Raw genomic sequence first — 120,748 nt, 5'->3', positions numbered from 1 at the left:
TGTATTGCCAGTATAAGACACAAAGGCATTTGCTGAGTTATTGGTATGGCTGAGTTCTGCATGGAAGAAATCCCTTATGGGCATGAACACAACTGAGGGTGTAGAGACACATACAAAAAACTTTCAATATTTCAAAGCAAGTTGTGTGAAGGGGATAACTATATTTAACGTGAACCTTAAAGGAGAACTGAAAAAAAGAGGTAAATGGAGGCTGCCATGTTTATTTCCTTTTAAGCAATACCAGTTGCCTGGCAGCCTTGTTGATCCTCTACCTCTAATACTATTAGCCATAGCCCCTGAACAGGCATGCAGCAGATCAGGTGTTTCAGACTTTAAAGTCAGATCTGACAAGACTAGCTGCTTTTTTCTGGTGTTATTCAGATACTACTGCAGAGAAATAGACCAGCAGGGCTGCCAGGCAACTGGTATTGATTAAAAGGAAATAAATAGGGCAGCCTCCATATACCTCTTACTTCAGTATCCCTTTAATTGTAATAAAAAAAGGTTTAACTTACCTGACGCTTCTACCAGCCCCCCTGCAGCCTGCGCTGGGACAAACTGATACTACGGCCTCACGCAGCGCCTTACTTTCATTCCTAAGCACGGCCCTGGTCCTCCCATGGGCGGGAGCGCTCTGCGCATGCGCAGTACGAAAAAATCTCTACTGAGGATGCGCAGAATGCTCCCATTGACAGGAGCGTGAATGAGGAAGCGCGCGGCCATGGCCACGCATGCGCAGTGGCCCTTTCACTCGCTGGCCAGCTGGAAGAGGATTGCCGCAGGGGACTGGAGGGATACTTAGTGACAGCGCGGGCGCAAAGTTTAATTACATCTAAGGTTCCCTTTAAGTAATATAATGCAAAGGTATCTCTATTTAGATTGTCCTGCTTTCAGTTGTGGGCTGTCGCAGGTGTCTGCACTTTTCCAGGAAGTGTAGACATGTTTTAATGATCACTTGAAGACAACAATATGCGACCACACTGGACACAAGCAGGGCCGGGCCGAGGCAGAGGCTTCAGCCTCAGGGCGCAGTGTAGGAGGGGACGCACAATTCATTCAGTTGTCATTCCCAATTGTGTTTGAAGCAGAAAGAAATAGGAAAAGGGGAAACATGGCAGTGACTGCAAGTCCGATAACTAGAGATTAAGGTATTAGGGAGGTTGGGGGCCCTGGAGCGCCTCTTAGTCTAGTAGCAATCAGTGTGTGACGGCTGGGGCAAATGTAATGACAATAAGGGCTACTTACCCGGGACTTCCTCCAGCCCCAAGCTCCCAGCATGTCCCTCGCCGCAGCTCTCCCCGCAGCCATTCGCCGCCTCTGCCTCCCGGTCCGCGGTGATGACGTCAGGCTGACCTTGAGGTCGACTTGTACTGCGCCTGCGCAAGCAGCGCTGTCAATCACCGCCACGTTGGCCGGAGCGTACTGCGCAGGCACAGAACTACTACGCCTGCGCAGTACGCTCTGGTCCACGTGGCGGTGATTGACAGCGCCGCTCGCGCAGGCGCAGTACAGGCCGACCCCCAGGTCGGCCTGACGTCATCACCACGGACTGGGAGGCAGAGGCGGCGAATGGCTGCGGGGAGAGCTGCGGCGAGGGACATGCTGGGAGCTTGGGGCTGGAGGAAGCCCCGGGTAAGTAGCCCTTATTTTCATTATATATCCCTGATATGGAGGTTGACATATTGATTTCCTTTTAAACCATGCACATTGCCTGGCTGTTTTGGTGATCCTCTGCCTCCAATATCTTTAGCTATAGACCCTGAACTAGTGTGCAGATCAGGTGCTTTGACTGAAGTCTGGCTGGATTAGCTGCATGCTTGTTTCAGGTGTGTGATTCAGACACTACGGATGCCAGAATGATCAACAGGACTGCCAGGCAACTGATATTGTTTAAAAGGCAATACATATGGCAGCCTTCATATCCCTCTCAAGTACAGCTTAAAAGCTTTTATTGTTTTGAAAAGAGTTGGGAAGACAGAATAACTTGGTCAGTTTATATTGCTGCGTTTGCCCTATGTGGGGAGTGATGACATTATGGTCACATGGTTTATTCTGGGTTCACACAGAAAAGGTGTCCTGTCCTGTCAGTTTTTGACAGTTGACATCCGTTTTATATGTGTTTCTGTGGGTGTGTTCAGAGGTGTACATTTCCAGTTCAGTTAGGTAAAATTGATAGAAAACTGTCAGGACTGGACTGGAAATGTACAGATTTATGTGTGAACCAAGCTTTCTGACCATAAAGAAAAAAATATGGCTGGAAAACCTGGCCATAGCTTATCTTTAATAAAAAAAAAGTGTGCCCTTTTCAAAGAGATTCCAAAGTTGCCATGATACATAGGGGCTGTGGCTGATAGTCTATAAACAACATCATATGTTCTTTAGTCATAACATTTAAAGAGGTCATTCTGGCCATACACTGTAGAATTTGTGGTAGATGATTGTTTACTTGGTTTTCCACTTTCCACCATCAGCAGAAATTTTATGTAATTTAACCTCCTTAGCGTTCTGGACGAGCTGAGCTCATCCAGTAACGTCGCAGGGCACTTTTTTTTTTTTTTGAAACACGCAGCTAGCACCTTGCTAGCTGCGTGTTTGTCCGCTCGCCACCGATCCGCCGCTACCCGACGCGTAACAAGGCCCCCCCCCCCCCCCCGTGACCCCTGCACAGCCTAGCCAATCCGTGCCAGGCAGTGCTGAGGGGTGGGTCGGGACTCCCTCTGACGTCGATGATGTCATTCCGTTCGTCGCCATGGCGACGGGGTAAGCCCTGAAGGAAATCCCGTTCCGTACGGGATTTCCTGATGGGCATGATCGCCGGGGGGGCGTTCGGAAGGGTGGGTGGGATTCAGCAAGGAGGGGGGTATCATGTAGCTAGTGCTAGGCTAGTTACATGATTAAAAAAAAAATTAGGTTAAAAAAAAAAACACCAATCAGAATGCCAGGGAGGTTAATATTGATCACACAGCCAGCACTGCTAGCTTTGTAATCTCATAATAAGTTTGTTTGGCTAGCATAAAGGTCTAGTAGAAAAAACAGCTAGTTATCACTATCTGGCCCCCTGCACACTGGAATTCTGATTTTTTTCCCCTGGATGCTATCAAAAGAAAAACGCAGAAAAAAGCATCATGCAGTACCGATTAAAATCAGAAATTGTAATCGCATGTGAAAATCAATTAAAAATCTGAATCGCATGTAGTGTGCAAGAGGCCTTGACCGTTTTTCTCAGTGTTCATTCATTCTCTATCATCTTCTTCTGAGTACTTTCCTAGTGCAATGGTTCTCTAATGGCGCCATCTAGTGATCAAAAGGAAAAAATACACTTCCACACTCAAAATGAAAGCAATGAAGCTCGATTTATTACACTATAAATTAACAATGCAATGGATGGATATAATTTCAGTTGTAATGTATCAGCACTTTCCTTTAACACATTTAATAGAGCAGTTAGTGATGACACAGTATTTATAACATATCACTCACTGACTGGAGCATATAATGGCCACATGACTCCTGATTACCTCCAGGAGCTGTGCAGTGTACTCAGTTATTATTGGAGACTGAAACCTGTACAATGTAATCGTGGAAGATTACAGAACTAGATGGGTTCTTACTATGGATGTTTGAATTGTGATTACTTAGTACTGAAATAAGTGTAAAGTGTCATCAAAACTTTGACTTTTTACAATAGAAAATGTGACATGCCACGTGTAGCTGTGGATTGTTGCTGGTCTGCTCCCTTGTGGTCTCTGCTTATCCTCCCCACCTCAATCTGAACTAATGACACAAGCAGTGGGGGGCGGGCTGCTCTCCCTGCCGAAGCGAAGGCAGAGTTGAAACTTCTGGGGGATTAGCCCTAGGAGCTTTTCTCCTGTACGACCCAAAGCGCATAAGCTTGTCTCAGATCAGTACATAGTGACGTGTTTCAGAGGGGAAAGTAATGTTATCATAAATTACAGACTAAACAGGTGGTTTTTCATTTATGATTTAACCGCCTCCAGGGTTGGAGCTGCCTTGGTTTAGTGTGGCAAGGCATTCCAAAGGGTAGAGGCAGCACGACAGAAGGCTCTGCCTCCAAAGGTTTTTAAATGGACTCTGGGGGTGGTCAAGTTATTAGATCCTTTTGAACTGAGGTTGTGGGAGGCGTGACACAGCAACAAATCCTTCAGGTATCTGGGCCTAGGTCTTGTATGGATTTGAATATCCAGGGCAGATAGTGTTGTGGTCACACTTGGTAAGTGTGTATGTGTGTGTAGTGGATTGTGGCTGTACTATTATGGTTCATGGTTGCCACCCATTTTTTGACTTCTGGCTAATGGCTTTCCAGCCATGGAGGTCACAAGGTAGAGCAGGTATGATTTGTAGTCATGACACCGGCTGAAGGATCCTCCCCACTAGCTGACTGCTTTGGTTATACAGCTCATAGCAATGCCAATGTTCTGATTATGTAAAGCTATAATTTAGTATAACGCATAGAACCAAGACGAGGAGAGCCAACCTCAGGAGCTCAGATATGAATGCATTACATTCACTAAAGTGGGCAAAGTGAAATAGACCAACAATAGAATTGTACAATGATACAGTCTATACTAGGCTGTGGGTAGAAAAGCACACATGCAGGCCCCATGCCCCACTTACATCTAGATATGCTCAGCTTAGTTCCTATAGGGCTGGGTCCCACTAGTGCAGGCATGGGCAAACTCGGCCCTCCAGCTTTTACGGGACTACAAGTCCCACAATGCATTTGCCTTTATGAGTCATGACTGTGGCTGTCAGACTCCTGCAATGCATTGTGGGACTTGTAGTTCCTTAACAGCTGGAGGGCCAAGTTTTCCCATGCCTGCACTAGGGCGACTTTGGTAGCGATCTTGGATCACTGGCGATTCCATAAACACCTTGCCAATGTATTTAAATTGTGAGGAACTCATTAGTGCGATTAGGGTTAATTGCAATTGCAGGCCATGCAGCATTTTGGGCGTGTTTGCGCATTCACTGCTATATATAGAAGCGCAGAATCGCTTTGAAAACGATTTGGGGGCCAAGAGTTTTGATTTTTAAATAAAGTTAAATATACTTGCCGAGTGTCCCGACGTCCGTGTTCTGCCTATAGCTCCGCCCCCTAGCAGAAGAGGTCACAGGCGCTTCTCTGATTGGTCCTAGAGAAGCACCTATGACCTCTTCCATTAGGGGGCGGGGCTACAGATGGAAGCCAGACATCGGGACACCTAGTAAGTATAATAAAGAGGTTTTTGAAGAGACTGAAGTCTCCTTAAGAGGTTTTTAAAATGACAACATGATTTTAAGTATGTTTGCCCTAACTAAAACGCTGCATCCCCGCGGCTGAAATCTAACTAAATCCCCCCCCCCCCCAAACTCCCCGGGGCAAACTGCGGGGAGCGCTTCCGTGAGAGGCAGAGCTTTCAGCTGCAGCTCTGCCTCTCCACGCGTCTATCAGCGCCGGATCGCCACCTCCACCCGCCCCTCAGTCTTCCTTCACTGAGAGGGGCGGGGGAGAGGCGGAGATACGCGCTGAAAGACGTGTGAAGAGGCAGAGCTGCAGCTGAAAGCTCTGCCTCTCACGGAAGCGCACAGAGCAGCAAAATCCACGACCAAGAAAGTTGTGGATTTTGCGAGGGGAGTTTGGGGGGATTTAGTTAGATTTCATCTGCAGGGATGCTACGTTTTAGTTAAGGCAAATTAAAGGGATAGTCAAAAATAAAAAATGATTTTTACTCACCTGGGGCATCCCTCAGCCCCTGAAGCTGTATGGTGCCCTCGCAGCTTCGCTACGATCCTCCTGTCCCCGCCGGCCGCTACTTCCGGGTTCGGCGACAGCCGCCGACAGGCTGGGAACGCGAGTGATTCTCCGCGTTCCCAGCCGCTATATCACCCTCTATGCTGCTATAGTGTATAACATATATGCTATAGCAGCATAGAGGGTGATATAGCGGCTGGGAACGCGGAGAATCACTCGCGTTCCCAGCCTGTCGGCGGCTGTCGCCGAACCCGGAAGTAGCCGCCGGCGGGGACAGGAGGATCGGAGCGAGGCTGCGAGGGCACCATACAGCTTCAGGGGGCTGAGGGATGCCCCAGGTGAGTAAAAATCATTTTTTATTTTTGACTTAAGTTTCCCTTTAAGAGGTTTTTAAAATAAAAACGTGATTTTAAGGAGGCTTCAGTATCTCTTTAAAAAAAAAAAAAAAAAGCTAATTGGAAGGGCTCTTAGGCCTTGTTCACATTATAAATCGCCAGTGCAAGCGCTGAGCGATTTTGTTAGAGCTTTTCTAAACACTTTCAGAGTGATTTATGCTTTGTGTGGCGTTTTTGACGTCAGGAAGCGAACTCTTTGACCTGGAAATGAATAAATACAATGTATTTATACTTATTCATTAAAAGTGCTCAGGGAAATCACTTTTCAAAGCGCTTTTTCAAGTGCTTAGCAATTTCCCTATCCTTTCTATTGAATCGCAAACGCTCTGAAAATGGTGCAGGAACTGCATTTGCGATTGGATAGAAAGCTCATCTCTTATGTGAGAACACTCACATAAGCTACCATCGCACAAGTGCTTTTCTAAATAAAAAAAACAAAAAAATCGCCCATAAAGTGAACAAGCCCTTATGCAGTCTTTACAAGAGAAGCAGAAAACAGCTGGATGAGATAATCTGCTTTTCATTTGCTTTCCAATGCCAGAAAAAAGTTGCTGCCCAATAGGATTCCTGGGCAGGCTGTGCTATCATTTAGCAAGAATCAAGTGGAGCCTGCAAGCTGCACAATGGCCTGTCTACCCAATGCCTCTATCACTGTCAGGCAATCACCGGTTACAGAATAGGGATGTAGTTGTTAATCTTTGTTCTGTGCCTTTGGGAAATGCATTCGGCAATCCAGACGACATTCCTGCATTCTTGTTCCTTCAGCTTCACATAAGCGTAGAAGACTCCGAAGTGGAACTGATTTATAAACGCCAACACGTTCATTTTCACCTTCAAGAAAAACAAATGTAAACCTTGCTTATTAAGACTAACCGCAACATACACGTTGTAAATCATGTACAAGCGCTCCAAATGTTCAGTAGAACACAGTACCTTAAAGTGTACCTGTGATATATACTGTATGACATGAGGTAAATGTGTACATGTAGTACTAATCCTACTTAGTACTACCGGTAGTATTCACTTTCCAACGGGAGGGCAACTGTAGGCTGTCCGAAGGTCCTGGTGAGAACCAGTGGTCTGGAGTAGGGATGGTCAATGAGATGCCAATAATTTCAAGTTGATTAAGCATTATGCTAATTTTGTATGCAAATTTGTGCAGCTTGAACATGAACCAATCAAATCCTACTGAGGTAAAATTTGATTGGTCCATTTTCAAGCTGCATAAAATTGACATACTCAATTTGCATACTGTTGCATAAACTTGACATTAATTTCATCTCATCGACCATCCCTAGTCTGGAGGAGGATGTGGAAGCTTCCTCTACAGAGGTGTCTTAAAGGATACCCAAAGTGACATGATGAGATAGACATGTGTATGTACAGTGCCTAGCACACACATAACTATGCTGTGTTCCTTTTTTTCTTTCTCTGCATGAAATGGTTAAGTATAAGGTATGTAAGTGGCTGACTCAGTCCTCAGACAGGAAGCGACTACAGTGTGACCCTCACTGATAACCAATTCCCCTTTTTATCTCTTTCTTGCTCTCAGAAGCCATTTTCTGCTAGGAAAGTGGTTTATAGTTGGAATTTCTTATCAGTGAGGATCACACTGTAGTCACTTCCTGTAGTCACGTCAGTACTGAGTCAGCCACTTACATACCTGATATTTAACTCTTTCAGGCAGAGAAAGAAAAAAAGGAACACAGCATAGTTATTCGTGTGCTAGGCACTGTACATACCCATGTCTATCTCATCATGTCACTTCGGGTATCCTTTAACTTTTCCCGTTGTCAAACTAATAGGTCTTTTTTTTTTTTTTTACCTCTCTATAGGGCCCCCTGTTTTCTTGTAAGATACACACCTAAAGAGATCATAGTAGGTATTGTAATACTCTTCAGTGGTCACAATGTTGTAATGTTGTTTATATGACATGACTGAGTGGCCAGTGAAAGATTACAACTGCGGGGTTCATCACTGTGGATTGCGTTGGTAAATGGTAGCTCTAGACCAGGGATGTCAAACTCAATCACATAAGGGGTCAAAATAAAAAGCGGACTGTACAGAACAGCCTCAAACTGACAATATTTTGAGTGGAACGGAGAGGAAGGCAGTGTGCTGTCATCTGCTGTAAAGAGGAGGAAATGGAGAATCCCAACCTGTGCTGTATACTTTATTGCATGATCGTATTCATAGGAAGCTGGAAGTTACATCTGTAGTGTATGACTTCTAGGCTGGTGGGTAATAGAGGTGGTGGCAGCTCCAAACAGCTGTTTTGTGTAAAAAGGAACGCTTGCAGGTTTCGGAGGTATGGACAGGAATGGCAAAGACTGTGCTTTTATGTGTCATGCAGGCGTGCAAACTGTTGACCTGCCCCCTACCTGTATCCAACCTATCACAACAGGAGATGGACAGAGTGCACATGCACACAAGACAGAAAAATGATGTGAATATACAGTGGTGTGAAAAACTATTTGCCCCCTTCCTGATTTCTTATTCTTTTGCATGTTTGTCACACTTAAATGTTTCTGCTCGTCAAAAACCGTTAACTATTAGTCAAAGATAACATAATTGAACGCAAAATGCAGTTTTAAATGATGGTTTTTATTATTTAGTGAGGAAAAAAAACTCCAAATCTACATGGCCCTGTGTGAAAAAGTGATTGCCCCCCCTGGTTAAAAAATAACTTGAAGGTGGTTTATTACACCTGAGTTCAATTTCTGTAGTCACCCCCAGGCCTGATTACTGCCACACCTGTTTCAATCAAGAAATCACTTAAATAGGAGCTATCTGACACAGAGAAGTAGACCAAAAGCACCTCAAAAGCTAGACATCATGCCAAGATCCAAATAAATTCAGGAACAAATGAGAACAAAAGTACTGTAATTGAAATCGATCAGTCTGGTAAAAGTTATAAAGCCATTTCTAAAGCTTTGGGACTCCAGCGCACCACAGTGAGAGACATTATCTACAAATGGCAAACACATGGAACAGTGATGAACCTTCCCAGAAGTGGCCGGTCGACCAAAATTACCCCAAGAGCGCAGAGAAAACTCATCCGAGAGGCCACAAAAGACCCCAGGACAACATCTAAAGAACTGCAGGCCTCACTTGCCTCAATTAAGGTCAGTGTTCACGACTCCACCATAAGAAAGAGACTGGGCAAAAACGGCCTGCATGGCAGATATCCAAGGCGCAAACCACTTTTAAGCAAAAAGAACATTAAGGCTTGTCTCAATTTTGCTAAAAAAAACAAAACATCTCAATGATTGCCAAGACTTTTGGGAAAATACCTTGTGGACCGATGAGACAAAAGTTGAACTTTTTGGAAGGTGCGTGTCCCGTTACATCTGGCGTAGAAGTAACACAGCATTTCAGCAAAAGAACATCATACCAACAGTAAAATGTGGTGGTAGTGTGATGGTCTGGGGTTGTTTTGCTGCTTCAGGACCTGGAAGGCTTGCTGTGATAGATGGAACCATGAATTCTACTGTCTGCCAAAACATCCTGAAGGAGAATGTCCGGCCATCTGTTCGTCAACTCAAGCTGAAGCGATCTTGGGTGCTGCAGCAGGACAATGACCCAAAACACACCAGCAAATCCACCTCTGAATGGCTGAAGAAAAACAAAATTAAGACTTTGGAGAGGCCTAGTCAAAGTCCTGACCTGAATCCTATTGAGATGTTGTGGCATGAACTTAAAAAGGCGGTTCATGCTAGAAAACCTTAAATAAAGCTGAATTACAACAATTCTGCAAAGATGAGTGGGCCAAAATTCCTCCAGAGCGCTGTAAAAGACTCGTTGCAAGTTATCGCAAACGCTTGATTACAATTATTGCTGCTAAGGGTGGCCCAACCAGTTATTAGGTTCAGGGGGCAATTTCTTTTTCACACAGGGCCATGTAGGTTTTGAGGTTTTTTTCTCACTAAATAATAAAAACATCATTTAAAACTGCATTTTGTGTTCAATTATGTTATCTTTGACTAATAGTTAACGTTTTTTGACGAGCAGAAACATTTAAGAGTGACAAACATGCAAAAGAATAAGAAATCAGGAAGGGGGCAAATAGTTTTTCACACCACTGTACATACACGGACCATAGCCGATTTTAAAGGCTCTTGCTAATTCAATGCTATGGGGGACTTTTATAAAATCACATTGCTCCATTGAGAACACACACATAGGATAACATCTCATCTCTATGGAAATGCCAGACCCTGCTGGTACAAGTGCCAGGGCATCCTACTATGTTGTAAGAAGAGTGGGGTAAAGGTTTGCAAATTATATGGGTGTTAAAACTTTAAACATAATGTGTAATCGAAAGGTAATTGCTTACCTCTCCAGAAGCCACAGAGTCTGTGTGGCACAGACACCAGTTCAACTGGAAAAAATATTTATCTAAAAAATTGACAACACGTTTTGCGAGTCATGGCCAGCTTCTTCAGGTCAATAAAAAAATGACTTACAAGCATAAGGAGTATTGTGTAGGTGCCTCTATTCTATGTTGTAACTTCCAGTTTACTGTTAGTATGCATACAGCACAGGTTAGGCTCTCCACTTCCTCCTTTACTCAGTACAATCATGCACATTATTAGCTCTCACAAGCCACATAAAATGACAAGGTGAGCTGGATTAGGCCCACAGCTCTTGCGTTGGATACCTGTGCTTTATATGCTGCACAGTGACCTTACATTTTTAGGTTGATTCACTATAACAAATAGTGTGCCTTATCAGAATTAACATATCTTATAGTTAACATGCCTTATCGGAGTTAACACGCCTTATCATAGTTAACACGCCTTATCAGTGTTAACACGCCTTGTCAGAGTAGCATTGCAAGCGCTACAAACTTTTGCCTGCTAATTGGCAATGACTAGAGCTCCACTCGTCCTGCCCTGAGCTCCTGCGGGTCCAATCATTTTAAAGGACATTATCCCTGCACTTTGGCCCAATAGGCTACCTGTGAAGTGACAGGCAGCCTATTGGGCCAATTGAAGAGCGGGGATAATGTCCTTTAAAATGATTGGACCCGCAGGGGATCAGAGGAGGATAAGTGGAGCTCTCGTCATTGCTAATTAGCAGGCATAAGTTCGTAGCGCTCGCTATGCTACTCTGATAAGGCGTGTTAACTATGATAAGGCATGCTATTTGTTATGGTATGACTTTGTGACTTATGGTCAAACCAGAATAAATCCTGCTTATTGCAAAAAGCGGGTGTTCTATAAAGTTATAGTACATTATATAGATAAAAGACAAAACTCTGGGCAGAAACAATACAAGGTGAGGGGGAGAACTGTGTGTATTGGTGCTGTCAGTCCGCATGCTGGCACTTGCCCTTTGCATTTTATGCTGCTTACAGCTGCTGGCTATTGTGTAGAGATCATTCTGAATTCTGCAGCACAGTGAATGGAGACATGTCTGAAAGTAAAAGCTGCAGCACAATGTCTGTCTATACTGGAGTCAGTGGCTGTAAGTGGCTTGGGACAGACATACCTACACTGCTGCCATCATTAGCACTGGCAGAAGGAAGACGGTTACACAATATTACATCTCCTTTTCTTATGCCATACTTCTGATTGGACTTTTTATTTAATATTTGCAGTGTGTGGTATTTCTTACTTCATGCTCAAAGAACTTGTCTTCTAATGTCTTCTCTCCAGCTCCACTTCCAACCCCTTCAAACAATGCTCTGTATTCCTGCAAGAGAACAGCACTGTTATGTCTGCATCACAATTGCATATTGTTCACTAATTATATCACACGTATTGCTGACTGCTGTCAGAGCAATTCACATACTACAACCACACTTGGGTTCAGTGGTAGAGCTACAACCATGGGATCAGACAGTAACATTTTAACAGTACTCACACAGCTAGGCACAATTCTGGAGATATAAAGATACATATGGATATGTACAGTTACTGGCATGTCCAGTCCGGGGGCCAGATGCGGCCCACTGAGCCATTTCTGGTGGCCCCCAAACCTCTACAGTTGTACAGGGGGAAAAAAGAGTTGAACTTACCCAGGGCTTCTAATGGTCCCCTGCAGATGTCCTGTGCTTACGCGAAACTCACCGATGCTCCGGTCCCACCGCCGGTTCACTTCTGGAATTTCCAACTTTAAAGTCAGAAAACCACTGCTCCTGCGTGGCCGTGTCCTCACTCCCGCTGACGTCACCAGGAGCGTACTGCACAGGGGCAGACCGTACTGGGCCTGCGCAATACACTCCTGGTGATGTCAGCGGGACTAAGGGCCCTTTTCCACTAGCAGTCGCTAGCGTTCACGCTGAATGCTAGCGATTGCTGAATCGCAATTACCGGCGATTCCCCGACGTTTGCGGGCGCGATTTTGTTATGCTATGCACTGCATAGCAAAATCGCTGCAAATATCGCTCCGCCGCACGTTCGCGTTCCCGTAAAAAACGAATCGCGGTAGTGGAAATGACCTACCGCGATTCCTATGTTAAATTTTGTTGTGCTATGCACTGCATAGCAAAATCGCTGCAAATATCGCTCCGCCGCACGTTCGCGTTCCCGTAAAAAACGAATCGCGGTAGTGGAAATGACCTACCGCGATTCCTATGTTAAAAAGCAAACCGTAGCGATTGTAAAATCGCTAGCGGTTTGCGTCTTTGCGATTCAGCCAGCTCAAACGCGCTGGTGGAAAAGGGCCCTAAGGGTGCAGTTGCACATGCGCAGTGATTTTCCGTCTTTAAAGTCGGAAATTCCAGAAGTGAACCAGAGGTGGGACCAGAACATCGGTGAGTGACTGCGCGGGCACAGGACATCTGCAGGGGACCATTAAAAGCCCCTAGTAAGTTCAATTCTTCTTCCTCCTACCCCCCTACAGTACTCCTTTAAAAAAAAGCTGACATGGGCTTTATGCATCAGCTTTGTCAATTCACAGCTCTCTTTCACTATATAAGTCAATGAAGAATTAATTAAATCCTCAAAATTGCATGAGATGCACAAACAAAAGTTATCTGTGGAATTGTCTTTGTGAGTGTAACTCTTTGTTTGTACAACTTTTCCTGAGGTGAGGTACACTTTATATGAAAACTTGTAAACTTGTACAGTAGGACTGAATGAGTTTGCGATTGCACTCCTCTTTGTGCACAAGGGTGGCCATACTGCAGTGGAGAGCGTGGCCACAAGAATATATCCGGCATGCTCTTGTCGGATATGTTCAATGTGCGCCAACGATGGGGTCTAGGAGGAGATGGGAAGCACTCGGGACAATTGAGAGGTTTCTCTCTAGGTTTTTTTGGGGGCACATGTACTTTAGGAAACATGCCTCCACCCCACCTCCACTGCACATTGGTGGAACAGAGGTGGAGAAAGTGCCCTGAGTCCGCCTCCTCGGCACCACCATCTCCAACACCCTGAAGTGGAAGGCAAACACTGTCTCCACCCAGAGGAAAGCCCAGCAGAGGCTTTACTTCCTACGCCAACTGAAGAAGTTCAGCATGTCACGGAAACTCCTGGCGAACTTCTATACCGCAACCATCGAATCCGTCCTCTGTTCTTCCATCACTGTCTGGTATGCTGGCTCCACCTCAAACTACAGAAGGTCATCAGGTCAGCGGAAAGGATCATCGGGGACACACTCCCTGCCCTAGACTCCCTCTATAATGCCAGACTACGCTCCAGAGCTCTGAAGATCGCCAAGGATCCCTCCCACCCTGGCCACCAGTTTTTCAATCAGCTCCCCTTGGGGCGGAGGTACCGGTCCATCTCCACAAAGACCACGAGACACAAAAACAGCTTCTTCCCCTCAACTGTAATTTCACTAACCTCCGCACATGCTCTGCCCCTATAGGCCCCCCATGTTGACTTCCTGCCTGCAAACCACATGGCAGATGTATTTGGAAAAGTATTATGTATGTTTTTGAGATGAAGTCTTGTCTACTATGTTCTATGCTCTGTTGTCTCTTATGTTTCTATGCATATGCCCTGTATTTATGTGCCAAGCCCAATTCCGGGCACGACCCAGTCGTGCTTGGCGAAATAAATGCGATTCTGATTCTGAAAGTGCAACCTTCTCTTAAATTCAGTTACAGGGGGGAAAAAAATGTTCGTAAAATTGCTCGTAAGTGCTATAACTGCAGGGGCGGCTCCAGGATTTTTATATTGAGGGTGCTATGCAGGTGCTGGTGGGGTAACCGCCTCCATTTACCTACGGGAAAAATGGGTGTGTCCATGCACTGGAATGTGGGCATGGTAATGGCGGGTGACTGGCAAGGCCAAATGTACACGAACATAGCAGTGGTTTAATTCCCACACAGTGGACAGAAACCGCAAAATGATGGCTGAGGACGCAGGGGAAGAGAAAGCTTCAACGCTGGAGGCGAGTGGAGGGTTGAGTGACTCTCTCACCGGGGTGGCATTCTCCTCTGTCTTCCATGTGCTGGCTGCCCTATACTCAATGGAGGTGCTGTTGGGCAGTTAGGGGATGCTATAACACTGGCAAGCCCCCCTCCCTGAGCCGCCCTGTGTACCTAATGATTCCATAGATTGTTGTAGTACTTATTTTTGCAATGTCACTGCAACAGTTTCTCAAATAGGGAAAACTGTGGTGAAGCTGCCACTCTGCTGAGGTACCTTAAAGGACACCTGAGGTGAAAATAAGCTAATGAAATAAACAATTGTATCTATCCTCCTTCTCCTAAAAATGACTTTTTAAGATATTCCACAGATTTATTTTGTATTTAGATCTACTTTTTTATTGTTTTTGCTCAATGACACCTTCTTTAAAGTATGCCAGAGCTAAAATCTATGAACTATTGACCCCCGTTTAACTCTTTCCTGCTCTCAGAAGCTATTTTCTGCTAGGAAAGTTTTTCATAGTTGGAATTTCTCATCAGTGAGGGTCACGCTGTAGCCATTTCCTGTCTGGACTCAGGACTGAGTCGGCCACTTACATACCTGATATTTAACTCTTTCAGGCAGAGAAAAAAGGAACACAGCATAGTTATTTGTGTGCTAGGCACTTTATAGGCGTACGTTAAAAAAGGGCGCCGGGAAAAAAGGGCGCAGGGTTTTAAAAGATAATCATGAATAACGTTTAAAAAAAATTGTGTTATATTTCGTTTAAAAATAATGTTTTATAAAGTTATAAATCATTAAATAATGTGTATAAAATCAGCAATTTTAAAAACGTTAATCTTCCCTGTTTAAAAATTGAAATTTATTATAACGTTTTATAAAACATTAATAAGAATTTTACTAAAGCTATACCTAACCCTACTCTCACACAGAAACCTCCCTGTACCTATCCCTAACCCCTAGACCCCCCTGTTGGTGCCTAACCCTAAGACCCCCCTGGTGGTGCCTAACCCTAAGACCCCCCTGTTGGTGCCTAACCCTAAGACCCCCCTGTTGGTGCCTAACCCTAAGACCCCCCTGTTGGTGCCTAACCCTAAGACCCCCCTGTTGGTGCCTAACCCTAAGACCCCCCTGTTGGTTCCTAACCCTAAGACCCCCCTGTTGGTGCCTAAACCTAAGACCCCCCTGTTGGTGCCTAAACCTAAGACCCCCCCTGTGATAAGCATTAATAAAGTTTTAAAAAAATATGGTGCGGTTTTTCGTTTAAAAATGAAAAAAAAAAATTGTACGGTTTTTCGTTTAAAAGTAATGTTTTAAAAAATATTGTACTGTTTTTCGTTTAAAAATAATGTTTTAAAAATTATAAATCATTAAATAATGTGTAATCATGAGAAACAGTTATAAAACATTAAAAGTCTCCGGGCGCCGCTTTCAAAACGTTATTTTTCTCCGGCGCCCTTTTTTCCTGTTGGGCGCCGATTTAAACGATATTTATTATGGGAGTGAATGGCGGCGCCCTTTTTGTCCACCTGCCTCATGCGCCCAAATTTCCTGCTTCCCTTTATAGCCACATGTCTATCTCATTATGTCACATGTCACCTCGGGTATCCTTTAAAGTTGGCTCTATTGCGTGGAAATGTACTATATAAAATATATAGTAGCCCTGGAGTGTTTCTGTGTTTATTACTTTACTGTGTTATTTACTTGTATCTGCATGATAGGCCTTAGTGGTGATGTATGGACTTACAGCATAATATTCTGCTATGCTCTTCACTTGCTCATAGTCGTCGGCGCTGGCAAGCAGCCGCAGTCCCTCAGGATAGAGCCGTCCACATGTCGGGTACAAGGTCTCTCTGTCCTCCTTGTTCAGCTCAGTGCCGAATGAATTAATAGTGATGATGAATGCCCGTCTATCTGCCTCAAACTAGAACAGGAAAACAGTGAGACGTCATTATTAACAAACCAACTCTACCATGCCCACTTTATGGCAATCACAGTACAGAAGTGTCCAAGCATAGAATCTGTTAATGTCCAAGCAGATCTGCCAGAGGACTTTGCTGAATCAACTCTAGTGGGTCTGTCTGCTGCCCAAAAACCATCACCCATGCTGAGACTGGTGCAGGGACGCAGATGCTAGAGGATTTTTTTAGAGCCCATTCTCACTGGGGCAATTCCTGCTAATTGCCGAAGCGCTAGCGCTTTCTAAAGCAGTAGCGCAATTCTAAGTATATGGCAGTGATCTCACTGCCACGACTGCTGCCAATCGCGGGCGATTAGTGGCAATCGCAAAATGTGGTCCATGTAACATTTTCCAGTGATTCTGGAGCGGTCACGATACAGTGCTTAAAAATCATCCGGGAATCGTGAGAGTGTACAGTGCTTTTACAGTGCTAATCGCAGTACGATCACCCGCGCAAAACGATAGCGCTAGCTAGTGTGAATGGGCCCTAAAGGTGCGTACACACATGCGACTATAGTAGTTTGAAACGATTGTTCCCCAATCCTTTCAAACGACGATCGTTTGAAAAAAAGCAGCCAACGACCATTAAGTCTAACGACGGACGAGCTAGATCGTTCAAAACTAATGATCTAGCTTGACGGATTTTTCCCAACGACGATCGTTTGCAAAAGTAGTACATCGTTGGAAACGATCGTTCGTACTAGGCTTGACATGCGCATTTCACTATTTCTCCATGAAACTTTTCATTTTTATGCGCAGGCGCAATAGTTACTTTTACCTGATGTAACGTTCCTTCTAATGATCAGATCGTTACACACCTTTTAAAACTAACTTTACTTAGGTCGTTCTTTCATCAATTAAAAGTTCGTTCGTCGTTGACAACGAACGATCGTTGTCGCATGTGTGTACGTAGCTTTAGGCTCTTACTACTGTTTGTACATAGAGTTTCCCCCTCCAGTGAAATCAAGGCAAGGAGGAATTCCAATCTCACCTGTCCCACCAATACACATGAATATTTACTCTGTAAATTGGTGCAGAGCTTCTCAGCACTATATAAATATATAATATAGTCTTTCCTCTATTTGGATATATCACCTAGGGCTAGGAATGGTCAATGAGATGCAAATCATTTCAAATTAATGCAGTATTATGCAAATGTTGTATGTAAATTGATGCAGATTGAAAATGAACCGATCACATCCTGCTGAGCTAAAATTCGATTAGTCCATTTTCAAGCTACATAAATTTACACGCAACATTTGCGTGATTCTGCATCAACCTCAAAATTATTTGCATCTCACTGACCATCCCAACCCAAGGGTGTTTCAGGGTAAGGGCTGGTTCACACTTGGCGATTCTTCAGCCCTTTGCTGATTGCCGGCGATCAGCAAAGCGCTGCTGCTAATGTATCCCAATGGATACATTCACCTTGCAGAGGTTGCGATTTCGATTAATGGCAAACGCACTGCATGTAGCTTTTCGGGGGTGATTGCACTTTGATTGTGATTAAACGGGAATCACAAGCACAAATCGTGCAGAATCTCAAAATTGTGGGCCAGCTGCCCTCCAATGCTGAGTGTGAGCTAAGAGCCACTCTGGAAATTTCTGCTCATCGTATCTTTATTGGTACTATATGAGACTGCAGTTACCTCTTATACCACAAGATGGAGACATCACCTTTATAAGCTGAAATCACCTCTATGGCCTGGTGCACACCAAAAAACGCTAGCAGATCCGCAAAATGCTAGCAGATTTTGAAACGCTTTTTCTTCTTTTTCTGTAGCGTTTCAGCTAGCATTTTGCGGTTTTGGGAAGAGTTTTTGGTGTAGTAGATTTCATGTATTGTTACAGTAAAGCTGTTACTGAACAGCTACTGTAACAAAAAACGCCTGGCAAACTGCTCTGAAGTGCCGTTTTTCAGAGCGGTTTGCGTTTTTCCTATACTTAACATTGAGGCAGAAATGCATCCGCAATCCAAAATCTGCAGCAGCCCGGGAGTATGCGTTTCTGCAAAACGCCTTCCGCTCTAGTGTGCACCAGCCCATTGAAATACATTACCCAAGCGGATCCGCACCCGCAAGCGGATCGCAAACCGCAGCAGAACCGCTCTGGTGTGCACTAGGCCTAAGAGCTGGAACAAGTAGGAAGGGATGCTGAATATTGTGTTATTGGCTGAGGTGCTCGGCTATACTGTAGTAGTTACTCTCTTCTCTGAGAGTGGACAGAAAAACTGAACTCCAGCCTCTGAACCATTGCCGTAGAAATCTTCGTTTGCAACTCAAGTCAGGCCCAGTGCACACCGAGCGGTTTTTGGAGCGATCCGCCGGCCGCATCCGCCTATAAAAACGCTTGTCTAATGTATTGCAATGGGATGGTGCACACCGGCGGTTTGCGGTTTTTGCCAAGCCACAAACGCGCCTCCTGCTGCGCGTTTGCGGTTTTCGGAAGCGTTTCGTCCTCAATGTAAAGTATAGGAAAAACGCAAACCGCTCTGAAAAACGCTAGTTCAGAGCGGTTTGCCAGGCATTTTTGTTACAGTAGCTGTTCAGTAACAGCTTTTACTGTAACAATATGTGTAATCTGCTACACAAAAACGCACGCAAAACCGCTAAGTATGTTTAGAAAACCTCTCTAAACATACCTAGAATCGCTCTGAAATCAGCTCCCAAAACCGCTAGCATATTGCGGATCTGCTAGCGGTTTTGGTGTGCACTGGGCCATAGTCTGCCAAGAGCATGGCAGTACTTTTCTCATACTTTGCTTAGCTAAATCGTCAGAGAGGTATTCTTATACTGTGTGTGGGTCCTGTTTCCGTTTAAAGTGGGCCTGAACTCTTGCACAGGACAGAAGGCAAACAGAGAGAAATGCACCCTGTATGTATTTAGAAAGTTAGCCTGTTGTTTAATTCCCCCTCATCTGTGAGTAATCACAACTGTAATTTGATCTCTTAGCTGTGTCAGCTGGCAGCCTTGGCAGAGCAGCTAATTTGTAAAACGCAAGATGTTAACCTTATGTCTGCTTCCATAGAAGTAGGAAGTAGACACGCTGCAGATTTATTGCAGGCTTTGTATCAGCTGTAACAAAGAAATGCTTTTCTTTAAAAGTTATTATGCTGCTGCTTATTTTTAGAGCAGAGAGGAGGTTCTGAGTTCAGATCCGCTATAAAAAGAAACAAGACATGGTGGCAGATATATCTGTGTGTGTTTGCTGGCAAGGGTGATTGGTTTAGATGACATTGCCTGAGACACCCCTCTCGGCGTGTTGGTACAGTCCTGTATTCTGGAAAATCTATATGCTGAATGGGGATGAGAGGGACATTGTCACAGCATTGGTACAATACGCTGGTTCATGCATGCAAATCTGAAGAAATCCCTCTCTCTGATCTATATAAAACCAACAAGGAAATGTGTTACTTGTGGTTGGCAAAAGAAGGAACTTGACAACTGCCATATGACAAGGAGTCACTTCAAGGATAACTGAAGGGAGACTGCATTGCTATCCCCTATAAAAATGCCAGCTGATGAGTTGTTGTGCTGATTTTTGCTTTCCATAGCTTGATACATTTGGAACAAGCATGCAGCAAATGAAGTCAGGATAGTCAATCTGCAGGCTTGTTCCCAGTCAGCTATTTGTAGAGCTTGAATGACTAAATTCCCAATTGACAAAAAATACTTGACTGTGAATTTACCAAGCAAACAGAATGTCTACTGACAGAGATGTCCAGGATGACATTCCTGCAAGTGCAAATACATCATATATTTGCAAATACACATACAACTATGCATACCCAAAAACATTTAAAGGACCACTCCGGCAAATAAAGTAGACGGTTAAAATCTGAAAACAACCGATACATCTCCTCATGGGGGATTCTCAAGATTTTCTTTGCTTTTTTAAAAGCATTTCCAGAACGGCAGTTGCCAAAATAGTCAGGGCCGGATTTGTACTTCTTACCGCCCAAGGCCGACTATTACCAGCCGCCCCACACACACACCCACCCAATAATTTTTGGGCCGCTGGTGTCCACTATTGCGGCTAGTGCCGAGGTTTTCTTGGCAACGTGAAGTGAATCAATCACGTCACACGGGGGAACTGGTCAATCAAGCAATCTACAGGTGATGGGCGTGGTGGGAGCTGTCCACCACACACACATAGTCAAAAGTGGCTCACAATTAGACATTGGGTGGGGTCAGCAACATGTAAAAGTGAGTCCTGTACCCACTGCTGTCTCCAGGGTAACAGCACTGGCCAATCAATAATTAAGAAATGGGTACTGTGAGAGGCTGCCTTCTGTATTCTGTACTATTTGCTGGTGCTGCCCCTGGTCCTTTAATCCCCCACACCAAGTGCGTGAGACCCAGCCTTCTGTAACTGCCTGCAGCTGCTGCTATGTCATTGGACAAAGTCTGGCTTTTTACTAGTCACACACTGTTCACAAATGTTTGGTTACTGGACTGCAGCTGCCTGTAGCACAGCACAGGCAGATGCCAGCTGGTACTAATAGTGCAGTTATCCTGACCCTTTTCATTTGTTTGGACACTTGCAAATAATGCCCACTGTCTGCAGGCCGCCCCTTGTTTATCTGGTGCCCTAGGCCATGGCCTATGTGGCCTTGCCAGAAATCCGGCCATGAAAATAGTGCACAAGTGAGTAGGGAGGCTGGCTGGTATCTTACTATTTAGGCAGTTAGAACTGCCACTTAGAAAATGCTGTTGAAAATAAAGAAAGGCCCAAGAATCCCCCATGAGGAGATGGACAAGACCAAAACCTGTTGGTTCTGTCAGATTCTAACTGCCTACTGTATTTGCTGGCGTGGACCTTTGAAAAAAAGTTTACTATTCTAATATTTTAAATATAAAAGTTTAAAATTACCAAAGATATATTTTATAAAATATATACCTTAAATAAACCAACTGGTCATTTGGTTTATGTAATGTATAAATTATATACACATTTATGAAAAATACCTTTGTTGGAAATATTCATCTCTTATTACATTTATTTGGGGTGAGAATCATTTTATGTGTATTTTTAGCAGTTTTTTTTTTTTTTGGTACAGTAGACATACCTGTATATTTGACCAATACCAACTCAAATGGCTTTTAAAATGATATTCCTGGGACATTTTGGAAAAGGGTGCAGAAATACCCCTCCCCCCAAATGTAATAATGTGCTCTTTCCCCACCTGCAGGAGATGTTGGCAGTAACAGTATGGCATAGCTCCCAATTGTCCCTCTTTTGGAGGGACAGTCCCTCCATGGGAGCCCAGTCCCTCTGTCCCTCTTTCTTCCTTCTTTGTCCCTCTTTCTAGGTAAATCTGTATATTTCTCTACTAAAAAATGTGTTTGGTTGACTCTAAACTTTATTCCCATCCTTTAAATTGATATATTACTAATTTAAACATGTCAATATAAAGGAAAATGGCAAAAATCTATTAACCCTTCGCACACTCACATGCAAATGTTCAAACAATTGCATTCACAGATTCACTCATCCAGGCACAACTGTTATCCCTACAGCTAAATTAAAAGCCAGGGTTTTAGTTCACAGAAGAATGCATTCTTATGCTTAATCACCTATACTGCGCAGAACTACCCAGGTAAACATAGGTGTCCTAACTCTGGCCCTGTAACATGCATAGTGCAGACATGCAAACACATTCATTGCATCAAACCTATCAATGGATTAGGAGCACACATCCTAACTTCCTCTCCTGGGAAAGACAGTGCATCTTACCAATCGCACAAGGGAGCTAATGTTATGTGTCCATGTGCACCATGCGCATACACCAGCATAAGCTGTCTGCATGCTGACAAACATACAGGGGAAGGGGGGAGTGCACCGAATTGGACCCTAGCCACAGGGGTCAATGATAAGAATAAACATACATATATCCAGGCACATCGCCTCTAGTTAGGACATTAAATAAATTATTATTAGGGAAAGGGAGGTGCTGAAGGGGGTGTGGCTAGAAAACAGCAAAAATCTATTAACCCTTCGCACACTCACATGCAAATGTTCAAACAATTGCATTCACAGATTCACTCATCCAGGCACAACTGTTATCCCTACAGCTAAATTAAAAGCCAGGGTTTTAGTTCACAGAAGAATGCATTCTTATGCTTAATCACCTATACTGCGCAGAAGTACCCAGGTAAACATAGGTGTCCTAACTCTGGCCCTGTAACATGCATAGTGCAGACATGCAAACACATTCATTGCATCAAACCTATCAATGGATTAGGAGCACACATCCTAACTTCCTCTCCTGGGAAAGACAGTGCATCTTACCAATCGCACAAGGGAGCTAATGTTATGTGTCCATGTGCACCATGCGCATACACCAGCATAAGCTGTCTGCATGCTGACAAACATACAGGGGAACCCTGGCTTTTAATTTAGCTGTAGGGATAACAGTTGTGCCTGGATGAGTGAATCTGTGAATGCAATTGTTTGAACATTTGCATGTGAGTGTGCGAAGGGTTAATAGATTTTTGCTGTTTTCTAGCCACACCCCCTTCAGCACCTCCCTTTCCCTAATAATAATTTATTTAATGTCCTAACTAGAGGCGATGTGCCTGGATATATGTATGTTTATTCTTATCATTGACCCCTGTGGCTAGGGTCCAATTCGGTGCACTCCCCCCTTCCCCTGTATGTTTGTCAGCATGCAGACAGCTTATGCTGGTGTATGCGCATGGTGCACATGGACACATAACATTAGCTCCCTTGTGCGATTGGTAAGATGCACTGTCTTTCCCAGGAGAGGAAGTTAGGATGTGTGCTCCTAATCCATTGATAGGTTTGATGCAATGAATGTGTTTGCATGTCTGCACTATGCATGTTACAGGGCCAGAGTTAGGACACCTATGTTTACCTGGGTAGTTCTGCGCAGTATAGGTGATTAAGCATAAGAATGCATTCTTCTGTGAACTAAAACCCTGGCTTTTAATTTAGCTGTAGGGATAACAGTTGTGCCTGGATGAGTGAATCTGTGAATGCAATTGTTTGAACATTTGCATGTGAGTGTGCGAAGGGTTAATAGATTTTTGCTGTTTTCTAGCCACACCCCCTTCAGCACCTCCCTTTCCCTAATAATAATTTATTTAATGTCCTAACTAGAGGCGATGTGCCTGGATATATGTATGTTTATTCTTATCATTGACCCCTGTGGCTAGGGTCCAATTCGGTGCACTCCCCCCTTCCCCTGTATGTTTGTCAGCATGCAGACAGCTTATGCTGGTGTATGCGCATGGTGCACATGGACACATAACATTAGCTCCCTTGTGCGATTGGTAAGATGCACTGTCTTTCCCAGGAGAGGAAGTTAGGATGTGTGCTCCTAATCCATTGATAGGTTTGATGCAATGAATGTGTTTGCATGTCTGCACTATGCATGTTACAGGGCCAGAGTTAGGACACCTATGTTTACCTGGGTACTTCTGCGCAGTATAGGTGACTAAGCATAAGAATGCATTCTTCTGTGAACTAAAACCCTGGCTTTTAATTTAGCTGTAGGGATAACAGTTGTGCCTGGATGAGTGAATCTGTGAATGCAATTGCTTGAACATTTGCATGTGAGTGTGCGAAGGGTTAATAGATTTTTGCTGTTTTCTAGCCACACCCCCTTCAGCACCTCCCTTTCCCTAATAATAATTTATTTAATGTCCTAACTAGAGGCGATGTGCCTGGATATATGTATGTTTATAAAGGAAAATGAACCAGGATAGAAAGGACCACTGTGGTTTGAATTATAAAAAAAAAAATTCTTAAGAAATCTCTATGGCATGCATGACTAAGGGTGTAACCGGGGCGTGATCGGGGGTGTGGCAGGGGCGTGGCTTAAGTGTCCCTCTTTCTCATCTCAAAAAGTTGGGAAATATGGGGGGGGGGGGGGGAGCTTATGGTGCCATATCTATGGTGCCTGGCCTCCCCAGGAAATGTTTGACTTCTTACTTGTTTTCCAGTAAATAAAATAAGCACACTTTTTTTTTCAACGATCTTTCAATGTGTTTCTGTGGCTTCGGTCTCTTTGCTTGGTTGTCATGTGACTGTAGCTCCTGGTGCTGCCTTACAGCTGCCTTACAGCACATACAGTCCTGACGTCACTTATTTATAAAACACACTTACCTCCAGAATTGGACACATGATTTCTTCAGTTGTCCCACCGAGATTTTTGCAAAATTTGTGGAAGGCCTCTAGATAGGACTGAAAATATACAAACAAGGTTTATGTGATTATTTTTTTATATTACTCATTTAGGATTGATTCATTTTTATAAGAATATTTACATCTCAAGTGATATGAAACCCCAGATATACTGAGATATTTATTCTCTGTAGCAATGGTCAATGAGATGCCATGTAATCTTGATTGGACCAGTTACAAGCTGCATACAATTTGCAGTAAATCTAGCTTTGCAGATTTACTGAAAATTGTATGCAGCTTGTAACTGGGCCAATCAAAATCATCGGTTTCACCATAAGGCACTGTAGGCACGTGCCTACAGGTGCCTGATGATGGAAAGGCGGCTCACTCCCCTAGGGCCTCCCTTCTTTCCTATTCAGTTTCCTGAGCAGAGCATAAATAAGAGGTTGCTCACCCAGCCCTCGGCATTCCAATGACCAGATCTCCCTATAGTCTGGGGAACCTCTAGCTACTTAATACTGAGGGTACTTCTGGCTACCTAATGCTAAGGGTCCTTTTACACTTAATCAGTTGCTCTCAGTAGCAATGACACCTTTCACACTTAACGCGTTTTAACTGAAATCTTCTTCCCAATGCACTGCTATGGAAAAAAACGCGTACTAACGCACACTAACGCATACCAACTGATTAAGTGTAAAATGGGCCTAAGGGACACCTGTAGCTATGATGGGCAAGGGATGTAAGGAGGAAGTGACCGCTGGGCCAGCCAACTCTTTCCATGCGCTTCAGCGTGGGTTTGTAGGTTCATGGAAGACAAAGTCTAGGGTGCCAGGATATCTGTGCCTATAGGCTTCTGTGATGTAAATCCAGGCATGTTAGTCAAGATCAATGGTAATCTTAACAACTTGCTGTAAAGCCATTTTTATGTACACTGTATACATGGCTCCCACCTGTGCCTCTTTCAGAGGGACAGTCCCTCTTTTCATACCTCTCCCACAAAATGTTGGGAGGTATTCTGTATACAATTCAATTCAGAACTAGCTAGTGACTTAAAACGTACGTGTTACTGTGTATGTGTGGCAGGAGCTGCAGCACTTGCCTTGTACAGCTTGTTCCGCATAATCTCGATGTTCATCTCATCCATGTCATTTTCAGACAAGCAGTCTTGGAAAAAATCAGCTGTGATGAAAAGATACAAATAATAAAATGTAATGTCTGTAAAAGTGACCACTACTGCAGTATTCCCTTTCTCCACATCAGAATCATAAAAACTAGAAACTGACCTTGAATCATATCTTAATTCTACCTAGTTCTGTCTTACCTCATCTATGTGATGTAAGGGTAAATAGACTGGATATACTTAAAGGGGAACTGTAACCAAGGATTGAACTTCATCATCTGATACCTCTTTTCCCACAAGAAATCTTTACCTTTTCTCTAATAGATCATTAGGGGAGTCTTTATGGCTGATATTGTGGTAAAACCCCTTCCACAGTGTGATGTCGGGACCTAGGTCCTGACATCACATTGTGGGAACCTTGTTGCATTGTGGAAAATAACGGCTGTTTCCCACTGCCAAGCAACTAGTATCTCTTGATGAAGGGCGGAGCCCATAACATGTAGTGTGCATGACACGCAATAAACTGAATGCAAGTTCAAGCCAGTGGAGTGCCTCCTAATTTACCATTATTCACAGTGTGGTGGTAGGAGTGATGTACCTACCTGAAGGATTGGCACTGCACCGGCAACAGCTCTCCTAACCAGGATTGAGCTTTACCCTTGACCAAGAGGTTAACTGAATCTGCACCTAATATCTCCCTCTGTGCATATGTTGCACCGCTAATATTAGGTGTGCAACAGGCCTTAAAGTGTACCAAAGATGGTACGCTATCACTAATTTATATTTGCCTGGGGCCTCCTCCAGTCCCATAAGCACTATGGCTTCCCTCGCCTCCCGGTCCTCTTCAGCCCCTCCGTTCTGGCAGAGTGACGGTGTGGGTGAATTCAGGAGACTTTGACATTCTGCAATCACCAGAATAAGGGTGTCCTCTGTGCAGGGGCGTAGCAATAGGGGGTGCAGCGGTAGCGACCGCATCGGGGCCCTTGGGCCAGAGGGGCCCCGAAGGGCCCTCCCTCAACTACAGTATTAGCTCTCTATTGGTCCTGTGCTCATAATAATCACTTCTATAGATAGCTTTGAATAGTGGTAATCATTAACAAGCTGTTTCCCATCCCCTTCTTGCTCCTCTGACGCTGTAGTTACCATTGGCAGGTTTTGGTGCGCCGTATCAATTGTTATGTATAGAGTGCTTGAGGGGCCCCATTGTAAGACTTGCATCGGGGCCCACAGCTCCTTAGCTACGCCACTGCCTCTGTGCTATATTCCTTTTCAATGAAACTGTTTATCTCACCTTCACTGGTCTAGCTTCATACACACATTAAATTAAACTAGGCCCAGGCAGCCACCAAAGACCACCTTTGCAGAGAATCTTGTGTGTACAGTGGCTCCTGACTCTCCTCGATGCATAGGCAAGAGATCTGGCATGCCGGACCATCTTAGCCAAATGATGCCCAACTGTATTGTTCTCCCTCCTTACCACTCCTGCTCACCATAATTCTAGCCCTCCCTCTTTAGTGACAGGACTTGTCGTTAGCCTGGAGGCCAGCCACAGCATCAACTCCTAATTGTTGCATGAGGGATTGATTCCTGGTGCCTGCAGGGCAACACTACTCATGAGTGTGTGTACTTAGCGTTAGGCTAGTTGCACACTGGGATGTTACATTGCACATCCTGTAAAACAGCATTTCAACAGAGGGGAAAGATAGATCCAGGGGCGTATGGTGGCCCCAACTGCTACTTAAACTCCCTCCAATAAAGGGTCCATCCTACAGATCGGGTGTTTTAGTGGCCACACTCGTTATGGGTGTGAAGGTTATGATGGCCACCTCGCCCTGGATTTACATCACATGAGCCTATAGGCATAGATGTCCGGGTACCTTAGACTTTGCCCTCCATGAACCTACAAACCCCCACCAAACTGCATCACAAGTGTGCTGGCTGACCCAGCTGTAACGCCTCCCTCACTTCCCTTGCCTGTCATAGGTAGCTACAGGTGTCCCTTAACATTAGGTAGTCAGAGGTACCCTCAGTATTATGTAGCTAGAGGTGCCCCTGACTGAAGGGAGAACTCATCAGTGGAATGCCGAGAGCCATGTGAATAAACTCTCACTCACTCTGCTTAGGCATCTGCATAGGAGGGAGAGGAATGAGCTGCCTTCCCATGAGAAGGCGCCAGTAGGCATGTGCCTACAGTGCCTTATGGTACATCCGGCCCTGATGGCCACACTTGTTTTATGACTCTTGCAAGTTGGGCCCCCAGGCTGTGAGGTCACCAGAGATAGGCAAAGGAAAGGGTGTGAACATTGGGGGTCCCTATAAAAGTGCGATCGCACCAGCGTTTCCCGCAGCACGAATGTGGGGCCTAAAGGGGGAAATGGCTATCAGCTACAATAGGGTTTTTCTGCAGGGCAACCAAACAGATAAATAAACTATGTTTTATAGTTTTTTTTTTTTACTCATCTTTTGATAAAATAAGAAGGTTTTGATTTTTACATCAGTGGATCACAAGCGACTACTATTGGCAATAACCATCTGCTAATGAAGACGTAAAAAGACACTTTCTTACCAAGAGGGGTGTCCACTATGATGGCATTGTAGAGGTCTGCTGGCGTCTGAGCAATATTCACAGCTTCCATTTGCTCAAAGCTGCCCAGAGGATGGCACTTGGGCACCAGCTCGGAGATTGGCCTTTGGTGTAATGTGCCTGTTATCAGCAGGATCATATTATCAATCATGTAGCTGTACCTGGGATAAAAAGGAAAGATTACTAGATAGTAATGTTATTCTGCTATGTGCTATTATGTGATGTTATGTATTCTGTCATGTTATGCGTGTTATTATGTGATAATGGTATCTCCATGCAGCATACACTCAGTACACTTTTTTTCTCAACACATAAACGGCTACAGGACTGTACTAAGCCATTCATATATCTTAACGTGGACCTGAACTCTTGCACAAGACAGAAGGAAAACATAGACAAATTAACCCTCTATATATTTAGAGAGTTTAGCCTGTCTAATTCCCCTTCATCCGTGACTAAGTGTAATTTGATTTCTTAGCTGTGTCAGCTCAGGAATCTCAGCAGTCTTGGCAGAGCAGCTAATTTGTAAACACAGGATGTTAACCCTATGTCTGCTTCCACAAAAGCAGGAAGTAGACACACTGCACATGTATTGCAGGATTAGTATCAGCTGTAACAAATAAATGTTTTTCTTTAAATGTTATTGTGCTGCTGCTTATCTTTTACAGCAGAGAGGAAGTTCTGAGTTTAGGTCAGATTTAAATATCAGTGATCACACAAATTATTTATAATGACATTGCCCTTTAAAGGAGAACTAACGCAAAAGATGGTAAAATTGAAAATACATACATATAAATTGTAGAAATGTTCCCAGAGTAAAATGCACTGTAAATTACATTTTTCCTATGTTGCTATCACTTTAAAGGTGGGCATACACGGTTCGTTTTTTCCGCTCGATTCTCCACTCGATCGATTTTGCTGCTCGATTCTCTTATCTTCCTCCGCTCGTTTTTCTTATCTTTTTCCATTCACTTCTATCAGGAATCGAGCCGCAAAACGGTCAAACGGGAGATCGGACGTTGGAAATGATCTATCTAACCATCTAATCACCTCAAAAACGAACCATGTATTCCCAGCATTAGGCCCGGTTTACATTAGCGTTCCAGGTCCGGCTTCCTCGGACCCGGAACGATCCGTACACAGCGGATGGTGAATGGATACATTGTTAATCAATGTATCCATTCACACTCGTGCGCCGTCCGGATCCGGATCCGATCCGGGAACGCAGCTCTGGGACGATCCGGCTTTTTTTTCCAACATGCTCCATTTTTCAGTCCGTCCCGGTGCGGCTGCGGACCCGGGCCGGATCCTGACCCGAACATGCGGCCCATGCTGTGCAATGAGAAATGGATGTTTCTCATCACACTGGCAATAGGACCGGATGCTTCCAGCACCGGTCCTATGCCACTTGGGGGGCCCGGACTACACGCCACTATCCCCCATGCTTGCGGTGCCTTTCTGGCACTGCAATGTATCTAGTTCCGGCTACTTTATTGTAGCAGGAACTGATACATTCCGGATCCGCAACTGGTGGCAACTTGTGGCCACCGAAGAGACCCGTGCGGTCTCTTTGCGGCCCCCGGACCCCCGGACACATGCGGACTCGAACCAAGTAGGTAGTAACAAATCTGCCAGGTTTTAAGCAGTGTACACAGGTGAGATAAAAAAACAAAAAAATGATCGATTTCCAGATAATTGTCATAAAATAGTTTGTAAAACATGGCAACAGAAGATACTTGTCTTTCAGTCTCTCAAATACATCCCAGTGGATGTTTTCTGCCAACAGTCGTCTTTTCCACAAGCTTCATATGAGATAGTCCGATGTTTCTTAAAGTGAATGGGAACCACATTTTTTAAAAAATGAAGCAAATACTTACCTAAGGAGAGGGAAGGCTCTGGGTCGTATAGAGCCTAGGTTCTCAACGTGTGGTACGCGTACCCCAGGGGGTACTTCTGATGGTTCCAGGGGGTACTCGGGCTTGATATACTTAACCAAGAATATCAAATTTACAGTTTTAGAAAAAGATAAATCTTATTTAAACAACACCAAGTTAGTATTTTAGCTAATTAAAAGCAATAGTAAATGCTTGGAAATTGTTTAGAACCAATTATCCTGTACTATGATTAAATATATATTTTGTAAGGGGTACTTGTGATAATGTTTACTATGCTAGGGGGTACTCGGTGAGTACAGGGTTTTAAAAGGGGTACACACCAATAAAATGTTGAGAAACACTGGTATAGAGCCTTCCGTCTCCTCTCTCGGTGCTCTCTATTCTGTGCTGGCTCCCCCCGTTTCAAATCCCCGCTGAAAGGGTATTTGGAAGTCTTCGGGAGCCGTGTCCTCCCGTAGACGTGCGGCTCCATACTGCACAGGCGTGAGCGTGCAAGAGAGCGTGCTTGCGCAGGTGCAGTACAGGGCCGCCCTTCTTCAGGAGCACTCGGGCTCCCTGAAGACTTCTGAAGCCTCCTTCGGCCGGGTAAAGCAGTATTTGACTAATTTAGTCAAATACTGCTTCCGGGCGAGCCAGCACTGGAACGAGGGGACCAAGAGAGGAGCCGGAAGGCTCTATAGGACCCAGAGCCTTCCCTCTCCTTGGGCAAGTATCTGTCTCATTTTTTTAAATGCGGTTCCCATTCACTTTAACTACTTCCCCCCCCACCCATAGACAATACAAAATGGGTGTGCGTGCCACCCATGTAACTGGATCTTAGCTACTGCAAAATGTACGTTTATGAAACATCTTAACATCTTATTTACTCTAAAAAGTACAATAGTAAAACATTTTAAAGAGAACCAGAGATGAAGCACCCTCATGTATTTTACCTTATAAATCAGTGGGAACATGACAGTAAACACCTAATCTGCTCTTTGTTACATTGTTCTCTGTTTAATTTGCCTGTTATCACCTCTAAGATAAGAATCCCGACTAAGCAGTCGGCTGGCTTTGCTACAGAAAGATTATAGCTTAGACTGTGTTCTTTTGTGTCTTTTCAAGTCCAAGCCTGCCCCCTGCTGGCTTTGCTCAGAAATCATTATAGCTGAGTCATTATAGCAAAGCCAGACTCAATGCACAGTCCGGGATTCTTATCTCAGCTAGATAACAGACACTTTTAGCAGTGAGGATGAAACAGAGGGCAGGGTAGGTGTTTTCTCTAATGTTCCCACTGATTTCTATGGTAAAATACATGAGGGTGCTTCGTCTCTGGTTCACTTTAAAGCATCAATTTTGCGGGAAGTGGTTAAGTTTTGTGTGCGCAGCGCAAGGACAAAGAAGTAAGTAAATGAATTCCAAAGCATTTCTTGGGTCTTTTGCATGAGCTTGATAGTTTAAATGTATTCCCCCTATAATGATCTGTTGTTCAAACCTTCCTGCCAAACTAATGCAACAGATAGATTCCTTGTTTTCCAAAGACTTTTCTCTCACGTGTGCTCAACACACACCATACAATCTTGGTTGTACAGATTTACCAAATCTATGTAGTATAAGGGCCAACAGATTGAAAATACTTCAAATGATTGATTGTAAAAGCTCTTATACTACATGAAAGTGATAAGATTGAACAACCAATATTGTATGGTGTGTGTTGAGCCAGGTGGTCACATACCATACAATTTTTTCAATATCTGTTCAATTTAAGAATTGCAATACATTTTTCTGACTGATTGTAGCATTTCAAAAATATCACCAATGTACCACACACCTATGTTACATTTTTCCCCAATTATGATAAAAATGATTGGAAATTCTGAGAAAATTGCTAGGGTGTGTATATTAATAAATTGACAATCTAACACACACCATACAATCTTTAGAGAAATTGAAGAAAAATATCTGGCATTCCGGATAGATAAAAAATCGAAAAAAAACGGGAAATCCGATCGGATTTTTCAGTCGAATGAAAAAAAAGCTTTTGATTTTTTTTCGGGAGATACAATCGTTTTTATCGAATTGCCGTAAAATCGGATCATTTTATTGTATCGTGTGTGGCCACCTTAAGACTTGTACGTCTCCTCATTGAAGATTCTATGGCTTTGGACTGGTCCAAAGTCTGTCAGACTATTACTGCCTGCTGTAAGTGACAGCAACACAGGAAGAAAGTCATTTAAAGTGCATTTTACTCTGGGAAGAATGCACATCTTGTATGTATGCATTTTAAATTTTACAGTTTTTTGGTCCTTTGAAGGACAGAAAAAATAAAAATGCTCTCCTCCAGACCTCCACCTCCACGCTTCTAGAAGGTGTCCGATACTTAACTCCTTCAGGCCTAGGGGTTATCATATACTGCTCCTTACGTGATAAAGTTCAGAAACGTTGCCAGCGGCTCAAAGGAATGATTCCTGAAGTAGTGAAACTCCACCATAAGCTTCTCCTTCAGCTTCCCGTCTATGAGGGAGACCGTCAGCTGGCCTGTCTCATTGGACAAGAAATTTCCATAGTCTGTGGACTGCAAATGTAATTTCAGGTCTAAAAAAAAAAGGAGATTGTTAGAGTGAACAATACATTACAGCTGGTATTACAATCATCTGACTCAAAGGCTGTAAAGTGACTGACTGTAAAGTGCTGTCGAAAAGGTAATCAGCCTGGCCTCTCACGGCTACACCCAATGCTGGTGCCTCTCTGGCCTCTGCCTCAGCCTGGCCTCTCACAGCTACACCCAATGCTGTGCCTCTCTGGCCTCTGCTTCAGCCTGGCCTCTCACAGCTACACCCAATGCTGGTGCCTCTCTGGCCTCTGCTTCAGCCTGGCCTCTCATGGCTACACCCAATACTGGTGCCTCTCTAGCCTCTGCCTCAGCCTGGCCTCTCACAGCTACACCCAATGCTGGTGCCTCTCTGGCCTCTTCCTCAGCCTGACCTCTCATGGCTACACCCAATGCTGGTGCCTCTCTGGCCTCTTCCTCAGCCTGACCTCTCATGGCTACACCCAATGCTGGTGCCTCTCTGGCCTCTGCCTCAGCCTGGCCTCTCACAGCTACACCCAATGCTGGTGCCTCTCTGGCCTCTGCTTCAGCCTGGCCTCTCATGGCTACACCCAATACTGGTGCCTCTCTAGCCTCTGCCTCAGCCTGGCCTCTAACAGCTACACCCAATGCTGGTGCCTCTCTGGCCTTTGCCTCAACCTGGCCTCTCACAGCTACACCCAATGCTGGCGCATCTCTGGCCTCTTCCTCAGCCTGGCCTCTCACGGCAACACCAAATGCTGTTGCCTCTCTGGCCTCTGATCAGCCTGGCCTCTCATGGCTACACCCAACGCTAGTGCCTCTCTGGCCTCTGCCTCAGCCTGACCTCTCATGGCTACACCCAATACTGGTGCTTCCTAACCTCTGCCTCAGCCTGGCCTCTAACAGCTACACCCAATGCTGGTGCCTCTCTGGCCTCTGCCTTAGCCTGGCCTCTCACGGCTACACCCAATACTGGTGCCTCTCTGGCCTCTGCCTCAGCCTGACCTCTCATGGCTACACCCAATGCTGGTGCCTCTCTGCCTCAGCCTGGCCTTTCACAGCTACATCCAATGCTGGTGCCTCTCTGGCCTCTGCCTCAGCCTGGCCTCTCACAGCTATACACCCAATGCTGGTACCTCTCTGGCCTCTGCCTCAGCCTGGCCTCTCACGGCTACACCCAATGCTGGTGCCTCTCTTGCCTCTGCTTCAGCCTGGCCTCTCACAGCTACACCCAATGCTGGTACCTCTCTGGCCTCTGCTTCAGCCTGGCCTCTCACAGCTACACCCAATGCTGGTGCCTCTCTTGCCTCTGCCTCAGCCTGGCCTCTCACGGCTACACCCAATGCTGGTGCCTCTCTTGCCTCTGCTTCAGCCTGGCCTCTCACAGCTACACCCAATGCTGGTGCCTCTCTGGCCTCTGCTTCAGCCTGGCCTCTCACAGCTACACCCAATGCTGGTGCCTCTCTGGCCTCAGCCTTGCCTCTCATGGCTACACCCAATGCTGGTGCCTCTCTTGCCTCTGCTTCAGCCTGGCCTCTCACAGCTAAAGCCAATGCTGGTGCCTCTCTGGCCTCAGCCTTGTCTCTCACAGCTACACCCAATGCTGGTGCCTCTCTGCTTCTGCTTCAGACTGGCTTTGACTTCAAGAAAGATCATTCGATAGCAGAGCAAAAACTCTTTCTCAGTCAAACTGTTCATTTCCTAGGGTGAATTGTTGCAATGAAGTGGTAGGTTTTTATTGCAGAAACATGGTATCATCATCTGTGAATGGAAAAATGACATTTGCCACTGTATCAGCCCACCTTTGGCTGTAGTTTGACCCTTTCTCTTCTCATCGACACGCACAGTCTGGAACAAGTAATACGTTTATTCTGGTCTCAGTATCACCTGTATTCTGTTGATACCCAAATCCATGTCTGACTTGAGACTTCCAATCTCACTGGTATTTTATCTGAAATCCTAACTCTGTCTGCTGGTTCCTCATTCATGTCCTCCTGTCCTGTTTGCTCAAATGTAATATGAGTCGAAAAGGAACTACTTATCTTTCCATGTTCCGCTTCCCTGCCTGTAGTAACTATGAGGCCTGGAACCCACTACAAAATGCTATCGCTAATCACAATTGCTAGCGTTTTGTATGACCGATTTGTAAGTGCTTTCATGAGCGTTTTAGGGAGCGATTTAAGAAAGTGTAAACAATTTGCCAGCGGTTGTGTAGCGAATAGCGTTTTAAAGTCTGATTGGTCCTTTCAATTATTTTTAATTTTGTTACAGTATACATTAACTTTAAAACGCTAGCAAAATTGCTCCGTGCAAGTTTTGATGAGCGATTACGCCAGTGATTATATACTTTGCATACAAGCGCAAATGCTAACAAAATGCTGCATGTCCTGCGTTTGCGATTTTGCTAATCGCAATCGCGTCTGTGGAATTTGCACCATCCATTTACATTGGCAGAGCGTTTAGAGAAATCGCTAGCGATTTCTCACGCTCCCTAAACGCTCAGAAAATCGCTCTAGTGGGTTCCAGCCCTGAACGCAGATAACATTCCCATAACCTCAACTCCTAATGTCAGCAACGGCCGGCTTCCTATCTGCAGCTGGGCCATGTATCGCTAGTGGGAGGGGACGGTGTAGTGTCCACTCTGATGGACCTCTGTGGTCTGGCTCAACGTGCGGTCCGCTTACCGCAGTAGAACCCACAGATCTGCTGCAGACTGACAAGTGTGAACAGATCCTATTTATAAAATAAGCTCCGTTCATTGCCAGTTTTGTGATGCGGTAAAACGGACAAAATAAGTTTCAAGTCATGTGGGGAAACAACCAATAGTGGGGTTACAGTAAAACAGGAGAAGCCAGGAAGTTTTGAACTAGAATGATAAAAGTTAATGGCTAACTGAAAGAGTCAAAGAGTATGCTGTAAGTATATAGTATATATATATATATATATATATAATGCCCGCTTCAGATTAAAATCTTGTGTACAGGACTTAGGCTCCCTGCACACTGCAAATCTGATTTGCGATTGCGATTTTCCCTCAATGCTATCAACAGAAAAACACAAAAAAACGCATCATGCAGTAATGATTAAAAATCGGAAATTGGAATCGCATGTAAAAAAATGATAAAAAATTGGAATCGGAATCGCATGCAGTGTGCAGGGAGCCTCAATCCTAAAAACACAAATGATATCAATTTTGAACATCGGAAAAAGGCGCTGCTTTTACCCTCCTCCTAAGGGAAGTGAATGGGTGGGGAAGAGGAGGAAAAGGGTGAGTGATAAGTGGGAACATTGCAGCAAACCAACCGGTCTGAAAACTTGACTGTACCCAAAATTTACAATTTTCAAGGAATTATTATAGGGATATGAGAGACGAGAGGAACAGACAACATACAAAGGTATGTGGATCCAGCTAGAATATTCCTCTGTACTTACCTTAGCTTTGACTTGGGTCAGGTATCCTTCTGCCTTATTTATTCATACATCACGGGCATAACTAGAGGGGAGCAGCCGTTCCATCGCGAGGGGACCCAGAGCTGAGGGGGCCGAACTACTTACTTCCTCCGATACAGGGGACTATACTTCAGATCAGGTGTTTTGTGGCTACACTTGTTATGGGTGTGAGCAGAGGCGTATCTAGAGGGGTGCAGGCATGGCTTGTGCCATGGGCGCCACAGCACCATGGGCACCATTTCTACCCTTGTGCTGCCCCGCCAAGCCTGCCCACTGTGCTGTGCCGCCATGCCTGCCTTCATGCCTCCCTGTCATTCAGACCGTGTTAGTGTTAGAAAAGAGGACAGAGAGGGAATAAGAAGAGCCATTTCCCCCCAAAAAACCTCAGCAAAATTCCGAGCCAAAAAAATACAGGCCACCATAGCGCATGTACAAAGCAAGAAAATATGCTGTTTTTAGAGCGGAAGGGGACTCTGACTGAAGAAAGGGTGGGGTGGGGTGGGGGGGGGGGGGCAGCACAATTTCAGTGTTTGCCACAGGCGCTATATTACCCAGATACGCCCCTGGGTGTGAGGATCATGATGGCCACACCCGTTTTATGACCCTTGTGAGATGGGCCCCCAGGCCATGAAGGGCACCAGTTGTAGTTATGCCACTTGCTAACACAGTACAACACTCTACTACCAGTAAAATAGAACAGTAGCATTTTTACTAAATTCCTTTTGTGATACCAATGGAAACAAAATAGTCGATTGGCTCCTGTTCATATTCCTACAGAGTAGGACTAAGCTCAGTATTATGTAAGCTAAAGCACCGACCTTTCATATGAGCATCAATCTTATCCTGACTGAACGGACTTTGCAATGCTGTGGTTTCTCCAAGCGGTGACTGGAAATAATAATGCTATAATTTCCCAGTAATGAATGTGTCATGAAAGACAACTTCATTATTGCTAAACTTAGTGAGCGCATGACAGACACTGTGATTTACTGACTCATTTCATGGCACTGGAGGGTGGAATTTCTTATGTCCTTTTGTTCTTTGGATGGACTTTTTATGATGGTCTGTGTAACGATCGGAGAAACACAGAGAGAATCTGATTATTGGTGATCTGCAGTATCACCAAAAATGCAGATATATACCTGATTATTGATGATCTGCAGTATCACCGATAATCAGATATATCACTAACCTCTGGACACCTGAGTGATATGAGTGTTTGGTGCAACAGTAATACTTTGAGAAAAGCACCTGGAGAGCAGGTACAAAGGCAGTAAGGAATACTGCACTAGAGAACCAGGACCTTCCAGTAGCCTGAGAATCTCCCGGGGGGAGGAGTCAGGCTGTGAGTAGGAAGGACCAGAGAGTGAGTGACACCAATGGGTGGATGTCACTGACTGATCTGGGAACTATCTCTAAACTGGGGAGATAACTCTCGAGATCGGGCAAGCCAGGTCGGCAACACACAGTCAGATAAAGTACAAAGACAGGAGGCTGATTCGGCAATCCTAAAGCACGCAGGGTTTGGCAACAGAGTATCAGGAAAGCGAAGTACCAAATCAGTGATCAGAAGATTGGTCAGGAAAGCAGAAGGTCATAACAGATAATATACAATGCCTAGTCTTGGGTGTGAGCTCCGTGATCATCAACACCCTGGAACTAGTCTGACATATAACAGGATGGTAACACAAATCCCTAGTCTTGGGTGTGAGTTCCGTGATCATCAACACCCTGGAACTAGTCTGACATATAACACGATGGTAATACAAATCCCTAGTCTTGGGTGTGAGCTCCGTGATCATCAACACCCTGGAACTAGTCTGAAGTACAACAGAATGGTAACACAAATCCCTAGTCTTGGGTGTGAGCTCCGTGATCATCAACACCCTGGAACTAGTCTGAAGTATAACAGAATGGTAACACAAATCCCTAGTCTTGGGTGTGAGCTCCGTGATCATCAACACCCTGGAACTAGTCTGAAGTATAACAGAATGGTAAATACAGATTCTGACAAAAGGTCTGAGTGCTTCTACGTAGTGATCGCAATGGCAGACAACCAGTGAATGACCAGCACCCAGTATATATAGCACAGCACAGTACTCTCCAGCGCCTCCCCTAAGTGCTGGATTAATGGGAACTGGTACAAGCGTCAGCTGACCGGCCTGGTCAGCTGATTCCCTTCTGGCTGTCATAAAAGTTCTGCCTCTCAGCGGCGCGCGCGCGTCCTTCTGAACCTGTGTGGACTATCAGTCCCAGCCACACCAGATACATGTTGTGTACCACCCGCTGCGCTGGACGCGGAACCAGCCGCACCGCTATCAGGGCATGCGGCGGTTTCTCCGCGTTCGGCCATACTAACAGATGTAGGCTTACGCATGCAAACCGCCGCGTTGGATGCGGAATCAGCCGCCTTGCTTTCAGCACACGTGGAGGCTTTTCCGCGTTTTCTCACAGTCTGTCTGTGTGTTTAGGATAGAACAAAAATCTGTCAGGTTCTGAAGCATGTCTGGGTTCTGTATTATTATTTAGTCTTCCGCAGCCCTGTATAGAGTATATTGCCTTGTCACTTAACTGTCCCGCAGCGGGTATCACAATCTTTTCCCTATCAGTCATATGTCTATGTATGTATCGTGTAGCGCACGTATCTTAGTCTAGGGCCAATTAAGGGGAAGCCAATTAACCTATCTGTATGTTTTTGAGATGTGGGAGGTACCAGAGTACCCGGAGGAAACCCACACAGACACGGGGAGAGCATACAAACTCTGTATAGACAACATTGTCTCTCTGTGCTTGTTCTTAGCAGACAGAATGTGAGTGTGAGGACATCTAGTGGTAAAACAAAAATATATACAAAAGTACTCATTTTACACTAGATTTGTACATTAATTTACATTACACTTTGTAAATTAACCACTTAGGAGGACCAGAGGTTTACACCCCGTAGTAATGAGCCAGTTTTTTTACTATTCAGAATTGCGCAACTTTAACTATTTATTGCACAGCTATACAACTTACCACCCAAAGGAATCTTACCTCCTTTTCTTGCCACTAATTGAGCTTTCGTTTGGTGGTCTCTGATTGCTGCTGCGATTGTTATTTTTTTATTATTATTTTAAAAAAAACTTTTTTTCAATTTTTATATCCCCCCCACCCCCTTTCCCCCCTTAAATTGGCCCTACACTAAGTAACATACACTACGCTATACATTCATAGGCATATGCCCATTATAGGGATTAGGTTGTGAGCCCATCAGAGGGACAGTTAAGTGACAAGCTGTTACTCTGTACAGCGCATCACTAGACTTCTTACCTTCTTTATCTGTAAATCAGCCTGCCAGCTCCGATCGCTGGCTGACAGGCTGTTTGCGGCGACTCTCTGTGTCCCTTGCAGGGAACGCGCGTTTGAGCGAGCACTTGTTCCCTGCTAATCTCACAAGGAATGCCATGATGCCAATCGGCATTAGGCGGTCCAGGGAGAGCCACTCTGCGGCCGCCCATCGGCGTTAAGTGGGTCTTAGAGTGGTTAAATAACAATGAATACCTCCTTCTCCCTCCCCTGCCCCAGCCCATAGTTAACAAAATAAAACACTTGTAAAAAACTAAAATAAAATGACAGCATTAAAAAAAAATACATACATAGTTACGTTTGGGACTCCGCTTTTTTACTATGTATGGCATGAGGTATATAACTGTTATATTTGCGTATATGAGCTCGTAATAAGTGATAGATGCAAAACTGAAAAAATGCACCTTTATTTCCAAATTAAATATTGTCGTCATACATTGTACTAGGGACATCATTTAAACTTTGTAACTACCGGAACAAATGGGCAAATAAAATACGTGGGTTTTATTCACAGCACATTTTATTTTAAAACGTCCAAAAAAAAATGTCCAAAAATTGAGAAATAATGATTCTTTTTTTTTTTGTTTTTTCATTTTTCTCTTATTATTCCTGTTAAATGCATTTAGAATAAAATAATTCTTAGCATAAAGTACCACCTATTGAAAGCCTAATTGGTGGTAAAAAAAAAGATCTAGATCTAGATTTTGCTGTGACAAGTAGTGATAAAGTTATTTGCGAATTAAAGGGAGGAGCGCTGACAGGTGAAAAATTCTCTGGTTCGTTAGGGTAAGAACCCCTTGAGGGTGAAGTAGTTAAAATTGTTGTTTTTCTTTTTTTTAAAAAACTACAAAATCTTTTTGAAAAAACAAACAAAAAACTTTCACTTGTTCCCACAGACTTAAATTTCACATTTTCAAGTCACTCGTATCGGCGGGTCGTTTGCAAGTTGGAGGTTTTTCTAAGTTGTTGACTATCTATCTATATACCAAAAAGATGTTATAAAGAACCAAAATTCCAGGCAAATTATTTTTTTTATATCTCTTTAGAGTTCATACCCCACTTCTTCAAGATAAATGCCCAGTATTATAATAAGCTATCCTTTTCCATGTAAGTTCATTAGCAGATCTTTCTTGTTTACTAAAGACACCTTGCCCTGGGAGGTTTGTTTACATACAACATTCTGAGAACCTGACATTCCTGTCTTTAGTTTTCCCAAAACATCTGCCCCAATGCTTAGCACCAACAAGGTGGTGAGAATAATGTACTGTACACTACAAAACAAGAAATAAAAGCTAGTGTACCAAGGCAATAAGAGCATAATTGGTTATGTTGCCTTGAAAAGTTATACTTCTCATAATAGTAGGCAGCCTGGTAATTATATTGCGGTTACACTTAAAGTGAACCCGAGGTGAAAATAAACTGATGAGATAAACAATTGTATTTATCCTTCTACTCCTAAAAATGACTTTTAAGACATCCCAGGATGTTATTTTATATTTAAACATTTAGAAAGTAGATTGAATATTTTGTTGTCTCTGCTCAGTTGCAGTCTATTAAGTGTCCCTAAATGAAAATACATGAACTATATTGACCCTTTCTCTCTCCATCTGCTCTCAGAAATATGTAGAAAATGTATTTTGCCACAAAAAACTTTTATCTTTGTAATTTGCTTATCAGTGATGTTTACTATATTCCTGACAAGCTCCTGACAAGACAGAAGCTGTCACTTCCAGCCTTAAACATTAACTATTTTAGGCAGCAAAATAAAACAAGCAAAACACCCTTGTTATTAATATGTTTAGTACTGTACATACACATGTTTATCTCATCATGTCACATGTCACCTCGGGTACACTTTAAAGGACTACTATAGCGAAAAAAGCAAGCTGTTAAAATCTCACAGGACCAACAGGTTTTGGACTAGTCCAGCTCCTCATGGAAGATTCTCAGAGTTTTCAAAAGAATTTATTGAACGGCAGTTGCTAAGTCTATCTGCCAAAATAGTAATATACCAGGCAGCCTCCCTACTCACACTAATTTGGGAGTTAGACTTAGCAACTCCCATTCAGAAAATACTTTTGAAAACCAAGGAAACCCAGAGAACACCCCCCCCCCACCCAAGGAGATGAACTAGTCCAAAACCTGTCAGTTTAACTACTTATTTTTTTCAATTTAGTGGTCCTTTAAAGAGAGCCCGAGGTGGGCTCATAAAATAAAACAAAAGTCGGCTACTTGATCCATGGGGCTTAGCGGATCAAGTAGCCTCAAAAACCGCTGCTCCCTGCCTCTCCTGTGGGCCGCAATGGCCCACTTTCACATTCATGACCTCCTGGGTCACGATGGTGGAAAGAGAGGTTCATTCTCTCACAGCGTGCAGGGAAACGGGGGAGCGGCAGGAGGCGTGGCCAGGGAGAGCTGCCCAATGGCAGCTCTGGAGACCCTGTAGGAATGGTCTGGCGGGTGTTTTGAACGGAATCCGTCTTCCACATGTTTACCTCAGAGATGGCGACAAATAATATCGGCAATATCGGGGGGCTATAGCACAGTGGTGGGCAGGCAGAGAGCAGCAGTGTGGGGACACAAAGGCATGTCTTGAGGCAGAGAACATGACTCTGTGTCTCATCTGCCCCCCCCCCCCCAAGAACCACCTCGGGTTCTCTTTAAGGAATACCTTCTCAAAATACTTGATATAGGGGGTCACTGCAGTATACTAACACAGTGCCATGGCAGTCAGCAGCAGTGTAAACAGTGGGGTAAATACAGGTGAGCAGCCCCTGCGACCAGAGGGGGGGCCAAAAGCTGTAAGGGGGCCCCAACTACTTCTTCACTCTCTCCAGTAAACGGGGTATATCCTTCAGATCAGATGTTTTTGTGGCTACACTGGTTATTGGTTGAAGATCATGTTGGCCACACTCTGCAGGGTCCCTTAAAGAGAAACTCTGACCAAGAATTGAACTTTATCCCAATCAGTAGCTGAAACCCCCATTTACATGAGAAATCTATTCCTTTTCACAAACAGACCATCAGGGGGCGCTGTATGACTGATATTGTGGTGAAACCCCTCCCACAAGAAACTCTGAGGTCCGTGGTACTCCTGGCAGTTTCCTGTCTGTGAACCCTGTTGCATTGTGGGAAATAGTGGTTTACAGCTGTTTCCAACTGCCAAAAAAAGCAAGCAGCAGCTACATCACCTGCCAACAGTAAAAATGTCACCATGTGATAAAAGTCAGAATGTAAATTAGGGATTTTAAAGATTTTACAATGGGCAAACACTGACTAAATCATTTATACATACGGTAATTATTGTAAAAATGAAGCACTTTTTTTATTACATAATTTTCACTGGCGTTCCTATTTAAAGCAAGAAAAAGCATATTGGAGACAACCTGAGGGAAGGTCAGCCAGATGAGAAGGCGTGTCAAGGATTCTTCAGCTGCTACCAAACCGTACTGATCAGTACCAGCATAAACTGCCTGAGCTCAGAGAGATGTTTGTCCTCTCAGCAAGGGCTGCGCACAGCTCACATCAACTGACTGTTGCCAAAACACAGGGAAGGTCACAGTGCCGGACATGCCTGGGAGTAGTGACAGAGCTGATGCACAGCGGTCTGGATCATTAAGCAGAGACATTCACTGGAGAAAGCACAAGTAGATTATGGCCTATGGTGGCGCATGTACAGCATGGTGTACACTCCGACTGCATACTAATAAGACATGGGAAAGCAAATATATATATTATTATTATTTAGTGTTTATATAGCACCAACATCTTCCACAGCGCTGTACAGAGTATATTGTCTTATCACTTAACTTTCACTCAGAGGAGCTCACAATCTAATCCCCCTACATTAGTCATATGTCTATGTATGTATCGTGTAGTGTGTGTATCGTACAGTGATGATCACCGGATGAATAGGTTTATTCAGATTTCATCCTGCTAATTAAAGCACCTGTGCGGGTGGTGGTGGTGGTGTGTGTGTGTGTGTGTGGGGGGGGGGGGGGTGGTTAATCTTACCCATCAGATGTCTTCTTTGATCCGGCCCACGTCGCCTCCCACGACGCGTTCCAAGCGCGTCACGTGACTACAAACACTTCCTCCTTCAACCCGGAAGGAGGAAGTGTTTGTAATCACGTGACCGAGGCTAGGACCGCATCGTGGGAGGCGCCAAGGGATGGATCAAAGGAGACATCTGATGGGTAAGATTAACCCCCCCCTCGCCGACCTGCACAGGTGATTTAATTAGCAGGATGAAATCCGAATAAACCTATTCGGATTTCATCTGAATATGTTTTTTTTTAGTATCCCTGGTAGCGTAGTCTAGGGTCAATTTAGGGGAAAGCTAATTAACATATCAGTATGTTTTTGGGATGTGGGAGGAAACCGGAGTGCCCGGAGGAAACCCACGCCACGCAGACACGAGAAGAACATACAAACTCTGTGCACATAGTGCCCTAGCTGGGATTTGAACCAGGGATCCAGTGCTGAAAGGTGAGAGCGCTAACCACTACGCCACCATGCTGCCCACATACTGTATAGCTGAATGCCGGGCTATAGGAGAGAATACAGTGTAATATCAGATAGTACCTCTTCAGACTTATTGCAATGCGTGCCTTGTTTTCATTTCCTGGAAGTCCACCCTGGCCTTTGGGTCAAATGCCGACCTTAACTTTTGGCAGTCAGATTTCAAATATTTGGCAGGTGTTTCCACGGTCATCAAAGGTAACCCAAGCACTGGTGATAAAAACCTTCAGGGAAGGGGGGGTTCTTAAATGTGCAACCTAACACAGGCCACTTCTAAATGTCAGCATGAATCGTCCTATACAGTGTATACTGTATATGGAGCTTTAAGAATTGCTATGAAATCATACAAGCAGCGGTATATGTTTTCACTGTTGCCAGCAACCCGCTGCTATGAAGCTGGTGTCATAGGAATGCTTGGGCCCCCTCCGTACCATTCATTATTTTAAAGGGACCCTAAACTGAGAAGGATATGGATTTTTCCTTTTAAAATAATACCAGTTGCTTGACTCTCCTGCTGATCCTGTGTCTCTAATACTTTCAGCCATAGCCCCTGAACAAGCATGCAGATCAGGTGCTCTGACTGAAGTCAGACTGGATTAGCTGCATGCTTGTTTCAGGTGTGTGATCCAGCCACTACTACAGCCAAAGAGATCAGTTAGACTGCCAGGCAACTGGTATTGTTTAAAAGGAAACATTCATATCCAGTGGCCTAGCTAAGGAGCTGTGAGCCCCAATGCAAGTTTTACAATGGGGCCCCCAAGCACTCTATACATAACAATTGATACGGCGCACCAAAAACCTGCCAATGGCAACTGCAGTGCCATTCAGGTGCAAGAAGGGGATGGGGAACAGTTTGTTATTGATTACCACTATTCAAAGTATCTATAGAAGTGATTATTATGAGCACAGGACCAATTGAAAATACTGTAGTTGAGGCAGGGCCCCTCTGGCCCAAGGGCCCCGATGCAGTCGCAACCTCTGCAACCCCTATTGCTACGCCCCTGTTCATATCCCTCCCTTTAAAGGGGGACTAAAGTAAAAAAATTGAAAAATGTAAAATACAATTGTACTCATACACCCTTGACACTTAGTTAATGCATCAAGATGTTTTAAAATTTCCTCTGTGGTTGTCACCTATATGGGTATGATAACCTGACAGCCCCAAACCTCTTACTGACAGATTTTAGACTACTCCATCGCCTTGTAAGGGATTTTTAAAGATTATTTTTATTGTTTAAAAAAGCCACTTTATGGAAAGGATGTATGAAAACATGTCTGCCAGCTTGCCTACTCAGGTGGCACTATTCTAGTAGGTGGACTGTGCCACAGAGTGTCTTTGAAAATAAAAGAAATAATGAGAATCCCCTATGAGGAGATAGACCAGTCCAAAACCTGTTGGTAAGAGTTGCAGAGATGATAGATTAAAAAAAATCTATATATAGTGCATTTACTCTGGGACAAATATACATTGTCTATGTATGTGTAAATATGAATTTAAAATTGAACCATTTTCTCCATAGTGCCCCCTTAAATATACGGTATGTAACAAAGCTTCATCATTGGGGTATTATCAGAAATTTTCCCACCTAAGGTAAATACACTGGTGCTGCTACTGTGAGTTTCCTAATTTTACAGCTATAAATAGCTTTTGCTGTGGAGGATTCTGCTGTTGGCATATCATCTGGCCTTGAGGTTGTCCTCTACTGCGCCTGCGCAGTACAATGCAGACAACGTGGACTTTGAGAGCGGCGCTTCATGCAGGTGCAGTAAGGACGACCTTGAGGTTGGCCTCTGCACTTGCGGGGACCCCGGCCAGCGGCTGCAAGCGGAGATGCTGCGTGGGACACATTGGCTGCAAGGGGCTGGAGGAAGCCCCGGGTAAGTAGTTCATCGGGTAGGACAAATTGACTGATAACTCCTAAATATACTTACCTAAGGAGAGGGAAGGTTCTGGAGGCTCTGGATCCTATAGAGCCTTCCTGGTCCACTCCCCATGTCCACGCTCCAGCACTGTACTCCCACTAAAGTTATTTGACCTGCAGGTCAAATACGTCTTCGGTCCGCCTCGGGCAGGCTTTGGTCCCTGAGTACTTCCAAAAACAAGCAGCTCCGTACTGCGCAAGCGCGAGCCTTCCCTCTCCATAGGTGAGTATCTAACATGAACCAAGTTTCCTTGCTTCGGGTTTGCTTTGAACTGAGGCTGGAACATGCCAACTTTTCATGGGCAAAAGAGAAGTTTCAAGTGGCCTTTCAAAGCAGAAAGGGAGATAAACAAGGTGTTTAACATTAATTGAAATAACTGATTGAACTTGGAAAGGACTTCATTTAGTACATTGTGAAATTCTGTAGGATCCTTGATTTTGTAGATTTTATCTGCTTAGCAGTTGGCCCAATATTCACTAATAAATGTTATCATGTGCTTTGTAAATATTGTCCTATCTACTGCTGTACTCCCCCCTACATCCAGGTGACATTATACTGTAAATCAGCTGATAGCAGTAATAATACTCAGGGCCAGTCCGAGGCAGAGGCAAGAGAGGCTCCAGCCTCAGGGCGCAGTGTAGGAGGGGCGCACAACTCACTTAGCTATCATTCTCCTATTGTTTTTGAAGCAGAGAGAAATAAGAAAAGGGGATACATGGCAGTGACTGCAAGTCAGATAACTAGAGATTAAGGTGTTGGGGGCCCTGGGGCACCTCTTGGTCTAATAGCAATGAGTGTCTGACGGTTGGGGTGGGTGGGATAGAGGGGCCCACTTTGGTGTCTCAGCCTTGGGTGCTGGAGGATCTTGTCCCGGCTCTGATAATACTAACTACACAACAGAGCTTCACAATGGACAATGGATACACTGCGCATGACTACAGGGACAGCATACCTTCCAACCGTCCGAAACACCAAACAGGGACGCCATTATCTACTACCACTTATTTAGGCATAGATCACGCCCCTAACAATACCAGATACCTATGAGCATAATAATGCTGGAAAATTATACCATTCTTTATGAGGCAATCCTATACACTAATGTAAAGGTTAAAGGGAACCTGGAGTGAGGAGGATATGGAGGCTGACATATTGAATTTTAAACAATACCAGTTGCCTGGCTATCCTGCTGATCCTCTGCCTCCAATACGTTTAGACACAGACCCGGAACAAGCATGCAGATTAGGCGTTTATGACAAAAACCTGACAAGATTAGCTACATGCTTGTTTCAGGTGTGTGAATCAGACACTGCTGCAGCCAAAGAGATCAGCAGGACAGCTAGGGAACTGGTATTGTTTGAAAGGAAAAAAAATATGGCAGCTTCCGTACACCTCTTAATTCAGGTACCCTTTAAACTATAAACACCTGTAGCAGATCAATATAATACATATACAGACCCATACATGAGACCTGAAATAAGGACTGAGGAGCGGAGAGGGACAGATTAATGTGTAAAGTAAGGACAGTAACAGGGGCATAACTACAATTTATGGCCCCCACCAGTGAGACTTTGATGCCCCCCCAAGGTTTGCAACCCTTCTGTTGGTGCCCTTCATGGCCTTGGGGCCCATCCCACAAAGGTCATAAAACAAATGTGGCCTTCATGATCTTCACCCACATAACAAGTGTAGCCACAAAAACACCCGATCTCAAGTATAGTCCCCTGTATCGGAGGAAGGGAAGGTTAGTAGTTGAGGCCTCCCACAGCTCTGGGCTCCCATGCGATCGCAGGTTCTGATCCCCTCTAGTTACCTCCCTGGACAGTCATCCAAAAGGGACTGTTGGGACTTATGATTACATATGAACAGGCAAATCTCTCCAGCTGTGTGAATAGTGCAGTGATGGAAAGCACATTCACAAACATGTTTATATAAATACTAAGGGCCCTTTCACACCAGAGGACTTTTTCGGCGTTTTAACGCCACGGCCGCAGTTGGGGTTTTGCTAGGTAAAAGAAAGTCCATAGACTTTCATTTTACCTTTCACATCTAACTCGGCGTTTTGGAGCGTTGCGTTTCAACGCTCCCAGGAGCTTTTTCAGGGCTGTTAACAGCCGAAGTTGGCTGTTGGCGTTTCAATGATAGTCAATGGAAAACGCCAACTTCAGCGTTTTCAAAGCGTTTTCAAAGCGTTTTACAGCTATCTTGTTCACTTATTTTTATAGAAGAAAAAAAAAGGACGTTTTCATATGGGCTGTAAAACTCTTTCAAAAGGCTTTGAAAACGCTTTGAAAACGCTATGTATTGGCGTTAAGCAAAAGGCTGACTTTCAGCCTTTTCTACCGCAGCCTCTAGTGTGAAAGAGCCCTAAGCCTATTTTTGAAGATTCTATTTCAGTCCGTATTTGTCATACAGGAAAGAGATACAAGTAAATTCTATTACCCTCCAAGGTTTCACACTGAGATAAGTTGATGTAGTCCGCTGCTTTCAGGATTCCACCTTTGAAGCCTCGGACCAATCCCTCCAGGTATCCGCCGTCCACATTGAACAGGAACTCTGAGTACGGCATGGCTGCTGTGCTCCCCCAGTCACTGAAGACTGAACTAAGCTGTGTCTGTCCTCTAACTGGCAATTATTTCCACTGGCACACAGTCTGGGGATTTTCTGCCTCTTGTCTTCCTGTTTTATTAGTTTTTTTTTTTTTTTTTCTTTTAAAGAGATCTCTTTATTTTTGTTTGTTTATTGTGAAAACAGCAAAACTCAGAACAGCAACAAACTTGTCATGACTGCTGCAGAGGTGAACACTTATTATTCAAGGCATGTGATACCTAATGTAGTAAGGGCCAGTCCACACCTGCAGCAGATCAAAACGGATCTATTAAAAACAGATCCATTTTCTACAATTCTGTGCTTTTTGTAGCACACGTTTCCAGTACGTTTTAGGGCTGGTGCACACGAGCGGCTTTTTCAGCGTTTCTGCAGCCGCTTGCGGCTGCGGATCCACTTGGTCAATGTATCTCAATGGGGTGGTGCACACCAGAGCGGGAGGCGTTTTGCAGAAACGAAAAATGCCGGGGTGAGGCATTTTTTGGATTTCGGATGCGTATAGGAAAAACGCAAACCGCTCTGAAAAACGCCTGTTCAGAGCGGTTTTGCAGGCGTTTTTGTTACAGAAGCTGTTCAGTAACAGCTTTACTGTAACAATATATGAAATGTACTATACTGAAATCCGCTGCAGCAATCCGCAAAACGCTAGCAAAACGTCATAGAAAAATAAGAAAAAGCGTTTCAAAATCTGCTAGCATTTTGCGGATCTGCTAGCGGGTTTTGGTGTGCACCGGGCCTGAATGTATGGTAAAAATGTGGAGGGTGTTTTTAATATGGTAATGTACTTTTTTTTTACCAATAGGAAGGAACTGGGAGTGGTTATGCTGTACTAAGCAATTTTTTATCCATATGGCCTTGTTTAATGTAATGCTTTATTTTTAATGTATTGTTTAATGTTAATGTACCGTTTTATGTACTGAATGTTAATGTGAGACTGCTGGTATGCAGCAAATGGTTAATGTTACGCGAAAACACTGCTTGGTTGTCATGTTTAAAGAGTACCCGAGGCGGACTGAGTATAGATTATAGGACACAGAGGCATGTTCTCTGTCCAATGACATGCCGCTGTCAGTCCTCCCTGGGCTTTGCTGTCCTCCCTGAAAAATACAGACAGGCTAGCAACAATCTGATTGTCGCTAGCCTCTTTACCCTTCCAGCTGTCAATCACCTGCTCCCCCCCACCTCTGTCCTACCTCTGTCACCTCACTCCGCCACCTCCTTCAATCAGCCGCTAAGCCATGATCCAGGAAGTCCTTCCGGGTCCCGGCTATCTTGGATTCTTCTGCCGGTGATCGGATGACGAACGGGCTGCAGAGGATGAATGGGGCCACAGAGAGCGGCACTGAGCAGCGGAAATATGTCCGGGAGGCGGCATGGAGCAGGCAGTATGTTTTGTTTTTTTTACTTCTTCAATGCCGCCTTGGGTTCTTTTTAAAGCCCTGCTCGAGCCCTGCTTTTAACAGGGAGTCTGCAAAAATGACACTTGGAGAGGAGCAGGAAGTTTAGGCAGTCTGCTTTGGCAGACGATTTGTGTGCAAAGTTCTGTGTGTTAAAGAAGGTCCATTTTTGCATTGCCTTTCATTGACTCCTTGGAGATCTGCTCTCTGGAAAAAAAGTGCCAAGTTAGGACTTTCCGCTCAATTTCATCTCAGTTTTCAAAAACGTATCCAACGGATCTGTTTTTATTTGCAAGTCAAGACAGCCAATGTAATGTAACATTACGATCCGTTCCTCTGTTTTTGTCTGCTCCAAAAAGGGTATGGAATGGGTACGTTCGACTAGTCACATGATGCGTGTAGTCACATGACGTGGAACACGACAGAAGGCGGGAGCCTGGAAGAAACCCTCTCTACAGCCCAGCTGCAGTAGATGCCTGGGTAAGTTTTTACCCCATCCGCCCTCCTGGCTACTGCACCCTTCCTCACCTGCTGTGGCAAACGGAGTCAAAACGGATCCGATCGACCAAGGATCAGATCTGTTTTCATGGATCCGCGGATCAGTTTGCCAGTGTGGACCAAGCTTTACCAGATCCGTTTGGCTTTAAAATACAATGTGAACTGGGCCTTAGTGGTAAACCCCCGCTAATCGCCCGAGTGTGAATGGGCCCGTATCATGTACTCCTGCGGGACATCATCCAGTACAGCAGCCCTGACAGTCACCAGGCCTCACTGCCTTCTTTCTGGCCACGGTCACTGGAAAGACTTCTCTCTTTTTTTTCTTTTTGAAGAAATGTCTTGTTTAGTACTCAACAATAAATATACAGAACAAATACGTTTAACAAACAGTATAGTTCCTTCCAGTCCCAATGCACCAGTCAAGGACAAACACAATAAATGCCATCAAACAAGCAGATGCTTTCTACAAGGGATAGGACTCTGTCACTGCAAGTTTACACATATTAAACGGTATTTGCATAAATGTTATTAAGTATTCAAACGCAATTAGCAGAGCAGTGGAAGGGGAAAGTAATTACCTTGGTGACACAAACAAACAACTTCCTTCTAGGGCCCTAATTATCACTTGTCTCCTAGCTGATGCTCAGCTTCTTCAGACATGTACAGAGAGAGAGGGGGGGGGGGGGGGGGGAGATAATTGTTAAACCCAACTTCAGTCAAAAGTTTTCTGTTGGCATTGGATAGAGACAAAGACTTATATAGCGCTTTTTTCCCAGCAGACTCAAAGCACCAGAGCTGCAGCCACTAGGACGCACTCTATAGGCAGTAGCAGTGTTAGGGAGACTTGCCCAAGGTCTCCTGCTGAATAGGTGCTGGCTTACTGAACAGGCAGAGCTGAGATTTGAACCCTGGTCTCCCATGTCAGAGGCAGAGCCCTTAACCATTACACTATCCAGCCACTGATCATGAGAAAGTATGCCTTCAACCTTTCTGAAATGGGAAACAAAGCATAGCAGGAAAGCTGTACTTTAAAATGTGCTTTGAAGCAGGATTGTCAGCCATAACATCAAATTCCATTTACCCACTGCTCTGTGTTTATATTGCAGCCTGGTACCTAATCCTGCATTGCAAGCATTCCAATATAATCATAAATGTTTCTGCTGTAATAAATTTTATCACAGTCAGCCCGGCTCTATTTCGTATATTGCGGAGGAGAGGGAATCTTGTTATCTCCCCTCCCACATTCCTGCTCCTCACTGATTGGCTGAGGGCAGTTCAGTGTGACACAAGACTGAGAAGGTTGAAGGTGCTGAAATACAATCTATGCTGTGCTTAACATGTGTTAACAAAGCAAGTTAGATACAGTCCTGCCCATAATTATTCATACCTCTGGCAAATTTTGACTTAAAGAGGACCTGTAACAAAAAAACCTCCACTGGGGGGTACTCAACTCGGGTGGGGGAAGCCTCCGGATCTTGTTGAGGCTTCCCCCGTCCTCCTCGGTCCCACGGTGGCATCGATAAAGCCCCCCGAACAGCGGGGATTTAAATATTTACCTTCCTGGCTCCAGCGCAGGCGCAGTATCGGCTCTCTGCTCGGAGATAGGCAGAAATTGCCGATCACTGTAGGGCCGCTCTACTGTGCAGGCACAAGTCTGCTGTGCCTGCGCAGTAGAGCGGACCCGACAGAGATCGGCTATTTTCGCCTATCTCCGTGCGGAGAGCCGCAACAGCGCCCCCGCTGCAGCCAAGAAAGGTAAATAAATCAGCGCTTATCAGCGCTCATCAGGCTTGTCGAGGGAGGATTCCGGGACACCTCGAGGGAGCCAGCGCTGGACTGCCTGCAGCTACAGGGGAGGGGGAAGCCTCATTGGGACCCTGAGGCATCCCCCTCCCAAGGTTCCCCCAGGGGAACTTTTTTTTGTTACAGGTTCTCTTGAAAGTTAATTTTATTCAACCAGTGTAATGGATAGCGGAGAAGCTGCCGCGTGGTCTAGCGACGGGGCGGCTGTCTCTGCGTTCAGGTCCGGCGGTTTCCGCACAGCAACATGTCTCTGGTTTGCCTGGGCCTTCTAGTGCACATAGATGGAGAGCTACGCGCGCGCGCCAGAAGACAGGAATGTCAGTAGGAGAGGTATCAGCTGATCAGGACGATCAGCTGATCCCAGCGGAACTCCTGAATGGTTGAGTGGCTGGGGGCGGCGCTGCGGAGCGCTGTAGTATATATAGAACTTACTTGTCAGTTGCTGGTTGTCTGCCATTGCGAATACTAACGTGTGAGCACTCAGACCTCAGTCAAATCCTGCAGTGTGTTAGAACCAGTTGGAACTGGGAATTCACACTTAGCCAGATTCCGCTCTTGTACTTTACTGTGTTATACTTTAGATCAGTTCCAGGGTGTTGAGACCATGGACCTCACACCCAAGCTTAGGATTACTGTGTCATTACTGTGTTATCCTTTAGACCAGTTCCGGGGTGTTGAGACCAAGGACCTCACATCCAAGCTTAGGATTACTGTGTCATTACTCAGTGGCGTAGCTAAGGAGCTCTGGGCCCCGATGCAAGTTTTACAATGGGGCCCCCCAAGCACTCTATACATAGCAATTAATACGGTGCACCAAAACCTTCCAATGGCAACTACAGTGTAAGAAGGGGATGGGCAACAGTTTGTTAATGATTACCACTTCTCAAAGTATCTATAGAAGTGATTATTATGAGCACAGGACCAATAGAGAGCTAATACTCTAGTTGAGGGAGGGCCCTTCAGGGCCCCTCTGGCCCCAGGGCCCCAATGCGGTCGCTACCTCTGCACCCCCTATTGCTACGTCCCTGTCATTACTGTGTTATCCTTTAGACCAGTTCCGGGGTGTTGAGACCAAGGACCTCACACCCAAGTATAGGATTACTGTGTCATTGCTGTGTTATACTTTAGACCAGTTCCCGGGTGTCGAGACCAAGGACCTCACACTCTAGCATAGGATACTGTGTTATGCTTTAGACTAGTTCCTGGGTGTCGAGACCAAGGACCTCACACCTCAGACTAGGATTGTACTTATTGTTATGACCTCTGGCTCTGTTGACCTCTCTCCTGCCTTCTGATTCGGTACCTCTGCCCATCTGTCTTCTAGTTGCCAACCTTGCCTGTACCCGGTTACCGAATCAGCTTTCTGTCTCTGTACCTTATCTGCTCGTGTGTTGCCGACCTGGCCTGTCTGACCCTTCTGGCTGACACTCATCTCTCGGGTGATCAGTCTAACTGTACTGCTCGTGACACTCATCCATCAGGTGTCAAGTAGCTGCAAGAGCTTCCTGCTCCTCAGAAAGTCCTGTCTGCAGTCCAGCCAGGGGCCTCTATCCCATAGGAGTCCACTGGCTGCAGTACTGTCTGATTCTCAATACATCAGGGAATCCTTGGCTGCAGTACAGCCTGTCTCTCCTACGCTCGGGGGGGGGGGGGGGGGGGGGGAGCTGAAGTACAGCCAGTGGCAACCTGCACCTCAGGGGTCCACTGGCCGCAGTAGAGTCTGTATCTCCCGCACCTCGGGAGATAACCTTTCTTACTGTTGCACCAAACACTCTACCACAACACTAGGTGTCCTGTGTCTCGCTATACTTGCATTATTGGTGATTCTGCAGATCACCACATAATCAGGTATAGCGTCTGTATTACTGGTGATACTGCAGATCACCAATAATCAGACAAACCTGTGTTGCTGACACCAATTGTTACAACCAGCAAGTAATTTTTGAAGGGAAATAACATAGGTGTCTCCCAAAAGATAATAAGACGATGTACAAGAGACATTGTTGTGGAAAAAAAAAACATTTCTCAACTTTTAATTATATTTGAACAAAAAGTGTTCAGTCCAAAATTATTCATACCCTTCACAAACTGTCACAGTCTGAGGGAAAATACAAAGTTCTATACAATTCCAAATAGTCCAAGCTGTTCTAAAGCATCCAATTTACCCTGATTAATTGGGAACAACTGTTTTAAAAAACTCAACAGGTGAAAAACATCAGCTCTCTGCAGTTGGTTTGTGGACAGTCATGGCTAAGACAAAGGAGCTCAGTGAGGACCTGCGGCTGCACATTGAGGCTGCTCACAAGTCAGGAAAGGGCTACAAGGCCATTTCTAAATGTTTTCACGTTCCAGTGGCTACAGTTTATAGTATTATTAAAAAATACAAGATATTCCGCACTTTGAAAAATTTTAGAGGACGTGGTCAGAAGCCAAAAGTGACACCTGTGCTGGCCAGGAGGATAGTGAGAGAAGTGAAAAAGAATCCAAGGATCACCACCCAGGCGGTTCACCATCCTGGTGAATCTGGGCTCTGCTGGTGGCAATGTCTCAAGGCAGACAATCCAACGGACACTGCACACTGCTGGGTTCCACGGATGCAGACCAAGGAGGATGCCACTTCTCCATATAAGGCACACACAAGCTTGCTTGGCCTTTGCAGATGCTCATCCTGACAAAGAAGACTTCTAGTCTTCTGTGTTATGGTCAGATGAAACAAAAATTGAATTGTTTGGTCACAATGATGTTTCCTTCATTTGGCGTGAAAAGGAGAAGCCATCAACCCAAAGAACACCATCCCCACTGTCAAACATGGTGGTGGGAACCTAATGCTTTGGGGGTGTTTTTCAGCCAATGGGCCAGGGAACCTAATCACAATCTCAACAACAACATCAGGCAGTCTGCAGAGAAAACTTATCCTTGGGAACAAGTGGACATTTCCCACCCCGGCCATCCATGAACCTCCCAGATGTACATGTCACTGTTAACCACACTACCATTCGCCGTACCTCTCAAGCCCGCTGTCTGGGTGTCACCCTGGACTCCGCACTCTCCTTAACTCTCGACATCCAAAACCTCACAAAGTCCTGCAACTTCCACCTTTGTAACATCTGTAAGATTCGCCCTTTCCTGACCTCTGCCACCACCAAACTCCTCATCCATGCCCTTATAATTTCCCGCCTTGACTACTGCAATGCCCGCCTGTCTGGTCTCCGTATGACCCGAATAGCCCCACTGCAGTCCATCATGAATGCGGCAGCCAGAATTATCCACTCCTCCCATCGCTCCACCACAGTGGCTCCCCTCCGTGTATCCCTCCCCTGGCTTCCTATCCATGTAACGGAACAGACCACGTACCTGCAGTATTGGAGTCTGAAGTGTGGAGGACAGCAACTCTTGCAACTCACGCCACAGAGCCTCTGAAGTGATAACAGAGTCTCTGGGAAGCAAAAGGCAGAAGCGCTTGCAGACCAAGCGGCGTGACGACTAGGCGCGTGACCAGGATGACTGCAGCACTTCCACAGGCTGAGTACGGATGTGCAATAACTCAGCAACTGATGCAGGAGTTAGATAATTAGGCAATAGCGTAGTCTTAATCCTTTTCCAGATGTCAGCAATGAAGCAGGTTCTCATACAGGCCAGGGTTGATAACAGAGCAGGAAGTCATCCGGAGCAAAGGTCAGTAACAGATCATGTAGTCAGACAGGCAGAGGTCGGCAACAAGGCTGGTAGTCGTAACAGGCAGAAGTCGGTAACCAGACAGGCAATCATACAAGCAGGAACTCAGGAACAAGGGCAGAGTCAGAACTCACGTCACGGGAGAACGTATCACTAGATGCAATACAACAGCACTGAGTCCAGGTTCTCTTCGGACTTATATAGGCCGTTTGACGCACAGCTACGTCATTACGTACGCGTGCGCGTGAATGCGTAAATACATCAAGTACAAGCGGACGTCCTTCCACAACGCGCCTGCGCAGTACACGTAACCCACGCCCTCCAGCGCTGAGACCCACGCCACCGCACATGACGTGCACGGACGCAAACCGCCAGGACCCCACGCCTAATGGAGCGGTGGCCTGCCCCAGGACGAACGCGGACATCCGTACGTGTCAACGCTGTGACCGTGTCAATCCAGTCCAGAATCATATTCATGATACTGTGTCTGACCTACAAATCTGTCCATAAAACCTGTCCAACCTACATTTCCGATCTTACTCACACCTAGCCGCTCACTCCGCTCTTCCAATGAACTTCGCCTGCCCGCCCTCCGCATCATCCAGTCCCATGCACGCCTCCAGGACTTCTCAAGAGCTGCTCCAACACTATGTAACTCCCTACCTCCACCCATTAGGGGAGCCCCCTCCTTCAACATCTTCAAGAAGGCCCTCAAAACTCACATTTTCACTCTGGCCTACTACCCCTCACAAGTGCTCTAAACCCACAGCTGAACTCTGGTCCTCTACCTTTCGTGTCCCTACCTCTCCCTCTTTATTGTAAGCCTTTGGGCAGGGTCCTCCTCCTTTTGTGTCCTACCTGATCATGCACCTCCATTACTGTGAACCCATGCTATGCATCTGAGTGAACCTAACTTGCCTAATCTCCATGCTCCCCTCCAGTGACTGACTAAGCATTACCTTATACTCATACTGTGCTGTGTGATCTGGTCTTTCTTGTATTCCTGTATTGTCATATTGCTGTATGTCATTGTAAATATTGTATGTAACCTAAACTAATGTCCAGCGCTGCGTAATATGTTGGCGCTTTATAAATACAATAAATAAATAAATCAGTGAGAGCCCTACAGTTCCACAGCGGACACTGCAGAGAAACTGACGCCAAAGCCTCGGTGGATCAACTCGGTCTGAGCGATGGCCAACTTCATTGTGCACACAGCTCCCCCGCCCGCCTCCCTGCATGGCAACAGAGCATGTCATCACTCATCAGCTATACATCTGACTTCGCGTCTGTTCGCCCGGCCCGGCGATGGGATCAGATCCCGTTCCCCGACTGGCGACATCAGTCAATGGTGTGTACGCACCTCATGGTATGGATTAGATTGTGAACCCCTCTGAGAGACAGTTAGTGACATGAAGATTTCCTCTGTAAAGTGCTGTGGGAGATGTCAGTGCTATGTAAATAATAATAATGATAGATAGATAGATAGATAGATAGAATTTGGTTGAAAAAAGGCATCAGTCCAAGTCCAACCAGGACGTGTACAATAACTTTTCTGATTGATTACTTGTTTTTAAACGAACAACTTTAATGAGAGGGATATGGAGGCTGCCATATTTATTTCCTGCTGATCCTTTGCCTCTGATACTTTTATCCATACACCCCTAACAAGCATGCAGCACATCAGGTGTTTCTGAAATTGTTGTCAGATCTGGCAAGATTAGCTGCATGCTTATTTCTGGTGTTATTTAGACACTACTGCAGCCAAATAGATCAGCAGGGCTGCCAGGCAACTGGCATTGTTTAAAAGGTAATAAATATGGCAGCCTCCATATGCCTCTCACTACACTTCTCCTTTAACACGTTTCCCTGTTTTGTTTTGTGTATTGATCTGTTGTAGACATAATGAAATGAGCTGGAGCGATTAACTGAGACTGACCAACTGAGAAATAACATCTAAACAGCGGATAATGGGATCATTTTCGTCAGTCTGTTCATTGAACAGCAGCAAATATTGGCTCTTTGCAAGATTTCTCTGAATAAGCCAGAGGTTTATCCGTAGGGGAATTGTGGTCACGTGCCACACAAACATGTTAATCGCCTGTTGCTACAGTTTCTGTGCTCTGTGAGAGAATGCCTTGCGCACTACAGTGCAGCTCAGGTTTATTTACCATGCACTTACTTCTTCCTTGTGTGTGCACAATGCAGCTGTCCAGCTTTTCTCAGCGCTTGTTCACACTGCAGGCGTTTTTGTTATTTTTTTAAGCACGGGCAATTTTTCAAAATCGCCCTGAAAGTGCTTACACAATGATTCTCTATGAGATAGTTCATATCTAAACAGTTTGTTTCCGATCCGTTTAGATAAGCGGTGCTTGAGCCATTTTTGAGGCGTTTACGCCTCAATGAAAGGTATAGGAAAAACGCTCACATAACCACTTTGTGCAGCGATTGCGTTTGCATTTTTAAGAATAAATACATTGTATTTATTATTTTCTGGATAAAAGTGTTCACTTCCTGACTTGCATCAGGGAGTGAATTACCAAAACGCTCGGGTAAAACGCGTTGGAAACTGCTAACCACAAAAAAGAACCGCCCACCCAAGCGCCAGTAATAGGAAACAAAAACCGCCTCAAAATAAGCCCACCGCAGACGGACACGCAAGCCGAACCCAATGTATTTCCTGCACAGTAGGAAGTAACTTTTTTTAGGATCTCCAGCATCATGTCCAGCTTTCCTGATCTGTTCATTATGTGCACATGGTAAGGAATAAATGGTTATCTTGGTCCTTCTGACTGATCTGTTCATTATGTGCACATGATAAGGAATAAATGGCTATCTTGGTCTGTCTGACAGATCTGGGACTGATCCAGCAATGCGCAGGATGACATTCCCATTTAGCATGCCCTGTAGGAAGTCATTGCAATAGTTTGGGTATTATCATGGTAACATCAGCACAAGGGCAAATACTTTCTAAAATCCCTTTAATGCATAAAGCTGTCACCTTCTTGTGAAAAGGATTATGTATTCTCAGCTATAGGGCAGGGTCACTTTACTAACAAGTGTGCTGGCTGCCTGTTTAATCTAGCAGCTTCTCCGCTTACTCAGAGTATATAAGGAGGAGATGGATGCTGGATTACTTCCCATTTTCTGCTCATTATTGGAAAGACATCAGTTAACACACTGAATGGGGTCAGCATCTTCAGATCCAGCTGCTGCTGTCAGTTCAGCAGCCCCAGTCCTGGATACATGAGCGCATCCAGCTCTGTCCTCGGGAGTTTGCAGCCTAACGAAGATATCTGCCTGCTGACGGCAATGTTTTTCGATTTTTATGCACAATTTATTTCCCCCTCCCGATGCTTACCTGCGTGCTTCGATTTTGTATAAAGCACTTTTCTAAGCGCTTCTGCAGAGCGGTTCTGTTTGTTCACTTCCTAACGTCAGTCAGGAAGTGAACTCTTTCACCCGGAAATGAATAAATACAATGTATTTATTCATGAAAGCGCTGGGGAAATCTCTATACAAAGCGCTTTTTCAAACACTGCGATTTTCCTGTTCCTTCCATTGAGGCAAATCACCCCAAAAATGGTCCTTTAGTGAGTGGATCGGAATCAACCCGCTCAGATGTGAACTCTCTCATAGGGAATCATTGCACAAGCGCTTTTAGACTTAAAAAAAAGGCAAAAAACGCCCCTAGTGTGACCGAGCCCTGACTTCTATTCTTCTGTCTATTCCTGGTTTGTTTCCTGTAATAGTTTTCTATATAACTGAATAAGAATTATCATTGTAATTTCACTTATATTTATGAACATACAGAGAAAAAAAGCCTAGGACAGAAGGAAAACATAGAGAAAGTATGTATTTAGAGTTTTAGCCTAATCCTCCCTCATCTATGACTAATCACAACTGTAGTTTGATCTCTCACCTGTGTCAGCTGGTTGCCTTGGCAGAGCAGCTAATTTGTAAACACAGATTATGTTCCAAGGGTGGACAACAGATGCTGTTATAATCAAATAAAGTTTTTGTTCTTTGAATTAGACTATTTGTTTCCTTCTTCACAGGTGAGTCCACCACTACCTCCTTTTAAACTTTTTTTTTTTTAACATGTTTTCTACTTTTTGGCATTTCTGTTCTTCAATTATATCATGATCTCTACATCTTACATGTATGTACAAAATTCAGCTGTCCAAAATATAATCTTGCTGGTGGTACAATTTACCCTTGTACAGTAGATGGCATTGGACTGACTTAAAGGGATACTGTAGGTAGGTCGGGGGAAAATGAGCTGAACTTACCTGGGGCTTCTAATGGTCCCCCGCAGACATCCTGTGTTGGCGCAGCCACTCCCCAATGCTCTGGCCCCGCCTCCGGTTCACTTCTGGAATTTCTGACTTTAAAGTCAGAAAACCACTGCGCCTGCGTTGCCGTGTCCTCGCTCCCGCTGATGTCACCAGGAGTGTACTGTGCAGACACAGACCATACTGGGCCTGCGCTGTGCGCTCTTGATGACATCAGCGGGATGGAGGACACGGCAACGCAGGCGCAGTGGTTTTCTGACTTTAAAGTCAGAAATTCCAGAAGTGAACCGGAGGCGGGGCCAGAGCATCGGTCAGCGGCTGCGCCAACACAGGATGTCTGCGGGGGACCATTAGAAGCCCCGGGTAAGTTCAGCTTATTTTTCCCCGACCCCCCCCTACAGTATCCCTTTAAACCCGCAGTGAAATTAAATAGATCTACTTTGGTTGTAAATCCAAATACTGTAGGTCTTTCTTGGAATCTCATAGTCTTATTTTGTGTTTAAAGGTTAAAATTTCTCAGCCACAGAGAGATTTACAGCCTGTGATTACTTATCAGTGAGAGTTATGCTACACTGACTGCATTCTGAGTGCAGAGAAGCTGTAATTTAAAGGACAACTGTAACAGGAGGGATATGGAGGCTCCCATATTTATTTCCTTTTAAACTATACCAGTTGCCTGGCCAGGGACGGATCTAGGGGGGGGGGGGGGGGCGGGTATCGTGCCCCAGGCGCAGTTTGTTGAATTCTTAAAAAGGCGGCAAAATTTGGATGGGGAATGGCAGTTTAGGTGCCAAAACCTGATCTTTAGGCGCCAAAACCTGACCTTGCCCCAGGCGCAACTTGGTCTAGATCCGTCCCTGTGCCTGGCTATCGGCTGATCCTATGCCTCTAATACTTTTAACTATAGACACTGAAGAAGCATGCAGCATATCAGGTGTTTATGACATTATTGACAGATCTGACAAGATTATTATTATTATTTATATAGCGCCGACATCTTCTGCAGCACTGTACAGAGTATATATTGTCTTTGTCACTTAACTGTCCCTCAGGGGGGCTCACAATCGAATCCCTAAAATATGTCTACTGCTAGGTACACACCATACAATTTTCTGTTCGATTTTTTTTTAGGGCTCTTTCACACTACAGCTGGTTTTCTGCGTTTCAACGCAACGACGATAGTTTGCGTTGACCAAGGTAAAATGAAAGTCCATAGACTTTCATTTTACTTTTCACACCCAACGCTGTGTTTCGATTTGTTGCGGTACGGCGCACCCGGGAGCATTTTATCGTTGGGAATCTGAGTTTTTTCCCGTTGGGTTAATTAATTACTACCGCCGCTATTCAGCGTCGCACCACAGATTCCCGATGAAACGCTGCAGCCTATTCAACGCGTGCAGGGAACGGCTCCTGCATGCGTTGTCTAATGTGGAAGAGGCCTTAGATTTACCTGCCAGAAAAAAATCTATCTAGCAGGTAAATCTAACAGAAAATTGTATGGTGTGTACCTAGCAGCCTTTGATGAATTGATGCCATGCTAGGTACACACCATACAATTTTCTGTTAGATTTACCTGTCAGATAGATTTTTGTTGAACATGTTGAAAAAAATCTATCTGGCAGGTAAATTCAACAGAAAATTGTATGGTGTGTACATACACATTAGGGCCAGTTTTAGAGGGAAGCCAATTAACTTATCTGTATGTTATTGGGATGTGGGAGGAAGTGCCTGGAGGAAACCCATGCAGACATGGGGAGAACATACAAACCCCTTGCAGATAACGTCCTGGCTGGGATTCAAACCAAGGACCCAGCGCTGCAAGGCAAGAGCGCTAACCACTATGCAACTGTGCTGCCTTAAGAAGAACCCAAACTAGCTGCATGCTTGTTTCTGGTGTGTCCCATGCTAGGTACACGTCCCATGGTGGTCTCGCTCTGGCCCTCGCAATGCTCAGCTGACAATTTGTCAGGCTGTGCAATATTTACTTTCCCCAGCTCCAACAGGGGCGCTGCTGTGGCTCTCGGCTCGAAAATAGGCGGTAATAGATGATCCCAGATCGGACGCGACTGGGATTGGGTATTTCTGTCTATCTCCGAGCCGCGAGCCGCAACTGCTCCTGCCCTGGAGCTGGGAAGGTAATATTTACATGGCAGCAGTTCGTGGATCTCTAGCGAGACCACCATGGGACGGAGGAAGACGAGGGAAGCCTCGATAGGATCCAGGGACTTCCCCCTCCCAAGGTGAGTACCCCCAGGGGCATTTTTTACAGATTCTCTTTTAGGAACACACCCTAGTTCTAGTCTAGTCCTTTTCTCACACAGGACACAACCAAACTTTTTGTGCATGCCCTGATTATTTCATGAATACACTACTGCAACTCTCTTCTCTGTGGCCTACCTGCTGACCGTTTGGACCTGCTTCTGTCCATCATGACCTCTGCTGCACGGCTTATCCACCTCTCCATGCGCTTCTCCAGTACTATCTTCCTCTGTCAGTCCCTTCACTGGCTGCGAAATACACAAAAGATACAATTCAAAATCCTTATTCTCACCTACAAAGCACTTTATGACCTAGCGCCTTCTTATCTAAATAAACTTATTTCTAGTTACCATCCTACTCGTAATCTCCATTCTAACAACATTCTCCTGTCTTTCTCTCTGGTCATCTCTTCTCCCTCCCAAGACTTCACTAGATACTCTGACTTGCAAAACTAAATTCACAAAGCCTAAGTTGTAGTTTGTCAGAGAAGCTCAAGGATTCTAGCTGAGGTCTTCCTGAGGTGAAATGTGAAATGTGCGTTTAGGCAGCCCTCCCCTTAGTAACAGGATTGTGTCACACAGGATGGGCTGAGCTCTAAGTAAGCAGGAGGGCTACAACTGGCTGCTCCTGAGAATTTCTGTCCCTTTTGTGTCAGGTACCTGAATGTGTGATGGGTCCCTGTCCTCTGGCTGTATTCCTCATCCTCCTGGCCTCCTGAAATGGGGTGTGGAGCAAGCAGTAAGGTACTGCCAGAGTCTATGGAACCGCCACTAAAGAAGAACCCTTACTACGTCAAGCTGATACGCGCTATAGTCCCGGTCCAGTTCTGCAGCGAGCCAGTGAACTGTAAAGCAGAATTCTGGGGAATACAAGAAGAACCCAAGAAAAATCAAGACATGGAGGCGAAGAAGAATCAGGTAGCCAGATACCGGGCCAAATTTGACCCCAGAGTAACAGCCAGGTAAATTCTGATTATCTTCTGTAGTTGATAACATGTGTTACAAACGAATCTGTTGTCCTAACAACTGGCAGTAAAAAAATACAGGGGTTGCAGCCATGTGTTTGTATATTTGTAGCATTGAAAAGGGTTGAATAACGTTCATGACACTCTTTTTATTAGCACTGCCAATAACAATAATTATCATAGGCTTAGCTTTTGGCTCTCTCTTTGTCAAATCATATTTTAATCAGCATTAATTTTAGTATTACAGGGTGGTCCCTTTCTTACATGTTCTGTTCGAGGAGATTGTTTGTAAGTGGAATTTGTTTGTAAGTTGATTCCCGTGTTAAACATGGTGAAATGTGGATAAATTATTTACTTGCGGACAACCCTGGATTTTGACATATAGTATAATATGTTTTTTAGTTGTTTTCAATGTGCTTTTAATTTGCTTTAGAGCTGGTTGAGATGGACATCTGAACCAGCCCAGCATGGCAACCCAGTGTTGCACATGCTTTTCTGTAAGCTTTTCTGCAAGAGCACTTCTCGACGTGCAGCGCTTTTCATCTCTGCAGGGGACATGTAAGCACGGTGATAACGATCCCGGAAGCAAAATGTTGCTTCCAGGATCGGCTAAGCATTGGGCAGATGACGATAAATGCCGGTAAGCAATTGTACTGATGACTGTCCATTCATCCAAAGTGAGGAGTACCATTGTTTACCGTTGCAGAACCATCAGTGTGAACCAGCCCTTAAAGGGAACCTGAGGTGATAGGTATATGAAGGCTGACATGTTTATTTCCTTTTAAATAATGCACATTGCCTGTCTGTTCTGCTTATTTTCTGCCTCTAGTAGTACAAAGCATAGACCCTGAACAAGCATGCAGAACAGATGTTTATGACCAATCTGACAAAATGGGCTGCATGCTTGTTTCAGATGTGTGATTTAGACTAGAAAGATTGCAGGACTGCCAGACAACTGGTATTGTTTAAAAATAAATAAATATGGCAGCTTCCGTATGTCTCACACCTCGTTTCCTTTTAAACTACTTACAACAATTTATACAATACTGTAACATGTAACAACAAAAATATGTCATAAAAATATATACCGGTATTGTTTATTTTATACAGCCTGATAACTTTGTTTGTATCTCTGCATCGTTGTCTTATGGCCCATACTCACGACCGTGAGTATGAGGCATTGCACGGGCGCGCACCCCGAACCGTCGCTCGTCGCTGATGTCGCCAGGCGATTGGCACGGTCAATTGCCTGGCGACAGTTGCCGCCGCAACTCCGCCGCAACTGTTGCTAGTCCGTGTGAGTATGCGGACTAGCGACATCAACATAATTGAAAATAGACGACGCTTCCGGCGGGGGGAGGAACATCGGCGACAGCTTCCGTCGCACAGCTGATCCCTCTTCCGCGTGTGTACGCGGAGGGAGCTGGTGACGAGCTGTCGCCGGCCTGTCGCGCACACGCTCACGTGTGCTGGCAACAGGCCACTTATGTAGCCCGTGAGTATGAGCCATTAAATACAAACAAAATTAAAAGTAAAACCCCTTTTTTATAATAAGAATATATCATTAGCCAGAAGCATAACTGCAAATCATGCCCCCCTCCTCCCCCTCCAGCAAGACTTTTATGGGCCCCCTATGTTGGTATGGGCCCCCATGGTCTAACTCAGAGATCCCCAACCCTGTCCTCAAGGCCCACCAACAGTATGTTTTGCAGAAAACCACAAACATACACAGGTGGGGTAATTAGCGCCTCAGCAGAGCCGATTAACTACCTCTGTGGATTTCCACAAATCATGCACTGTTGCTGGGCCTTGAGGACAGGGTTGGGGAACACTACTGACAACAACAAGTGCTACCACCATGTCCCTCCCTCATAACACTGTGAGGACCATGACTAACGACACCAATAACAAGTGTGGCCAAAACATCTGCCCTGAAGTGGGGGTCTTGTATTGAAGGGAGGGAGGTCAAAACGTAGGGTCCCTACAGCCCTGGGACTTCTGTGAGTGTAGATTAAAAGAGTTAAACAGTTCAATGGAAGAAAAGTTGCACAAATCAGCGCATGTGATCTAAATGTCAGAAGCGCTGTCTATGCACGTTCCTGCTGCGTGGGGCACACTATACAAGTTGCCAAAATGTGCATGGCAATGCGTATAGTGTAAACAAGGCCTTACTTATTCCCAGTCATATGCCAATCGTTGGTTTTGAGCCTCGGGCTCTTTCAGTCCTATTGACCCTATCTCAGGTCCACCCCTTTCCCTTTTCCCTGTAATTCATACAGAAATGTACTAATCTGCACCCTGAATTAGTAAAGCTAAGAATTTAGACTTTAGGCCCCTTGCACACATGCGCACTGTGTCATCCCACGTTACGCTTACTCATGCAAGTCTATGGAGACTTGCACAGTTCACACAATGAGATGCGGTGCACGGGAAGAATCAAAATTGCCTCATTCCCAACACAAAAGTCTGCACCACATCATCTATGCCTACCGCACAGATTATGCAGCAATGCAAGTCAATGGGCGACAAGCAGAGCAGCAAGTGTGCACCATGGGAGCGGGATGTGACGTGGCACGCATGCACGGCCCGCTGGGAATCCCAGTGACTTCCTGCCCAGCAGAGAGTACATTACTAGCCGGGGGCTGGGCTATGCATATAACCCTGTTGCCACACCATTAATAATACTATTAATATTAAACCCGCATACCCATGTTCACTCCTTCCTCGTGGTGGGGCCTGGGCAACATAAAGTAAGGGATTGCCTGTCGGGGTATGGTGGGGACTTTGTGAATCTTGAGCCATCTTGAGCCACTACGGTAGCCATGAAGGCCTGGCAGGAACCTTGATTACAATGGCTACAGTGGAGAGTGTATGGAGTTGCTGGGTGGCGGATCAAGGAATGCTGGCTAGATATAGCAGGTACTGGGGTAAGCCAGGGTCGACCCAAGCTAGCACCGCTGGCGTGTGGTAAAAGTTAAATTCCAAAGGCTAAGGATAGCAACCCCAACAGAAAATCAGTGTGCATCAGGGCTGGATTTATCATAAGGCACTGTAGGCACGTGCCTACAGGCGCCAGGTGATAGAAAGTTGGCTCACTCTGTTCCTCAAGTGCCTTCCTCCCTCCTTCCTTCCCTATGCAACATAACACTGAGGGTACCTCTGGCTACCCAATACTAAGGGGCACCTGTAGCTACCTATGATGGGCAAGGGAAATAAGACAAGACAAATAACATTTATATCGCGCTTTTCTCCTGGCAGACTCAAAGCGCCAGAGCAGCAGCCACTAGGACGCGCTCTATAGGCAGTAGCAGTGTTAGGGAGACTTGCCTAATGTCTCCTACTGAATAGGTGCTGGCTTACTAAACAGGCAGAGCCGAGATTCGAACCCTGGTCTCCTGTGTCAGAGGCAGAGCCCATAACCATTACATAGAGTGACCATATTTTTGTGGGTCCAACCTGGGACCGGGGGGGGGGGGGAAGGCGCGCGCAGCGCGCCGCGCCGAAAAAATGGGCGTGGCCATGACATTGTATGGGCGGAGCTAACGTAATGATGTAACAGCGAGGCATAAGAAAGCAGTGTTTACGCCATGATGTGGACAAACGAGACTTTGTATCATGGGTGTGCAGAAACTGTGTGATGCTAATAGTATACCGTAACCACAAAGCAGCAAACATAGCCATCTATGACCATTAAATAATAAATGCAGTAACAGTTACCCCGGACACCAGAAAATAAACGCAATAGGCAACATGTCAGTATAAAATAAATGCAATGCGGGCAAACATGTCAGTACAAAATAAACGCAATGCGGGCAACATGTCAGTACAAAATAAACGCACTGCGGGCAAACATTTCACCAGAAAAGAAACGCACTGCGGCCAAACATTTCACCAGAAAAGAAACGCACTGCGGCCAAACATTTCACCAGAAAAGAAACGCACTGCGGGCAAACATTTCACCAGAAAAGAAACGCACTGCGGCCAAACATTTCACCAGAAAAGAAACGCAATTCGGGCAAACATTTCGCCAGAAAAGAAACGCACTGCGGGCAAACATTTCACCAGAAAAGAAACAATGCGGGCAAACATTTCACCTGGAAAAGAAACAATGCGGGCAAACATTTCACCTGGAAAAGAAACAATGCGGGCAAACATTTCACCAGAAAAGAAACAATGCGGGCAAACATTTCACCTGGAAAAGAAACAATGCGGGCAAACATTTCACCTGGAAAAGAAACAATGCGGGCAAACATTTCACCTGGAAAAGAAACAATGCGGGCAAAGATTTCACCTGGAAAAGAAACAATGCGGGCAAACATTTCACCTGGAAAAGAAAGCATTTACTCACCTGGCAGAAGTGTCCGGCCTCTGGCGCGCTGCTCCGTCCCGGGACCGTCTTCCTCCTCCTGCTCTTCTCTCCCGCGCTGACAGGGCTACGGCAAGATGGCGCCCGAAGCCCTGTACTAGTGACACAAATAGGTCTCCAGTACAGGGCTTCGGCAGCCATCTTGCCGTAGCCCTGCTCGCCTGCCGGTGTCGGAAACAGACACCGGAAGACGAGGCTGGAGCGGGGCTGCGGGCAATGAACTGGCACGGCGTCTATAGACGCCGCTGCCAGTTCATTGAGGAGAGAGTGGCCAGAGTCCCGAGGCCGGGACGTCCCGCTGCTGAAAGCGGGACGTTTCCCGGGACCTCATTAAGCCTGGGACAGCGGACCCCGAATCCGGGACGTGTCCCGGGCAATCCGGGACGTCTGGTCACTCTAGCTCTGACTGAAGTCAGACTGGATTAGCTGCATGCTTGTTTCAGGTGTGTCATTCAGCCACTTCTGCAGCCATAGAGAGCAACAAGGCTGCCAGGCAACTGGTATTGTTTAAAAGAAAAATCCATACCCCTCTCAGTTTAGGTTCCCTTTAAACAGCGGGGGGCGGGGCAGACTGCGACAGGAATCCAGTTGTTAGCCAATTCAATGCAGGCAGAAGACAGGGAGGGAGGGGAGCAGTAGCAGCAGGGCAGAGCAGGGCGGCGGTGGGCCGAGGACGGAACACTGATGTCACATACTCCCGCAGCTGGGACGTCCTGCATCTAAAAGTGGGACTTTTCCTGGGACCCAAGCCAGCCTGGGACAGGGGACCCCGAATCTGGGACCCGTCCCAGGTAATCTGGGACGTATGGTCACTCTACATTACACCATCCAGCCATGCGGGAGAAGGGAGAAGTGACAGCTGGGCCAGCCAGCACACTAGTGCAGTTTGGTGGTGGTTTCTAGGTTCATGGAGGGTGAAGTCTAGGGTGCCAGGACATCTGTGCCTATAGGCTCCTGTGACATAAATCCAAGCCTGGTGTGCATGTAAGCTTTGGGTGGCAGCCCCACCACCAGGGTTGGATGCTGAAGGCTACACACCTTAAAGGAATACTGTAATGGAAAAGAGGTAGGTTTAACTTACGTGGGGCTTCTACCTGCCCCCTGCAGACATCCTGTGCCCACGCCAGGACAAAACAATCCCCCAGTCTCCCGCCGTGGCTCGCTTCTGGTATTTGCGACTTTAATGTTGCAAGCCACTGCGCCTGCATGCCCCTGGCCGCACAGGTCCTTGCTCCCGCTGAAGCCGCCAGAAGCTTCCTATGAAGCCCCCAGGTAAGTTAAACTCACTTTTCTTTCCATAACCGTATTGCTGTAAATCAAATTATTTCTGAAACTAAAGCGAAAATAACCAGATTACCTAAATGTGTACCTTATACTGGGCATGGAGAGGAAATATCCGTCACTAAAGCTACATACTCACCTGAGGACCACACTTCACCTGTTTAAACAATTGTCCATAATTAGATAGTAAATTCTCTGTTACGCTTTCTTGATGATGGTATTATTATCCCATCCATCAGCAGACTTTCCAGGTCTGGCTAAATTCATTCATATATAGTTGATGATTAACTAGAGGGTGCATTAAGAACCGGTTTGGGACCGCCACATGTTAATACTATGCCACATTGGGCTTAGACAGCCACAAGTATGGTATAGTTTTAACATGTGGCGGTCGACGGCTCCCATGCATAGGACACGATCATGCATCCTTGCCAGTGCAGAACTCAGCTGAGTTTTCATTGGCTCCTGACGTCCTGATCACTGTGAGCCAATCACAGTGATTAGGTTGTGCAAAATTGAAAAAAGGGCTCAGGGCCTTAAAGGGGCTCTGAGCAGTCGATAAAAATGAAATTGGTACTTACCTGGGGCTTCCTCCAGCCCACCGTAGGCAGTGAGGTCCCCCGGCGTCCTCTAGGCTCCTCTCCAGGGCCCGCTGGCGCCTCCATTACTGGCGAGTTTCGGGCTGAAAGTCGGCAGTACGAAGCCGGCAACAGAGCCGAGAGCGGTACCGAGAGAGGAACCAGGAGGATGCCGGGGGACCTTGCTGCCTACGGTGGGCTGGAGGAAGCCCCAGGTAAGTACCAATTTCATTTTTATTGACTGTTCAGGGTCCCTTTAAGGGGCCAAAGCCTACTGTCCCCAAGTAGATTAAGTGAAACCTGCATTTGGTTGTTCATTTTATTTTTTTTTTGTTATGGGACTGCAGATTTTTTTAGTGTGAACTTATAATAAACAATTATGCTTAGAGGCATTACGCTTTACTGTATGAGATGGGACATTAATGCGTATATTTGGGTCCTTTCACATGTCCATTGCGGTGTTGACCATTGCAGTCTGTGGAAAGTTCTGACCAGTTTTTTTCTGGACATAAACGTATTTTGCTGCCAGCTAGATAAATGGCAAACATCTGCTCCAGAGTGGCAGCAGACCCAGCGATAGACCCTGGAGCTGTACAGGCTTGTTCACACCTAGGGCGTTTTGTGCTTTTTTGAGCACAATGAATCCTTATGGGATATTTCATATCAGCGCGATTTCGATATTAGATGTGATCATGTGAACAAAGCCTACCAGATCCCTTCATACCAGTACTATACTGCTCCAACATCATGTGAACCCATATGTTTCATAGGGTATCCCACCACTTCATAAACACTCTGTTGAAGCACCGTATGTGCAGGAAATATCAATTCTTCTTCTTGGTAACATTACTTAGTTACCATATAGTTTGGTTGAAAAGAAAGATATCTGTCCAACAAGTTCAACCAGGAAAAAATAAATAAATTAGGGATTATTGCTGTCCTGCACACCCACATATCTCAGTTGGATAACTTATGAGGACCACATACACATGATTTAAGATGTTATTCATACATTCTATTATGCAGTCAGAATTTACCTTTTTGCCTTTTCTTCCACTGGGCCGAACATTTCACGTTTTCTTCTTCCTTCATATTTTTTCATTATGTATAAATTACCGTATTTTTCGGCATATAAGATGGGGTGTATAGAGTACAAGACACACCTAAGATTAGAGGGCAAAAACCAGGGAAAAAGAAATATACTAAACTTGGTGTGTCCATGTTCCAGGAGCTTCTTGTAAATGTTCTCCCCCAATTATTGTGTCCTGTGACAGGACGTGCGCTGACACTGCGGAATTCCTCCACAAGCGTATAATTTGAGGGAACCCAGCAAAAGGTGCAACGCACCTGTAGAGGGAAATTCCTGTCGGCAGATGGAGCTGTGGAGTGCAGAGGAACAGATCCTCTGCCCTGCCACAGACACCAGACAGGAATTGTACGAAGGGAAGAAATGCAGGGCAAGATAGCCCTGAAAGAGAGAGATCAAAGCGACAGAGGGTATGTGTGTTCACCAATCTAGTCGCCACCCAGCGACGATGAACACACAACCATGAAGATCAGGTGAGAAGGCAATCGCAAGAGATGGCGATTGCTAACAGCAACACAAGACCGAATAAGCACAGATGAGGTATGTATGTATGTCCACCAATCTAGCTGCCAACCTGCGACGGTGGACACACAACAGAGGAAACCAAGTGAGAACGCAATCGCAAGAGAAGCGATTGCGAATGAGAATGAGCACAGGGACAGATTGTATGTGTGTGCACCAATCTAGTCGCCGACCCGCGACGGTGCACACACACAACAGCAGATACGAAGTAGGAATGCAATCGCGAGAGAGACGATTGCCAGAGGTGACGCAAGGCTAAAGCAAGACAGGGCACGAGAGTAGCAAAGGCACAGCAAATCATACAATGAGAAGATAAGGAAAATAACAAACGCTAACTAAACGCGAACACCGCACTCATTCGCAACAGTGAACGCGTTTACAGTGCGGTCTCCGCGTGTTAAGCACAACAGGGACAAGCACGCCTAACTAACCACCGACAGACAAACATGAAACAGAGGACGTGAGCGCTTGCTTAACGGTTACCTCACCGAGCCTCCAGCAAGCGTTAGTATCAGACAAGACAGATGCACGAAAACAGGAATAAGTGAGAGATACGATCCACTGCTCTTTCCGCCAGAGTAAGTGCGATCCAAGTACATCAACAGAGCTAGCAGGATCCACCGCTCTTTCCGCCAGAGCTAGCATGATCCAAGTATAGAAACAGAGCGAGCTGGATCCACTGCTCTTTCCGCCAGAGCAAGTGTGATCCAAGTATAGCAAGAGAGATGTAGATCAGAAGGATCCACAGCCGCTACCGCTAGAGGCTAGTGCAATCCAAGCACAACAGACAGGTGAACAGAAGGGCCTACCAGTAACAACCGCTGCTCTGGTCTGGAATTACTCTAAGCTAATCTTTACACAATAAGCATGGCTGACACTCCAAAAGTGTTTCACAGGACAAACCCTTATGACCAGCGAAGTACTGTGGAATCACATGGTATTTATAGAGCAAGCCTACAGAGGATGTGGCTAGGCAATTTGCATGACAACCATATGCAAATACCTCAGCAGCAGCAAGCTGCAAAACTGACAAAAGGTCTCTTTTCCAGAGCCCTGCAGAGTGCAGACCTGAACCGTGGTCAAAAAGCTGCCTGCCTGCGCAGGCAGCTGAGCGGATCATTACAGTACACCCCCCCCCCCCCCTTCTAGGGTCGGATTCCAGAGACGACCCTCTAAACTGATATTTGCAAAAGACTCTAACTGAAGACTCATGAAGGTCGGGACAGCCCGACTAGGCCCACCTCCAGGATCAATCCTCCCGAAACCGACCTCATCGGAGACAGAAGCCACCGAAACATGCCCATCAGCACCACAAGTCTCAGCGTAACACCCATCAAAACTGTGAACGCCAGAGAAAAACCCATCTACACCCACCGAGCCATGCCCACCACCTTCCAGGGACCGTCCAAAAATACCAAACCTGCCACAATACCCATTTGAAGTGTCCCTTTCCACAAAGAACCCACTGTTGATCTCATCCAGGGTACCAGGAAATATTTCTCCCAGGATCTCCCAGAACACTTTGAAGCTCCGCAGAGATCCCAGGAGGGCAGAACGATCACCAGGCTCACATGGGGAACTATCAAGAACCCCTATGGAACCAATGACCATTCCGGATTCAGAATTACCAGGACAAGCATCAAGATCAGGTCTTTCAGGGACCACTTCTGGGCATGCAGGCAGACAGGCAACATCAGAACAGGTTTCCACCGAGGAAACATCTGAGCAGGCTGGCAACCGAGACACACTTGGGCTTTCTGGGTCACAGAACACATCGGGATACACTAGCCCAAGGGGAACCTCAGGACACGTCGAGGAACTGCCAACCTCAGAGTTCGCCACGACAAGACCAAAATCATCATGAGTAGAGGTCACAAGCACTGGACTTTCAAAAGAAGGCATGGACTCAAATCTAGAATTCTCTGTGACTGTAATGTCATCATTGACTACACATGAGTGAAGCTCCACCAGAGCTGCAAAGGTAGTCAGCACAACAGCAATGCCCACTGAAGTGGGCAAAACCTCAGACGGATCTGGGGGGCAGGGGGTATCTACAAGAAGTTCTGCACCCTTTAGGAGGGACTTGGAAACCTCCAAAACATCAACTAAGAACACAGAAATGTCATTTTCCAAGTTTTCTATGAAGGGTTCTGAACTATCCATGTTACAGGGCTGAACATTAAATACCTCCTGCAGGCAGGGCAGATGTCCCAGGAATGGTTCCACCATAAGCTGAGACTGAATTTCATCATCATGAGCGGGATGTACAGGAATATTTACTGGAACATACACTGACTCCCTAACTTCAATCTCACTGCACCCAGAATTCTGCGTAGCAGTCAAACTAGCTTGAAACTCCAAAACTGCAGAAAAACAGGTGAGAATAGTAGCAATACCTAGACGAGCCTCTAGGGACACTGCAGGAGATTCTAAGCAATGCCATATTAACTCATCCAGAGTACAGGGTGCAGAATCAGCATTTTCCTCAGAACAAGAAAGGGACTCACAAATGTCAGTGCGAGTGGAAATCATGTTTTCATTCATGGTACAGGGCAGGTTCAGAGAAAGTTTCTCTGGACAAGGCAAAGAAGCTTCAGCATCAGATTCGCAAAACCGAAGCGCTGTCTCACTCTTAGATTCGGCTAACAATGTCGAATCCGAGGAGTCAGAACGCAAAACCTGCGAATCCAATATCGCTTTAGGTTGTGAAACTGACGCTTCCATAGCGCAAACCTCCGCGATCTGCGGAGCAGACTGTAAGGCGTTCAGGACAGAAACACTGGAGCAACTGTCACTAGGCAACGGGACCTTACAGGTGTGAACAGGATGAGACAAAGACTCATTTACAGAAGAAATAGCGACAACATCAGGAGAAACTTTATTAGACATATTAATTTTACTTTTGACGCTGTATAATTTAGGAATTTTCCCCATAGCAGGATCACAGATGGAAGATCTTAAAGATCTGTTTCTAAATGACAAGGGATCCCACACATCCTTGAGAAAACTGGCACATTCATGCTGATCACAATCTGCAGGAACATCCGAGAAACAGGCATTAGATCGCATAGATTCAAACTGCACACAGTCAGGAGAGAATCTTTCAGGATTCGTACAGGAATCAACCACAGTGGTACACCCATCCATTTCAGATCGCACAATGTCAAGACTCACATGCTTTACCCCAGAAAGGCAGGAACAATCATCCGACAACGCTGTCTCTTTATTGGAGTCAATTGATTGGTGTGTGTGCAATTCATCCAAAATCGTCTGCCACACACACATCACTGGATCCACAAAACATTTGTCACACTCATCAGAATCTATCAAAGTGTACACGGAATTTATACAAGCGTTTAGCGTCTCTGCGCTTTCTGCGATATAGAAAAACGCAAAACGCTTTCCAATCCATCTCGAATTCCTCAACCAAAGCTCCAATATACCAGGGAGCAAATGGGGGCTCAAACAACCCGGTATCTAAGTATCTCTCATACTGGTTGAGGTCAGGTACATGCATAGACTTTCTTACTCCTTTAATATAAAAAATAATTCTGCCTATTAAAGTGTCCACAAAAGCTTTGGATTGGGGTAAAAAACCCGGAGACTGAGCAACATCATTGTAAACATCAATAGGGAGTGTTTTATTCAGATGCTTGCGATTTTTAGTTTTTCCTAGGGGTGGGACGGCGAATCCGGCGAATCCACGAATCCCTCGAATATTGAGAAATATTCGAGATTCGTGGATTCGAATCCCGACGCCATTTCCCCCTTAACGAATCCGCCGAATACCGCTGCATCCCCGCGCGCAACCGCCCCCGCTCGTCCTCTTCCGAACCCCCCCCGCGCCTCCTTCGCTCGCCCCATGCATAGATGTGACCATCGGCTCACCTAAAACCTGTCCTGGATTCTCTACCTGCCACCAGCGCAGAGCCGCAAACCCGCAGACCTCTTGTTTCCTCCTCTGTTCCCTCTAGTAACCGCCCGGCGCTTCAGTGATGACGCGTATGCAAATGCCGATCACTAGGGGGAACAGAGGAGGAAGCAAGAGGTCTGCGGCTCTGCGCTGGCGGCAGGTAGGGAATCCAGGGCAGGTGTTAGGTGAGCCAATGCTCACATCTATGCAAGGGGCGAGCAGAGGAGGCGCAGGGGGGGGGGGGGGGGTCGTAAGAGGACGAGTGGGGGATCGGTGATTGCGCGGGGATGCAGTGGGATTCGGCGCTGGATCCCCTTGTTAGGTGAGCCGATGCTATTTTTTTCTATGTAGGGGGTAAGCAGAGGAGGCGCACAGAGGGAGGGGTACCCTGGCTAGCTATATTGAGGGTCCCTATACCTAACTAGCTACACTGAATGCGCCTATACCTAACTAGCTACACTGAATGCCCCTATACCTAACTAGCTATACTGAGGGTCCCTATACCTAACTAGCTACACTGAATGCCCCTATACCTAACTAGCTATACTGAGGGCCCCTATACCAAACTAGCTATACTGAATCCCCTTATACCTAGCTATACTGAATGCCCTCTTACCTAACTAGCTATACTGAATGCCCCTATACCTAACTAGCTATACTGAATGCCCCTATACCTAACTAGCTATACTGAATGCCCCTATACCTAACTAGCTATACTGAATGCCCTTATATCTAGCTATACTGAATGCCCCTATACCTAGCTATACTGAATGCCCCTATACCTAGCTATACTGAATGCCCCTATACCTAGCTGTACTGAATTCCCCTATACCTAACTAGCTATACTGAGGGCCCCTATACCTAACTAGCTATACTGAGGGCCCCTATACCTAACTAGCTATACTGAGGGCCCCTATACCTAACTAACTTTACAGAAGGCCCCTATACCTTGCTAGCTATACTAAAGGCCCCTATGCTTTGCTAGCTATACTGAAGGTACCTATACCTAACTAGCTATACTGAAGGCACCTGTGCCTAACTAGCTATACTGAAGGCACCTATGCCTAGCTAGCTATACTGAAGGCACCTATGCCTAGCTAGCTATACTGAAGGCACCTATGCCTAGCTAGCTATACTGAAGGCACCTATGCCTAGCTAGCTATACTGAAGGCACCTTTACCTAGCTACCTATAGTGTGAGCACCTAGCCTGCCTACCTATACTGTGGGCAACTATTCCACGGATCGCAGGATTCGTTAGATTCGGGATTCGAAAGGTTCGAGATATTCGAGAACCTTTTTAGATTCGGATTCGGATTCGGATTCGAAGAAATTGTGGATTCGTCCCATCTCTAGTTTTTCCCTTTTTAGCAACTTTGCATGTCTGCTGTTTAAATGCAAGAAAAGTATCCAGGCAGTTCTTTTCCATCTGCTTAGAAGCTAAAGTGACAAGAGAAACATTGAACTGATTATCATACTGAATGGTTTTGCATATTTCAGACTTAACAGAAATAACCTCCTTTTTGTAGTTGCTATGGGCAACAAATCTTTTGGCTGACAAGCCGAATCAGCAGACTGGCCTGCAAGCACCCACTCATTAGAATATGCTAACGACTGAGAGGTGTTGCATAAACCCATCTGATCAGCATCTTGCACAGCAGGAAAAAAACTCATAGAAATAGCCTGGCAGGGGAATTCTAAGCTTACGAGAAAACACGTGAGCCAGAAACCTGCGAGGGTTATGTCTCAGATTCTTGTGTCTGGCATACTAATCAGCCCACACAAACAGATCCCCTTGGAAAAGATTGTAAGCAATCTGACCACTCCAAGTGAAAATATTGGTGGCCTGAAATTCAGGATTTGCCAAGAATCTGGAACATTCTGATATGAACTCATCTCTGGTTTCAGAGTCCAGTATCTTAAACCTCTTAAAGACACAGGACCCATATTCGACCAAATCGTACAAATCGGAAATTCCCTCTGCACTGGGAATTTCGGTTTGGCTGGTCATATTGTAGCGATTGTGGACGCGCGCTGACACTGCGGAAATCCTCCACAAGCGTATAATTTGAGGGAACCCAGCAAAAGGTGCAACACACCTGTAGAGGGAAATTCCTGTCGGCAGATGGAGCTGTGGAGTGCAGAGGAACAGATCCTCTGCCCTGCCACAGATGCCAGACAGGAATTGTACGAAGGGAAGAAACACAGGGCAAGATAGCCCTGAAAGAGAGAGATCAAAGCGACAGAGGGTATGTGTGTCCACCAATCTAGTCGCCACCCAGCGACGATGAACTCACAACCATGAAGATCAGGTGAGAAGGCAATCGCAAGAGATGGCGATTGCTAACAGCAACACAAGACCGAATAAGCACAGATGAGGAATGTGTGTATGTCCACCAATCTAGCCGCCAACCTGCGACGGTGGACACACAACAGAGGAAACCAAGTGAGAACGCAATCGCAAGAGAAGCGATTGTGAATGAGAATGAGCACAGGGACAGATTGTATGTGTGTGCACCAATCTAGTCGCCAAAACGCGACGGTGCACACACAACAGCAGATACGAAGTAGGAACGCAATTGCGAGAGAGGCGATTGCCAGAGGTGACACAAAGGTAAAGCAAGACAGGGCACGAGAGTAGCAAAGGCACAGCAAATCATACAATGAGAAGATAAGGAAAATAACAAACGCTAACTAAACGCGAACACCGCACTTATTCGCAACAGTGAACGCGTTTACAGCGCGGTCTCCGCGTGTTAAGCACAACAGAGACAAGCACGCCTAACTAACCACCGACAGACAAACATGAAACAGAGCGCTTGCTTAACGGTTACCTCACCGAGCCTCCAGCAAGCGTTCGTATCAGACAAGACAGATACACGAAAACAGGAATAAGTGAGAGATACGATCCACTGCTCTTTCCGCCAGAGCAAGTGCGATCCAAGTACAGCAACAGAGCTAGCAGGATCCACTGCTCTTTCCGCCAGAGCTAGCGTGATCCAAGTATAGAAACAGAGCGAGCAGGATCCACTGCTCTTTCCGCCAGAGCAAGTGTGATCCAAGTATAGAAACAGAGCGAGCTGGATCCACTGCTCTTTCCGCCAGAGCAAGTGTGATCCAAGTATAGAAATAGAGCGAGCTGGATCCACTGCTCTTTCTGCCAGAGCAAGTGTGATCCAAGTATAGAAACAGAGCGAGCTGGATCCACTGCTCTTTCCGCCAGAGCAAGTGTGATCCAAGTATAGAAACAGAGCGAGCTGGATCCACTGCTCTTTCCGCCAGAGCAAGTGCAATCCAAGTACAGCAAGACAGATGTAGATCAGAAGGATCCACAGCCGCTACCGCTAGAGGCTAGTGCGATCCAAGCATGACAGACAGATGAACAGACGGGCCTACCAGTAACAACCGCTGCTCTGGTTAGAACCCCACCAACAGACAGAACAGGCAAATAATACAATCCTGACTGCTCTAGCAAGGATGCCTAGTGCAGTCCCAGGAATTACTCTAAACTAATCTTTACACAATAGGCATGGCTGACACTCCAAAAGTGTTTCACAGGACAAACCCTTATGACCAGCGAAGTACTGTGGAATCACATGGTATTTATAGAGCAAGCCTACAGAGGATGTGGCTAGGCAATTTGCATGACAACCATATGCAAATTCCTCAGCAGCAGCAAGCTGCAAAACTGACAAAAGGTCTCTTTTTCCAGAGCCCTGCAGCGTGCAGACCTGAACCGTGGTCAAAAAGCTGCCTGCCTGCGCAGGCAGCTGAGCAGATCATTATAATTTCTCAGTTTTTGGCCATTATATATATAAAGTCAGCGCAGGTCTATAGTAATACAGCTTTCATCATTTTTTGGTATACAGGATCTTCGAACAAAAGGGTAAAGAAGCAAGGCTTACCAGATTCCAACAACCCACATTATAAGGTTGTAAACGAGTTTGATAGGTGGTCCGCAGAACTTTCAAATGGTGTCGTTTCACCAGCGATGTTGCACACTACAGATTCCTCCGGAATATAGTAGATATCCTGAGATCGCAGAGACTCACCAAAGGGGAGTCCAGTAGGATAGTGACATGAAAGAGATGTACGGCACATCTAAGTGTAAACCGTCTTTATTACATAACAAGTAAAACAATTAAAAACAAGGATAAAGGAAAACTCACATACGGGGCCCGTGCACTGGGAACCCCGAAAAAGTAGCGCGCATAAAATGGTCAATAGAAGACCTCAAATAAAATGGTGCCGCCTGTCGCCTTCCAGAAGGGAGGCGCTGACTTTATATATTCATTGCTTGTGTGGACTTTTGGACATTGTCCTTCTCGGCTGTGGTCGCCTTCTGCCTTGGCGCTGACACTTGTTTTTTATTTTTGGCCATTATAGTTTGAAATTAATACATGCTACCGTAATTAAAAACCCATGTATTTTATTTGCCCATTTGTCCCGCTTATTACACCATTTAAATGATGTCCCTATCACAATGTATGGCGCCGATATTTTATTTGGAACTAAAGGTGCATTTTTTAATTTTGCGTCCATCACTATTTACAAGTAGAGATGCGGTGAACTGTTCACCCGGCGAACATCTCTGGGGCGTTTACTACTTCCGGGTCGCACTGACTCGGAGTAGTACGCTTGCGCTGCCCGGCGGAGTGCGTCCTAGATTGCGCTGCTGCTGCCGAGCACTCTCTGCGCATGAGCACGCACGTGTGCAGAGAGTGCCCGGCAACAGGACGCGCTCCACCGGGCAGCGCAGGCGTACTACTCCGGGTCAGTGCGACCCGGAAGTAGTAAAAGCCCCAGGGTTTTGGAGATGTTCGCCACATCTCTATTTACAAGCCCATAATTTTAAAAATGATATTAATATACTCATTTGACATGCATATTTAAAAAGTTCAGACCCTTAGGTAACTATTTATATATATTTTTTTTTTTAATTGCAATTTATTAAATATTTTATTTGGGTAATTTTTGGTGTGGGAGGTAAACAGCTAATTTTAAATGTAAAAAAATGTATTTATTTAATAAAAAATGGATGTGGGTGTAGTTTTACAGTCAAAAAGTCCTGGAAGCGTGGTCGTACGCTTCCAGGAAGCATTAGGAGGACGGGAAACTTTTTGTTACTCAGAAAAACCGCAGCCTCTGGTATGAGGCTGTCCGTTTTTCTGCGGGGGGCTTTGATCAATGAATGGGATCTATAATCCCATTCATTGATCGCTGGGCTAACGGCCGCGGGAGTGCGCGCAGCCTATCTGGACGAGAATGTTCATCCAGGCTTAAGTGGTTAAAGGGGACTCCCAGATGCCGCCATGAACACCCCAAGGGAGTCATCGCCCCACCTCCTCCCGGGGCACCGGAAGTGGGGAAGGGCCCCTTGTCCATGGATTGGACAAGGGCTCTGGGGGAGGCAAGGTTTGGCCACCCCTCTCCCCCGGAGCCCCCCCAAACCATGGACCATGTGGGCTGGCATAGCTCAGGGTGCGAAGCCCCACTCGGCTGGGGCTCTGCATTCTTTCTATCTCAGCCTGCATGGGGACAAGGGGTTAAAGAGCCTCGGGAGGGGGGACCCCACGTCGTTTTTTTTTTTAATTTCCTACACTCTGAACATAAAAAAAAAGTTTAAAAAAGTAGGAAAATATGCCAGAGATCTTTATACAGCCATATTGTGGCTGTATAGTGATCCCTGGCCAAAGCATTGCAGCTCCGGAGGGGTTTCTAGGGGGTCCACCCATCTTGAAATTCATTGCTCTTTCTTTTGATATATGTATATTTCCACTACCTTTAGGTTTGCTACATTGTCTGTCACTTACCGCATTTAAATGTATACTTTTTTCCTATTGAAACTTTAAAATCGATTTTCTCAAAAACTATAAGGTCTTTTTTTTTGTAGCCACTGTACCTATCTACATACCCTGCAAATTTGGTGTTTCTAGTATGTAAGGGGGCTTTGCTATTAACCGCTAAAGTCGGCGGCCGCTCACCTGCCATTAAAGGGAAGGTTCAGGGACTGTTTAAAAAAAATAAAAATCCGCATCCACTTACCTGGGGCTTCCTCCAGCCCGTGGCAGGCAGGAGGTGCCCTCGGCGTCGCTCCGCAGGCTGCCGGTGGTCTCCAGTGGCCGACCCGACATGGCCAGGCCGGCGGCCAGGTCGGGCTCCTTCCGCGTTCCAAAATGCGCCTCACGGTGGCGCGCTGACGTCATCGGACGTCCTCCGGGCTTTACTGCGCAGGCTCAGTACTACTACTGAGCCTGCGCAGTAAAGCCCGGAGGATGTCCGATGACGTCAGCGCGCCGCCGTGAGGCGCATTTTGGAACGCGGAAGGAGCCCGACCTGGCCGCCGGCCTGGCCAGGTCAGGTCGGCCACCGGAGACCACCGGCAACCTGCGGAGCGGCGCCGAGGGCACCTCCTGCCTGCCACGGGCTGGAGGAAGCCCCAGGTAAGTGGATGCGGATTTTTTTTTTTTAAAAGTCCCTGAACCTTCCCTTTAAAGTCTATGGGAAAAATGTGAACTAAAATATTTTTCAAAAAAATTGTGTTCAAGGCGGACAGGCCAATGTTTGCAGACTACTGCACGCCGGCGAACTGTTCGGGCCATCTCTATGTGTATGCACCTTTACTTCCTTGTATACCTTAAAGCAGACCCAAACTCTTGCATAGCACTCAATGAAAAATGTTTATTCCACACAATGTTGCTAAAGAATTCAATTTTCTGTATTCTGTGGCCATTATAAGTAGATAAACTTGTCCAATTATCTTTTCTCAACATCTGTGAATAGACTGCAGGAGAACTCTGTCTAGGCAGCTCTCCATATAGTAAACACTGAGGCTTAACCCTTTCAATGCCTTCTGTAAAGGTAAAATCAAGTAAAACTCTAGGTTCTCTTAGGATTTCCATAAATTGTAAGGTATATTTTTTTCCATAAAGGTTATCATATTGTGGCTAACTTTTTAGAGCAGAGAGGAAGTGTTGAGTTTAGTTCCACTTGAATTTCCTTTGTTGCCTCTGATCTCTGGAATCAGTTGAAAAGGGCGCCTGAGCCATCTGTATTAAAAGGGCGGCTCCATAGACTTCAATATTACTTCTGCAAATATGGTCTACAAGATGGTGAAAAGGGCGCCCAAGTTTTTTTTCTCGGCTACAAGGTTTTCGATTCCGCTATAAAAGGGAGTCCCTTTGTAGCCCATATTTTTGATTCGGCTTCAAGGTTTTTGACTACAGGTTTTTGATTCTGCTAAAAAAGGGCGCCCTTTTATAGCCAAGATTTTTGATTCGTTGGTGCGGGGGGGGGGGGGGGGGGGGGGTGTTAGGTTTAGGCATCACAAGCGGGGGAAGGGGGGACTTAGGGTTAGGCGCCACTAGGGGGTCTTAGGGTAAGGCACCACCAGGGGAGGGTTCTGTGTAAGAGTAGGGAGAAGTTAGGTCATAGTAATCACCAAAATCACCAAGGGGGGTCTTAGGGTTAGGCACCACCAGTGGGTTCTTAGGGTTAGGCATAACCAAGGGGGCATTAGGGTTAGGCGCCACCAATGGGAGTCTTAGGGTTAGGTACCACCGGGGGGTTGGGTTAGGCACCACCAGAGCTGTGTAAGAGTAGGGAGAAGTTAAGTCATAGTAATCACCGGGGGGGGGGGGGGTGTCTTATGGTTAGGCACCACCAGGGTGTATTAGGGTTAAGCACCACCAGGGAGTCTTAGGGCTAGACTACACCAGGTATCCTTTGTAGCCAAATTTGGCATATAGGCTACACCAGGTGTACTTTGTAGACGGATTTGGCATATGGGCTACACCAGGTGCCCTTTGTAGCCAAATGTGGCTTTAATCGTTTATATCAGGCGCCCTTTTTTTCAGACGCCCTTTACAAATGTATGCTGATCCTTATATTGTACTTTCTCTTTTTCACTTTCTACTTTCTTTATTCCTGTTTTATTTACTTTTTTTTCTATTTCTCTTTTCTTCTTTACCTCTTACTTATTTCACTTTCCTTCATGCCCCCCCTAAAAGTTACCCAGGAAATGAACCCGGGTACGGTGAATCAACTCCTCTGTGTACAGCAAGCAGAATTTCCGCAGCCCAGTCACATAATAACACACGGATGTCTCAGGTCATTTAACTGAGACCTGATCTCTTCTCTGTTCTGAGGTTGTGGGACCATGAAGCCATATTACAAAAGAGTCGACAGACAAAAGAATGTTCTTTCTGATGGATTGACTGAGCAAGCCCAGACAAGTAGTTTTCCAGTATCCCATCCTCTAAAAATAAACTTTTTATGTAAATGAATGAGAAAAGCAAATGTTGTGCATAACTTATGCTGATTAACATCTCTGCTTATCGAAGTTAATCAACACTTATAAGTACATGAATGATGACTAATGTAAGTCTCTGCGTCAGGAGGGAACCAGACCGGAGGGGGCATTGTGTCTCTGTGTGTCCTCACTGATTGTAAGAAATTATGCTACTCCTAATTGCTAACAAGAAATGATTTGTCAAGCTGCAAAATATTATGCTAATCCATAAAAGAACTGGCTGTGGCAGAAATAAAGTGAAATTCCAGCTTTGCTGAGAAATAAGCAATCCCATCGGAAGCAAATTTGGGTGCTGTAGTAGGCATATTGATCAGGAATTCTGGTGCCCAAATTTCCATCTATAGTTGATATTTGCATGGGAGCCTATGTTGGTTCCCAAACTTCTGCAGCGCCCCTGTAAAAGCTATTGCTTTTACAAAACTTTGCTTTTTCTACCTACGCAGTGCCTCTGGTAATTTTCGCTTATTTGCTGTGGATCTGTGGTGGAATTGAGTGTGATTTTTCTTTAAATTCACCGTAGAACTAATAGCAAGCTGCCATACTTTATAAAAAACAGATACTTACCTCTGGAGGGGGAAGCCTTTGGATCCTAGTGAGGATTCTTCCGTCCTCCTCAACCAGCCAGCACTGGCACCCATGAACAAACAAAAGCAATAATAACATGAGTGCAGGCGCACCAGCGGATTTCTGCTCTGGCTCCGTCAGAAATAGCTGAGCCTGATCGGGTCTGCTCTACTGAAAAGGCACAGATGGCTCGCACCTGCACACTAGAGCGGACCCGATCGGGCTTAGCTATTTCTACCGGAGACAGAGCAGAAAGCCGCTAGTGCACCAGTGCACCACGGCGACAAGCAGATGATTGGGCGTCCCACCAGGGTAAACCTCTTGAGGATCCAGAGGCCTTCTCCTCCTGAAGTAAGTGTCCCCTAGGGGCACTTTTTAATCAAGTGGAAAAAAGAAAAAGAAAAAAAGGTTAGTTCTATGAAGGATTGGGACTGTACATACATATGCTTATCTCATTATGGGCTGGATGCTGGAACCACCAGAGGCAGGGCTGGGCCAAGGCAGAGGCGAGGGAGGCTCCAGCCTCAGGGCGCAGTGTAGGAGGGGCGCACAACTCACTCAGCTATCATTCCCCTATTGTGTTTGAAGCAGAGAGAAATAAGAAAAGGGGCTACATGGCAGTGACTGCCAGCCAGATAACTAGAGATTAAGGTGCTGGGGGCTCCGGGGCTCCTCTTAGTCTAATAGCAATCAGTGTGTGACGGTTGGGGTGGGAGGGATGGAGGGGCGCACTTTGGTGTCTCAGCCTTGGGAGCTGGAGGACATTGTCCCGGCTCTAACCAGAGGCACTGCAGGTAATATTACGGTTCTAACACCCACAGAACACCACTTTTTGTCCAGTTAGCGTGATCCGAAGTACATGGGTAATGCCAGCATTACTACAGTAATGTACGTTATGATACATGCTTAACATGCATTATCATAGCAATGCTTGCATTTCCATGTACCATGTGTCACACTAATTGCACAATACAGAGAACTTTGTTGGTGAAAGTACCAGTAATGCCATGCGCTGCCTGTACAGGGCAATAATACTGGCAGTTCATGCATCAGACCCTATGTTACAGGTCCCTTCAGGTAGCCAGTACCTAAATATAAAGCCTATAAAATCTGCAGCCACATTTTTTTATATTTCTTTTATGCTGATGGTTCTGATCTACATTTTTCTCTTTCAGGTATGATATAAAAGCTCTTATTGGCAGGGGCAGTTTTAGCAGAGTCGTAAGAGTTGAACACAGAGTGACCAGGCAACCCTTTGCCATCAAAATGATTGAAACAAGAGCTAAAGAAGGCAAGGAAGTTTGTGAGTCCGAACTCCACATCCTCCGAAGAGTCAGCCATCACAATATCATCCAACTCATTGAAGTATTCGAAGCTCAGGACCGTGTGTACATGGTCATGGAACTCGCCACTGGAGGAGAGCTATTTGACCGAATCATTGCCAAAGGGTCCTTCACTGAGCGGGATGCCACCAAGGTGCTCCACATGGTTCTTGATGGCTTAAACTACCTCCATGGATTAGGCATTACACACAGAGACCTCAAACCAGAAAACCTCCTATATTACCACCCTGGAGCAGACTCAAAGATATTAGTGACTGATTTTGGACTGGCTAATTCTGGTAACGGCAGAGATGGAGATTGTTCGATGAGGACCATTTGTGGTACACCTGAGTACATTGCGCCTGAGATTATTCTGAGGAAACCTTACAGTAACGCAGTGGACATGTGGGCTCTTGGTGTCATCACGTACATTTTGCTCAGCGGTTCCATGCCTTTTGAGGATGAAAATCGCACTAGGCTTTACAGACTGATCATTAAAGGCAAATATAGCTACTTAAGTAATGTAAGTATTTCCAACAAGCACATACCCTGTTTCCCGGAAACTAAGACATCCCCTGTAAGTAAGCCCTAGCAGGGATTTTTTGCATGCTTGAGATATAAGCCCTACCACAAAAAGTAAGGCCTAGCAGCAGAAAGGGGAAATGGTATGGCATCTTGTGTTACTACTGGAATCGATGTCTCTGTCATTGGGCCAATCACTGTACTCACTGCTGCTACTCCGCGAGTGCAGTGAGTGCAGAGTGCCCAATAACAGAGCTACAGTCCCGCCTGCGAGACCATCAGCTCCTGCAGAAACACAAGTTGTCGTACTTCTTCCCCATAGGCTGAAGCTCGGAGTCGGGGACACAGCAGCATGGAGCTGGGGTAAAGAAGAGGATGCAGGAGGACATCAGAGGACACTGGGGACAGCACAGCATGGCGCTGAGGGTAAGAGAAAGATGCAGGAGGACAGCGGAAGACACAGCAGAGGACATAGAGGGAAATGGAACACAGACAGGAGGAGGGGATAGGGGAGGACACTAAATGTACAAGGGGGTAGAGATGTAGGCGAGCAGCTTGCCGCAAACAGCGGGCCCTGTACTACTTCCGGGTCGCAATGTCCCAGAGAAGTACGCCTGCCAGTGTCTGCACGCATCCTTTAGTACCCATGCCCTGGCCCGGCGGTGCACGTTGTTGCCATTAGGGACGCGCACCGTTGGGCCAAGGCATGCATACTAAAGGACGATTGCAGAAACGGGCAGGCGTACTACTCCGGGACTTTGCGACCCGGAAGTAGTACAGGGCCAGAATGCCCGTAGAGATTCGCTGGCGAGCTGTTCACTAGCATCTCTACAAGGGGGACACGGGCACACAAGAGGTGGATCCAGCAGAGGAAGAGGTGGCACAGGGGGAAGGCAGAAGGAAACACAGCACAGGTACTTGTGTGTTCATGGAAATATAAGACATCCCCTGAAAATAAGCCCTAGTACATCTTTTGGAGCAAAAATTAACATAGGACACTTATTTTCGGGGAAACACGGTATATATACTCCCATGCTGGGATCTATAGGTGGAATGACTTGTCAACGTATATTACAGAACACTTCTGCAGGCACACAGATGTTTTCAAAGCTGAACACCAATCTGGCTAAAAATATGGATAATGGTTTAAAATGAGGAGCAGTTGAAGTCAGCGCTATTTATCTACTCAAAAGGGGAGAAAGGACTCCAGGTGAGAAGTAAATTAGCAGTTCTCCACAACATGACACCTTCACAAATTAGGTGTCACTGCGCAGAACCCCCCGGTATATCACGGTGAGGGTTGTACAGCTGATGCAGGTGCAGAGAACGGAAAACTCATTGCCTTGTAAGAATATTTCATATCTGTTAAGCATTGACAGGCAAAAGAAATTATTATACGCATTAAGCAATCTCTGCACGTGTACCTGTCAGTTTAAGACACGGCAAGGCATAGTATTAAAAATGTAATTTTTTTTCTACTAGAAACGATTTTAAGTAGTATCATAGGAATTACAGTAGAGTCCTGGTTATCCGGAACTGAACTAACCAGAAGTCTCAACCGACCAGTACAATTTGCCAGCAATATTCTCCATGGTGAAGGCCAAATTCTTAGGCTGTTTGTGGGCTCTGCTGTGCTTAAAGACTGGGTTCCACAGCTCCCTCATGGTTAATAGACTTTTAGTGACTGTGTTTTAACATTCATCACAGAGTTACTGGTATGTACCGTGTATAGAGTCTGGTGTAGTACTGTATTAGCTAGGCCATATTTTAACTCTGAGTCTCAAGCTATCAGAAAGCACACTTACCCATCATCAACCGATCCCCATTGGTGCCAGTTAACACACACTCTACTGTACCACTAATTTTGAAACCCTGTTGAAGAATTCTTCTTTTAAAATTGTCTTACATTCCCAGTGAAAAACTCTTTATCATCTAAATATATAATATTAACCACTTTTTCCATTACTACAGTATAACAGTATTTCTACATCCTCTGTGACTTCATCCAAGCCACAAGGACGTAGTTATACGATTTTTATCATAAGGAGTGCTGTGGACGATCGGGCACACTCCCATCACAGCCTGCTTCTGCACTAATAGGTCTAAGGGAACCTGAGTTCCCTTATCCAAATAGCGGACCCCCTCCCCCCCACGGAGGAATGATCAATGCTGTGGCCATTAGCATTGATCATTCCTCTCTCCTTAAAGGACTTACGAGGCGAATATTAGAAAAAATGTTAGTTACCTTATTGCAATATCAGACCTCAGGGCAGACGATCAGTGCCTCCCCTGTCAGTTTCAGGTGCTCTGTTATCTAAATCCAGGATTCATTACAGGCCCCTGATGAGATAAGAATTGCCGCTTTAAACAGCAATGTGTTACACTCGTGGCCACCACATAGCGGCTCCCTCCCCAGCTGTGAGCCGCTGCTAGGAGGGAGCTGCTGCTATAGTAGGCAGCCCTGCCGGTATCATCCATTCACACGCCGCGGCCTCCCTTCCCCCACCCGCCGAGCAGCCAGCACATCTACTCTACCCCCTTTTTCGGAGGAATTCTGGCATGCTGACATGCAGTCACTGAAGAGCCGCTGGCTCATATTGAGCAGAGAGTCACTGAGGAGCCGCTGGTGAGCCGGCTCACGTACGAACGCATAACAAAGAACCGCTGGTGAATCAGAATTTGTATTCTGATTCTGATTCACCAGCGGTTCTTTGTTATCCGCACTCCGCTGGTGAGCCGGCTCACGTACGAGCGCATAACAAAGAACCGCTGGTGAATCAGAATCAGAATTTGTATTCTGATTCACCAGCGGTTCTTTGTTATCCGCTCGTACGTGAGCCGGCTCACCAGCGGCTCCTCAGTGACTCTCTACTCAATATGAGCCAGCGGCTCTTCAGTGACTGCATGTCAGCATGCCAGAATTCCTCCGAAAAAGGGGGTAGAGTAGATGTGCTGGCTGCTCGGCGGGTGGGGGAAGGGAGGCCGCGGCGTGTGAATGGATGATACCGGCAGGGCTGCCTACTATAGCAGCAGCTCCCTCCTAGCAGCGGCTCACAGCTGGGGAGGGAGCCGCTATGTGGTGGCCACGAGTGTAACACATTGCTGTTTAAAGCGGCAATTCTTATCTCATCAGTTCAGGCAACCCTGCAGAGGGTCGGGGCCTGTAATTAATCCTGGATTTAGATAACAGAGCACCTGAAACTGACAGGGGAGGCACTGATCATCTGCCCTGAGGTCTGATATTGCAATAAGGTAACTAACATTTTTTCTAATATTCGCCTCGTAAGTCCTTTAATGCAGCGATCACTAAAGAAAACCCTGAAATGAAAAGAAGGACTCGCCTCCCTGGATCTAGCGGCAATCGCACTGCAGGATCCTCTGCTCGCAGCTCCGTAGTCAGCCCTGTACTTTCGCGTACACCGGGTCCCAGCTTGATGGCGTCATCAAGTTGGGACCTGGTGTACACGGCAGTACGGGGCTCTCTGAGGGCTGTGGACAGCAGCTCCTGCTGCACGATCGCCGCTAGATCCAGGGAGGTGACTTTCTTTTCTTTTCAGGGATTGGAACTTGTTCCTTGGAGAAACAGTTTAGGGGCCCAACGCTGTACAGACACATTGCTATCCTGGGGGCTATTGAGGGAGGAAGGGGGTCAATGATGTGCCACATGAGGGAGTGACATATAGTGAATGATGTGAGTAGGTAAACAATGCCCTTGGCCCACATTTGACCGAGATGGTCCACTGCTGCCTGATCTGACAGAGGACCTAGTGAAAATCGACTGTTGGTAAACACTTTTTTTTCAGGATATATTGGCGGATTTACACAGTTGGATCTACTCAGAGATGGATAAAGAAGTAATGGGGCCCTAGGCAAGGAAGTAGATTTGGGGCCACCTGGTGGTCCTTTTGGCAAGCTGAAGTTAAGAGAGGTCAAAGAAGGTGGCAGATGGGCCCCTTTACACCCATTAGGCCCCAAGCACCTGCCTAGGTTGCCTGTTGGATGATCCTGCTCTGGATCTACAACAGTTAAATACTGATTCTGCAATTAATTCAGTATTGTATACTAAGGGCTTGCTTCACTAACCGGCGCTAAGCCGGTTAGTGTGCCCTAAGTGTTAGTGTGCGCAAACCACGACGTTAGGTGGTTTGCGCCCACACAGTTGAAACAATCCCGCAATAATAGTGCGCACTGCTGGCCCTTAAAAGTCGCACCCGATGCAACGAAAATGACGCATCGGGTGCCCGTTAAGCAGCGCTATAATGCGCCACTTCAGTCGGGTGCGACTTTTAAGGGCCAGCAGGTACAACAGCAGGTACAACATTATTGTCGCACCGCGCACTAATATCGGCACACCCACGCTGCGCGCGCAGTGCACGGGGCCGCGCCCAAAGTAGCTTTGCGCACACTAGTGGCCAAAAAGGGCTTTTCACACCGGCGCTAACACCAAGGGCCCTTTTCCACTAGAGCGATTGTGATTGCTGAATCGCAAAATCGCAAATCGCTAGTGATTTTTAAATCGCTAGGGTTGTTACTTTATCATAGAAATCATGAGAAGTATTTTCCACTACAGTGATTCGATTTAGAAATCGCTAATCGCAAATCGCAATCGCTTGCTGGAGCGATTTTTACAATGATAATGCAATGCAAATGAAAATCGCAAATCGCAATCGCATAACAGAATTAATGAAAAATCGCAATCGCAATCACTGGCGTTTGTGATTTGTGATTGCGATTGCTAGTGGAAAAGGGCCCTTAGCGCCGGTTAGTGAATCAAGCCCTAAATAATTTGATTACTGTCATCCTTATTACATATCTTGTAAACAAGATGCAAATAAACCCCCTCACTTTCCAAGGTGAATTTCTAATGTGTATAATCTACACGCTGACAGACACAAGAGAAAGCTTTACTTGCAGGTCACTCCATCACTGTTGTGCCAGGCAGTGACTAACACTGGCTTATTCATATTTATATCCAAAGGCCAAAGCATAATGACTTCCTTACATAAGCAAAGCACATCCGTGGGAGACAACACTTATTACTCTACCTTGCAAGGCTGACTGTGTTGCTTTTTGCTTCAGTAACCTTTTGGCACTTTAATGAACTTGGCTGAGTTATACTTGAACTAATCACTACGCAGATTTTGAACACTGAGCTCTGTCTAAGTGGAATGTAAAATTATGTTTTATCATAAAAGCACTAAAGTTCAATCAGATATAATACTTAAAAGAATACTTAAGCCAGTATTAAAAAATAAGTTTTACTTACCTGGAGCTTCTACCAGCCCCCTGCAGCCACCCTGTGCCCGCGTTGTCACTGCACTGCAGGGGGCTGGTAGAAGCCCCAGGTAAGTAAAACTGATTTTTTAAAAATTCGGGCTTATGTATCCCTTTAAAGATGCAATGTTATTTTCCTGGTTTTCAGCATCAGAAACACTTCCTATTTTGTTTGTATCCCTGCCCTCCCAGTGATGCTTAAAGAGACACTGAAGCGGAAAAAAAATTATGATATTATGATTTGTATGTGTAGTACAGCTAAGAAATAAAGCATTAAGATCAGATACATCAGTCTGTTTCCAGTACAGGAAGAGTTAAGAAACTCCAGTTGTTATCTCTATGCAAATAAGCCATTAAGCTCTAGGACTTTCAAAGTCCTGGAGAGGGCTGTTTTCTGACATTTATTATCTCAACTGTTATTGAACTACTTACTTTTTCTCTGCCAGAGGAGAGGTCATTAGTTCACAGACTGCTCTGAAAGAATCATTTTGAATGCTGAGTGTTGTGTAATCTGCACATATTATAGAATGATGCAATGTTAGAAAAAACACTGTATACCTGAAAATAAAAATATGAGGATATTTTCTTTGCTGCTAATCTTCTAGTAATTATTCATAGTACACAACAAATTCATTATATCATATTTTTTTTCGCTTCAGTGTCTCTTTAACCGTAGGTTGTTTAGCTAACCCAGACATGAATGATTACAGTATGATGTCAGAATGGGCATCCTTTGTCTTGTATCGTTGAGCGTACAGCCAAAAGTGGCACCGGGAAAAAATGGCGCACGGTGCTGCCGATAAAGTGCTTAAAACGCTATTTAGCATTTTATGTCTTTGTGTGTATAACATTTAAAGTTTACTTAAAATGCTATGTATTGATTTAATCCTTACTAATTAACAAAATAGTGTTTTAATGCAATATCACTAACAGAGCCGGATTAAGGCCAAATGGGGCCCTAAGCAAAGTAACTGATTTGGGCCCCCCCATCATGTCGTAATAGAATCAGAAGATGCAGCTGCACAGCAACATGCCGCACACACCGGGGCAGCCAAGCTACTGGTTGCTATGGCAACAGCCCGCTTTCCTCTGTGGGTGCACAATGCAGGGAATAGCAGTGGCAAAATGCAGAGTGAGAGATGAATGGCTGGGACATTTGCACTCAGGGGCTGGGGCACCCCTGTGAAGAGGGCACCAGATATCACAGCAGCAGCACTTTCCCCCTGCATCTCCAGCCTGGCAATAGCAGAAAGCTCTGGACACCGCCAAACCGGAAGCCATTCCCCAGACAGAATTACATAACCACCCCTACCACCGAACAACCGATTTCCTCCCAAACTAGACAGCCACCAAGCAGCCTCCATCCCAGTGAATATGATAGTCCAGAAGAGAGGGCAGTCGCAGCAGGGGAGAATGACAGCACCAGATGACTCACATTCACCTATTGCGATCCAAGCAATAGAGGTCCCGTCATCCGGAGCCCATCTGTCTCCTCTAGAGTGCTGCCGCTCTGTTAATACTACTATTACGACTTCCTACTTCCTGTCTGATCTGAGAATCAGGAAGTTCAGAGCGAGTGGCTGCACTGTAGAAGAGACAGATAGGTTTCAGGGATCTCTATCGCTTGGATCATGGATAGGTGAGTGAGCGTTTGCCATCTGCTGCTATCATTCTTGCTGCAGCTGTGGTTCTCTGTGGGAAGGGAGGAAGGAGTGGGCAGCGACAGAGAGCACAGTAGCAGGAGGGGAACCTAGGAGGAGAGCCTGGCTCTGAAGACAATCAGCAGCGCACGGCATCATTTGACAAGAAAAGACAAATAAAATTTATATCGCGCTTTTCTCCTGGCGGACTCAAAGTGCCAGAGCTGCAGCCACTAGGACGCACCCTATAGGCAGTAGCAGTGTTAGAGAGACTTGCCTAAGGTCTCCCACTAAATAGGTGCTGGCTTACTGAACAGGCAGAGCCGAGATTCGAACCCTGGTCTCCTGTGCCAGAGGCAGAGCCCCTAAAGGGACTCTGAGCAGTGCCTGTGGGTATGCCTTTAAGCATACCCACAACTAATTAATTACATTCTCACACCTACCAGCATGATGTTTGTAATTATATCCCCCTGGCTTCCTTATATTTCATTGTATTGTGCTGAATCGAGCTGCCGACTTTGGAGAAAAGTTGTCCTGTGTAATACAATGTAACTATGGAAAGATGCATATCATTTTGAAGCTCTCTTTCTCCTCTTTCCAATCATAGATAAACTGCCACCCAACGCCTTTTAGTTTTCGCTATTTTCGCGATCAAAATTGCCGTGGCCGCGATTTCCATTACGAAAATAGCGAAAACTAAAAGGCATAGGGTGGCGGTTTATATATCATTGGAAAGAGGAGAAAGAGAGCTGCACTATCAGCGAAGTCCGTGCAGAGCAGTCACATAGAAGTGCATTATGTGGGGGTGATTCATTATCACAATTAAACTCCGAGAGCACTGGGCAGAGAATTCACAGCAACTTAGCGATTTCGATCGCGAAAATAGCGAAAAACTAAAAGGCATAGGGCGGTGGTTTATATATCATTGGAAAGAGGAGAAAGAGAGCTTTAAAATGATATGCATTTTTCCATAGTTACTTTCCATAGAAGTGCATTATGTGGGGGTGATTAATTACCACAAATAAACTCAGAGGGCACTGGGCAGAGAATTCACAGCAACTCAGCAATTTCGATCGCAAAAATAGCGAAAACTAAAAGGCGTAGGGTGGCGGTTTATACAGTGGCAGACATACGGCCGTGCAGGCCGTGCCGCCGCACGAGGGCCCCTGAAGTTCTGCTGCTTCAGGGGCCCATTAAGTATTGCAGGTTTGTTTTTTTTTTTTTTTTTTTTATTTATTTATTTTTTAACCTGGGGGGCCCAACTCCTGTCCTCCCCCCTCACCTCGCCCCCCCCCCCCCCTCATGCGGCGGGAGAGCGGAAAATACAAGAAGTCTCCGGCCGGGGCTGCAGCTGCCGCTTGGTCTCCAACTTTGGAGACATATCGGAAACTAAGCAGCAGCTGCCTCTAGCGTCTGCTGCAGCCCCGGCCGGAGACTTCCTGTATTTTCTGCTCTCCCGCCGGCTGCAGCGCATACCGGGAGGGGGGCCCCGAGGTGAGTGAGGGAGGATAGGAGTCGGGCCCCCCACCCGGATAGCTACCCACCCGGCTACCTTACCCACCCACCCGGCTACCTACCCCGCTACCTAACCATCCACCCGGCTACCTACCCGGCTACCTAACCAGGCTACCTACCCACCCACCCGGCTACCTAGCTACCCACCCGGCTACCTAACCACCCTGCCGGCTATCTACCTGGCTACCTACCCACCCGGCTACCTAACCACCCTGCCGGCTATCTACCTGGCTACCTACCCACCCGGCTACCTACCCACCCGGCTACCTAGCTACCCACCCGGCTACCTAACCACCCTGCCGGCTACCTACCTGGCTACCTACCCACCCGGCTACCTAGCTACCCACCCGGCTACCTGACCACCCTGCCGGCTATCTACCTGGCTACCTACCCACCCGGCTACCTAGCTACCCACCCGGCTACCTAACCACCCTGCCGGCTATCTACCTGGCTACCTACCCACCCGGCTACCTACCCACCCGGCTACCTAGCTACCCACCCGGCTACCTAACCACCCTGCCGGCTACCTACCCACCCGGCTACCTAGCTACCCACCCGGCTACCTAACCACCCTGCCGGCTATCTACCTGGCTACCTACCCACCCGGCTACCTAGCTACCCACCCGGCTACCTAACCACCCTGCCGGCTATCTACCTGGCTACCTACCCACCCGGCTACCTAACCACCCTGCCGGCTATCTACCTGGCTACCTACCCACCCGGCTACCTACCCACCCGGCTACCTAGCTACCCACCCGGCTACCTAACCACCCTGCCGGCTACCTACCTGGCTACCTACCCACCCGGCTACCTGACCACCCTGCCGGCTATCTACCTGGCTACCTACCCACCCGGCTACCTAGCTACCCACCCGGCTACCTAACCACCCTGCCGGCTATCTACCTGGCTACCTACCCACCCGGCTACCTACCCACCCGGCTACCTAGCTACCCACCCGGCTACCTAACCACCCTGCCGGCTACCTACCCACCCGGCTACCTAGCTACCCACCCGGCTACCTAACCACCCTGCCAGCTATCTACCTGGCTACCTACCCACCCGGCTACCTAGCTACCCACCCGGCTACCTAACCACCCTGCCGGCTATCTACCTGGCTACCTACCCACCCGGCTACCTAACCACCCTGCCGGCTATCTACCTGGCTACCTACCCACCCGGCTACCTACCCACCCTGCTGGCTACCTACCCACCCACCCGGCTACCTACCCACCCACCCGGCTACCTACCCACCCACCCGGATACCTACCTACCCACCCGGCTACCTACCCACCCACCCGGCTACCTACCCACCCGGCTACCTAACCACCCTGCCGGCTATCTACCTGGCTACCTACCCACCCGGCTACCTACCCACCCGGCTACCTAACCACCCTGCCGGCTATCTACCTGGCTACCTACCCACCCGGCTACCTAACCACCCTGCCGGCTATCTACCTGGCTACCTACCCACCCGGCTACCTACCCACCCACCCGGCTACCTACCCACCCGGCTACCTACCCACCCACCCGGCTACCTACCCACCCGGCTACCTAACCACCCACCCGGCTACCTACACACCCACCCGGCTACCTACCTACCCACCAGGCTACCTACCTACCTACCCACCCGGCTACCTACCAACCCACCAGGCTACCTACCCACCCACCCAGCTACCTAACCACCCACCTACCCACCCACCAGGCTACCTACCCACCCGCCTACCCAGCCACCCACCAGGCTACCCACCCGGCTACCCAGCCACCCACCAGGCTACTTACCCACCCGGCTAAGGGCTACCTACCTACCCACCCGGCTGCCTACCTACCCACCAGGCTACCTATCCACCCAACCACCCATGGGAGCTGCGCGCCGGATGGAGGCTGGGACAGGAGGTCTGCTGCTGCAGGTGAGTAAATGTTTTTTTTTTATTATTTATTTTAGCAGGTGTATGTTCTGGGCAGGTCTGCCACATGATTGCGTGTATGTTCTGGGCAGGTCTGCCACATGATTGCGTGTATGTTCTGGGCAGGTCTGCCACATGATTGCATGTATGTTCTGGGCAAATTTGCTACATGATTGCATGTGTTTTCTGGGCAAATCTGCCGACATGATTGCAGGTATTTTCTGGGCATATCTGCCGACATGATTGCAGGTATTTTCTGGGCATATCTGCCGACATGATTGCAGGTATTTTCTGGGCATATCTGCCGACATGATTGCAGGTATTTTCTGGGCATATCTGCCGACATGATTGCACGTATTTTCTGGGCATATCTGCCGACATGATTGCACGTATTTTCTGGGCATATCTGCCGACATGATTGCACGTATTTTCTGGGCATATCTGCCGACATGATTGCACGTATTTTCTGGGCATATCTGCCGACATGATTGCACGTATTTTCTGGGCATATCTGCCGACATGATTGCACGTATTTTCTGGGCATATCTGCCGACATGATTGCACGTATTTTCTGGGCATATCTGCCGACATGATTGCACGTATTTTCTGGGCATATCTGCCGACATGATTGCACGTATTTTCTGGGCATATCTGCCGACATGATTGCACGTATTTTCTGGGCATATCTGCCGACATGATTGCACGTATTTTCTGGGCATATCTGCCGACATCATTGCACGTATTTTCTGGGCATATCTGCCGACATCATTGCACGTATTTTCTGGGCATATCTGCCGACATCATTGCACGTATTTTCTGGGCATATCTGCCGACATCATTGCACGTATTTTCTGGGCAAATCTGCCGACATGATTGAATGTATTTTCTGGGCAAATCTGCTCACATTATGTGTATTTTCTTGAGAAAACCTGCACAATTATGTGAATTTTCTGGGGAAAGGGTCACCAAAACTTGGGCCCACTGTCTTTGCGTTGCACTTTTCAAGGGAACCTGAGGTGAGAATAATATTGAGGCTGCCATATTTCTCTCCTTTTAAGCAATACCAGTTGCCTGGTTGCCGTTCTGGTCCTCTGCCTCTTATTCTTTCAACCATAGACCCTGAACAAGCATGCAGCAGGTCAGGGGTTTCTGACAATATTGTCAGAACTGAGAAGATTAAGCTGCATGCTTGTTGCTGGTGTAATTCAGTTTATTACTGCAGCCAAATAGATCAGCAGGGCCGCCAGGCAACTAGTATTGTTTAAAAGGAAATAAATATGGCAGCCTCCATATCACTCTCACCCCGGGATCACTTTAAATTACAGTTAGCTCCGCCCTTATCCGGTCATTGCCACGCCCATTTTTGGTTCTATCCACGCACCCATTTTTGGGCGCGGCGCGCTTCGCGCGCCGCAGGTCAGGGGGGCCCACAATTGATATTTTGCACAGGGGCCCACTGCTGCCTGTGTCCGCCACTGGGTTTATATATCATTGAAAGAGGAGAAAGAGAGCTTTAAAATGATATGCATCTTTCCATACTTACTTTCCACAGAAGTGCATTATGTGGGGGTGATTATTTATCACAAATAAACTCAGAGGGCACTGGGCAGAGAATTCCCAGCAACTCAGCGATTTTGATCGCAAAAATAGCAAAATCTAAAAGGCATAGGGCAGCTGTTTATATATCATTGGAAAGAGAAGAAAGAGAGCTTTAAAATGATATGCATCTTTCCATAGTTACTGCACTGCTCAGAGTCCCTTTAACTATTATACCATCCAGCCACCGCTGACAGGATGGCGAGGGCTGGTTTATGTGCTGATGGGGCCCCTTTGACTCTGAATGGGGCCCCAAGCGACTGCTTTTGTTGCCTGGTCAGTAATCCGGCCCTGATCACTAATGGTTTGTGCACAACAGTAAAAGTACTTTTACTTTTTACATTCACAATTTGAACGCTGAATATAATTTTAAAATGAGTCTAAGACAATGAAGGAGACTTTAAAACAAACTATGCACAATATTGCATTAAAACGCTATTTTGCGAATTACTATGTAATGATTAAAACCGTAAATAGCGCTTTAAGTGAAAATAATTGTTATACTCACAATTCCATAAAACTCTAAATAGCGTTTAAAGCACATCATGCGCGGCACTCTGCGCCATTCTTTCCCATCGCCTTGTGCGCCATAATGTTGCACTTGAGGACGGCGATTAATGTTTATTAATGTATTTCAAAGGCGCGCCAGAAATTTGCTACAGAGCTATGCGCCACTTTCTTCCTGCTCCTATCATTAACACCTTTCTACATCTCACTGTCTCTTAAGGACAAACAGAGACAGCTCAGTCACAAGGCAACTTAGGTGGGTACTTAGGACCTAGTGGGTGTTCTAGGGGTCTGGCTGCCTTCTCCTCTGAGCCCCTTTACTCAACATCACTAGCCAATTAGGCCAAGTATGAAATAGGGGGAGCCAGTGCTGTTACCTTGCTTAGTACCCAATTTATCCACATTAGTACAGAAGAAGCCACTCCACCAAAGGCTATGGACAAGGCTGCATGAGTGCTGCAGTACAGGCACTAAGATAATAGTCTGATTATGCTGTGATAAAAAGTAAAGTACATAGACTAGTAGTAAAAACTGTAGAGCCTAAGCATGCAAATGATAGTATTGGATAGAGAGACAGCGCTGTGCATGATATGCCCAGTATGGTTGGTGCATAATGGAGATTTCCATCTACTCGGCTAATATAACATACTGTTGTGTCTTCCAGCCTTGGCCCAGCGTTTCCAATCTTGCCAAAGACTTTATAGATCGATTGCTCACTGTGGATTCCATGGACCGCTTGACATCAAAAGATGCCATATTGCATCCATGGATAAAGACCATGGCTGCCTCTTCTTCAATGAAGAACTTGCACAGGTCTATCTCACAGAACCTGAGAAGAAAAGTCTCCTCTCGCTGTCAGAGCACCAAGTCTGAACATTCCATGAGGTCTGGTCAATCCAACAAATCTCGGCGCATGAGAGAAATTATGGAGAGAAATCTGCGCTACCAAGCCCATGTCCTGAGCAACAGCGCCATGAAATGAGTGTCATTGGTCATCATTTTAGCATTGTGTCTCACCAGTCAAAGCATCCGTTATTCTGTCCAACGTCCAATCCCTCTAAACAACCCAGCCAGGCAGCAGATGCGGCAGAACAACCTTTCTTTCATTTACTGGTCTCCAGGTCAAGACCCTCTTGATGCGGAGTGCTTCCTCCCCATGTGAGGAGGCTGCCAGGCAGTGGCATAACTACAATTCATAGGGGACCCCAGCAAAACTTTGATCGCCCTCTCGCCTCTCCCCCCCCCCCCCCCCCATGTTCACACCCCTTCCCTTGCTTTTTTAGATCTGAACTCCAGGCAGGGACACAGGCGTAACTAGAAGTCCCCGGGCCCCCCTGCAAGAATTTGAGCGGGCCCCCCCTCCCCCCTGGGGCCCGCTCATGGCGTTTTGGGGGGACACTTCGGGCTCTCCCCTCTGCGCTCTCCCCTCCTGCATCTATATAAGTGGCACCAGCAGTGGCGGCAGCAGCTATAATTACCTCCATTCACCACCGGAGGTTGCCGATCTGCAAGGGCTTCACATTACTTCCTGTTAACAGGAAGTAATGTGAAGCCCTTGCAAATCGGACCTGCGTGGTAAATGGAGGTAATTATAGCTGCTGCTGCCGCCGCCGCTGCTGCTGCCACTTATATAGATGCAGAGGGGAGAGCCTGAGTTGAGGGAGCGGGACCTTCCCCCCTCGCCGCTGATAGGCAAAGCTCTCCTCTCATGCTGCGACCTCTCCTGTCCCCCTGCTTCCCCTATTGTTACACCAGTGCAGGGACACATACACTCCTCTCTATTTGGAGTACTGCTGTCGTGAACCTGTTTAGAAACTATCCCCTTACTGCAGAGGTAATTGGCTGCAGGAGCCTTTGTTAGTCATTTCTACACCTGGATTATCCCACTGCTTTCTGCTACAAACACTGTGGAATGGCTATTTTTTATATTTCGAAACAGGGCTTTTTCTGGCCATTTTGGTATACCTGGCAAAGCACATTTTGTCCCTTCCCTTAGTCTAGTAAATTGGAAAAGAATAGCCTAGATTAGTTTTGCAGGGACCCAGAACAAATGAATAGGCCAGAAATACTGTTTTTTCTCAAAATAAGTCTATAAAGGATACATAGATTATTATTTATAAAAACAACATACTGTTTATGTACAGCCTGGGTCCTTACAGGTCTGAATGCTGTCCTGGAAATGATTGCAACAATCAAATCTAAAAACAAGTCATTTAGCGCATTAAAGTGACACTAAAGCAAAAAAAAAAAAAACACGTATGATGTAATGAGTTGAATGCAGGGGAGCTTCTAGGCATAGGCAGTACAGGCCATTGCCTGGAGTGCTATTGGTTCTGGCGGGCGCCATGTTACTGGATTAAGCCCCACCCCCAGATTAAGCCCCACCCAGACTAAGCCCCACCCCATGGGTGTTCTATTACTTGCTTTTGCTGCATCTACTTAGCATACGTTGCAGGCAGCTGCCACCTCTGCGCCTTGTGCATCCTTCTTTCACCCTTTGTGCCTCCTTCTGTCTTCTTGTGTATCAAGGCTATTAGGGAAACTAATGGGAAGGGGGGGGGGGGAACGGACGAGAGAGGAGCCCTCCCTATGTGTATTTTCTGGTGAACCGCTGCCCTCATTGCATACTTTCTGGTGAAATGCTGCTGCATTTGCATGTATTTTCTGGTGAAACGCTGCCGCAATAAGTGTAATTTCTGGTGAAACACTGCCCCATTACGATTATTTTCTGGTGAAATATAGCCGCATTATATTCTGGTGGAACGCTGCTGTATTACAATTATTTTCTAGTAAAACGCTGCCACGATTATTCTCATGGGGGAAGGGGGGGGGGGGGGGGGTTGGAAGTGCAACGGGTTTTATCGCCTGGAGTGACAAAATGGCTAGAGGCTCCCCTGGTTGAATGTGTAGTACTGGTAATTAATAGAACATTAGCAGGAAAGAAAATGTCTCATATTTTATTTTTTGTTATATAGCTTTTTTATAACATTGCATATTTCTGTTTGCAACTACAAGCCACATTCTGTCTTTGAAACCATAAAACAAGCAGAGCTTATGAGCCTTTTAACTTCCCTGCAGTAAAAATCTTATCTAAAACTGTCTCTGACTGTTTCTTTGGTGTATAAGCGATCCAGCAAACAGCGACCCAAGTTGGGTCAGAGAGCTCAGAGAGGCTCTTTTCCATAGATAATAACTGACGGTTCTTAACTCTTCCTGTACTGGAAACAATTTTAGACTCATATCTGTACTACTAATGTTTTATTTCTTAGCTGTACTACACATACAAATCATTATCTCATAAGTTTATTTTCATTTCGGATTCCCTTTAAACATTATGTGCTATATCACTGTTGTGTTAATCAGCAGAGCCCATTTACATTTTAAAATTACCATACATCCATTTTTAATGGAACTAGCAGCTGTGTTCTTAGCACTGTGAGCTAAATAAAGCTCTGTGGTTCCCACTCCTGCAGTCACCCGCCTGGTTTGCCTGTGTTTAAAAACTGCCCAAATGAATATAGCTTAAATAACCTCCCCCATATATCCTTGCAATATATAGAGCTAAGCTGAAAGCAATGAGATTTTCTCAAAGTGGATTTTCTCATTAGGTCTCCATTCATTGCATTGCTCAGCAGCATCTGATAGGGGCAAATTAATGGATCCCACTAATGACACCTGTGAAGCCCGCATTGAATAGTTAGTGAATGCATGATTAAAAGTAGCAGTGTACGTAGATCAGGCAGCCGGCTGATTGATTGGTGCTTGGAGGCAGAGCAAGTCAAACTTATAGAGCAGCAGCTCTGATTGAAATAACTATGGGGGGAATCAATAGGCCCATTTGGGATTGGGATTGTCAAACGTTTGATTGACCGATATCAAGCATTATATACAACCTTTACTGCTGCTGAATTTTGCCTCATTATTTAATATTATCTTTGGCTATAAGCATTGAAATGTATTAAAGAGATGTAAAGGAGAGCTGTCTGTAGTGTCCACAGTGATCAGAGAATATTAAGGACCAGTGGGTGAGAATATTAAGGACCATAACCAAGACGGGCCTATCCTGAAGCCACTTGAATCATGTGGTTCAGGCAGCAAAATCTAGGGGGCGGAAATTGGACAAACATTTGGGGCCACCTGGTGCCTGCCAACTCTCCTCTCTCCCACCCCATTCCTGGCACACACACTACCTTCCTCACCCCCGCATTCCCCAAATCCTTGTCCTCATTCAACCAGTGGCACCAGTAGCAGCAGTAGCAGTGATGAGTCACTGCTCCTGATTGAGTGTAGTTATTGGGAGGAGCACCCTGCCAGATGCTTACAATCTAAAGGGAGGGGATAGGGAGTAGGGACACACTAGGTATGGGTTCCATAGTAAAGCGGTGGTGGGGTGGGGTGGGGGTAGGTGATCTTGAAGAGGTGTATTTTGAGGGTTTGTTTGGAGGTGTTGCTGCTGCTGGATGGGGCGAGCATGATGGGTGGAGGAAGGGAGTTTTATAATACATGAATACTACTTCTAGATCAGTGACTTGAAGCAGCGGGATCAGCAAGTTCCGAAAAAATGTCAGAAACATCTTTTCAAATGTTCCTTCAAACACTTTTTGAAAATCCTATGATGTCCTGTTTATTCAAAATGTTATTTACAAATTATACTGTGCATTAAGCATGTTTGGGATGGGGAAGGCTTGTGTTATGGTTTATTCAATTCTTTTGTGTTTATTTTTGATTTGTTGTTGTGTATTGCTTATTCAATTTTTTTTTTGTGTTTTGCTTTTATTTTTTGTTGTGTTTTGTTTCTTCGATTCTTTTGTGTTTTTTTTGTTGTTGTTTATTTGATTTTACGTTGTGTATTATTTCAATTCTTTTGTGGTTTGTTTTTATTTTTTTGTTATGTATTGTTTATTCAGTTCTTTCATTCAGGTGTGTTTTGAAAGTAGAGTAGTACAGTCTTTTTTTAGCTGCTAAAATATAATTTTTACATAAGATTCTTAAATATTATTTATGTATGTCCATTTTTATGTTTCTTTTTCTTTTATGAGCTATTTTGTACAATAAATCTTCTTTTATGTCTGCACGTCTCCTTTTATGAATGGAGAAATTATGAGCAACCCAACTTGGGTACTTACCTCAGGAGTCCCTTACCCATTGGCCTCCTTCACCCCGTTCCATCAATGAGACCCCCGCAAGCCCATCGACATGCCTTGTTGATGGAGCTTGCCTGAACTGCGCAGGCAGCTTATGCTGGGCTCAGTTTTTTTGCCGAACCCAAGTGGCGGCTCTGTGCAACTGCGCAGACATAGCCATTTTGCGCCTGCCCAGTGCAGGGGAGGAACTTTGGGGGTCCCAGAAGTGGAAAAGAGGGAACAGGGAACAGGAGAAGCCTCTTTGGGATCCAAAGATTTCTATCTCCCAAGGCAAGTATCTACATTTTTTTACTTTAGGATCTTCCCGGTTTACTTTAATGCAAAGAAAAAAAAAGGTTAAAAGTTAGGTACTTATCTAAGTAGTGGTAAGTCTCTGGATGGTTCTGAGTCTTCCCAGATCCTCGTCTAGCTTACCGCTGTTGCCTAGGGCCATCTATTTCTTGTGTTCCTGCTCCCGTCCAAGATCAAGCTTATCTGTACTGGGCATGCCCAAATAAGGTCCCAGTAGAACCAAGTCACTCGTTCAGGTCCCAGTAGAATTAAGCCACTTGTACATATAGGAAAAAGCAGTGCACGAGTGACCATACTCACACATGTCCGGTATGGATACACTCGTACACAATGGCCACGAGAAACATATACCACAAGCTCTCACATTTGATTAGAGAGGGACCCTGTGCTGGAAAGGTGGGCTGATGGAAGGCTGGAGAAGCCTCTGGACTATCCAGTGGCTTTCTACTATTGAAGTAAAAATACAAATTTTATTTAAAAATCCGCTACAGGTATGCTTTAAGATAATTCTGTATCACGTATTACCCAATACGATGGGTTAAAACCACTTCATGAACCAAACTTTGATCTTATTAGACCAAATCCCACCAGCAGGACCAAGGGATGCAGAGGTTTTGATTGCACTGGTCCTCTTGAACCAGAGGGGTCCACCAGGGGCCCTCCTTCAACTGCTGTATTAGCACTTCATTGGTGCAGTACTGGTAATGATCACCTTTATAAGTGCTTTGAAAAATGGTAATCATTACCACATGGTTCCCTCTGTTGCCATATCAATTGCGATAACTGCCTCACACCCTCCAAATATCCAACCATGGTGACAATAAGGGCCACTTTTAGGCATAGGCACACCAGGCAGATGCCTGAAATGACACCTGCAGGAGGGGGCACCACAGTGCTATTCTTAGAACACTATAGAGCTTCTCTTAGTGCCACAGAGCTATTGTTAGTGCACTATTTTTTATACAAAACTGCAAGTTCTATTGAGAAAGAAATGGATGATAATTGTATGACTTAAAGGCAAACATGTAAAAAAAATGACATTTACTTACCTGGGACTTCCACATGTCTCTCGCAGCACCAGCACGTCCTCTACTGCACCTGCATGAGCGCCGCTGTCAAGCACGTGGTGTGGAGTGTACAGCGCAGGCTTAACCCTCCTGGCGGTTGATTTTTCATGCCAAATGGACAGAAATCTTTTTTTTTTAAATTTTGTTTTTTTTTGTTTCATGTAAAGCTACCAGAGTGGTAGCTACACGAAACACCACTAGAGGGCTCATGTGTCCCTCTAGTGCGATCGTCGCCGGCATCTATAGCAAACAAGCTCTTTAGCTTCTCCTGTTGCCATGGCAACGATCGGAATGACGTCAGCCGACGTCCTGACGTCAGACGCCTCAGATCCAGCCCATAGCGCTGCCTGGAACTCATTGGTCCGGGCATCGTAGGGCTCTGGCGGGGGGGGGGGGGGCCCTCTTCCGCCGCTGCGTGTGGGCGATCGCCGCATAGCGGCGGCGATCAGGCTGTGCGCGCGGCTAGCAAAGTGCTAGCTGCGCGCACAGCACTTAGAATGGGGCGAATCGCCCCACCAGGGGCTGAGATATCTTCCTGCACGGCATAGCCCGAGCTCAGCTCGGGCTTACCGCCAGGAAGGTTAAATGGACATTATTAATTAGCATAACAAACCAAAATGGCCAGTATCTCCCTGATGACCAACCCAGCACCAGAAGTTACCTTCCTTGTTCAGTTTGAGCAGTTAATGCTCTCACCAGTTGTGTGTGTTTGCTGTGGGCTTATAGAGGAAATTACACAGAGAAAGAGAGGATTTCAAAATAGCAGTGAATTACCAAAACTGTTTCTAGATGTCCCTGATCAAATGACACCAACATGTAAAATAGAGAAGACACTGCACACCTGCTGCAGAGACACGGTGGGGTGTAGAAATGAAACGAGGCAGTAGAGCTGAGAAGATGAGCTCACGGCTGGCTCAGGAGAAGACATTAGCAGCCCTGTCCAAATAACCAAGATATAAAAAGAACTCAGATTTGATGCTTCTGCAAACATCTCCTATCTGTCATTACCTCTGACAGTTTAGCATTTCACTTGAGCCTTTAAAGCAGGGGTAGGGAACCTTTTTGGCCGAGAGAGCCATAAACACGACATATTTTAAAATGAAATTCTGTGAGAGCCATACAATATGTTTAAAACTAAATACAAGGTAATGTGTACATTTTATGCAAAACAAACACTTTTTAAAGTACAATAAGTGTCTGCATTCTTTAATAACGTTGTTATGCAGTTGCTAATGGTTAGGATTAGGTTGTGAACTCCTGGGCAGGGGGAGATGGCTAGGGGTGGTGGGTTGGGAAGGCCGGTCAGGGGACAGGGGCGAAACTAGAAATCACTGGGCCCCCCCTGCGAAAATGTGGATGGGGCTCCCCCATAGGTGCCAAATAATCATAATGGGGCAGCGGTTCGCCATAAAGTAATTCTAATGCAGCAATGTTTCACCAGAAATTAATCGTAAAGTGGGGAGCATTTCACCATAAAATAATCGTACACTGGCCAGCATTCACCAGTAAATAATGGGAGCGGCAGGTCAGGGTGCGGAGAGGTAGGTCAAGGTGCTGGGTGGGCAGGTGATATTGCTTGGTGGGTGGACAGATGAGGTGCACAATAGTCCACATGGTGGAGGGCCGGCTGGCCACAAAATGCAATCTCATTGGCAGACGATTTCCCCACAAATGCAATCTCATTGGCAGACAATTTCCCCACAAATGCAATCTCATTGGCAGACAATTTCCCCACAAATGCAATCTCATTGGCAGACAATTTCCCCACAAGTGCAATCTCATTGGCAGACTATTTCCCCACAAGTGCAATCTCATTGGCAGACGTTTTCCCCACAAGTGCAATCTCATTGGCAGACGTTTTCCCCACAAGTGCAATCTCATTGGCAGACGTTTTCCCCACAAGTGCAATCTCATTGGCAGACGTTTTCCCCACAAGTGCAATCTCATTGGCAGACAATTTCCCCACAAATGCAATCTCATTGGCAGACAATTTCCCCACAAATGCAATCTCATTGGCAGACAATTTCCCCACAAGTGCAATCTCATTGGCAGATGATTTCCCCACAAGTGCAATCTCATTGACAGACAATTTCCCCACAAATGCAATCTCATTGGCAAACTATTTCCCCACAAATGCAATTTCATTGGCAGATGCAATCTCATTGGCAGACGATTTCCCCACAAATGCAATCTCATTGGCAGACAATTTCCCCACAAGTGCAATCTCATTGGCAGACGATTTCCCCACAAGTACAATCTCATTAGCAGACAATTTCCCCACAAGTGCAATCTCATTGGCAGACGATTTCCCCACAAATGCAATCTCATTGGCAGACGCTTTCCCCACAAATGCAATCTCAATTGGCAGACTATTTCCCCACAAATGCAATCTCATTGGCAGACAATTTCCCTACAAATGCAATCTCATTGGCAGACGATTTCCCCACAAATGCCTATCCTATCTCATTGGCAGACGATTTCCCCACAAATGAATTTACCAGACTGGAGTGACCTCCTGGACCTGTCCTGGAGTGACTGCGGCGGCTCCTGCGGCGGCGGCGACGGCTGCTGCTGGCTTGTGCGCTCCGGAGCAGTACCTATGGGTGCGGCTGCCTCCGGGTCGCACGTCGTGGGGTCGGCTCCTCCCCCCGCCAAGCTGCCTCAGTTCCCGCCGGCTGCGCCGATGTGTCACACGTAACGTGTGACATCACACAGGCAGCGCCAGCATCAGCGCAATTACAAACACCCGGCATGGAGGAGGGGGGCGGGGCGGCGGCGCAGATTACAGCGGGGCAGATTACTAAACACAGGCTCTCTGGCCGCTCTGTCACCCGTCTTTTAGCGAGCCAGAGAGCCATACGCAGGCATGAAAAGAGCCATATATGGCTCGCGAGCCATAGGTTCCCGACCCCTGCTTTAAAGATAGGATTTCTATGCCAAATGTGATATGTTGCACCTGGTCACTTTAATCATATAGGTTATCGGTCACCACAGGACTACTTGCCTAGGGTGACAAAAAGCTAGAAACGGCCCTGATTGGGCTCCTGTAAAAAATTAACCAAGGCCCCCCTCCCGTAAGCGGCATTAGGGGGCCTTTATTTCAGACAAATCCCATCACCCCCAGGATTTTCAAGCTGGCTGCTGGGCTGCCCCAGGGATGGGTCTCCACACTGTTTTTGGTATTTAGCAACTCACCTGTCCTGGTAGGTGCGCTCCTCCATGTATTACCCTCTTCATCCTATAACAGGGTCACCTCTCCTTCATGACCCAGCACATGTTATTATTTATTTTTAGTATTTATATAGCGCCGACATATTACGCAGTGCTGTACAGAGTATGGGCCTACTTCCACTACACGAGGATTCTGGATGCAGAAAACTAACTCCAATGAATGCCTATGGAAATCTGCATCAGAAAAATTGCGTTTAGTGGAAACAGGCCCATAGACATTAATTAGAGTCAGTTTTCTGCTTCCAGAATCCGTGTGTAGTGGAAATAGGCCCTATATTGTCTGGTCACTAACTGTCCCTCAGAGGGGCTCCCAATCTAGTCCCTACCACAGTCATATGTCTATGTATGTATCGTCTAGTAGTATATGTAACATAGTCTAGGGCCAATTTAGGGGGAAGCCAATTCACTTCTCTGTATGTTTTTTGGATGTGGGAGGAAGCCGGGGTGCCCAAAGAAAACTCACACAGACACGGGGAGAACATACAAACTCCTTGCAGATGTTGACCTGGGTGGGAGTCGAACCAGGGACCCAGCGCTGCAAGGCGAGAGCGCTAACCACTATGACGAAATAAAATGCCAGCAGGTGACTAAGAAGATGCAGCCAGCGGGGATGAAGACGGGAAAGGACAGACCAAAAAAAGAGTGCGCAGGCTAGAACAGGCGAGTCGTTAAGCTACCGAAAACTCTGCAGGGTCCTGGAGACCAAAATAGGATTGGGGGGAGAGTGGGGTAGAGTGGGGTGGGGGTGGGTGGCAGCAGCTCTCGGGAGCCCTCGGGTAACTGCCCAGTTTTCCCCTATTGAAGCGCTTGCCTTGAAAATTTTCCTCTTTGGTGTGGGGCTGGGAGGAGGTTGTTAAAGATCATTTTGGCTCAGGGAATTTTGGAGTACTGTGTTAAAGCCTCCATACTTTCCCAGCATGCCATCTGACATGTTGGAGTCAGAGATGATGTCATATTTCATATGTCATATAGTAGTAATTTTGCAGCAAAATTTGCGATAACGATGCAAAATCATTATGTAGCAAAGAATGAGACGCAGCACCGTCTTCAGAGTGGCTTGTAATAGTTGCTTGTATTCCCAGAACCCGGGACAAGGTCCTCCAGCACCCAAGGCTGAGACACCAAAGTGCGTCTCTCCATCCCTCCCACCCCAGCCATCACACACTGATTGCTATTAGACTAAGAGGCGCCCCAGGGCCCCCAACACCTTAATCTCTAGTTATCTGGCTTGCAGTCACTGCCATGTATCCCCTTTTCTTATTTCTCTCTGATTCAAACACAACAGGGGAATGATGGCTAAGTGAGTTGTGCGCCCCCCTCCTACACTGTGCCCTGAGGCTGGAGCCTCTCTCGCCTGGGCCCGGCCCTGTGTATTTCACAAAATAGAAGCAGATGCCAGTAACAATCAATAGTAGAATAGGCCAGTCATATTAGCTACATTTCGAGGGGTGCCTACTCTCTACAGCAAGCTAGATTTTGTCAGAAAAAAAATCGGTTCTGCATGCTTGTTCAAGGTTTATGGCTAAAATTATTTGAGGCAGAGGATCAGTTGGACTGCCAGGCAACGGGTATTATTTAAAAATAAAATGAATTTGTCAGGCTCCATATGCCTCTCGGTTCAGGTTCCCTTTAACGATATGAATTACAGCAGCAGTAGGTTAAGGCCCGCTTTACACTTTGCTCTTGCGTTTCCGGTGTAATCACATCTCACCACAAAAACTACATTCATATGACTATTCGCCAGAGTGCGCCGACAGGGTCATATGCATAGGTCCGCTCTCCCACACGCCCCCAACAAGCCCTTTACTGCCCATCACCGCCCCTCGCCCAGTGATGTACTCCTTGCTGGACAGTAAGCACATCACTGGGATTCCTGGGTTCACCGTAATATTTACGCCGTTCCGCGCATGCACCCTGCACTGCTCACTGCCAACGTAATTACATTTTCTGCGTCGTCCATTGACTGACATGCATTCTGTGGCTCTGTTGACTTTGCAGTGGGCCAGCTACCAATCGGAAGATTCCGGCGTAACGCAGTAAGTGTACTAGGCCCCATACATTGCTGTTGCATTACCCTGCGTGCAGAAAGGGTAACAAAACGCAATGAAAGCTTCTAAGTGTAAAAGGGGCCTTAGAGAAAAATCCAGTCTAAGTTTCCTGAATCACTTCAGACTTACCAAATATTTGGGATATTTGGAGACAACTTTGTAAAGCAGGAGATGATTGGAGATGTGTTAAGGCGGGCATACATCAGACAAGACAAGACAAGACAAATAACATTTATATTGCGCTTTTCTCCTTGCGGACTCAAAGCGCCAGAGCAGAGCAGCAGCCACTAGGGCGCGCTCTATTGGCAGTAGCAGTGTAAGGGAGACTTGCCAAAGGTCTCCTACTGAATTAGTGCTGGCTTACTGAACAGGCAGAGCCGAGATTCGAACCCTGGTCTCCTGTGTCAGAGGCAGAGCCCTTAACCATTACACCATCAGCCAACTGCCAGGCGACTTGGCAGACGATCGACCATCCAATTAGATTATTATAATCGAATCGGATTAAAATCGGTGCTGCCAAGTGCATGCCTGATTGACAATGTGACCAATTTCGGGCCAAAATTGGTCGTATGAATCGGTTGGACATGCTGCAAGATGTAGGCCGACTTGCTCCATCGGGTGCGCATCGATTACGGCGAGCAATATCCAGACAAGCAACAAACGTGACAAAACCTCTGACGCTGTCCCTCCTAATGTTCAATGTGCCCCCGATGCCCAGTGCACTACATTTTACCTGTCCGTATTCGCCGCTTGTCTGCACGTCCCACGTGGGGTGCATGCATGGATGAAGGAGAGCGCCCGGGCCAGTAGCAGAAAAGCGGCAGACATGGACAGGTAACGTATAGTGCACTGGGAGTGGGAGAGGGCACATTAAACATTAGAAGGGACAGTGTCGGGCTTGCGGCAGATGCGGCCTCCCAAGGCTGATGAATCGGCCTGTGGTGAATGGGCAGCCAACAGATCTCTCTCAGATTCGATTAGAGGGAGATTTGTCTCTTGGGTGAATCTGCCCATCATTGCTAGATGTATGTATGGCCACCTTTAATAAATCAGGCCCAAAATGATATACAAATGCCAGAAAATAATAGAATGATACATCTGAAACTTTGAAGATAATATCCCTCCCTTGCCCCAGAGACATCCAGTGATTTGTGAGTTTTAAACATATAAATTCGCTTTGTGAGCATTTACTATTAGATATTTCCATTTGATTTGCCAAGAAGAAGTAATTAGACTCATAAATGAAATGCTGTGACATTGTCCGGCATGTGATCTAATCTATATAAGAAGACTGGATTTACAATGCTTTAGTCAATAGGTTATTGACTGGGTGATAAGCCTGTGAAATAGGAGCTGGTGATTTAGAGGCAAGGAGGGTCAATATCATCTACAGAATTCCACCACTTTCATCATTTTATCAGCCGCCGCGCACCACCTGATATGCTGCTATGGATCCTCTGCAGATAAAACACAAATAGCCCACAACAACCTAGAAAGGAGAGAGTGAGCAGTAAGTTTACAGATGCTATTAAAGTGGACCTGAACTCTTGCACAGGACAGAAGGAAACCATCAGGGACAGATCTAGACCAAGTTGCGCCTGGGGCAAGGTCAGGTTTTGGCGCCTAAAGGTCAGGTTTTGGCGCCTAAATTGCCATTCCCCATCCAGTTTTGGCGCCTAAAGGTCAGGTTTTGGCGCTTAAACTGCCATTCCCCATCCAAATTTTGACGCCTTTTTAACAATTCAACAAACTGCGCCTGGGGCAAGAGACCCGTCTGCCCCCCCCCCCTAGATCCGTTCCTGGAAACCATAGAGAAATGTACCCCCTATGTATTTAGAGAGTTTAGCCTGTCTACTTCCCCCTCATTTGTGGCTAATCACAAGTTGTGATTTGATCTCTTAGCTGTATAAGCTCAGGAATCTCTGTCATGGCAGGGCAGCTAACTTGTAAACACAGGACGTTAACAATATGTCTGCTTCCCTGAAAGCGGGAAGTAGACACACTGCAGATTTATTTCAGGATTTGTGTGTGTTAGCTGTAACAAATGTCTTTCTTTAAAGATAATTATGCTGTTGCTTATCTTTTAGAGCAGGGAGGAAGTTCTGAGTTCAGGTCCACTTTAAACAACAAACGAAGCGTGTTTCTGGCTGCTGTTATGACAGACAGTGCTACCTCCTGGACATCTGGACCAGAAAAGCATTAAAGAGACTCTGGAATGAAAAAAGTTCCCCTGGGGGATACTCACCTCGGTAGGGGGAAGCCTCTGGACCCTATCGAGGCATCCCCCGTCCTCCTGTGTCCCGCGGCGTCTAGCTGCAGCCCACGGAACGCACAGCCGATAATTTCTCGGGCTGTGCAATGTTTACATTTTCTGGCACCGATCTCTGTCGGGTCTGCTCTACTACGCGGGGGCAGGAGACTTGCGCCTGCGCAGTAGAGCGGACCGACAGCGATCGGCTATTTCAGCCTATCTCTGAGCGGGGAGCCAATACTGCACCTGTGCTGGAGGCGGGAAGGTAAATGTTTACATCCCCGCTGTTCGGAGGGGCACAGCGAGACGGCCGTGGGACACAGGAGGACAGGGGAAGCCTCGATAGGATCCGGAGGCTTGCCCCACCCGAGGTGAGTACCCTCCAGGGGAATGTAAATTGTAGTGACAAAATCAATTTTAATATTACACTTTAACATTACATTGCAAAATGGCTTGCATAGCACTGACAATAGGTATATTCATTTTGATCAAGTGGATTTTTCCTTTAAGTCTTAAAGCATCCTTGATCAGAGCAGTGGGCACTCTCTGAGGCCCTGGTGTAATGGGGTGATTGGCAGGACTGAGCATTGCACTGAAACCACCGCTTTGATGTGTGTACTGGGGCTTATAGTGACGTGTGCATATGTTTGAACTCAGTGAAAAGATTCCTGCTGTATGTATAAAACATCACAACTCTCAGGCCTTCAGAGGGACAGATTGATCAAAACCAGTGCATAGGAAATTGGAGCAGATGCTAACTGACCAATTTTCCTTGAGTTAGTTTTGAGAAATCTTTACAAATGTTCTTACACTCCATGAATTAAAATGTACTGTATTTGCTGCCATAAAGGACGCTCCGGAATATAAGATGCACCAAGATTTAGACAGCAAAAACCTGGGGGGAAAAAATACTAAACCTGGTGCGTCCATAGTCCAGGAGCGTCTTGTACATATTCTCCCCCAATTATTATGTCCTACTGTGTCCACCCTCTGACCCCAGTGTGGCCCCTTCTGTCCCCAGTGTTGCCTCCTCTGTCCCCCTATTTGCCTCCTCTGTCCCCTGTTATGCCTCCTGTGTCCCCTGTTATGCCTCCTGTGTCCCCTGTTATGGCCCCCGTGTCCCCCAGTCTGGCCTCCTCTGCTCCCAGTGTGACCTCCTGTCCTGTCCCCCCATGTATGTCTACCGCTCCCCGTGTAGCCTGCTCTTCCCCCCGTGTGTATGTCGGAAAAGCAGCAGAGTACAGGGGTTGTACAAAATAATTGAAACACCTAACATTTTGGCATCATAATCTTTGGACATGTTTTAAGCGATCAAAACTTGACATATGTTAATTTTTTGTTTATTATTTTTGTTATTTGATAGGTTTAATTAAAATAATAGTTTTTTTTACAGATATTTAAACCAAAGTTGGTTATAATGTATGCAGGGCCGGCGCTACCATAGAGGCAAAGGGGCAATTGCCCCAGAACCTGTAGGGGCCCCCCATCCTATACGTGCCTGCAGAGAACGAGGAAAAGAGGGGTTGGTGGGGAGAAGTGCAGAGGACAGTGCTGCCTCATGTCCTGCCTGGATTATGTAAGACTCCGCTGTGTGCAAGAGAAAGAAGAAGGGAATAATGAGGACCCAACAATGCATTTGGGGACATGTGATGCACACCTAATGATTTTGTGTTGCTGGGAGGGTGGTGGGATGGGCCCTGGGAGCTGGCTCGGGGCTGCAGGAGGGTGTTGCTAGGGCCCCCTCAAGTTACTTTTGCCCTGGGGCCCCATTGTAGCTAGAACCGGCCCTGAATGTATGAAAATGGCAGATCTCTCTGACTTTCAAAGAGGCCATAGCAGGCGCTACTGTAACAGAAACTGACCGAATGCTTGGCATTTCAAGAGGTATTGTCTCAAAAGTAATGACTGCCTTTGAAAGAGAAGGAAAAACGTCCTCAGCAAAGCACAGTTGTGGCCGAAAGTCGAAGTTGTCTGAGAGAGAGTGTCGGATTCTAAATGGAATTGTTAGAAAAGCTCACAGACCATGGCTCCTAAAATCACTGCAGAGCTGAATGAACACCCACAGAACCCAGTTTCCTCAAAAACTGTTCGTCGGGAGCTGCACAAATCTGGATTCCACGGAACAACTGCAATTAGAAAACCTCCGCTCTCAAAAACAAATGTTTCAAAGCATTTAGAGTGGTGTAGAAACCACCAGAATTGGTCCCTCAAGCAGTGGAAAAATGGGATTTTCTCTGAAGAATCATCGTTTACCTTATTTCCGACCTCCGGCCGAGTGTACGTTTGGAGACAGCCGAAAGAAGCATTTCATCCAGACTGCCTTCTCCCAACCATAAAAGATGGCGGGGGTTCTGTGATGATCTGGGGCGCTATTTCTTGGAAATCCGCCAGGTCAATGATTTCCCTTCATGGAAGAATTAACAGCTGAGACTATTTCGGAATTTTGGGCGACCAAGTTCATCTTATGGTTCAAGAACTGTTTCCGGAGGGGAATGCCATCTTTCAAGATGATAATGCCCCAATCCATACAGCTAGAATTGTTAAAGAATGGCACAAGGAACATTCTAATGAAGTTGAGCATCTCATCTGGCCACCACAATTCCAAGACCTCAACATTATTGAACATTTATGGTCGTTATTAGAGATTCAAGTAAGAAGTCAATTTCCGCCGCCATCGTCTCTAAAAGAATTGGAGGGTGTTTTAACTGCAGAATGGGCTAAAATTCCTTTGGAAACAATTCACAATTTGTATGAATCAATACCTCAGAGAATTGAGGCTGTAATTCCCGCAAAAGGTGGACCTACATCATATTAAAATATATTTTGTTGATTTTCAAGGTGTTTCCATTATTTTGTCCAACCCCTGTATCATATCCAATGATCGGTTCCAGCAGTGAACACAGAACTCTCATCTCCTGCGCAGTTCCCCTAGTGACAGGTTCTGCTGAGGATGCATGAGCCAAAAGATGTCACTAGGGAAGCTATATATTAGTTGCTATCAGTTATATATCAGTTGCTGTCAGTTATAACTGAAAGGACAACTGATGAGCAAGGTAATGTCCATGTTTCCCTATGGCTCAAGTGGGCCATATTACAGTTTAACGGTGTGCTGAATTGGAAGCTGTTACAGAGTCATTGCCATTTTCAAAATGGAGGGCGGAGAATTCCATTGATCACAGTGGACAAACAGGACGCAGGAGAGGAGAAAGAGATTGATTAGTAGAGTAAGTATGAGGTGTATATGTTTATTTTGACTTTTAATTTTCAGTTCAGTTTTTCTTTAAAATCCAGCTTTAAATGTAACTCCTGTTGCATTTCATGTCATTTTTATGTATGTATTTCAAGAAAAACATTCACAGATATGATAAATAAAACCTGTCCTGCTGATATGCATGGAGAATTTTCCAGAACTGGTTTTCTATGGTTTGTTACTATATTTAACCACTAGATGGCAGTAAAACCTCACACAAATGTAAAGAAAATCCATCAAAAACAGAGTGGGGTAAATCAAACTGTGCTAGTTTCAGACAAATGTCCTTCTTGTCATGTGACTGAGCAGAAAATGTCAGGAAGGATGCCAAAGCTGAGAAACACAATGCTTCAGAAAGCGGAGGCAGCGCGAGCCTGCTAGTTCCACTGGCTGCTTCTTCTATGCAGTGTGAATGTAGAGGTGACGTAACAATGTATTTTTAGTGAGTAAATGATAAGAGGAAGCAGTTTGTGACACCAGTTAGTGACCTGCCTGCCCCGTCCCTCTGGGAAGTTTAACCCAAGGACATTTCAAGTTCATGCTGAGTTCTTCTGACATCCTGCGCAGTGATTGGCTCCAGGAAACTGTGTGGCTCCTGTGTTATTTCAAGACACATAACAAGAAATCCTTGTCTGATAATGTATAACCACCTTCCTGGTGCTGAATAGGAATGTGGCTTTCTAAAACAGAAGGTATTTGCAATTATTCAGCTTTATGTGAGCAAGTCAGATCTCCCATGATGCATCGCTGCTGAATCCGCAAATTACATTTTTTAGTAAGAGAGCTTTTTGGTTCCTATGAGCTCTTTTATAATGTCCTAATGGTTCTGGGTTACTATGAGCTACCTGGGTGCTTTGCAGCACTTGACTGCCCAGGTCCTGATATTACCTAGGCAACTGCAGCAAAACTTTAAAGCACACCTGTACCAGTGTTGCCAACTCATCCCTTTAATTACTGACACATCTAAGTTATACAGGTTCTGGGGCTATTTGCACATAATCAGTGCCTTAACTGCATCTACCTAGCCCCAAAACCTGTATAATTCATATGTGTCAGTAATTAAAGGGATGAGTTGGCAACACTGACCTGTACTCATCTTAAAAAAAAATGGATTTTAATTTACCTGCACCTTCTTCCAGGCCCTGTAGTTAAATAGCTACCAGCCAGTGGCGTAGCTAAGGAGCTCTGGGCCTCCCGATGCAAGTTTTACAATTGGGGCCCCCAAGCACCCTATACATAACAAATGATACGGCGCACCAAAACCTGCCAATGGCAACTACAGTGTCAGAGGTGCAAGAAGGGGATGGGGAACAGTTTGTTAATGATTACTACTATTCAAAATATCTACATAAGTGATTATTATGAGCACAGGACCAATAGAGAGCAAATACTGAAGTTGAGGAAGGGCCCTTAGGGGCCCCTCTGGCCCAAGGGCCCGATGCGGTTGCAACCTCTGCAACCCCTATTGCCAGGGTCGTAACTAGAAATAACCGGGCCCCCCTGCAAAACTTTGGATGGGGCCCCCTCTCACTAGGTTAGGGGCTGTGCACTGTACAGAAGAGCCTGTTGCACACCGAATAGGGACTGTCTACAAATCTTTGTCTGCAAAACCTTGTATGATTCCTTATTAGTGGCTGAGCCATTAGAATTGTGCAGAGAGCAGAAAGCTTTTTCTTGGTGCCATTATTTGTCTGTCCCTCAGGACGGGCCCCCCTGTGGCTTCTCGGTCCCCCTGCGACTGCATCCCTTGCAGGGTCTATTGTTACGCCCCTGCCTATTGCTACGCGCCTGCTCCCAGCTGTCCCTCTTTTGGAACGCAGTCCCTTTGTCCCTCATATGTCCCTCTTTCGGGACGGATGTACAGATTTATGTAAATATATGTATTTTTCTACTGGAAAATGTGTATAATTATAGAAACTCTGAAGTGAGTCTAAATTCCTGCTTTTATACCCCCCAAATCCCCTCTGCAACGACTTTCTTGGTCGTGGATTTTGCTGCTCATGGAGGCAGAGCTTTGAAGATTGGTCATCAACCCAAACTAAATACATTCAACACAGAAAAAGAAAAAGGAGGACCCCCTATATATGTAATAATGTAACCCTCTAAAAGAGGGTCCCAAAAGTTTTGCTAATGTATTTCTATGTGTGAGGTAACTTTAGCATCTAAGGCTAACTTTTGCCTTAGATGCTTGTCTGTGGAACCAAAACAGCGCATGGGAGAGGAGTGGAGGCGCTGTAATGGTTGCATAGACTGTGGCTAAGCGACCAAAGCACACAGAGCAGTGGAACTTTCCAGAAGCCCCGCGCCGCCTGTTGGAAGTTACAGCGCAGGCGCGAAGGGGCAGAGCTAGAAGGGTGTAGCCGGAGGGAACTGGTAAGAGCCAGCCAGAGCACGCCAGAGAGAGAGAGAGCGCAACTTAGAGACAGGATCTGTGGTGAGGAGTCGGAAAGGATGCCACGAGGAGACCGGCCATAGCAGTCACCCCAGAGACTAAAGAGGGGACCCGGCGGCCTACAGTGGCGCAAGTAAGGCAGAGGCAACTACTAGGGTTGCCGCGATTTACCGGTATTACGGTATATCACGGTTTTACAATGCACGGTAATCACGGTAAGCACTTTTAGGAAATACCGGTTTTTGCTGTATTTCCGCATCCCCGCCACTGCTCCGGCATTGCCCTGCTCTGTGTCTCCCTTCCTAACAAAGACAAGCTCCCAAAGCTTGTTCTTGATTGCGGGAGGCTTGCCGATATGAGTGCAGGAGCTGGGCGGTGATGCGCGTCCTGTAATGACGCGGCCACGGCTGGAGCGCACACGGCGAATGATTTTCCCCGGCAATGTATCTGCTTGTGTTTTTTTTTTGTATTGTGGACTGTACCACAAAGGCAGAGGGGGAGTCACCAGGTCATTCCTGCAAAATAAATAGGCAAATGAGAAAAGGCTACAGCCCGTTCTCCCTTCTGCTAGATGCATGCAGCCCCCTGCCTCCCCCGACTGCAGAGCTGACATAAACACTGATACAGATCAGTGTTCAAAGGAATGTCCAGCGCTCCTCCCCCATGAAAATGATGAGTATGCCGCCCGCCTGGGAGAAGGAGCGAGAGACACACTGCACGTGGGGAGCTGAAGCTTGCGACACCAGATAAGCAGTGCTACTGTGTGAGAGGTGCTGTGTTTGTATGAATGCAGTCAGTGTGTATACGTACTATGGCATGTGGGTGTGAAGTGTCTGCCTGATGTATGTGTGTGTGATGTCTGCTGTGTGTGTGTGTGTGTGTGTGTGTATGTGATGTCTGAGCTACGTCTGGTGGGTGTGTGTGTGTGTGTGTGTGTGTGTGTGTGTGTGTGTGTGTGTGTGTGTGTCCTCATGCCCAACGCTCCCCCCCTGTTCTACTCTGTCCCCCTACTTTTTAATGAAATCGCCCGCAGTGGCTTAGCACAGGACTTCACCTAATTCATGTCCGCTCCACCCATTTGCATTTTATTTTTCAGCTCTGGTATCCTTTAAAGGAAACCAGAGATGCAGCATAGTGAAAGTTTTATACATAACTGCGGCTTCCTCCAACCCATTATGCGCACAGATCCCTCCCTCGCTGCCATCCTCAGCCTCTTCTATCGCTGTTACTGAGTCCCGTAACTTTGGCCAGTTGCGGCCAGTTTTACGCATGCGCAGTGCACTCCCTCCATCTCTGGCAGAAAATAGTACTACGCCTGCGTAGTATTATTCTCCGCTGAAGAGAACGCACTGCGCATGCTCAGACTGGCCGCGACTGGCTCAAGTTACCGGACTCAATACCAGCGATAGAAAAGGCTGAGGATGGCAGCGTGGGAAGGATCCATGTGCATAATGGGTTGGAGGAAGCCGCAGTTATGTATAAAACTTTCACTATGCTTCACCAACATTTTTGAAGTGGACCTGAATTCAAAACGTCCTCTCTGCTCAAAAGATATGCAACAGCAATTTCTTTCTTTGTTACAGCTGATACAAATCCTAAAATAAATCTGCACAGTTTCTACTTCCTGGTTTATGGAAGCCGACATATTAACCTACTGTGCTTTCAAATGGCCTTATTATCTGCCCTGTCTGCCATAGGCAGTCATGTGACACGAGAGATTGAGATTTACTTTTGGTATTGTTTTTTTGACATGTAGAAGAGTAAATATTTCAAGCATGACAGGAGGACCCTAACCATTAAGAGTTTAATAAAGAAGAGTTTGTTCAACTTTGACATTTTCTCATTTTTATAAGGGTAATTGTAATGAGAATAATTGAGTAATACCGTATACCGTAATACCGTCATACCGTGGTATTTTTTTTGACGGTTATCATACCGTGAATTTTCATACCGTTGCAACCCTAGAGGCAACCAGGCCAGACAGTGACCGGAGACCAGAGGCAGCGTGCTCACAGTCCATCCGAACTAGTCCGGACAGAAAGGACCCCGGCAGCCAGATGAGTGTTAGGCCTTAGAGCCAACTTCAAGTACAGTGTGTGTTCAGTTAGTAGCCAGTGTTCAGCGGAGGCTTGCTGAGATAGAAATATAGCAACCCAGAACCATTAAGAGGCCAAGTCTGTTCAAAGTGCTGTTACTAGAGACTGCTTGAGTGCAAACGCTTTAAAGATACAGAGACCTTGTGTTGATGATACAGTTGTTGATGTGAGATAGAGCTGCCCAGCTAAGTGAAGAAATCTTCTGCCCCTTATATAAAGTGTATTGAGTGTAAAGGTCTTGCTGTCACTAAGAGACATTAACAGCCTCCATAATTACCCCATAAAGCTGATACAGCCCCCTGCTTGCCTTAAGTCCTGTTTTAGAAACATTGTTCCTGTCAAGTCTGTTTCAAGTCAAGAGTTAAAGTTCATGTGCTCTTCTGTGCTATGTTCTGAAGTGATACTGAGAATTTGATACAAGAAGTGAACCAAAGTATGATTTAAGCATATTACCTAAGTACACGGTCCTAAAGAAACCGGAAACTACTAAGGCCGTGAGAGTAAAGAGAGTAAAGAGAACCAAGACCAAGATACAGAGTCCACTTGCTTGGAGTACAAGTTTTGCAACAACTCTAAATTTTCAAAGTGCACTAAAAGTCAAAGTGCACTAAA

General features: G+C 46.0%; 2 protein-coding genes across 3 annotated transcripts; one reads left to right on the top strand and one right to left on the bottom strand.

Annotated features, from left to right (window-relative positions):
• Window positions 1-6,132: 6,132 nt before the first annotated feature.
• On the bottom strand, window positions 6,133-62,996 carry LOC137517814 (V-type proton ATPase subunit d 2). Of its 2 annotated transcripts, XM_068234868.1 has the most exons (9): window positions 62,853-62,996; window positions 62,641-62,750; window positions 32,581-32,752; window positions 28,266-28,444; window positions 25,679-25,758; window positions 24,562-24,639; window positions 16,219-16,395; window positions 11,767-11,844; window positions 6,133-6,978 (listed from the first exon to the last, which is right to left on the bottom strand). In XM_068234868.1, exons 2-9 carry the CDS (start codon window positions 62,705-62,707, stop codon window positions 6,817-6,819), a joined length of 993 nt encoding a protein of 330 aa, XP_068090969.1. In that variant the 5' UTR covers window positions 62,708-62,750; window positions 62,853-62,996; the 3' UTR covers window positions 6,133-6,816. The 2 variants fall into 2 exon arrangements, with proteins under 2 accessions (XP_068090969.1, XP_068090968.1); XM_068234867.1 differs by lacking the exons at window positions 62,641-62,750; window positions 62,853-62,996 and adding an exon at window positions 48,411-48,604.
• A 165-nt stretch (window positions 62,997-63,161) lies between these two features.
• Window positions 63,162-99,688, top strand: LOC137517813 (serine/threonine-protein kinase H1-like). Its single transcript, XM_068234866.1, has 3 exons — window positions 63,162-63,463; window positions 85,262-85,931; window positions 99,031-99,688. Exons 1-3 carry the CDS (start codon window positions 63,222-63,224, stop codon window positions 99,346-99,348), a joined length of 1,230 nt encoding a protein of 409 aa, XP_068090967.1. The 5' UTR covers window positions 63,162-63,221; the 3' UTR covers window positions 99,349-99,688.
• Window positions 99,689-120,748: the final 21,060 nt, after the last annotated feature.

Source organism: Hyperolius riggenbachi, chromosome 5 (assembly GCF_040937935.1).
Source record: "Hyperolius riggenbachi isolate aHypRig1 chromosome 5, aHypRig1.pri, whole genome shotgun sequence".
NCBI lineage: Eukaryota > Metazoa > Chordata > Amphibia > Anura > Hyperoliidae > Hyperolius > Hyperolius riggenbachi.
This window is presented reverse-complemented; position numbering and strand designations above follow the sequence as displayed.

Coding starts and splice junctions, on each gene's coding strand:
- LOC137517813 (XM_068234866.1), top strand. CDS start 63,222: ATGGGGTGTGGAGCAAGCAGTAAGGTACTGCCAGAGTCTATGGAACCG. Junction 63,464..85,261: donor GACCCCAGAGTAACAGCCAG/GTAAATTCTGAT, acceptor TTTCTCTTTCAG/GTATGATATAAAAGCTCTTA. Junction 85,932..99,030: donor AATATAGCTACTTAAGTAAT/GTAAGTATTTCC, acceptor TGTGTCTTCCAG/CCTTGGCCCAGCGTTTCCAA.
- LOC137517814 (XM_068234867.1), bottom strand. CDS start 48,537: ATGCCGTACTCAGAGTTCCTGTTCAATGTGGACGGCGGATACCTGGAG. Junction 32,753..48,410: donor TCAGTGTGAAACCTTGGAGG/GTAATAGAATTT, acceptor TTTTTTTTTTAG/ACCTGAAATTACATTTGCAG. Junction 16,396..24,561: donor TCATGTGTCCAATTCTGGAG/GTAAGTGTGTTT, acceptor TTCCTGTTCTAG/TTTGAGGCAGATAGACGGGC.